The following is a 144,179-nucleotide window of genomic DNA, read 5'->3' as shown; positions in this document are numbered from 1 at the left end:
CCCTTTTTTCTGTAACGTTTCGTATTATGGGACACAATGTTTGGTATTATGGGACAGATGCCTTATGATGGATTTAGGCTAGTGTAAGCATTTACTGCACACTTTAATTCATACTTTGATATAATCTGACATGCACATCTTACTTTTCCTATTCATCTTTATAAATTAAGACTCCATGTTAATTTAAACTGTTTTATTTAATGTTTAAAACGCTGTAAACAATTCAAACAACAATCGGCCTGCCCTCACTGTCACAACAACCCCCTTAGTTGTTGAGTTAACAGTAGGTTAGGTTTAGGATGATTAAGTTGAGGATTAGGGTTAGGATGATTAAGTTGAGGGTTGCGGTTAGGATGATTAAGTTGGGGGTTATGGTTAGGATGATTAAGTTGAGGGTTAGGGTTAGGATGGTTAAGTTGAGGGTTGGGGTTAGGATGATTAAGTTGAGGGTTGGGGTTAGGATGGTTACGTTGAGGGTTAGGGTTAGGATGATTAAGTTGGGGGTTATGGTTAGGATGATTAAGTTGAGGGTTAGGGTTAGGATGGTTAAGTTGAGGTTTGGGGTTAGGATGATTAAGTTGGGGGTTATGGTTAGGATGATTAAGTTGAGGGCTAGGGTTAGGATGGTTAAGTTGAGAGTTAGGGTTAGGATGATTAAGTTGGGGGGTTATGGTTAGGATGATTAAGTTGAGGGTTAGGGTTAGGATGGTTAAGTTGAGGGTTGGGGTTAGGATGATTAAGTTGAGGGTTAGGGTTAGGATGGTTAAGTTGAGGGTTGGGGTTAGGATGATTAAGTTGAGGGTTGGGGTTAGGGTTAGGATGGTTAAGTTGAGGGTTAGGGTTAGAATGATTAAGTTGGGGGTTAGGGTTAGGGTTAGGATGATTAAGTTGGGGGGTGGGGTTAGGGTTAGGATGATTAAGTTGAGGCATTGGGTTAGGATGGTTAAGTTGAGGGTTGGGGTTAGGGTTAGAATGATTAAGTTGAGGGGTGGGGTTTGGGTTAGGATGAATAAGTTGAGGGTTAGGTTTCGGATGAGTATGTTGACAGTTGGGGTTAGGGTTAGGATGATTAAGTTGAGAGTTGGGGTTAGGTTTAGGATGATTAAGTTGAGTGGTGGGGTTATGGTTAGGATGATTAACTCATTCACCGCCAATGACGTCTTTGACGTGTTATCAGAAATAGCCCTCCCCGCCAATGACGTGTTTGACGTGTTTTTGTTTTTATTACTGCAGGGCGTAGTTTAAACACTTCCCCAGCCTGTCACATGGTATCCACATCCTATCATCTAAGACAACACGTGAACAAACACATACCGCAGCTGTTGTTTTGAAATTGAGCAGGAGGAAAAGCAGAAAACTGGTAACGCTTCCTTGTGCAGACAGGAGAAACGCCATTGAAACGCGCCTCGGCGCGCTGCATGAGCTGGAGTCGCCTTCCTCTGTGCCAGCCGGGAGAAAGTAATCAAGAGATGTGTTTGATCATCGGAGGAATGAGGAAATGATCGATCAGTTTGCGAGGGCGGTGAGGACGTGTTGAATAGCAGAGGGGAAAACGGGAACGATCAGATAGCAGGGGATATGACAGGGAGACATGGACGAGGAAGGGTGCAAAATAAACACACAACAGCAAGGCACAAGGCAGAAGCGGGAGTCAGAGCAGCCCGCTGTCCTTTCTCAAGAGCTATTCAGTTGGTTCATGTAATCGCTGGGCTGCGTGCCCTCCAGTGTTGCTCCTGGCCAATCCCAGCGCCACAGGGCGTGGTTATTGCTTATCATATGTGGGGTTAGAAATCTAAAAGGGGGATCGTGTGTGTGTGTGTGTGTGTGTCTGTCTGTCTGTCTGTCTGTCTGTCTGTCTGTCGGTGTGTCTGTCTGTCTGTCTGTCTGTCTGTCTGTCTGTCTGTCTGTCTGCACACTCACTCACACCGAGTAAACTGTATTGTTGAATGTAAAAAAAAAGCACTTCATGTGTATATATATATATATATATATATATATTTTTTTTTGTCATTTGTGTCCTAACGAATAATATTTACATGTCTGATGTCAATACAGTTCAAAATAAAAGAATTGAGAGCGAGTTCTGCATGAGATTGTGTGCATAAATACATAAATGCCATTTTCTGCAATTTCTTTTCTCAGAGAGACATTTTGGGGGAAAACAGGGTGTATATAAATGGCTATAAGTAGAGTACAGAACATGCTAAAAGCTCACTTTTTTTTCCCTGGTGAACCCAGAGACGTACATCTTCATTTTGAGGTATTGCAAATCACTCTGGTGCTAATAGATAATTTACTGTGGGTCTTGAAAGATGACCAACAATTATGAAAATCTTTGGCCTGTGCTAAATATTGGCAGTCCTAAACTGGCGGTGAATGAGTTAAGTTGAGGGTTAGGGTTAGGATGATTAAGTTGGGGGTTAGGGTTAGGATGAAAGTTGGGGGGTGGGGTTAGGGTTAGGCTGATTAAGTTGAGGCATTAGGTTAGGATTGTTAAGTTGAGGGTTGGGGTTAGGGTTAGAATGATTAAGTTGAGGGGTGGGGTTTGGGTTGGGATGATTAAGTTGAGGGTTAGGGTTCGGATGAGTATGTTGACGGTTGGGGTTAGGGTTAGGATGATTAAGTTGAGAGTTGGGGTTAGGTTTAGGATGATTAAGTTGAGTGGTGGGGTTATGGTTAGGATGATTAAGTTGAGGGTTAGGGTTAGAATGAGTATGTTGATGGTTGGGGTTAGGGTTAGGATGCTTAAGTTGAGGGTTGGGGCTGGGGTGATTAAGTTAAGGTTTGGGGTTAGGATGATGAAGTTGAGGGTTGGGGTTAGGATGATGAAGTTGATGGGTTGGGGTTAGGGTTAGGATGATTAAGTTGAGGGTTGGGGTTAAGGTTAGGATGATTGAGTTGAAGGTTAGGTTGGGATGATTATGTTTAGGGTTGGGGTTAGGGTTAGGATGATTCAGTTGAGTCTATTAATATTAACCAATTGAAGTGGTCAGTTTTTTTTGCCTGCCTATTTGTTGGTAACCACTAATCTATTCTAGATAATAAACAATGGTTCTCTATTGCAAGGTTGATAATTTTGTTCATTAGCAAAGCCTTTTAGCACTGTCCCATAATACCAAAACATACTGTCCCATAATACGAAACCGTGTTTCGTATTATGGGACAAAATGAAAACAACCTAATTCCAAAAATAAAACTTTGTTTTGTTTTGTTTTTGGTTGCAAACATGCATCATATCCATCAAAAGTTTGTGCAATATATTAGCTATGAGAATTTTATGACCTTATGATGAAAACTAGCTAAAGCTTATTTCATTTTCCTCACCTCATGCCCTGCAGGGATAACCTCCACATATGTGATGTCACACCAATGACGGCATGCGATTTTGATTGTGTAGTTTCACAGGTAGGCCACAGATTTTTTTTTTCACTCATCAGGCAAGAAAATATAGCCTCTATAGCTTAAGTGTCCCATAATACGCTATGGGCCCTATTCTCCCACAGGCCATCGGCGCTATTACGGGCCTTAACCGCAAAAAAACGTGCCTTGCGCCTGTTTCGGGAAAATAGCAATAGGCTTTAGGCTGCCAAATGCGCTTTAGGCCGAATGGGCGTGGCGGAGTCCCTGAATGCGCCGAAGTGGGCGTGTCGGCGCTAAATACCGACGTACTGCTATCTTCCAGCCATTTTCCGACCTGGCCTACTTTTAGCGCTTTGCGCTTTTGAAAAGCAGGCCTAAAGCAGGATTCTGTGCACCGGGGACAGGAAAGTGAATGGAGAATACAATATATAGAAAAAAATACTTTAGAATACAATAGAATATAAGATTGCAACCCTTCTCAGGCTTTGGGTGAAGCTGTAATGCAGTTTCATAAATTTAGTTTAGGCTATCATAATAATCCCCATTTATGTGTAATATAGCTCTACGTTTTATAGCCCCCCCCCCCCCCCCCCCCCGAAATTAGCTAGGCTACTAATATTACTAATATTCCTAATTAATATGTATTATTATTTCATTCAGATAATTGACATTATAGGCATGTACCGTAAAATACCAATTAGAAGCCGACTTCCAAATTGCCGCGGGTCCCATATATAAGCGGGGACTGGATACATATTTTGTACATAAAAGCAGGTCCCAATTTGACGCCCGGTTAGTTTTTTCAATGTTTTCTTTTTACCTTTGCGACATCCTGTTGAATGCATCTCCCAAACACAACGAAGAAGAAAAATCGGATGAAGAATACGAACAACGAGGAAACGGGAACAACGAGGAAAAAAAACACATGCACGAAACTTGCTGATCAAAATTCGTTTTCCCTCAACATCTGATGATTCTGAAAATTGTGTAGGCATTTCCTGAAGATTTTTATACACTAAAACCGACATCTCTGGTGTAATAATTATTTTGAGAAATGTGCCTATGGTATATTTCCCTGCCAGCGGGCATAGAAGTCCGCTTCTAATTGGTATTTCACCGCTCTTTCACATGTGCGCTACTGAAGAGGGTGCTCCGTGAGTGATGAACAGCGGAGGAGGCAGCGCATGCAACAAATAATCTGCTCACATGATGATCATGTTCTCTCACCTTCAGCGGAGAAAGTTTAGTGGTAAATACCGGTAGGTCACAGTTCAGCTCAAATTTGATTTGATTTCATGTACAGGCCAGAACTGGCATGCAATGTGCTCTGCTGCGCTGAGAGGGAGGCGCGGCTCTCCCCATAGACAAGCAATCGTGTGGGGTGCTGACTGTAGCCAACTCATTAAAATAAATGGTTTAAATAAACAATTTCATACTATTTACAATCTTTGCTGAGCAATATTTTTGTACAAAAATAATTAAAGCAGGTCCCAAACTGCCGCAGGTCCCATATTGAAGCGGGGTCTGGCTACATATTTTGTCAATTAACCCCGGGCTAATAATTGGTATTTTACGGTATTTACATGCTTGCAGTATTTTAACTGCAGTTAGATTGGTTTGAGAAGCATAATAATATGGAATAATAGCCTATATATGGAGATAGACAGACCGGATGAAGGGAGGGGGGGGCGGCGGAGCCCTTGGCTTTGTCTGGTTTTACCGGATTTGTCCAGGAATTGGAGCTTAAAAGGCAAGCGTGTGTCTCTTCCCTGCAATTCTCCAATGAGCGGACAATGCATAATTTTACGCTTAAAAGGCGTGGTTATAATGGTTGAGGCTGAGTTTAGCGCCGATACCAAGATATCAAGTGCGCCTTTCCACGCCCACTGCTTTGCGCTGCGGCTGGCGCTCGGCCTAGAAACTGCGCCGCTGCAACGATAGAGCCCTATGTCCCATAATACCTCCATTCACCCTACGTCAAAATGGATGCAAATGTGATGGAGACAGACGTCATCAGCGCTGCGGGCAGCTGTTGTTGAAAATGAATTGAAATGAATGGAGACATACAGACACGACGGATGAGTGTGGCCCAGTGGGCAAGTCCACCCCTTTCCCTCTTAGGGTGCGGAAGTGAATTGAAAAGCTGTAGTTCCTCGAATGACCACTAGGCGTCGGGGGCAGTCTGCATTCCCTCCATATTAAAATGCCCGACTTTGGATCCGACAGGATTAAACATCTTTCCAGTTAGGGGAGAAACACGATTTTGGATATAGCTAATATCACCTTTTCATAACAACTGTAGGGTGGTCCATTTTTATATAGCTCGCCGTTTGGAGTAAAATAGATGATAGAAAAGGGGGTGATTGACAGATCGCCTGTCCAGTGATCACGCAGCTTGCCGATCACAGACCAATAGCAGAGGGAGCTGCGGCTCTAGGAAACTCCCATCTCACTTGAGGTGCGGAAGCACTCAACTCATTCTCTCCCACTCTGCTGACGAGAAATCAAGATGGTGACACCCACCGTTTGAACTCTGCCAGGAAAATTTAATTTAATGGGATAGATACGTCCATATTATTTATGTCTATGGTGTGGCCACGGCCTTAAACATGACTGTCGCACGGAAATGGGAGACACAGAATCCTGACGAGAAAATGTTTGGAGCTGTTATAATCCGTGCAGGCTTCTCCTCGCAGAGTGAAAATCTCCACTTTGTCCACACATCCCACATCCGCATAGTTAGAAAAGTTGCCGTGTGTATGGCCGGGGGAAAACTAGCTGCACGGGAGCCTCACGAAGGGAGGTGTCTGCTGATGTGATGTCACTTGGATGCACGGACACTCATGACCCTTGTGGATATGTGAAGCATAATTTGCGCTCAATCCAAGCCAAGGTGAAGGTCCAGTCAAACTTGAGTCAAGACCGAGACCGAGAACAAATGAAAATCTATTCAAGCCACCAAAAAAAAGTTATAACCAATCTACCAAATGCAGTACTGCCAGTTAACCGTATTATAAATTAATAGGAGCATCTGCTTTTTAATGGAAGATTGACTAGTTGAATCCCAGGTGAATGCTGTGATACCTTCAGCCATGAAGAGGAGATGCAGACGAAGGGCGACAAAGGCAAAGGGTAACGACAAAGGGTAGCCATGAGCAGCAGTCTGTTTCTCCATGGTTCACTCGTCAGTGGCTGGTCTGAACGATGAATCGACTAGCTGTGTGTACAAAATGCCAGAATCCAACATAAACGTATTGGGATAAGGGCAGAATAACCAATAATAAGCATTAAAAAAACAAGAATAATCTGCGTTTTCAGTGATGAAAATGTATTTGGTCATAGAATAGGAAACATGTTTCACAATCACATCACATGGCAGAAACCCAAAGCTGATAGCAACAGATAATCGCTATCATTTTTGAAAGAAGGAAAAGGCTTTAGTGCAAGATTATCCATGAAATATTTCAACATTTATATGTCCAAAAAAACAGTAATGACCTACAAATAGAAGAAACAAAAGGAAATACAATAGCCTACATAAAGAAATAAAATAATAATTAATAAATAATAATAAACGACTACTTGACTATTTGGGCACACCCCTAACAAATAGCTATTCTCTTGATGCGATATGTCATCCTTCCATCTAGTAAATCAAATCTTATTGAAATGGAACTGCTTCTCATTTTGCCCGCTGATCCTCTCCAGAGCCCCTGCAGGCCCCAGGGAGCCGGGCCGAGTCACAGACAGTACCAACACTCTCAGGTGTCCCGTCCACGCAAACCCAATTTCCATCTTTCCATCTTTGGCCCATGTGCGCGACACAGAGCTGATGACACTGCATGCATTATTTAAAGTCTCCCCAACTCCCATGTCATAGCATTTTAATCTGACCTCTCATAACCCCCCAGTGTGGTTTACATTACACTCTCTGCTGCTGCTCAAAGACAAAAAGTCTCTCTGCCTCCTATGATGGATTATTTCTGCCTGTATGATTGAAATGTTGACTTTAGAATAAGCCTTTTTCTCTTCAATCCTGAAGAACTGCACCAAAGTCTGACATGATGTTTTATTTAAATTTTTGAAAATCTCCTATCATTAAATCTCCTATCAAACTTCATTGTAGATGCTGCAAATCCAGATATGGCCAGTTATTCACAGAGAAGAAAAATATACTAAATTAGACGCCACTCGGTGGAGTGCGTACTTCCACCAACCTTTCTGCAAGCTTCGTGGTGTTATGTCCATTTGGAAGTTAGGCGCCTTTTTGTGATTGGCCACGCCCATTGCCATGTCCCCTTTTGGCCAGTGGGCGTGGAAAGTTAATCATCTATAAGTTGGCCCATGACCTACTTTTCTATAAGTAAGTAAGTAATAAGTTACTTATTACTTATTGCACCTTTTAGATGTAAATGTCAATTGCTTCGATTAGAGTTTAGCATGGAGGGAAATAGCTGTGGATCTGGGGGTCATGCGTTCGCACCATTGTAACCTTTAATAACCCCCCTGGGGTGGCTTACATTTCCTGCCCCGGCGGCAGCCATATGCTGGCAGAGTGAGCCAGGTGTGTTCGCTCACTCGGCATCCGGCTCAACACCGCTGACACGCACAGCAGCCGCGCAACACACCACCCAACGCTCACTCCATCCACCAGCAGCCAGGCGACACATCGCCCAACGCTCACTCCATCCACCAGCAGCCGGGCAACACACCCACTGCCCAATGCTCACTAGAATGCACTAGAATGGAAAACACCCCCAGTAGTGTTCTGTTTATAGCATATTGGACTTCAATTACACAGTCATAAGTGGGAGCTGCTCAATTATAGCTTCCTTCCTTGGCTTCACAGGGGCGGTTGCTGGTTAAATGCCTTGCTCAGGGGTGTCTCGGCTGTAGCTGAAAGCATTATCCACTCAAATGTCCACGTCTCTCCTCCAGGAATTCAAAAACCAGCAACCTTTCTGTCGGTCACTCTCAGGTGACAGTTGCTTTTGCAGTCCCGTTTTTCCTGCTGCACTCAGTTGCACTCCATTTTGATTATACAGTGGAATCCTCTTATAGTGATCATGGTTATAGTGATCACTTTGACCCGTCACAAGGTGATCACTATGAGAGGAGTGCACTGGATTTGATCGTTTGGAAGCTGTGAGGCTAATTCGACTAAACATTTCTGATGGGAGTTGGCCCATTGATAACACCAGCAGCAACATGCCCCACTCTCTGCTAACATCCAAGCCAGCCTTAGAAAATGGGCACTGACCATAAATAGCACAAGAGATAATTACATCAGATCCTGTGTAGTGGTAAATATATCACGACAATTTTGTCCTTAACTTTGACATGGATGCCTCAATATGCAGGCTCTGTATGTGGACTTGAAGATAGACACAGTCCCATCCAGATATAAACAGTAACCATCTTTCATTTTCTGCCCCGTTTATCCTCTCTGTCATTTCTTCTCTGACTCATTTTGTAGTTTTATTTAACCTCTATTTATACAGGAAGGGCCATTGAGAGCATGAATATCTCTTTTTCAAGGACGCCCTGATAGAGCACATAAAAAAACACTTACGAAATGACAGTACATATAAAACAGGAAAATCACAAGAAAAATCACAGAACATATCAGTAAATTACATCAACAAATTGTACAACAAACAGGCCAAGGACATCAAGCGACAACATCGAATTCAAAGAAAACACCTGCAGGTACACTCCTCCAAGTCAGCCAAAAGAGATCTAAATGGATTCAAATGGACCAGCCCGTCCAATGTGAGCTCTTTACGTGCAGCATATCTGAACCCACTCCCGCCAGTGTCAAAATGTCCTGTGTCCTGTGTCACAGGACATTTTGACACTGGCTGGAGTGGGTTCAGATATGCTGTCACAGGACATTTTGACACTGGCTGGAGTGGGTTCAGATATGCTGTCACAGGACATTTTGACACTGGCTGGAGTTGGTTCAGATATGCTGTGTGACCTGACATTGTAAGTATTGCATTTAAGAGTAATCAGAGACCTTTGAGGTAACAACTAGGCAGTTTTTGCAGTAGACAAACAACAAACAATGCTTCTGTTTGATAAAGAGGAGGACCATCTTCTTATATAAAATGCAATGGTGGTGATCATGTATCACCTGTGATGAAGCACAACACACTGTGATACACAGAGTCAAGAGGTTATAAGGTGCATATAGGCTACTATACAATATCACCAAGCATAGACAAAATTATAGACTGTACAATATCACCAAGCATAGACAAAATTAAAGACTGTACAATGGTCTTTCGACTAGCATAAGAAAGACGAGAGATTATTTTTTTCTGTATGAAAATCCTATTTTAACCTTCAGTTTGTTTGAAAGGTGTTCCACTTGGCTCAAGTGTGTCTGGACTGGTATGCAGCCAGAGTCCCAAGTATTTGTAACATTCAACAGTTTCAATGACAACAACGTGAAGGGTTTGGATATGGACTGATAGATGAAGCCCTGATGCCACATGATGCAATCATGCTGGCTGGTAGACAGGGCATTAGGGGTGGGGTTGGTTCCTCCATGCTGAGACAGACAGACAGACAGACAGACAGACAGACAGACAGACAGACAGACAGACAGACAGACAGACAGACAGACAGATAGATAGATAGATAGATAGATAGATAGATAGATAGATAGAGCAAAGAAACAATCTCAGATGAGACCTGGGTTGTTGTCAGTACCATAATAAGAGACAGCATGCTCAAGTTAAAAATGTAATAATACAAAAATGGAAGCAATAAATAAGCAATGAGAGAGGAGTATGTGTCTGTCGGGTGTGTGAGTGTGGAGGTGGGTGATATTGGCTGCTCCACACAATAGAGGAGGAGGTAGTGTGTGTGTGTGTGTGTGTGTGTGTGTGTGTGTGTGTGTGTGTGTGTGTGTGTGTGTGTGTGTGTGTGTGTGTGTGTGTGTGTGTGTGTGTGTGTGTGTGTGTGTGTGTGTGCGTGCGTGCGTGCATGCATATGTGAGTGAGCGACAGGCTGACAACCCGTCACTGGGACACCCAGGTCCTCCGGAGTGGGGCGATCGAGCCGTGGGGCGCTGGTTATTTTGGGAACCACTGAGGAGGAAGAGCTTATCCGCCCCCCCACCCCCCCCCCCCCCCTTCCCCACCCATTGTCTGACAGTTCCCTCTGTTAATTTGCACAACCTCAATTAGCCTTCAGTGGGGAGAATAAAGGAGGTGGTCAGACAAATCCTTTAAAAGGGTCTATTCACCAAACACAAGGGAGGAGTGTGTGTGTGTGTGTGTGTGTGTGTGGGGGGGGGGGGGGGGGGCGTATAAAAATACATCAGAGACTGAATGTGTGTTTGATGTTTGCATGCATGAGGAAACAGATCTTTGAAAAGCAGACCTCTGAAGTCAAATGCTGCTTTTATCGAATAAATCAACTCAGTCGCCAGAACAAAATGTTTGCATGAAACGTCTGCATTTGACATTTCTAAAACCTCTGCAATGTAGCCTACGTTTCTGCAAACCATGAATAGTTAAATCAGGAGAGACTAGATACCAGAGAATTAATAAAATAATATTTATTACAATAGTGAATGAATGATGAATTACAGAAAATATGATGAGAATTAGGTATTGTTAATAGTATTTGGTGCTTAGACATCACAGGGAGATATTGAGATTGAGCTGCATCAGCCATGAGCAGCAGCCAGATAGATCCCCCTGTAGAGTCTAGATTCTAGAATAGATACTGATGGTGGTGATGGTGATGCCTCTCCTTCTGATGAGACTCTTCAGACTGAAGAATCTGATGGGTCTGCGAAAACTGGGTGGAGAAGGGTGCGAGACTATCAGCAGCAAGGTTTAGAGGCTGAATGGATAGAAACAAGCGCCAAATTCCAATCCGCCCCCTTACTGACTCACCCCCTTAAGCCGTTTTCACACATGCGTACCGGAAAATTACCTGTAAGTCAATATCGGACATTTCCCGGAATTTCCCTTCACACCTGAGCGCTCGCATGTGGGAATATAGCAGCGAAATTGCCTGTATGTTGTGGGGCGGGGCGGCACTGCAGAGCGGGTGGGGAGTGACATGTGCACTCAAGGGACACAAGGGAATCCTCCTTATTTTCGGCAAAACTCCGATGGTGAAATAAGTTTGCTTGTCACACAATAAATCACACTCGTTTGACTTAAGAGGGCATGTATGTTGTATCATTCACATTCGCTAACCAGTCTTTGAACTGAAATATTTGAAGAAGTTGGGATCCGTGTCTGAGAGAAATAGCCTGGCTGGTTCGATGTTTCTCCGTTCACCTGCGTCGCGTTGAAGCACTTTTTACAGACTGGCTTCGTTTGATGTGTCCGGGCTTGCCTTCGCTGTCGGCAACGTAAGCAAAATACTTCCACATTTCGCTTCGTGCATTTGCTTTCTCAACAAGCGTTGGGCGGCTTGCAGAGCTGTCTGTGTCCCTGTCGGGCTGCTGACTGAAGGAGGAGGACTGAAGGACTGGCCAGAGAGCGAGCAGCCAGCAGAGAGGGGAGAGGGGGAAATCGGCACGCCCACACATGAAGCTGACATACTGCTCTTATTATCACAAGATCATTTCGCCAGTTTGCTTTAATGTGCGCGAATGATTAGATTATGCCCGCTGGAACATTAAGCAACGTGTGTACACCTCGCCCATGAGAAGGACCGACCGGTGTCGCGGCAAATGACTTGACACGTTGCTCACTTGTGCCCCTTATCGCGCATACCGCTCTTCTGACTGGCTCGAAACTGGTGAAATGTCCGCGATGACGGGGTCGCGCTTATACCGGAAAACAACTTTCACAAATGAAGGCATTAGACCGCTTTCCGGTCATTTAGCGGTAAAAAGCGCATGTGGGAAAACGGCTTTAGAGGCGCATTCACGTGAAGGGAGTGAGGGCTTAGGGATGTCCCACGGTGAAATCGCAAAGTGAATGAGGGCTCGGAGTGAGCCCTTTCTGCCCCCTTACCGTAAGGGAGCAGCTGTGGCCACTTACGGAAAGGGAATTGCCCACAATGCATAGCGTTGTGACGTATAAAACGGGGTTACCGGGGAAGGCCGCAAATATCTGTAAAAAAATAGAGAAAAGAACACACGCGCAAAACGAATGCTTAAATTGACAATGAAACATTACATTAATAGGGATTTCAGATTAGACAAAAATATTATATCAGAGGAATGCAAGTAGTATTACACAATCCTAGTATAATCATCGATCATTTCTATTACAATTGCAATCCACAACTTCTTTGATGAATGAGAACTAGTTTTACCGAATCTCTATTGTACAGTATTGACATTGTGTATAATGTTGGGTGACATGTCATTATTAAGCTTTTTTTTATTATAATTACACAGTTATCAATTGCAGATTTTGCAGTAGGCTACATTTTTTCTTTTTTTAATTACCTGTAGAGCCAGAGCCTGGATGAGAACAGACTCATCAGGGAGTCTATCCCTCAAACGCCTTAGGCGTCTTGACAATAAACAATATGTAGCGAGCCCCAAACCTGCCAGAGTCAACATCATCTTGTCAAGTGCAAAGGGCTCTGCTGTCCCAATCCTCCTCTTTATTCAATGTGGATCCCTTCCAGACTTGATGACTCCACTTTCAGCTGGCGGCCATTAGAGGGAGTGAGGGTACAGGGCTTGAGTCTTTAGGGGGCGGATTGGAATTGAGCCAAGCATATTTATTAGGACTAACAGCCATGTGATAGGCTTAAGATGAGGGGTGAAAATCAATGTGATAGGCTTACAATGGAGGTGTGTGGGGTGAGAGGTGATGTGACGCTATGCTATTGGATAATAGAGACCAGGTGGCAAACAGCTGATTATTCAATTGAAGCCCGGAAGTTGACAGGGTATTTTGAGCATGTGAGCAGATTTGAAGGGGTGGAGAAGTAAGAAGTGAACTGAGGAAGTGTAAAGTGCAGATTATAGTCTTCCTGACTGAACCTAGAACTTCATTAGAATCTCAACTAAACACTAAACACCTCTCCTGCCCACCGTGCTGCCACCCCGACACCTATACCCCTCCCACCGTGCTGCCACCCCGACACCTACACCCCTCCTGCCCACCGTGCTATTTCAATAGCAGCCCATCTAGGCAGAGGTGGCAGAGAGGAGTTTATACACATACAGTACTGTATCTAGAAATGTTGATATGCAACCAATTTTGGTTCAGAAACATTGACATTCTACATAATGTGATTGCAGAAACGTATACCATAAGGTTTTACTCTGGTGAGCAGGCAGAATAAATCAAATGTATGACAGTGGATTTGTAACACAATGTCCTGTTTGTTTGCTGCCAAATAGACAAGGACGTGCAAGATGTGGGTAAAGTAGTGTTCTGCACAAAACCACCTTTGTTTCAATAGGACAGACTCAGCAGGTGAAAGAAAGCAGCTGAAAAAAGCTCCTGTCCCTTGTTGATTTCACTTATTAAATCCACCTCATCATCAAGGGGAGAAGAGGGGGAACTGTGGAAGAGATGGGTTTCCAAGCCTCTCATCTCAACTTTGACACAGAAGGTGCCAATTGGGCTGAAACTCCCTATTAAGAAGGTAGTCCCTCATACAGTATGTTGGTGTGAATTAATATGCCAGCAGATATCCCATGAGCGCTTGATTCAGCTTGACGCATGATTAAACGGCGTCATACTTGGCTATACATCTCGTTCAAGGTAAGTTGAAATGAGGTGAGGTGGAACAACTCAAGCACTCCTTCAGTCCCCCCCCCCCCCTCTGTGGTACATATTCAGAAACTACCATTTTGCAAACATTCAATACTAAACACAAGACTGACAGCTCACTAATGTATTACATAATCTATCCTATGCTTTGTGCCTCTATATAAATCTGTTTGTACTGACAGAGATTTATGCCGCAACACAGAGCAACGCACGACAGGGGGAAAGGCTCCCATTAAGGTTAATTTATTCTCTCTCTGTGGATTATGGTGTAAAGCGGGGGGGCGGGGGACAGCGGTGCAGAAGAGAGGAGGGGAAGGGGAGACTAGAGGCAAAGGTGACGATAGAGGGGGTGGGGTTTGTGTGTTGTTTGGCACGTCAGTCGCCGTCTGTGACCTTGCTTGGTGTAAAAGCCCACAGCTCTGGATTTCTATGGGGGTATGGAGGTGTGTGTGTGTGTGTGTGTGGGGGGGGGGGTGTTCATGTAATTTTCGAATCATTCTCTATGAGAGCTGTCTGTTATCCAGACAGAGCTGATAACACGTAGGTTTCCATCTGTTTGGATCAACACTAACCCTATCCATCTGGCAGCGTCAGGTTAGATCAACACATCCTCATACAGAAACAACAGAATTATATTCGTGAATCGACATCGCCTCTTCCTGGTTACGAAGCACTGCGTTTCCTTGTTATGTTTAGGCAAGTAAAACAACTTGCATTTAGGCAAGTGTTACGGTGCTGATCGTCACATGCGGTCATCGGTTAGTTTAACTGTCAATCATAGCCACCATTTTGAGTGATAGGCTAAGGATTCGTGGATGACACTCTTGTGTCCATGTGGCGTCAGGATTAAAGGAGAATTCAGTTATTTTACAACCTGGACTTTATTTCCAGCTTTAAATATGATTTTTAATTGACCCTGGTAACTTCGGTTTCATAAACAAGCGCGGAAAAGTTAATCAGTTTCGACTTGCGAGCTGAAAACGAGGTATTCGGGGCATGTGAAATACTTTTATTTATGTCCTGTATATAGTTTATTTTATGACACTCTGCTCCTCAGATTGCAATCCATGATGTTATTCCGGACTGGCTCAAATAAATACGTGCAGCCATCGAATTCAAATGAATCGTCCATAATCTTTAAATCAGATAAATATCTGCTAGGCTAGGCTAGGCTAAGCTACACAACAAACTAGCAAGTCAACTATGACCTACCCCGGATGAGCTTGATCTCTTCTTCTTTTGTTTGGTAACAGAGAAGAAGAGAATCACATCTGGGGCAGGTCATAGTTGACTCAGTTTGTTTTGTAGCTAAGCCTAGCCTAGCCTAGCAGATATTTCTCTGATTTCAAGATTATGGACGATTCATTTGAATTCAATTGCTGCCCGTATGGAATAACAGTAATAATAATAGTAATAATAGCAGCGGGGGATACGGCGGGAGCTGCTCTCTATGTGACGGACAACAAACAGAGCAGGCTGCCAGTGGCACAGAGGTACGTTAGATCGCTCTAATTCTCATCCTCTCTATGCTATAATAAGCATATGAGCAGCTGTGTTGGAAAATAAGCTTTTTACAAGACATAAATACAAGCATTTCACATGCCCCTTTTTCCTCGTTTTCAGGTCGCAGTTCAAAACTGATTATCGTTTCTGCTAATGCAAATCAAACCGAAGTTGTCAGGGTGACTTAAACATATTTAAAGCTGGAAATAAGGTCCAGGGTGTAAAAAAACAGAATTCTCCTTTAAATGTTGGACTCTGAAGAGATATTGTGGACCAAATTCATGAACTGCTGAAAGACTGTTTAAGTACCGTCCTTTTCGAGTGTCCTCTCTGCATGTTGTTTTATTTGTGTTTTGCAGATACATAAAATGCCACGTTTTAGAAACGTGTTTTGATGTTTTCTATTTTACATAGATATTCTACATATCCCTGGTTTGGAGACACATGAAAGCCAAAACTTTATTCTGGCAATTGGGTTGCCTTTCATCTCATCCCTTCACTTTTTCTCCCCCCCCCCCCCCCCCCCCCCCCCTCTCTGTCAGTCTCTGAAGCCCATGTGGTCATGTATCTGTCTATCTGCCTTGTCTCTTTCTCTCACCCAAAACCCAATTTCATGAAACCATCTCTGACAGCAGAAGTGTAAAACTCCCCTCACCTGTCCCCCCCCCCCCCCCCTCCCCTGAGCAGAGACAACTGAAAACAGAATGAGTCACGCAGCAGAAACCAAGTGGAAGATAAAAAAATCACTGTACTTCAAATCTGCAACTTTTCCTTTATTTTTCCTGCCCCCCCTGCCATCTGGACACAATGGGTTTCATGTCAAGAAATTCCTCCCAAACATGCACATTAACCCTCATTTATTTATTTTTTCTATGCAAGTATGCAACATGATCTGAGATGTGATTTTTTAACAGAATTACATAACTGTGAATACTGTAAGGTGATAACAGCACTGGGGACAGTGAAACCTATGAGCAAAAATAGTAATCTTTGTACATTCTCATAGATTGGCTTCAGGAGTGTGAAATAAAAATGAAATGAATGGACCCCAGCTGGTCCACGGACTGCACTTGAGAACCAATGTCTGAAGGATCGTTTCTGATTATACCTTTAGGGAAGATTTTTACTTCCCCACACAGTGTTGTACTAAGTCACTACATCTTGAGTCTGAGTCGAGTCTCGAGTCCCTATGTTAGAGTCAGAGTCCAAGTCCGAGTCACCAAAGAAGAGTCCAAGTCGAGTCCTCATTAGGGACTGCCTTATGTGGGGTTGGGTAAAATATGATATATCTATAATATTTTCTCTCTGTCCTCCCCCTGCACAAGTAAAAAACGATGTTCCCTCCCCCACCTACAAGTTCAGCCTTTTATAATTGTATACACAACTTAGTTTGTTTGAAATAAAACAGCAATATCACTTTTTATCCCCCGACCGTCGTATCTGGTGAGAGTAACAACAATATTGAGCACTGTGACAATGTAGGGATAAACAGGCTGTGCACCAGCAGTGCTGATGATAGTCTGAACATCACTGAAATGCACCCAGGGCAAGTTGACAGGAAGGTTGGCAGTTGTTTTTTTATCACCGCTATCTGGCAAAAGAAAATAAACCTGGCAAATGTCAGTGAGAGACAACCGGGGAAATGATATGACTGAAATGGCAAATAAACCAGCCTGAATGTGCAAAAAACATAATGGGAATCACTGAAATAGGCCGATCAATATGAATCCAAGTAGAACATCCTTTCCTGATATTAAATTAAATGTGTTTAAATTAAAAAGCTGGATTAAAGTGGGATCTAGATTATGGAAGAGGGAGAAAAGCTGGAAACTTTCCACCTCATCATTAGGAATGTGGTGCTAATGGAACCTGCTTTACAGAACTCAAGTCAGAAGGAGGCGGACATTTTAGCAAGGAGGCTAAAGCCCATGAGCTTTATAGTCTAGTAGGAACGGGGGGTCCCCGCGCACCCGAAAGATATATTTTTCTAACATAGATTTTTGTACTCCTCAAGGTGTCTAATAAACAAATTTTGTTGTTACCCCGTTGAAATAGTGTCCCATGGGTCCGTTTGGCGGCCATCTTTGCGGGCATATTGCGATGTCTGATGAAAATGGATAAGGGTCATAACTTTTGAACTAGACGTCATACAGAGACAAATGACACCACTTTTCTGTATGATTTCTGCATGAGGAATTGATTGAGAGGGTTGTTTTAATGGTTTTAACAGGTTTGGTATAGTAAAACTCAAAAACATTTGAAAAAAGTGTCTAATTTACTCTCAAAATCTTGCAAAAGAAATCTATCTACATATTAGTCCATGGGCCAGAAGGGTTGGGAATAATGCTCATATTGATTTTTGGCAAGGTATACATCTCTAGAGTTAGAAAATATGTTAGAGCATTGCACCAATGGTAGCTAAATGTGTGTTATCACTTGATTTATAACACCATGCAAAACATAATAGTTGTGGGACTTTTAGGGACATTTGAGGCTAAGTTCATGCAAATAAAGTCTAAAAGCACCAGATTTTGCCCAGAATTAGCCCAGGGCATGCTCTAACAATTGAGCCAGAGTGCCCGAGCCGGTGACCCCCGGGGTCACCATGGCGGCCAAATCCAATATGACCACTGCAGTCCGAAATAGATTTTGGCTATAACTTTTGAAAGAGATGAGCTAGAAATACAGACTTGGTGTCTATCTTATATTTTTTCACCATTAGAAAGGTGTTGGAATGCTTATCTTTACTAATGAAGATGTGTGTGGACCCCTAATCTGCATATTTCCAAGATGGCGACTACCTGAATATGAGTTTTACCATAACTGTTGATGCTTTTAGTAAACTCGGTATCCATTTTATGGTTTTTGAGTTTTAGAAACACATTGTAATACTCAGATTTATGATTGAATCTATCTATAGCACTCTACTTTGCATAGTAAGTAGGCTACCAATATGGCTGCTATCCCATTTCTTTTTTACATACACTTTTGTAGTTGTAAGAATGAGTTACCATCAAACTGGTGGAAACAAACAATCTACAGTATTTATCTTACATATTTTATTGAAACAATTAGTGAGTAACACTTAGGTATGTCCATGGGTTGGGGGGGGGGGGTTAAGTTAGATTGAGTGTAAAGTGTTTTTTGTTTATATCCTTATATCCACAGCCAGATTAATCAAATATTGTTGTCTTGACCGCATTGTTGGTACAGGCACTCTTGCATCCACATTGAGGTGCCACGGGCTCCAGCTTTACAGCATTCACAGCACCCACTACAGTACATTACTTTTTGCAGCTGCAGCAGAGAATGATGACTCAGGCTTTACTGGCATCTGAAAGATGGGTCCAGTAAGGTTCCCAAGTCTTGGTCATGGGAGTCCCAGTACCAGCCCCACATACTGAACTCTGGATATTTTGCTGGACAGAGGTTGCCTGATTCGAGTAGAAGCTGGTCTGCAGCAGTCCCCATTTGACATGCTGAATCAGTGCATCTTGGGTGGGAGGCAAGTTCTCAAGGGACTTGGTACCATTTGAGAAAAGCTGATGTCTGGCTTCATCTACTTGGCTGGAGACACAGCTCTTGCTGGACATGACAACAACCATAATGCTTCCAGTCTTTGGACATCGACATCTGAGTTGATCGGTTCAGGCTCCAAGGTGAAGGCGTCCACGGTCTCAGTGAGATCCGATGTTGCTTCCCAAGATGCCCATCCACTCCTTTTCCCATAGCCCTGGAAGGCTGATGTAGTATCACATCATTTTAGCACATGGAGGAGATGTAATGCCAGTGATCTCTGGGGACCAAGAACATTGCAGATTTTGTGAACATAAATGTACTTTCCACATGTGAAGCCGGTCCAGTTCTCTGTGAGGCCTAATGTGTAGAAGAAGCGTATTGCAAGTATTACAACATCACTGTCGGACGTATGGATCCTGAGTTTCTATGGCTACTGGCCGCAGCATGTGCCAGGTGCTATAAATCATTCTACTGTAGTGTCTGCTTCAGGATGGTTACAAGGCTGAAGTGCAGATATGTCATATTCAGATCTGTTGGAAAGTACAACATCCTTCTTGGTAGAAAGGAGGAGTTCATCCCAAAACCCTGGTCGCCCTCACCTTGGGGTTGTCATGTACAGCAAAAGCTGTGGCTCCAGTCAAGTAGATGATGCTAGACATTGGCTTTTTTCAAATGCATCAAGAGAACCTGCCTCCCACCCAAGATGCACTGATTCAGCATGTCAAATGGGGACTGCTGCAGGCCAGCTTCTACTGGAATCAGGCAACCTCTGTCCAGCAAAATATCCAGAGTTTAGTACGTGGGGCTGGTACTGGGACTCCATGACCAAGACTTTGGAACCTTACTGGACCCATCTTCCAGATGCCAGTAAAGCCTGAGCAATCATTCTCTGCTGTGTCTGCAAAAAGTAATGTAGTGTGTGCTGTGAATGTTGTAAAGCTGGAGCCCGTGGCACCTCAATGTGGATGCAAGAGTGCCTGTACCAACAATGAGGGTCGAGACAACAATATTTTAGTAATCTGGCTGTGGATATAAGGATATAAACAAAACCCACTTGTCATCTGAAGTCTTTTATGAAAAATCAGTCACCCTGGTAAATCAAAAGGACTGAGCACTTCTAACTCAATTCAACCTATGGACATAAGTAGGCTACTACTCACTTGTACATATAGGCACCAATATATGTTTTGTTATGTTGTTTTTGTTTCTGATATTGTAATATTTTGTTCAAATTCTAAACACCTTTGATCAGTATTGATAGCATTTCACATTTATGGAGAGCATTGATGCACAGACTGGCTATTACCTGTATCAATGGGAATGGGTTATACTCTATTTGTCTAATTGTTTCAATAAAATCTGTAAGATACATACTGTAGATTGTTTGTTTCCACCAGTTTGATGGTAACTTATTCTTACAAGTCTACACTCAATCTGGGTGAAAGTGTATGTAAAAAAAAAAAATTGGTTAGTGGCCATATTGGTAGCCTACTTACTATGCAAAGTAGAGTGCTATAGATAGATTCCATCATAAATCTGAGTATTACAATGTGTTTCTAAAACTCAAAAACCATAAAATGGACACTGAGTTTACTAAAAGCATCAACAGTTATGGTAAAACTCATATTCAGGTAGCCACCATCTTGGAAATATGCAGATTAGGGGTCCACACACATCTTCATTAGTAAAGATAAGCATTCCAACACCTTTCTAATGGTCAAAAAACATAAGATAGACACCAAGTCTGTATTTCTACCTCATCTCTTTCTAAAGTTATAGCCAAAATCTTTTTCGGACAGTGGTCATATTGGATCTGGCCACCATGGTGACCCCGGGGGTCATCGGCTCGGGCACTCTGGCTCAATTGTTAGAGCATGCCCTGGGCTAATTCTGGGCAAAATCTGGTGCTTTTAGACTTGATTTGCATGAACTTAGCCTCAAATGTCCCTAAAAGTCCCACAACTATTATGTTTTGCATGGTGTTATAAATCGAGTGATAACACACATTTAGCTACCATTGGTGCAATGCTCTCACATATTTTCTAACTCTAGAGATGTATACCTTGCCAAAAATCAATATGAGCATTATTCCCAACCCTTCTGGCCCATGGACTAATATGTAGATAGATTTTTTTGCAAGATTTTGAGAGTAAATTAGACACTTTTTTCAAATGTTTTTGAGTTTTACTATACCAAACCTGTTAAAATCATTAAAACAACCCTCTCAATCAATTCCTCATGCAGAAATCATACAGAAAAGTGGTGTCATTTGTCTCTGTATGATGTCTAGTTCAAAAGTTATGACCCTTATCCATTTTCATCAGACATCGCAATATGCCCGCAAAGATGGCCGCCAAACGGACCCATGGGACACTATTTCAACGGGGTAACAACAAAATTTGTTTATTAGACACCTTGAGGAGTACAAAAATCTATGTTAGAAAAATATATCTTTCGGGTGCGCGGGGACCCCCCGTTCCTACTAGACTATTAGTTGCTGTCCCTAGAACAGACCTGGGCATTATGCGGCCCGGGAGCCAGATGCAGCCCTCATGATGGTTCTGTCTGGTCCGGGAGGTCTAAGACAAACCACACCATTTTATGAAGCTAGAAAAACAAAATCTAATCAGATGACCTAAATTGGCTTTTCATTTTGAAACACTTGTGTGTCGTGAGTGTGCTTCTGAATAAGTGCACAGTACCCTATGTTTTCTATAAATTAATCAAGTGATCAAATTAGAGGTTAGAAAAAACTACCCCCCGGCGACATTCTGGGTTTCTCATGTGGCCCCCAAGGAAAAATAATTGCCCACTCCTGCCCTAGAGCGACTCTTGAGATCTCGGGGAGTGAGGTTTACTCACTGCACAGCACTACCTGCTGGCTGAGTTGAATCACTACTGTGTTATGTCTGTAATAATATTCATGGATTATTACTTTATGCGCTTCCAATGGAAGGCTTCCATTGGAAGCGGTGTGCAGCGTGTTAATCAGTAGATTCTCTTGGCTCAGTCAGTTCTCTCAGAGCAGAGTTCAGAGCTAACATGGCGTATCGAGCCTCTGTCCAGCAGCAGGTGTGCAGTCTCTCTGTGGTTTTCCAGGCTGGTGTGACTGTGTGATTGACAGCCACGAAAGCCCTCAGCTGTCTGGGTCACCTGAGAGCCAGACGACCCACTGGCACGCAAGCAGCTGATTTGCATATAATGTTCGGCCCAAATTACATTATGTTATTTCAGTGGTACCTGTAGATGTCTTCAGGCTGTATCGGGCCGTCAGTGTGTTTAAATGAGAAATGGCCGCATCAAGACTCCTCTTCTCTCTCCAGGCCTGCCCATGGGTATAAGTTGACACAACGCTGTGAGTGTGTGTGTGTGTGTGTGTGTGTGTGTGTGTGTGTGTGTGTGTGTGTGTGTGTGTGTGTGTGTGTGTGTGTGTGTGTGTGTGTGTGTGTGTGTGTGTGTGTGTGTGTGTGTGTGTGTGTGTGTGTGTGTGTGTGCGTGTGTGTGTGTGTGTGTGTGTGTGTGTGTGTGTGTGTGCGTGCGTGCGTGCATGCGAGTGTGCACGTGTGCATGCAACTGGGACTCATTCTGACAGGTAACAGAAAACAGGGTGATGCAAAAGCAATACTGACAGAGAGAATTACTGTTTAGAAATTAAAACCTAACCTATAACACAACTTATAACCTAACCTAACGTAAAGTAAAAAATAATAGGGATGCATGATATGTTGGCAATCATGTCGGTATCCGCCGATGTGGCAATGTTAATATCGCTTATCAGTATCAGCCAAAATGTTCACATTTAGAGGAAACAATGCGGTAAATCTATAATTGATTGGCTTTTCCAAATGCTTTGGAAATACAGAAATGCATTACTTTTTCAAAATCACAGTGTTTAGATGTGTTTTTCAGTATGTAGGCCTACAAAATTTGATTATCATAGAAATGTGTTTTTATACAGATTATATCGACATCAGTAAATATTGGTTATCGGCCATAACGGAATGTTAATCGGTTATCGGCCAAAATTATCATATTGGTGCATCCCTATAAAATAACATCACATACATAACCTAATTTCACATAGCAACAGAGCAAAGCATAACCTAGCCTGAGCCTGATATCAACTACATTTTCATTTCTAGTCTAACATTGCCTCCAGTCTAACTGATTTCCATGGAGAGGGGGATTTGATTTTCCCTAACCAATCACTAGAGACCTAGCCTGGGAACCTAACCAATCACTATAGAGAACTAGCCTGGGAACCTGACGTCATGTACTTTGCTGTAATAAAACATCTAAAAGCAAAAATCTTATCAGATGAGGGACCCTGGGACAAAATCTTATGAAGGGGGGTCTAATTTGTGACAATGTAGGGGTCCTTGACGTGAAAAGGTTTGAGAACCACTGACCTAAGCTAAGCAAACACAGCATTATAACAACATAGCTTTGCATAGCATAGCAAAATCTAACATAACTTATACAACAGGTAGTTCCGGCCGAGCAATTTGATTGGACAAGAGGGATCCTACGAGTGCCTATATTTCATGATAATGCACTGGCGCTTCACTGTGTGTAGATCACTCCGCTTCACAGCTGCCCTAATCAACAAAATGCTTCACAGCTGTAGAGTAGACAGTAGTAGAGTAGACAGCCTGCAGTTAATTAGGCTGATTAGGCTACATTTTCTGCAAAGGGAAAGCTGGGGGGACTATTTTTGTTGGCGGAGGAATAAATACAGAAATCATCTATTTTCTCAGCTTTTTGTCATTTTTTTAATCAGCTTTGTTTAATAGAACTGTTGTATAAAAGCAATATCACACTCGAGGTCGTGCATTGTTGTCTAATATTGGCACTGCTGTGATTATCTACGGCACTCGGCCTGCGGCCTCGTGCCTGCGACCGAATCACAGCAGTGCCAATATTAGCCAACAATGCACTCCCTCTCGTGTGATATTGCTTAAATAACATAACCAACCCTGATGTGAACTGATGCTCTATAATCCATACTGTAAGATAGTGGGGTCATGCTAGGGCGGTGAAGTAGAGGATGAGTAGAGGAACACTTTTGCTCATTTGCTTCCCCTGCTCCACACAATACGACCGCACAATGAGCATGAACATGTCATCTCAATTACATTTCCCACCATGACAACAAGTTTTTTTTTTTTTTTTTTTTATATGTATAGCCTTTTAACCTGCTGTAATGTAATGCACTAATCCCATGGACATGTGGGCTCACACACACACACACACACACACACACACACACACACACACACACACACACACACACACACACACACACACAGAGGGGGTGGGGGGTGTTAATGCATGGATACTGTACCACACACACACGCACAGCTCTGCGTTCATTATGTAACAGTAATTGAAGGCCTGTCTTAAATGCAGCCATTGTGTGGCAGAGCTGCTACAGAGTGAACTGATAGCAGGATGGTGGCAGAGCTGCTACAGAGTGAACTGATAGCAGGATGGTGAAAATCTCCAGACGATTGGCTCAACCAGGTGCTTTCACCCGACACCTCCACAACAGAGGAAGTGAAAGGAAAAAAGGGAATATACTAGATGGTTTTCAGTGAGTGGTCGGTCCTCCACTGTAATGTCCCCCCCCCCTTTTCTGTCCATAGCAAACACTGCAACAGGAAGTGAGCTGGGGTTCAATTTTGAATGTTTTTGTTGTCAAGATAAAAACCGTCTATACCTTAATGGAAAACTACCGGTCTTATCTGGTGTAAACTTTCCACCTCTGCTTATAATGTGCTGTGAATTTGATGAATTTCAGCCAGCTGGGACAATCTTCAGTGTCTGAAGCTCTCTCTCATCATGCTTTCACCACATGCTAATAAACCATCACAAATAAAATAATACAGTTGTATACTGTATGTCTGTCTCACACATTCACTCACTTGAGGCACCTTGTCGAGTATACGGAGCAAAAGAAAACCTTTTGCTCATCAAGTATTATTACTGTAACAGGACAGTTCAGCCAAAATCAAAAATGCATATTTTCCTCTTGCCTGTAGTGCTATTTATGCATCCAGATCATTTTGGTGTGAGTTGCTGAGTTTTGGAGGTATCAGCTGTAGAGATGTTTTGGAGATATCAGCTGTAGATATGTTTTGGAGATATCAGCTGTAGAGCTGTTTTGGAGATATCAGCTGTAGAGATGTCTGCCTTCTCTTCAATACAATGGAACTGAATGGCACTTGGCTTGTGGTGATCAAAGCGCCAAAAATACATTTGTCTCTCTGTCTGTGGATTATCTTGAGTAACCAGGTTATGGTTTTAACTAGGGAGAATTACTAGACAACACACACTGTTTTAACTAGGGGGAATAACTAGACAACACAAACTGTTTTAACTAGGGAGAATTACTAGACAACACAAACTGTTTTAACTAGGGAGAATAACTAGACAACACAAACTGTTTTAACTAGGGAGAATAACTAGACAACACAAACTGTTTTAACTAGGGAGAATAACTAGACAACACAAACTGTTTTAACTAGGGAGAATAACTAGACAACACAAACTGTTTTAACTAGGGAGAATAACTAGACAACACAAACTGTTTTAACTAGGGAGAATAACTAGACAACACACACTGTTTTAACTAGGGAGAATAACTAGACAACACACACTGTTTTAACTAGGGAGAATAACTACTAGACAACACAAACTGTTTTAACTAGGGAGAATAACTAGACAACACAAACTGTTTTAACTATGGAGAATAACTAGACAACACAAACTGTTTTAACTAGGGAGAATAACTAGACAACACAAACTGTTTTAACTATGGAGAATAACTAGACAACACAAACTGCACTGGTACCCCGAACGGCACTCTGCTTTAAAGGCATTTATTCAAAGGGGCAATGTTTTTTGTGTTCTCCCCTCTGGATACATGGGTCTGGTGCACTACCACCTTCAGGCCATTCAGTCTCTCTCGCTCTCCTCACATCACCCTCCAGTGGAAAACAGATAACATGGCAGGCCTTATGATGCCTTCAAGTGCTATGGTAAATATTGAAAAACATTACAAAAACTGATGGTTAGAACAGTGGTTCTCTTTTTTTCACATCAAGGACCCCTAAACTGAAACACATTATACCACAGAACCCCATCCATCTGATAAGATTTTTGCATTTAGATGTTTTATTGCAGAAAGTGTATGAAGCCGATGACCAAAATATTCATACATTCTGTCATGATTGTGGAAGTCATTATTGTGAAAATAAACTATTCAACTTTTTGCTGGGGACCCCCTGAATTCCCTTAAGGACCCGACCTTGAGAACCATTCGGTTAGACAGTGGATGGTTAGGATAAGCTTTTTTTTTGCATTCCACAGCAATGATTAGTATTGTAGTAGCCTATGTTACTTCATAATTAAATAAAACTAAATCAAAACAATTTTGTCACAGGGTCTGTTGTATTATCAACCAAAAGCACTTGAATGTGAGTTGTATTTATCACCGTCTTTCTCTTGTATCGTTATTTTATTACCGGTATATCTATGCTGCTGGTGATTTGTTTTGATTTCTATAATGATTTTATCATTATGGTTTTGTGTTGATGGTTTTTGGTTGTTTTAATGTTTTCCCTGTAGTTTCTGTGAAACACTGTATCCTTGCTTGGAGAAGTTATTAAACACATTGGCCAGATGGTGGCAATATAACAAGCAACTTTACGTTTTGGTCAAAACTTCCTGAACTGTGTCTGAAGTGTGATTTTGATTGTGTTAAATTTGAAATTGTTTCCTGGATTAATGTCTTTCTGTTTTTTTGCATTCATTGTTTTTCCATAGCTCTACCTAAACCATTTTCATAAAATGACAACTCAAATGTTTATTGCATTTTTTTTTGCCAAATTTCAACAACCATGATGCTCTTATCAGTTCTGGAGAAAGAAAGAAAAAGCTATCACTGACTTATAAGGTCAAGTATCATCCTCATAATTGTTGGTCCCACACTGACTTTTTTTCAAAGATCATAGTCTATTATAATTCTCATAGTTGTAAATACATTATAATCATTTTAATAATGCTTCACTGCCATAATGCATTATAATTATAATTATAATGTGGACCCGAGTTATCATGATCCTGGACATATTGACTCTTCAAGATGATCAGAAGCAGCCAACTGAACTCAACTCGGGGTGAAGTGGTCACATCATGGAGTGCTCGAGTCACTCACTCGATCACTGATCACTCACCGCACAAAGTTCAACTTCGCATCAGTAGTGAGTAGGGGTGTCACAATATATCGTCCCACGAAATTTCGCGATAGTAAAACGTCACGATATGTATCGTTGAGATGAAATCTCATATCGCAAAAAAAAAAAAAAAAAAAAAAAAAAAAAAAAAAAAAATTTTTTAAATAGACTAAGAAACGTCTTTGTTTGTTGAAGTTCAATGTGTGGAAAGTAGTTCAGTTGAACAAGTCTCTGAAGAGACACATGAGAAGTTATACAGGAGAGAAACCATTCAATTGAGTTTCTGGCAAAACTGTTTACTTGACAGGAAAAACTGAAGATGCATAAAAAATAGATTAAGAAAAGTCTTGTTGTTTGAGTTTGAAGAAAAACTGAAGATGCATAATGAGAATTTATACTGCTGAGAAACCTTTTAGTTCAAAGTAAATCTAAGTGACGGTGTAACTCATTCTATTTCAAGATAAGCCTTATCTCCAATCTCATGTTTTTTCTAGTTGTTATTGTAATAACAATTTCCCACAACAGCATGTTTTGTATTTGTGCATTTCAAATAAAATACTACTTTTCCAGTCATATATTGTCATTATTCAAGTTTAAAAAAATATTGTTAAAATCGTATCGTATCGTATCGTTATCGTGAACCCAGTATCGTGATACGTATCGTATCGTGAACTGAGTGTATCGTGACACCCCTAGTAGTGAGAGAAAAGTACTAGTCTGAATAGTCTGAACTTACACAAACCTCCCTCTGTTTAGCTGAGTAATGATTAACTTATTCTCCTTTTCTAACTTGTAATAAAAGCAGAAGAGGAGGACTTTGCTGTGGTCAGTGCTGATAGAGCGGATTTCATTTTTCCGGCCCGCTGGTATTTTAACCCAAACTTCTGCCCTCACATAGCCTACTGATACTTGATACTTGGGCCTGGCATGTTCTTCCCCCTTCCCTCCCCCTCTCAAATCGACTTTATCCAGGTGAGGACTAAAGTGAAAGCAGGTAAAGAAGAGAAAGAGAAGGGGACTTTCTCTTCGTTCGTCAGTTTCTTTCTGTGCTCCGCAGGTGAGTTGTCGCTCTTCCAGTCATTTCACAACATAGCTTTAATGAACGGCCTACTTCTGTGAATGTGTAGGTTACAGTTTGTGTGCGTTACGCCTACTTCTTAGATGCTGTGAATGTGTAGGTTACAGTTTGTGTCCGTTAGGCCTACTTCTTAGATGCTGTGAATGTGTAGGTTAGTTTGTGTGCTAGGCCTACTTCTTAGATGCTGTGAATGTGTAGGTTAGTTTGTGTGTGTTAGGTCTACTTCTTAGATGCTGTGAATGTGTAGGTTAGTTTGTGTGTGTTAGGAGTACTTCTTAGATGCTGTGAATGTGTAGGTTAGTTTGTGTGTGTTAGGCCTACTTCTTAGATGCTGTGAATGTGTAGGTTAGTTTGTGTGTGTTAGGCCTACTTCTTTAAGATGCTGTGAATGTGTAGGTTAGTTTGTGTGCATTAGGCCTACTTCTTTAAAATGCTGTGAATGTGTAGATTACCGTAGTTTGTGTGTGTTAGGCCTACTTCTTAGATGCTGTGAATGTGTAGGTTAGTTTGTGTGTGTTAGGCCTACTTCTTTAAGATGCTGTGAATGTGTAGGTTAGTTTGTGTGCGTTAGGCCTACTTCTTTAAGATGCTGTGAATGTGTAGGTTACAGTTTGTGTGTGTTAGGCCTACTTCTTAGATGCTGTGAATGTGTAGGTTACAGTTTGTGTGTGTTAGGCCTACTTCTTTAAGATGCTGTGAATGTGTAGGTTACAGTTTGTGTGTGTTAGGCCTACTTCTTTAAGATGCTGTGAATGTGTAGGTTACGGTTTGTGTCCGTTAGGCCTACTTTAAGATGCTGTGAATGTGTAGGTTACGGTTTGTGTCCGTTAGGCCTACTTCTTTAAGATGCTGTGAATGTGTAGGGTACGGTTTGTGTGTGTTAGGCCTACTTCTTTAAGATGCTGTGAATGTGTAGGTTACAGTTTGTGTCCGTTAGGCCTACTTCTTTAAGATGCTGTGAATGTGTAGGTTACGGTTTGTGTGCTGTGAATGTGTAGGTTACGGTTTGTGTGTGTTAGGCCTACTTCTTTAAGATGCTGTGAATGTGTAGGTTACAGTTTGTGTGTGTTAGGCCTACTTCTTTAAGATGCTGTGAATGTGTAGGTTACGGTTTGTGTCCGTTAGGCCTACTTTAAGATGCTGTGAATGTGTAGGTTACGGTTTGTGTCCGTTAGGCCTACTTCTTTAAGATGCTGTGAATGTGTAGGGTACGGTTTGTGTGTGTTAGGCCTACTTCTTTAAGATGCTGTGAATGTGTAGGTTACAGTTTGTGTCCGTTAGGCCTACTTCTTTAAGATGCTGTGAATGTGTAGGTTACGGTTTGTGTCCGTTAGGCCTACTTCTTTAAGATGCTGTGAATGTGTAGGTTACGGTTTGTGTGCTGTGAATGTGTAGGTTACGGTTTGTGTGTGTTAGGCCTACTTCTTTAAGATGCTGTGAATGTGTAGGTTACAGTTTGTGTGCGTTAGGCCTACTTCGTTGATATGCTGTGAATGTGTAGGTTACAGTTTGTGTGCGTTAGGCCTACTTCGTTGATATGCTGTGAATGTGTAGGTTACAGTTTGTGTGCGTTAGGCCTACTTCGTTGATATGCTGTGAATGTGTAGGTTACAGTTTGTGTGCGTTAGGTCTACTTCGTTGATATGCTGTGAATGTGTAGGTTACAGTTTGTGTGCGTTAGGCCTACTTCTTTAAGATGCTGTGAATGTGTAGGTTACAGTTTGTGTGTGTTAGGCCTACTTCTTTAAGATGCTGTGAATGTGTAGGTTACAATACAGTTTGTGTACGTTGGTTAAATATTTGTGATTGCAGTCGGTCAGACAAAGAGAGCACATGACCACGGCAGTCAGTGGTGAGTGAAGTTTTGGTTGCTGGAGGAGGGGGGGGGGGGATAGACCCCTGCATATATAGTATGTTTGTCCATCAAACAGCCTTATCAGCAGCTTTGTCACTGTTACTGTTAGATGGGGTGAACATGTTTTTCTTGAAAGATAAGGAACGGACAGTTTGTCTTTGAGTTCAACCTACCCATGCCTGGGGTAATCTACTATCTACTATATAAGAATGAGAAGTGTCTGTGAGCAGAATTTTGTTCGGCCACAGCTATGCCATTCTACGTGCGATCGGGCTGAAACTTGACAGAGCCGGATTTTTTTATTGCCCTAATTACCTAATGATGTGATGTCACTTGAGCAATGATGTCATCAGTGATGATGTCATCATTGATGTCATCCTTCCTGGCAGACTGGGTGGGCAAAAATTGGCCACTTGATGCCAGATTAGAAGAATATTAACATTAAGATTAGACTGTTGTGATCTAATTATTCAGTGCAGTCGCTTTTTCTCACTCACCTCCATGTCACCTCTCCCTGCCCAGCTGCCCTGAGTTAGGCCCTCTGATTACCCAATAATTTTGTGCCCAGAAAGACCAAACCAGTTTAGCCTTTAGTTTAGCCAGTTTATCCAACTTGTTCCGACTCCAATATATCTAATAATATATATCATCATCCTGTCCTCTTTTACCCTTCCTCTTTGAACACTGCAATCTGGGCTTGCTAAACCCTGACCTCATCTATTAATTTATGCGTTTACTTTTGCTACTAGGACATCCAAGCAAGTTCTGACAGAGAGCAATGCCATTGGAGCATTGGACAAACACATTTGCATACTGTATTTCCTGATGCCTTGTTCCTTGTGTTCCTTACAAACTTTCCTTACAAACTTTTGACATGGAAGTAACCAAATTAAATAAGTGGTGGGTGGAAATAATCATTAGCCTATTCTTAGCATGCCGTTTTGGAACATTCAATAAAGACAAATAAAAAATAGACTTGACACCCTATAAGTGATACAGACATGGTATGAGAGTGGTATATATATACCCATCACACCAATATCCGTTTCAGTGTAGAATGGTTAGTTCCTTACTCTGCTCTCCCCTAGGAGCACCGGGAGCAGGGGATTTGTCCTTCTCAACTTCTCAATGTATATTACCATTAGGGACAGACACGCCCGTCTCTCCCCCGCATTCTCTCTCGCTCCCTCTCTCTCTCTCCCGCATTCTCTCTCGCTCCCGCATGCATGCTCCCGCCTCTCTCTCGCTCCCGCATTCTCGGCATTCTCTCTCGCTCCCTCTCTCTCTCGCTCCCCCCATTTCCCTGTGGGTGCTCGGGCCCCGGGGCACCCACAGTTTCGGCGCCTATGGACGTCATAGCCACATTAAAATGCCGACTTGGCATTAACAAAATTGGAAAGTTTCTCATAGCTCACTGAAAAGGCTGTTTTCAACAAGCAAGATTTGTGACATCACGAATCTTGGAGCCAATCCCTGTCCAGTATTCAGCAGTTAAAGCCCCAACACATTCTCACTCCCAACTCATCATATACTGCAGATTGGTCAGGAACCCTTGTCATCACTTTGTCACGAGTGAGAATGTGTTGAAAACCCGTGTTGTATGCTGTGATTGGCTAGTTAGGTTCTAGATAACACTGATTGGTTGCTTTGGATTTTTAAATGAGGGAGAAGGAGGGGAAGTCAAGATCATTAAAAAAAATTGTGGGGAAAACCATCAGACACAAATTATTCAAAGTAGAATATTTTATACACATCTTGAAACATGACTTTAAGGGATCTTTAAGGATTTTGGACCACACACAAAATCTGAACCTTTGCTTGGAAGTGCTGTAGGCTAACTGGAGCATTTGGGTGTTTTTAGTGAGCTTCTTGTTTGCTTTCCCTTGAGAGGAATCAGGCTGTGTAAATGAAACAGAAGTCACAATAGCCTACCTCTACTTGAGTGAAGTACTTCTGAGCTTATTCTGCCTTTGCATCTGATAAAAATAAAAAATCTCTTATTCTGAATCAGTAGGCTCTTAAATATCAAAATCTTTTCTACCATGGTGATAAGCTTAGTGCTGAATAAAATAATAAAGCATGTAGCTGTTCCAACTGTTTCCCACTTTCACTTTCAGCTGTGTTGATAAGAGCTGCACACCCAGGCAGTCTCTTCAGTGAAAAGGCTTGTTGTTGTCAGTAAACACAACCTGTCTGCCTGTTCCTGCTGACTGCAGTCGCAACAAGCCAAACATTGACCTCTGTCTGCACACACACAGGAAGGGCAGCCGTTTGCTCCTCAGGCTTTAACCTCTCATCCCTCTTATTGTTTCCTGCCAGGACATCGTTTAATGCGATGAGATGGCAGGAATGGAGGGATCCAGATCTGGTGACGAGGACAGACTCTCCATCAAGAGCGGTGGGAAGACACCAAAGAAGGAGATGCCGGGGATCCTGAAGACGTTTCGAGAGAGCTTGAGGCGTGTGGGAGAGAAGAGCCCCATCTCCCCTAACGGAAAAGGGTCAAAGGCCACACGCAAGTCAGACACGGGGACGCCCAACGGTGACCCGGGGCATCCGCAAGCACCTCCATCACCCAGTGAGTACCGCCAAGGCTTTTAAACTGTCGTGAAATCTGCTGTGAAATGGGATTTTGTCACCGTCAGGTAATGGCCTCAGCAAGGTCATGGGAAGAGGAAGTCGCATTGAGACTTGAGCGTCACTGTTGACATGCTGCTGCTTATCTGAGGCTGGCCTCCTGCCTGTCCCAAGAGATAGAACGAGACAAGCAGCAGCGTATTGTTATCATGCAACACAGACCTAAATAACCTCCCAGATGATATTAGACTAGCGGCTAGCCCAGACTCAAAGCTACAAACCTCCCTATTTTACACTGCCTACTCTACCAACCCTGTAATGGAAAGAAACGTTTATCTTTTCAGTTTAGCCCTCATTCACAACATACGCCGAAGCCATGCTCAAGCCACGCCTGAAGCCACGCTGAAGCCATGCTCAAGCCACGCCTGAAGCCACGCTGAAGCCACGCTCAAGCCACGCAGTTTCCTTTCGGCATCCTTCTTAACAGGCGAGACCGTTCACACCAGCCGCACACGTGCCACGCTCAAGCTGCGCTGAAGCGATCGTTCAGGATTCTGTTATATTTTCCAAGCGTGAAGCATGAAGTAAATGCAGGTTGTGGACGGGGGCAAGGCGTGTCGAGCGAGGCGCTGAGGAAAAGAGTGCTTCTTGTGTGACCGGTTTAGCGTGACACTCAGCTTCTGTTAAGCGCCCCTTCAGCTCTGCTTCTGTTAAGTGCCTGGTGTGAACAAAGGCTTAGCTTTTAAAGAGATAACACTTTTTCCACTTTTTTCTGCTGAAAATCAATATATTCCAGAATTGCATGTTGTGTTAAAAATAAATATTATTTCTATCTAACACTTTTTAACCTGATTTGATCGTTTTCTTGTCAAAAGTTATGCCGCCTCAAAGCTTTCTGGGAAATATCTCATCTTTTGAGTCCCATGCAGTTGCCGTATCCCTACCCATCAAGCTCAACATTGTGGTAATCTACCGCCCGCCTGGTCCTCTTGGTGACTTTCTGGACGAGCTGGACACCCTCCTCTCCGTCTTTCCTGAGGATGGTACTCCACTCATCCTTCTGGGAGACTTCAACATCCAGCCAGTAACCTTACAATCTCTGCCTTTCCTTAACTTCTTCTCATCCTTTGACCTTTACCTCTCTCAATCTCCTCCTACTCACAAAGCAGGGAATGTGCTTGACCTGGTCTTCACCAGATCCTGCTCCACCTCTAATCTCATTGTGACTCCTCTTCCTGTATCCGACCACCACTTTATCACCTTCTCCCTTCCCATCCCCCTCCCCTCCTCCCACCCATCTCCCCCTCACTCTACCACCACCCGACGCAACCTAAAAACTTTCTCACCCGACTCCCTCTCTTCTACCGTCCTCTCCCTGCTTCCCCCTGCCGAGCAATTTGCTCTCCTGTCCGCTGACGAGGCTTCCACCACTCTTCTCTCCTCTCTCTCCTCCGCTCTTGATTCTCTTTGCCCACTCACCACTAAGCCTGCCCGATCTTCTCCCCCTTCTCCTTGGCTGACTGAATCTCTGCGAACTTATCGAACTGAGCTTCGGGCAGCTGAGAGAAAATGGAGAAAATCACATCTCCCTGAAGATCTCTCTTCCTACCACCTTATCCACTCAAACTTCACTGATGCTGTCTCTAAAGCAAAAACTTCCTTCTTCATCTCTGAAATCCAGTCCTCTGCATCCAATCCCAGTAAACTGTTCTCCACCTTCTCCACGCTCCTCAACCCTCCCTCCCCTCCCCCTACCTCCTCCCTCTCGGCTGATGATTTTGTAACCTTCTTTACTAAAAAGGTGGATGACATCAGCTCCTCCTTCCATCCTCCAGACACCCTCACTAACACTCCCGACTCCAATCCTGCTCCTCGGCCCCCTGTCCCTGGATTTCCTTCCTTCTCTCCCCTCTCTCCTGATGAAGTGCTTAAACTCATCAGCTCGAACCGAGCCACTTACTGCCCCCTCGATCCTATCCCTTCCTCTCTCCTCCAAACCATCTCACCTAACATATCTCCCTTCCTCACTACCTTCATTAACTCCTCTCTGTCCTCTGGTCTTGTCCCGCCTGCTCTAAAGACTGCAAGAGTCAAGCCTCTGCTTAAGAAACCCTCCCTTGACCCTACTGCTATTCACAACTACAGACCTGTCTCTCTTCTCTCATTCCTTTCCAAAACCCTCGAACGAGCAGCGTCCGAACAACTTTCTCTCTATCTCTCACAAAATGACCTCCTGGACCCTCTGCAGTCCGGTTTCAAGGCCTCTCACTCCACTGAGACAGCTCTTCTTGCTGTCACAGAGGCCCTTCACACTGCTAAGGCCTCATCCCTCTCTTCTGTTCTTGTCCTCCTTGACCTGTCTGCTGCCTTCGATACAGTCAACCACCAAATCCTTCTTTCCACTCTGTCTGACCTCGGCATTTCAGGTTCTGCACTCTCCTGGTTTGCTTCCTACCTCTCGAACCGCTCATACCAGGTCTCATGGAGAGGGTCCCTCTCCAGATCCTGTCCTCTTACCACCGGTGTCCCCCAGGGCTCAGTCCTGGGCCCCTTACTTTTCCTTCTCTATATCAGATCTCTTGCCTATGTGATCTCTTCTCATGGCTTTTCTTACCACTGCTATGCTGATGACACCCAGCTTTTCCTTTCCTTCCCCCCCTCTGACACTCAAATCGAGGCTCGCATCTCTGCATGCCTCAAAGACATTGGCGACTGGATGTCTGCCCACCACCTCAAGCTCAACCTTGGTAAGACAGAACTACTCTTCCTCCCAGGAAAAGACTGCCCTCTCGCAGATCTCTCCATCTCCATTGACAACACCACCGTACTTCCCTCCCAAACAGCTAAGAACCTTGGGGTGATCCTTGACAACCAGCTGTCTTGCTCTGCCAACATAGCTGCTACAGCACGCTCCTGTAGGTTCTCTCTCTACAACATCCGCAAAATCCGTCCCTTTCTCACAAGAGAAGCGACTCAACTCCTGGTCCAGTCTCTTGTCTCCTCCCGCCTGGACTACTGCAACGTGCTCCTGGCCGGCCTACCTGCCACCGACATCCGACCGCTTCAGCTCATTCAGAACGCTGCAGCCCATCTGGTATTCAACCAACCCAAATTCTCTCACGTCACTCCCCTCTTCCAGGAGCTCCACTGGCTTCCCATCTCGGCCCGCATCAAATTCAAGACACTGGTACTGGCCTACAGGGCAGTACACCAGTCAGCTCCCCTGTACCTGCAATCCATGGTCAGGTTCCAAACCTCTCAGCGCTCCCTTCGCTCCTCCACCAGTGCAGGTCGCCTCGCCCCTCCTTCGCTACGGGGGCTCAAAAGTCGCTCATCCCGATCTCGACTCTTCTCGTCCCTGGCACCTCAATGGTGGAACGAGCTTCCACCTTCGGTCAGGACAGCTGAATCACTGCCGATCTTTCGGAAAAGACTAAAGACACACCTTTTCAGGCTCCATCTGGGCCCTTCTTGATCTAACTTCGTTCTCTCTCTTTCTTAAAAAAACACAAAAAAAAAACACTAACCTTGTACCACTAACCTAAACTTGTACCACTGTTCCTTCAGAAGTTGTAGTTGTCATAGACTGTGCTCCATAGTTGATTGCTCTATTGCTGACAAAAAATGTGTTATTGTAAGTCGCTTTGGATAAAAGCGTCTGCCAAATGACGTAATGTAATGTACTGTATATCCAAACAACGCTGGTGTTTGGTAGGAGAAGGGAGGGGGTGGTGGATGGGGAGAAACAGGAGCAGCAGATCCATTCACAGCGCTAGCTGGCTTTAAATGAAACCACACATGCGCGAGCAGGAAATGCACAGAGCTCTGCCATTGGTTCTGAAATTTGCCCGCCCCACAAAAGCTCATCCTATCCAAATGTGGAGTGGGCGGTAGGGTTGGCACGATGGACGATGGCATCGACCATCGTGATGGGCCGACCCCCCATTGACCTCTGAGCCTTCTACATCAGATCATCGTGATTAATTATCTGTTAAAATTAAAATTGTGCAGTTTTAATAATAAAAAAGGCCAAGTCCACTTACCGTGACGTGCGGGGGACGCGCGGGCGATATTAAACAAGCGCACCCAGTTCAGTTCAGAGAAGCCTCTCCTCCCCCTCCTCCTCTGCTCTACTGCTTCTCTGAACCATCGACATAAATAAAGATGGACGCCACTTGAGGTCCTGTTTAGTGAAGCCGCTGCATGTCAGATCGCTGCCCTGACGGCTGAATCCAGTATAGGTCACAAGGCCCGCCTCCCCATGTTAGTGGATGGGAAAATCACAACCGAAATATTCACAGTAAACGTCAGATATATTTTTTCCAAAGGTGGTTTGTATCATCTTAGATAGTCATTATCATGCTAATGCCTGTGCAAGTGGTCATTTTTCTGATCAGTTTGTTTTTAAGTAGTTATTTGACATAAAAAGGGATAAAAATGGATGATTGACAGCTGTGGCAGCCAGTCTCAAGCCGTCATTGGCTGGACAGGCTCTTCACATTATAGATCTATCGTCATAGACAAGACACACGGCTTCATCTGTTATCTAACGCTGCCTGGAGGTCGGGGTGGCTCTGCTGGGTGTGTGGGGCCGGGACAGAGGCTCTTAGCACGGGTAGTGGCTCCCTGGAGGTCGGGGTGGCTCATGGGTTGGCTGTGCTGGCTACCAGACATATCAATGGAACGCAATAAAAAGAACATTGTTTTGAGAAAGGTGCGCAAGGAATTAACGTTAGTTGGGGACTTAAGTTCAGAAAATATGTGTTTTAGTAGTTACTCCAGCTACGTTAGCAATAGCGTTAGCCGCTTTCGCTAGTCGGCTGTTTTTCATTATTTATCGGCTTAATATTACTATAACTTAACAACCGATAACGATAGCTGGAATAACACAATAATATACACATATTTTCAGAACTTACCAGGTTGTCCAACTGCCAGGAAATGTGTTTTATAACGTTAACTCCCGTCCCGGGTAAGATGGGGCCTAGTACGCAACACCAGCCATGAGCTAATCGCTAACGGGTTAGCCGTTAACGTCACATACAAACCGAGGTTTTATTTTTGGTATTAAAGCAACAAACGTTTTTATATGGATATCTCAGAGAAATGCTTTGACTGTGGGGATGTTCGTTCTTCACAAGCTCCTTTCTTAGCTGTTGTAAGGATATAGTTAACAGAGATGAGACTAGGTAGCTAGGCTAACGTTACCACTGAGCTATATTAAATGGAACGTTACAGGCTGCCCTACCCACACTATATCAGTAAACAACGTAGCGTAAAGCGTCAAGGTTCGATTTGTAAAACCAACGTTTGCTCCAAAAGGAATTAAATCATAAAGTTAATCAAAATGCCACGGAAACATTAGGCTACCTTAATCAACACAGCAGTGCATCGGATAATTCCCCCAGTGAGGCCGAGAGGAGCATGCCTGCCTCCACTTCCGGTCCGGGCTGAGAGCGCTGAGAGCACAGCAGCCCGGAGGTCTAAATCTCCGACAACCAAAATCAGATTTTCGTACAGGCGTCATTTTGATAAACTGATCTCATAGTGGGAATCTTCCTGGTTACTTTTGGCGAGACAAAAAATATTACAACTTAAAGTGCCATATTTACAGAGCTAGACTGTATATAAATACACAACGCACTGTGCGCATTCTAGAAACAGCAGCTCTACATAAGAAAGTTCAGAGGGGCGGGGAGCCCACAGAGGTTCTAAATCAACGGAGCTACTGCGCAGAATCTGGTTCACTGATCTGGCAGGATTTTGGCTTCAATAGACCATACAGGGAGGAGATAGGGACACTCTCTCCATTCATATTATAACTCAATGCTCTGAACTGGGTGCGCTTGTTTAAGGTCGCCGGGGCATCCCCCGTGCGTGAGAAGTCGCTTGTGTTGTGAAAACTTTTTAAGACAAAGAAGAAACTTCACGTTCTTTCCTGTTTTCAATCCAAAGTGAGTACAAGTCTTCAACTGTGAATTTAACTCGCCTGTTTCCAAAGTGAAAGTTGTAGTCGCTCCATAGATACAGCAGCTGTAGCCTCAACACGTGAGACTCATCAGTCATTTCTCCTCAACTCTCTCATTAGGTTCAAAAGCCAACGCAACTCTAACGTTATATCAGCCAGTAATTCAGTCAGTTTTCTGCCAGCTAGTTCAATTCAACACACACACGTTGTTGGTAAGGATCTGTAACGTTAACGTTATTTGTTTTGCGCCGTTCAGTTGCCTGGCTCTGTGCTGTTAGCACAGAGGCTACTAATGGCCCATTTCCAACGCTGGTATCAGCGCGGCCCCGCCCAGCTCGTCTCGCTTTTTTGTCTCATTCCACCGATCAAAAACCTTGACAGCCCGGGTTGAGTCGTGCTAGTTTTGGTCCCTGCTTTGTTGAGGTTCCAGCGCTGTGAACCCGGTACCATACCGTGACGTGAAAACACTGCAGACGACTGATTGGTCAGGCAGAATCGTGTTTACTGTTAATGCCGGATACCAGTTTAGTGGGGCTTACCTTCTCTTCTGTTATTTCCATCAGTCTTTTGTGTTGCTGCCTTCGGCTCTGGTGAAATAAAATCGATCTCCTTGCTCAGCTTTAACATGGCTGTGGTTTTCAATTGTTTTGAGAGAGAAAAGGTCAGCTCCTCGGGAAGCCCTTTGTAGTTGTGTGCTGCATCGGCTCCGCTAGGCCGGAGGCGGGGGTTTAGTGAAGCCGCGGTCTTGCCTGGTGAGTTGCTGCCGGGGTTAAGGCTTCCCTTCTCCCCGTAGCGCAACTCCCATCCCCTGCGCAGTGCATGCATGTGATTTTGAGTAACAACAAAGTGATATCCATTCTCCTGGCCGATTGTCACATTTGCCCATGTAGGTCATTTAGAGGCACCAGTATTTCATAACCAGTTTAAAAGTTCTGTGTATGGATTTAATTTTAATGTTATACGTTATAGGCTACTTCGGCTATGGGCGGAGGGCAGATATGCGGTCGCTATGACGACCAGGTGTGGGCGGAGGCGAGTCAACTTGCTATGGAAACAGAGTCTATATCAAGTAGAGACGAGTAAGACCAGATCGAGTAGAGCTGTACTGTGCTGTTATATGTGTTGGAAATTAGCCATAATAGCCTATCCAAGCCCGCTGGTCTCATGTAGAGCTCAGCTGTCCTGCATTGCAGAGGCGTAGCCAAATGGCATTTACAGCACCGCAGCGACTTAACACATTGACTGCCAGACGTTTTTTTCTTGCTGTAGGTAGCTTCTGCCAAGCCGTTTTTTGAGGATTGTGGCTCATTTTACAGGAGCCGAGAATTATTTTCTGCTTGGAGTTTGTGAACATACAATATCTCAAAAGTACTAATAGAATGTGTACTTTCTCTGTCTAAAAGAGTTAGTTTGTAGAGTTAGTAGTTATGTAAGCATTAGCAGTTGAATACAGCATGGTTTTAGCGTCAGAAAGAATATTCAGAGATAAACAGCTTTTTGTGAAATTCGATAGAACTGTCACTTTAACCATTCATTTTTGGCTCTCTCTCTCTCTCTCCCTCCCCCTCTCGCTCTCTCTCTCTCTCTCTCTCTCTCCCCCTCGCTCTCCCTCCCTCTCTCTCTCTCTCTCTCTCTCTCTCCCTCCCTCTTGCTCTCCCTCCCTCTCTCTCTCTCTCCCTCCCTCTCGGGAGGGAGACGCACTAGGTTTAATCCTAGTGAGAGGGGGAGAGGGAGAGAGAGAGAGAGAGAGAGAGAGGGAGGGAGGGAGAGAGAGAGAGCGAGAGAGAGAGAGAGAGAGAGAGAGAGAGAGGGAGAGAGCGAGAGGCAACTCCTCCCTCTTCTTGCCTGCAGCGGCCGTCACAGTCTCAGTGCTTTTGCTGCTGTCCTGTGCCTGTCGATCTGCACGGCTGCTGTTTGAGGAAGTCGGCATGGACTCGCTTGCTTCTTGGAGTTTTGGTTGAGAGAAGCTTTTGCGATTCTGGTCATATTTATGCTGCGTGTTTCAAAGTGTGTTCCACCTGTAATGTATTATGTAAATTTGCAATCCCGTATCGCCAGCAATCAGCGTGAAAATGAAAGCGCCTTCGCCAATCCACCTTCATGAGAATGGCTTCAGTCACACTGCTTTTTGCTTGCCTTCCTCCTTCCTTGTCGCCACTTAGTGGGTCGGTGGAATGGGTTGTACACGTTGTACACGTTGTACACGTCCAATACCTATATAAGAGATGTAAAAGGCTTAGATGCACAACCTACCGTCAAAAAAAAAAAATCGATTTTTTTGACGAGTACACTCGTCGCTGGCAGTTAACAGCTGGATTGTGTTTGACGAGTACACTCGTCGCTGGCAATCAAGGTGTTAATAAATAATGAATTATTCCCCCCACCCCTGTCAATGACGATGCCATCGTCCATCACAATGGTTTACTGTGGAACCATCACGATGGCTATTTGATTGACATCGCACAACCCTAGTGGACGGATTCGAAAACCTGAAAACTCCCCGCCCTTTTTTGAAAAACTGACATGACGAACGGCTGAGTGATCCCTCTGATTTGTTAGGGTTGAATATCTCTTTAAATGGCCTTCATTTGAACTGTTTCTCTTCAGGTTGCCAGCACACCTCGAGAGAAAACGACTGGTCTTCTCTCGAGTTGTGTTGGCAACCCCCCTGTGTGTTATATGGACAAACTTCACCTGTGTTTCAACTGGCATGAGGGGGAGGAGATGATGACAGAATTTAAATTTTTGGGTGCACTGTCCCTTTATTCAATCTAAAAAGGAACACCTGAGTACCCTGAGAGAAAGCTTTGGATCCACTTACTTGTGCGAAACATTCTTTGGTGCAATGACCCAGATCAAAACAATGACCCAGATCAAAACAATGACCCAGATCAAAACAATGACCCAGATCAAAACAAAGAAAGGGAAAGAAAAGACCCTGATTACTGCACTGCACACCAACATAAGTAAGGCACCAGCCCATTTTTTACTAAATTGTAAAAGTATCAAAAAATTAACTGACCCACCCATTTAATGTTCATGTTTACTCTGCCAAATAACATGATGCAAATACATTATTTATAATCATTTTCCTTTTTCCACCCCCCCAAAAGGTTTTGTGCTGGTGAAAGGGATACTTGGCTGAAAACATGTCTGAAAGGGGGGACATTCGTAAAAAATCATTTGAGAACCAAGAGACGCTCTAGTGACAGATGCTAGAGCCCATATATAGCCTCAAGTTTGATCCCCAGCTGCGGGGGGAATACACAACGCAGGTTATGTAGGCTCAGCTAGTTACCCGGGAATAACAAAAATACAGATGTGGAAATGTGTTTTAGGGTGGATTTTTCACTTAAGGCTGTGATACACAGAGATGTTGTTTGTTTGTTTGTTTCGTTTTCCAACTTCGACAGGCAGCAGCACCTCAGGAAGCAATTGTATTTTTGCTGAGTTACATTACACTATATTACTTTATAACATTTTTAAATTTCAGTCACATTGAGCTAATTAGGTTACTGTAGTTCAGTTGACATGAGGTCGGTTCATTTGGAATGAGTCCTATCTCGAGGATACTTCCATAACTCTCCAGGAACAAACTAACCCTACTGATGACTTTGACTTTGTTTATTTCACTTGGAGCCAAGCCAAACAGCCTGGCAGTTTTCATCGTGACTCAATCAGTAAACATTCCTGTCTTGATTTAGTTTGAGGTCATGCTAGAGGACAGCACACAGCCAGAGAATAAGGCAACACACACACACGCACGCATGCACGCACGCACGCACACACACACACACACACACACACACACACACACACACACACACACACACACACACACACACACACACACACACACACACACACACACACACACACACACACACAGAATCAGAACCACTTTTATTGCCACAGTATGCAAGTTACATACAAGGAATTTGTCTTAGTGTCTGTATGCAGCAGGTCAATATACAGAGAAAAAGAAGTAGGAAAATAACAAAGACAATCACAATGTTGCAAGTGCAATCAAATCAAATACAGTATATATACAATATGTACATGAGTGGACACACACACACACACACACACACACACACACACACACACACACACACACACACACACACACACACACACACACACACACACACACACACACACACACACCTTGGAATCTCTTCCTACTTGTGTTTTCTTCCTTAAGCATGGCAAATTCTACTCAGCAAATGTGAACATACTGTATAAGAAACTACAACCCGCATCAATGTCAAGAATGGAGCTTGATTTTTCTTTTTTACACTCAGGTCCGAGTGCCGGCTCTTCCATAAAAGAGGAGGATGGGGCAGATGGCTCTTCACCGACCAAACAGAAATCGTTGTCTAGAACACGATCAGGTACAGCAATCAATCAATCAGTAACAGATTAATAACTCCCCAGCAGCACCAATCAGTGAACAAGCCCCAACCTGGTCTTAATCTTTATATTTAACATTTAAACACTAAAGACCTTTCAATAGACAAAACAGGAACTGTAAGATTTTTGCAGGAATACCAACATTGTTACATTTTACAGTGAGTGAGCGAATCAAGGTTTACTAATGGCTTTTGTACGAATTGAACCTGTGACATTTTAGTTCTGGAATGACCTCTCCAAATTAAACTCTTACTTACACAACTTGTAGCCTACTGTGTCTGGAATCTTTCAACCCTGATTTAACTGGGACAAAGAATAATCATCAATCATTTGTTTTTTTGCTGCCATCTTAAAGGGACAGCTCACCCTAAAATCCAAAATACATATTTTTCCTCAGTCTCAACTGTAGTGCTATCTATCCATCTAGATCATTTTGTGTTGGCTGGGTTTGGGAGATACGGAACTGGATGGCGCCGGCTTGTGGTGCTCAAAGCACACACAGACAAAAAAAAACATTTGAAAAACTCAACAGCCATGTCACTTTCCAGAAATCAGGCCCCGGTTACTCAAGGCTACTCCCAGGTCTCCTCCCATCTGGACGTGCCTGGAACACCTCCCTAGGGAGGTGACCTTATCCCTAAGGGAGATGCCAGCCACCCTGAGAAAACACATTTTGGCCACTTGTATCCGCGATCTTGTTCTTTCGGTCATGACCCATCCAGGTGAGAGTAGGAACGAAGATCGACCGGTAGATCGAGAGCTTTGCCTTCTGGCTCAGCTCTTTTTGTCACAATGGTGCGGTAAAGCGGACGCAATACCGCTCCCGCTGCTCCGATTCTCCGACCCATCTCCTGCTCCATTGTCTCCTCACTCGAGAACAATACCCCGAGATACTTGAACTTCTTCACTTGGGGTAAGGAGTCATTCCCTACATGGAGTAGACCATTGGTTCCCAAACTGGGGCTACGCCTGGTGGTCCGCCAGAGAATTAAAAAAGAAAATCCTGACAGACAACCGTTTTTACCCTGAGCAGTTGCCGGATTGGGATTACAATTTTCGGAAATATCATGATATTTGGGAAACATCACAATTTTGAACATTTACTTTCAGAGGCTGCAGCAGGCTCAGTTTTAAAGTCAGAGTGAAATTTCTGGTATCATATGAAACTAGAAGCCTTACGGAATTGATTTGGACCAACCATGTCATCATGCTAGTTTGTCAGGACGGTAGCTAAATAACACTCCAAAGTTAGGCTAAGTTCCCAAACTGTGGTCCGCGCACCACTGGTGGACCGCGGACCACAGTTTGGCAACCAATCCATAGAGTACCGCAGGGATGACGTATTTTTGTAGGCTTTATCCAGAAATGGCCGCCATTTGGTTCTTCAGTGGAAAAGTCTATGGGGTTTTAGAATGGGGATTTCACTTAAATGCATAAAATAAGGTCTGTGGTTAACAAAAGTTTATGGGAATACGAATTTGGGTTCAGCATGATACTCTTCACAAACATTAATCACTTTTATGCCTTTTGAAGCGTTGTATAAAAAATGCATTTACGTTCCAAAAGTCATAAGTTATTCCCGTTTGTGAAGATTATCATGCAGAACCCAGATTCGCGTTCCCATAAACTTTTGTTAACAACAGACCATATTCTATGCATTTAAGCGAAACCCCCATGTTAAATCCCATAGACTTTTCCACTGAAGAACCCGGAAGTATACTTCCAGACACATTCCTGCGGCTCCCTATTAGTAGTCAGTGTACCATCAACATGATTTAGAAGCTGTTATATTAAGGTCAAATAGTCAAATTGGGGCTTTAAAGCTACAATATGGAACTTTTCTCCCTGAGGCAGTCACACCCTCCTCCCTCTCAGTTGGTCAAGTTCCCACCCCTAACACCTGTCACTCATCTGAGTAACTGGCACTGCAAAGCCTCCACAAGTGTTAAAAAGGCAAATGCTGCAAATTTGCAGTAAAAAAAGAAGCAACACTGATTTTCATGGTTTTGGATTTTGAACGAGTCTTGCTGCACGCTTAGATTTGCCTGTACTTTTCTTTCTGACTGATTTCCGCCATTGGTGTTGTTGCTGTGACTTCCCTTCGCTGTGGCCACTCTAACTCACCGTTGGCCACGCCCACAGCAAATGGTTTACGCCCCAAAACATCCGCAACATCACTGCAAAGCCACTTTAAGGCAAACGGGGGATTTAGTGGTGAACACCTAGGGACTGATAATGACACGCTGATGTAGAATATATTATTTATTTATTTATTGTTTTAATTAATGTGACAAAAGTTGCATATTGCAGTCTTAATATAAATTGTGCACTTTCAACCCCTAGCTCCCACCTTTGGTAACTCTTTCCTGAAGAGGGGGGCACCCAACTTCCGCAGCCTGGGCCTTGGCGGTAAGAAGGACAAGGAGAAGACGCTCGTCCCAGTCTCTGAAGCCCCAGTGGAGGAGAAGGAGGAGGAACCAGTGCCAGAGGAGATTGTAGAGGAGTCGTACAAGCTTTCAGAAATCCCCCTCACACCACTGTCAGGTGCAGTCTCTGACCTCAATGAGGCGCGCCCAATGGTTTTCCAACATTTACAGGAGGCAATTTTTTTTATTATCATTATTTAAGCTGCTGTGAACGATGAACCTGAAAGCATAAACGTAGCACATTATTCATGTCATTAGTAAATCTATCTACACCATTTCAAATGGACTTTCTACAGACAACTAACCCATAGGCTGTTGAAATTGTTTAATAAACTGCTGGTGACTCCTATAGTGCATCTGGAAAGATGAAAATATGTTTCTGTAGCCTACCCAGATTCAGCTTGCGCTCTACTTTGCTCATAATATACGCATTGCCACTTCTGTACAAAAACCCTCTGACAGTTGACCTCTGACCTCTGACAGTTAGGCCGGCTTGTTGCCAACAGTCTTAATTAGTCTAGTCCAACCTGATAATCTAAGACCTTAAACTAGGTTTATGCAACTGGCCCCAACTCAGGTGACCCTACTCAAGCTACAACTCAGTGTTTGGAGTAGAGACTATAGGAAAACGAATCTAGTTTATTAGACTTTCAATTTTATTTATAACATGACTGAATGGATCTGCACCCAAAACCACAGCAATCTTTTTTTCTAAGTCAGTCTGGGGTTTCGAAGCCTTGAGCTCAGTTTTCTTACATTTCATCATACAGTATATGTTTTCTGCCTTTACTTTGCCTTTAAGAACACCCTGAGATTGTTTATGTAATTGTGGGTTATTTTCACTATATGTGTGTCATATTGTACAAAAAATATATCAATTTTTCCTCAGAGAAATACTGTCAGCGTTGTAAGCGTTCCTCTTTGATGGGACACTGATAGCTGCAAGCTAAAGTTCAAAATGGCAGCAAGGGATTCATTCAACCTTCTTTTGTAACATAATACCTATACCTTCCTGTCTCTTTCTCTGTCTGTATATTAAACGGCCTGAACATGTTTCTGTGTTTTGACAACAGACCTAGCCAGTGATAGGTATCTTATTCCTAATGTAAATACCTCAGTTTGTCTCTAGACAATGCCACCGTCGTCTATTTGAAAGTTTCTAAATCCTAGATCATTGGTTTATGTGGCAAATAAGAATCACAACTGATTTCTTCAAATTTAAACAAGGGCAGGAATTCATTCTCTCCCCTACTGTTCATCCAAACCTCATTTTGTTCACAGTACCAGTCATTTGGTGGGAATGTGACTGTTAATCGTACACTTTCTACGCTATAGAAATGTAGAATGTATATTATGTACATACAGTATCTCCACACCACAGGCAGCAATTTGTGAGTAAGAAAAAGCACAATAATGTGATACTTTTATTTATCCTTGTAGGGAAATCAAGTTTACTCTCCTCTTCCGATGGAGGTTAGAGGTCAATAAAGTCAAACGGTTAATTCTGTCCTCTCTGCCCTGTTTCCCAGAAATGGCTTCGTAGCAATATTTTAAATCCACCATTTGGGGGTGCTGCTTTATTTCCCTTTATCTACACTCAGTATAAGCTTATGTTGTTCCAGAACATGCTAGTAGGGAAGGGACTGGTGGAAGCCTGTTTTGAAGAGTTTTGAGAGCCAGAAATCTCAGCATCTGGTGAAGTACTGTAGTTGTTGAGTCATTAGCATTGAGCGACAACCCCATGAGCTTCCTGCACATATTATAATCATTTAGTGCCTAATTAAATTAAAAATCTCTCTTGATAAGCATCCCTTTCTCATTCTCACTCACCTCTCCCTACTCTTTCCTCAATCATCCCAATTAGTTTATGATACCTTGTGGAGTATCTCATCATGTCTCCTCTCTGCTCCTCTCTAGTGATGGAGATCAATAAGCTGATAGACCTGGATGTGCTGGAGGAGGCTCACCTGAACCTGCTCTCGCTCCGGCAGGAGTTCCAGCGGGAGCAGCAGCAGTGCGGCGAGGGTGACTTGCCTGTCGCCCTGGTCATGAAGGAGAAGGACCTTAGCCTCCTGTACGGACACCTGCGCGACAAAGTCAAGGCTTTAGTGCGCGACTCCAACTCTCTTCCCTCCAGAAACAAGGGGCTGCTAGTGCATGTCGTCCGCATCATCCAGGAGGAGGAGAAGAGGGAGGGGGACCCTGGTGGCGTGGCCGGGCCCGGCGCCTGGAGGGATGCCTGGAAGGAGGCGGTGGGTGAAGGGGTGCAGGCCAAGCTGGGGAGGGTTCACCTGGATGCGAGGGAAAAGAACCAGGCCTGGCTGGCGGTCCACCTGGGTCTCCTAGGGAAGGCCATTGTGGAGGACCTGGAGGTTGTGAAGCGGGATCTGCGGTGGTCCTACCCGCCCAGCTTCCACGTCTTCAGCACCTACGTGAGGAGTTACCACGCCGCCGTCGGACAGCATCTGAACAAGCTGCAGCAGCAGGCCATGGAGTTGAAGGATCTCTACGCTCTGCTGGACTGGATCATCAACCGCTACAAGAGGTCAGTCCCAAGGGGCAACCTACTGGGCTGAAAAATGAAGCGAATGAGGAAGTGTCTTAAACCTGCATCCTTTGTAATGGCCAACAGGGGGCGACACCACAGGCTGCAAAAATAAGTCCCGATTATGATTTTGTGATCTCAATCGCTAGTCTTCTTCAAGATGATGTTGCAGCATGATGTTCATTTTGTCATTGTTAGTATAATTTAGACTAAAATAGACGATAAAGCAGACTATGCTTTGGGACGTGATTGACAGGTCGCCTGTCCAGTGATCACGCAGCTTGCCGATCATGGACCAACAGCAGGCGGCGCTCTGGCTCTGTGGGAAATAACCCTTAGTCTTGCGCTAGCTGCTTCTGACTCCAAAAAAAACAAGATGGTGAGAGTCAAAATGCCAAACTCGAGGCTTCAAAACGAGAGTCCACAAACGAGTAGGTGACGTCATAGTGGCTACGTCCATTACCGTATTTTTAGGTGCTGTGCACATTGGACCTGTGTTTCTGAGAAGCCAGTGCCTTTCTGCAATTGGTCGGAGCGCTCTGGGCGTCTCAAGCTGAAGAAAGTTGAACATTTGGAGGAAAAGTGCGCTGCTCGTCAATGTCACTCCTCCTACCTCTTCTCCTCCCAAGGGGATCTTCAACCTCCGCTGGTGCCAGAATTGCCAATAATCTGGCTTTCATGTTTACAGTGTGAACAATCAACAACATCAAACAGACGAAACTAGCTGGCTACTGTCCGTGTGATCGTTGCGTCCTGAACTGCGCACGACGGCAGGGAAAATCAAAAGAAAACGCACACAAAGACGCTCCGTGCACTGTTTTGTGCGCACTGGAAGTGCTCTCGGCATGATTTCTAAAGCGTTCTTATGTGAAAAACACAGGTTCAATGTGCACGGCACCTTTGATACCCTGATGTTGCATCGGACTGTTGTGAAATGAGAGAATTGATAGCCTTTTTGTGTTCAGTATTTATTTTGTTCACTGCAGTCTATGGTTTACTCTTCTGTGTACAAGATAGCTACCTGTACATTGGTTCAGAAGGACTGTAGTTTGCTACATAGAAACAAAATCCACTGGACTTGAAATGAAGAGTTGTTGAATTTCTCAAGTTCTCTGGCATGATGTGACATGTTTTCAACATTGTTTGGGTACCACCAGATCATTGTGCCATGAAATGTTGTGAAATGCATATCTGAATCTGAATGCATAACCCCCTTCCCCCAAACAGTGAGAATATCATGGGGAGTCCCTCGTTGCAGCCGGAGATGGAGTGTGAGAGCAGCGCCCCCTGCCTGGAGGAGGGCTTCCTCGAGCAGCTCAAAGAGAAGTATTGCCTCCGAGTTCAGGTGAGGCGGAATGTGGTACAATAGATCAGATAAGACAGTGGATGAACAGGGTTGACAGACGGACTTTACTGGTTATTTATACTGAACAGAAATTCCAACCTTCACTTTCAGAACAAGTAAGTAATGTAAGTGTCATTTTCAGAACATTTTGGATCCCACCCTCCTTCTCCCTGTGCTTGATAGGAGGACATGAGATCTTCACTGGTCAAAATCATACAACTTGAAGATGAGGAAATTTGGAGAGACAGAAAGACACCAGAGAGGGACGAAGACTTCCTCAACTCTCAGATTCCCATGGACTTCTGGAAGGTATGTAAGTGTGGTGTCTTTTAAAGGCACTAAATGCGATATTCAGATACAGATACAGATACTTTTATTGCCACGCAACCAGGTTGGTGGTATTTAGTTTCAGTACATGATGTTATAGCTCTGGCAAAACATGGAAACAGGACATTGATACATTGATACAATTAGACAGTTACACCATTCCCACTTCCAACAATAAATACATAAATACAGGATACAAGACCAATAGACGTATAGTTAGGGTGAGGGGGGAGGGGGGAGAGGGAGAGGGAGAGGGGTGCTGAGGGAGTTCAGAGTCCGTATGGCTGTGGGAAAGAAACTGTTTTTGAAGTGGGTAGTTTTGGTGGGAATTGATCTGTATCGTCTCCTTGAGGGGAGGGGCTGGAACAGAGGGTGGGCTGGGTGGCAGGGGTCCTTAATGATCTTACAGGCACGGGTGATGGTTCGGGAGGTGTATATGGAGTCCAGGGTGGGGAGGTCACAACCAATGATTTTTGCTGCTTTATTAATAATGCGCTGTAATTTGGATTTGGATATTTGATCAGCTGAACCGTACCAGACAATTATGGATGAGGTGATGATGCTTTGTATGATGGCAAATTTAGTTTGGTCAAACTTTGAGTGTTTTCTCTCAAGCTGTTTTCCCACATGCGCTTTGTACCGCTAAATGACCGGAACGTGGTCTAATGCCTTCATGTGGGAAAGTCGTTGTGCCGGTATAAGCGCGACCCCGTCGTCGCAGACATTTCACCAGTTTCGAGCCAGTCAGAAGAGCGGTATGCTCTTAAGGGGACACAAGTGGGAAACGGGTCCAGTCATTTTCCGCGACAGTGGTCCTTCTCTCATGGGCGAGGTGTAGCCTACACATGTTGCTTAATGTTCCAGCGGGCATAATCTAATCATTCGCGCACATTAAAGCAAACTGGCGAAATGATCTTGTGATAATAAGAGCGGTAGCCTATGTCAGCTTCATGTGTGGGCGTGCTGATTTCCGAAGGCGAAGGCAAGCCCGGACACATCAAACGAAGCCAGTCTGTAAAAAGTTCTTCAACACGACGCAGGTGAACGGATAAACATTGAACCAGCAACTATTTCTCTCAGACACGGATCCCAACTTCTTCAAAGTGCATCATCTAATCATCCGCGCAAACTACTTCCACATTTCGCTTCGTGCATTTGCTTTCTCTACATACATACAAGCTCCCCCCCCCCCCCCCCAACATACAGGCAATTTCGCTGCTAGATTCCCACATGCGCGAGCCAAAGTGCGAAGGGAAATGTCCGATATTGACTTACAGGTAATTTTCCAGTACGCATGTGGGAAAATGGCTTCAGTGTTGCGTTACGCTCCACTCTGCTTCCCTTCAATCAGCTGACACACGCAAGGAGAAATGGAAGTCTCCTCCAGGAAATAATCCCTCAAATACAAACTTTACTGTCAGATCCATGGCTTTTTATTTAGAGCGTCTTTGTTAAAAGAAAATCAAACTCCATAAAGCATGAATTGCAAAATTGGAGGAAATGTATACCAGACATAGACAAGTAAATGGGCTCTAACTCTAAAAGATGCTCGTATTCTATTTTAAACTGTCTCTGTTGAAGGTTTCTCTTGGTTTGTTTCCCCACTGCTCCCTTTAGCCACTGCTCCCTTTTAGCCGATTGGCACAAACACACACCTTTACACAGTCTTATCGGGAGAGACCATAGAACATTTCACTTGGACCAAAACTTGAAAAAAAAATAGATTTAGGGTTTTGGTCAGAGTGAAATGTTATGCGATCTCTCCTGTTTCTGAATATATCTGAATCGTTTGGTTTGAACAAGTAAAACTATTTTCATAAGCATTTTATGAAATGTCTATGGGAAAATAAATGGCGGGTGAAAATCTCTGGTACAGTGCTGAAGCAGGAAGTGACTCTCTAGACATCCATGATGCAATGCGGTGATACAGCCATAGGGGGGCAGCAAAGAGGTTAGTTCCCTGATCCCTGTTCATCTCAGTTGTGGCACACTGTGTTGTTATGCTTTCTCTCCACAGATAGTCAAGTCAATCGCTGAAAACTCCAGAAGAGTTGATGCTCATCTGGAAGTGAAAGTAGTTTCCTCCTGCCTTGAAGAGTTGAAACACTTCCCTAAGATGTATGCCAGCACACAAAACATTTCATTTATTTATTTATTAAATTACTCTGTTTCACACATGGTGGGATTTTGCATCTAGATTTTATGCTTTTAGTAGTCTTATCCAGAGCATTTTAGAGAGGAATATAACCCTAAATCCCTGTATCAGCATCAAGACAGCAGCCAATATATGAAGAGTTCAAAAGGTCAAACAGCAGCACCAAGCCAGGAGAATAAGTACAAATGTCACCCTGGAATATTCATTAGTTTCAGTAAAGCAAGACACCTAATAATAAGAAAATGCTGCTTGATGCAGAATAGCCAAGTTAATTTATATAGCCCTAATTCACAGGCAAGTCTCTCAGGGCTTCACAGAAAATAGTTCTAAATCTAACTAAACACAATCAATAAAGAGAAACCGAACTATAAAACAAGCATGACAGGAGAGGGACAAGAAAGAAAGAAAGAAAGAAAAACTGAATAGACCAGAGCAGATTTTAGCAAGGCAAACAATTTAACTATTCTACTACAACCTGACCTCTCTACCAGCATCCCTCAGCCTTGACCCTAACAACTTATGTGAAACGAGCAACACAACAAGGTAAACAATCTAGCTCAGTGGTTCACAAACCTTTCAGGTCAACGACCCCGACCCCTACAGTAAATTCACACAAGGATCAAATTAGAGTGAAAATAAATTATCCCCCTTTTGTTGGTGACCCCCTGGAACCAACTGAAGGGCCCCCGGGGTTCCCCGGAACCCAATTTCAGAACCACTGATCTAGCTAATCTACGGCCTACCTCAGCCTTGACCCTACCTGCTGTGGGAAAACACCTTGAAGGGGCCACAGGCAAGTAGGAGATGCAACACAGAGAAAAGGAAGGTAGAGCAGCGGGGAATTCACAAACCACAAAAGAGAAAAAGAAAACTGGATCTATCCCTTTCTTTGACTGTGCAGTTGAACCTTTTAGGCAATATGAGAATGTTTTTTATGAATGATGCAACCTCACTCAGATACATATTTTGCATTCAAAAACAAATTGAGGGGTTTTGTGGCAAAAAGCTATATATGCGCAGCCATCCTCACCTTTGTCATTTCTAATCTGAGTAACACTTGCTTTAGGTTGAAAACTAGAATGATCCTTTTTCAAACAGGAGGTTTGAAACACCTCAGTTGTTTTACAGGTACCGTAGATAAGATATGGAAGATAAGATAAGATTGCACTCTTCTCTCCTCTGTGAGGTTTGAGTTGGAGTTCCAGCGGCTGTGCAGCGCCGCAGATGTTCCCGCTCCTCTCTGGACCGAGTATCAGATAACATACATCAACTGCTTCACCGCTTTACAGTAAGTCACATGGCTAACGGCTAACGGGCCGCTCCCTGAAAACTCTCTGTCGAGACAAACGCTGCAGAAACCCAGAGCCCGCTGCTGGGGACAGCTGCCTCCCAGAGATGCTGGCGTAGGTCCAGCAGAGGAAGCTGCACAGCGGAAAAGACACTAGGGCTCTTGTTTGGGTGACTGAAGTCAAAAAGCATGCTGAGGAGATTCATTCTTTGTGCTGCAGTGAATAACTCGGAAATCATTAAAGTACATTTCTCTTTAGGTCGTTTTCCAGAGCAAGGACAGTTCATTGCAATGTGGGACACGTTCAGCCGAGTGATTATTTAGCATGCAAACCAGTGACTCAATCAGAATCATCAGAATCAATAACTTTATTGATCCCTCAGGGGAAATTGAGCAAAACATGCTTCATCAGCCTCGACTTGGAGCCTTGCTCCAAGAGCCAGCTGGTCCTACTCGAACGTCAGCTTGACGAGGGGTCGCAGAGGAGTCCCCAGCAAAATGAGTAAATTGTGTGATTTCACTAGGATTTCAATGACCTAGAAGTTAGCCCAAGGAGAGAATGTAGTGCATATACTTGGTAATAGTTTTCAATCTCTCCTGTTATCGCCCCATCTACATTATATTATACTTACGCTGTTTGCGTCAGCTGCATCGAGACACATTTTCGGGCAGCTGCCCGCCAGCTGTGCCGGCTTCTTTGACTCTGTAGCATGTTTACAGATCCAAATGAGGTCATGGCATTTCCTGGGAGAGATCACGTGGTTTCTCTTAAACCATGTGAGAAACTCGCCTCAACGCGAGACTCATCAGTCATTCTGATGAGTCTATTTAAGGCTATTGAGAAACATCATGGAGGTTAAAGTGACGAAAGTGAAAGTAAGCAGACTGCATGGGGGGGAAAACCCCTGTCTCTAACTGCCTTTGTCAGTCAAAATAATAGACATTTCACATACAACATTTTTCTTTTTGGCTTTTGTCACAAACACCCGTTCCCCATGAAAAAGAACAGAGTCCTTCCTCTAGGCTAGATGTTACAAACTCACTTTACTGCATTTAAAGGCATTTGGCCAAATGTCTACTGCCATGTTTCATATTTTGATTTCTCTCTTCAATTCATATCTCACTGTATTTCACGTTGACCAATATAATAATTCCCTTCACTCTCTCTCACATCTGCATTTACTTTTCTTGTAAATGGTGTCTTTTACCTCAATCTTTCTGATGAAATGATGGAAATCAGAGTTGCGTTTAGGTGGCTGCAATGCCCCGAGTGTTTCCCACCAAAGCTGAAATGAAACTTCTGTCCTCTGCTAACAGCATAACAAGGTTCTTAATATAGTCCTATAGACACTATAAGGTGTAAAATAAAACATCAATTTTACCTCAGGCACTGCACACTCGAGCCATGTGATTTGGGTCCCATGTGTTACTGCTTGATGCATGAAGAGAAGACTTGAGACTTGACTTGACTTGGGTTCTGGTGACTTGGAATGGGACTCTGACTTGTACTCTGATGACTTGAAAAGGTTTCTAAAGTCTCAACTTGAGATCTTGTTTGTGTAAATGACTTAAGTGATGAGATTTGTTCCAGCAGGATTCTTTTCTGAATTTGTATGGAATGATTGGATTTACTGAAGTTGAAACTGATTCTAGACATGGTGCTCTTACCCAGTTTTTCTCCTATTAAAAGTAAAACCATATTGCATTGAAAAGTCCTAGATATTTAGTTTACTTTAAGATATTACATTTTTGACTCTTGATTTGTTCTGACTTGACTTGCTGTTGCACATTTGAGGTAGAAACTTGTCTTTAATGACATGGACTTGACTTGGATTTGGATCTACATTTAGACTTAATACTTGACTTGAGACTTGTGCCTCAGAACCTGAGACTTGGGACATTCCTGTTTCCCACTGGCCTGTTTCTCCTGCAGGCAGCACATGGGGGGCTACAGAGACAGTTGCCCGGCTCAGGTGGACCAGTTCAGTAAAGAAGTCAACGGTCTGCTGGTCAGACTCGGCCAGGGCCTGGAGGACCAGTACAAAGACGACATCAAGGTAAAATCATCTGTCGGCTCAAATCGATGTCCAAAATTCACTTTTAGTCTCACCTGCCAAGGGCTAGTCAACTTAAAATGCACCCACCAAAAATAATTTTCATATAAATGTCATCTACCCATTTTCAGTGATATTTCATATAGAGAGGGAATCACGATGTTCATAAACAAATGGCTTCAACAGACTTCCAGGTGCAACTGCTGTTCATTTTAAACACCAGTTCAGGGTGAAAGCACGCCCTCTTTGAACTCTTAACTGCTCCTTCATACTTTAAGTTAGACGCTCCATTTGAACTTTAAACAAGTCACCACTTTTACGACTATCAGCTTAATTCAGCTTTAATTTATCTTTTGTACTGTTTGAGAAATCGCAGTTTATGTTTTCTGCTTTTTTCAGCCTTTATAATGGGACCCTATGGAGCCAGGCTTGAGTGTGTCTCACTCTAGCAGGCTGTACTTTTTACTAAATTCACACATTTTAGAACTGCGACAGTTCACACAACTTTTATACTACCTACATATATTATACATCAGTCTCTTGAGCTACTTCTGCTAACACTCACAGTGTCAAAATATAAGCCATGTTTGTTTGGCACAGTTTTTCAGCTTGAGTTCATACTAGTTAACTGCTGCAGTGGCATCCGGAAGTGCTTTTTTGTTGTCGTGATGTCACGCTGATTCCTAGACACCTACAAAGTTGGTCATTTTAAACACACATTGCCATGTAAAATAAAGGCATTTTAACTTTTCAATTTGCACAAACCCTACAGTGTGCCTTCGATCGTTTTCAAGATGGAATAAGCACAGTAGCCTACCTGAAGTATTGTTTGTCTTGATGTCCCTGTGATGTTTTGTAGACGTACCTGAGGAGGATGATGACCAGGAAGTGGCTCACCAACGATGAAGACTTCCAGCGGCTGTACAGTCAGACGGAGAAGCTTTCGGAGCAGTGCGCTCTCATGAGGCCACCCTTTGTCCAGGTGAGGAAGCTGCTGCATTCCAGCATTTACCCACCACCTCCTCTCACTTCTCATCTGCTGTGTTTTCTTTTGTGAAAGAAAAGAATAGAGCCTCACTCTGCCAAACAAAGTAGATTAGACAGAAGATTAGACAGTAGTTCCCCAGCCAAACATTTACCGGCACTCGCCCCCATGCTTACAAGATTAATACGGTAATCTATTATCGCTGTCGGTGTGACAACCTCGTATCTCCAGAAGATCAACTGTTCAGGAATTTGTAGGAGTTTTCTGCTTGGATTTTGTTCATTTGTTTCGGAAACGGCTTCACAAGCACAAGAGTTGTAGTGATGAGCTGTTTTCTTTTTCTTTTATTTATTTTTGATAGAACAGTATATATAGACAGGAAAGCAGGGAGAGAGAGAGGGGAGGACATGCAGCAAGTGACAGCAGGTCGGATTCGAACCTGGGTCGCTGCGGGACAGACTAAGCCTTAATGGTATGCGCTCTACCAGGTGAGCCACCAGGGCGCCCTGATGAGCTGTTTTCTTATGGAATTTATATGGATTTTTAGATTATATAGAATTTATTTTGGCCATTAGATGATGTGGACTTTAAGCTCCTGTGCAATTTTCTATGTATTTTTTATATTGGTTTCTTCCTGGGTTTATGTAAAAATATAATAAATAAATTATATATAAATATATATATATAAATTTATTACATTAGTTATGAGTTTTTCACCTGGCAACATTGATATATAATTGCTTTAGAGCCTTGTCCGAGGAAATCCTTATTTACTTTTTGCTGAACGAAGTTCCAGGTAATTCACCCAGACTCTATTGTCTTTGCCCGGATGCTGCGACTGGACGATCTATTAAGCACTGAATAGCTGGAAGCAGAGGTGTTGCTCAGATGATCCTTGGGCCTCTGGTCATGTGATAAAGACAGAGGACACTTTTGTTTCCGTCCCCCCCCCCCCCCCCATCCTGTTGTTTTGACACATGGCAGCTATGGCTCAGGAGGTAGAGCGGGTCGTCCACTAATCAGGAGGTCGGTAGTTTCGATCCCTGGCTCCTCCAGTCCGCATGTCGAAGTGTCCTTGGGCAAGACACGGAACCCCAAATTGCTCCCGATAGCTGGGTGAATGTAGGCACATAATATTGTAAAGCGCTTTGGATAAAAGCGCTATATGAATGCAGTCCATTTACCATTTTTACCATTTACATGCCGCCCTCTGTCTCTCTCTGTAATAGACGTTCGTGAGTGGATTGCATTATCACGTGGTGAAAGAATACGTTGGCCAGCTGATGAAGAGTAACTACTCGTGCAAGAACCGCAAACACGAAAAAGCAGCGAACAAGATCCGAGAGCAGTGGGACGATCTCCGGCAGCTTTTTACAGACATGGTAGCACGCTCTGCACTTCCTCACCAACAAACACGGCAGCTTTTGATTTGCAGGCAATGGGAAGAGAAAGTCAGGTCCATGTCATTCAAGTCAAGTGTCAAGTCTAAATGTAGAACAGCAAGTCAAGTCAGAACAACATCAAGAGTCCAGTATCATTTTAATATCTTAAAGAAAACTAAATAGGCCTATCTATGACTTTTTAATGCAATATGGTTTTGTTGGGAAAAAACTACTTTTTTATTGTAGTGCTCTCTCTGTCCGCCCATTGTTCAGTACATCATAGCCTCTGAAGCTGAAATGAATCTATATCAGGGTGCCAATTAAAAGCTACCACAGTAATGTGTGAGCAACTACACATTGGAAGGTGCTTGCATCAATCACCCAAATGACTAGTGTAACTAACAATTTGTGGTTTGAGGTCTTGGCCCATCCAAATAAAAATAGTTGTTTTTTCCCCAACAGTTTTCATGGGATAAAAACTTGGTAGCATCATGAGTTTGATTTCTATAATCAGTTTCACCTTCAGTAAATTCAATCATTCCATCCAAAAACTGAATTTAAATTCAGTCATCTGCTGGAACAAATCTCATCACTCTACACAGTAAGTCATTTACACAAACCGATCTCAAGCCAAAACTTTAGAAAGCTTTTCAAGTCAAAGTCAAGTCAGCAGAACCCAAGTCAACTCTCAATCCTTCTCTTCATGCATCAAGTCAAGTCTTCTCTATGTTTCCTCTTGCAGAAGTCCACTCATGAGTGGCTCCACCCAATAGGGGACGACCTCAGTGACATCATCGGACAGAAAGACAAGAGGGACATAAAGAACCACCTGCAACCTTTAGTGGAGCATTACCCCGACATCAGGTCAGCATGACCGTCACTTTTCATTCATCCATTTCAACGTTTTCGGACCAGAGTCACCCTACAAAACAATCGCTCTGCTATGAACCAACTTACCACAGTAGCACCGGCGCTATAGACCGAATCACCGTGACATCCCGTGTGTCAAAAACATAATGCCCGTCTGGTCAGTCTGTTAGGGGGGAGGGGAACTGGGGGGAATAGTGTGATCCTCCGTCCTGCTAGTGAAACTCTTCGCTGTCAGGAGAAAAGAAGCGGCGCGTGACTGCACATGTATCGGAGGAAGCATGTGCTAATCTGCTCTCCCCAGATCGGCAGAGGAGGTGGAGCAACGACCGGGATAGCAGGGGGAATTACTTCCCCCCCTAATTGTAATTATTAGCCAAGTACAATTAAGGATAAAATGGGAGAAAAACTGAAAAAACGAAAAAAGAAAGCAGAAAGTGAGGGAAATAAAGGAAGAGATTGTGGAACAGACTTCTATAGAGAGGCAAAGTGACCGCCTATAGCCTACTTCCTGCTTCAGCTCTGTACCAGAGATTTTTATCCGCCATTTATTTTCCCATAGACATTTCGTAAAATGCTTATAAAAATAGTTTTACTTCGTCAAACCAAACGGTTCAGCTATATTTATGATCGGGAGAGACCATAGAACATTTCACTTGGACCAAATCTTTAAAAAACGACATTGAAAAAATATTTTCTTTAAATCTGCAATTTGTTTTAATTATTTGGTCCGACTGAAATGTTATGTGGTCTCTCCTCTTTCTAAATATATCTGAACTGTTTGGTTTGAACAAGTACAATTTATATCATTGTGATATAAATTAGTGACATTTTCCCCAAAATACTCATGGTTCTGTGCTGTTGGTATTTGGTAGCCTATCTGATGCCTGCAGTGCGCTATAGGAGCAGAAATTGACGCACATCAAATGAGCCGCGTCAATTAACGATAATGACGGGAGTCTCGCGCAGCAGCAGGATAATGTATTCGTGCAGATTTTCAGTCCTAAATATCAAACATGTTTGATATGATCGGGACGGAGATTCTCCTTTCACATGTCACAGTGCAATGCAGCAGTTAGTATGAACTCATCGCTTATATTTTGACACTGTGAGTGTCTCAAGAGTAGCTCAAGAGACTGATGTATAATATATGTAGGTAGTATAAAAGTTGTGTGAACTGTCACAGTTCTAAAATGTGTGAATTTAGTAAAACGTACAGCCTGCTAGAGTGAGACACACTCAAGCCTGGCTCCATAGGGTCCCATTATAAAGGCTGAAAAAAGGCTCCATTGACAGCAGAGTGAAATGGGCCTGAACAGGAGTGATTTAGCTCTGACAGCAGAGTGAAAGGGGGGAGCGAACAGGAGTGATTTGGCTCTGACAGCAGAGTGAAATGGGCGGTGTGAACAGGAGTGATTTGGCTCTGACAGCAGAGTGAAAGGGGGGAGCGAACAGGAGTGATTTGGCTCTGACAGCAGAGTGAAATGGGCGGTGCGAACCGGAGTGATTTGGCTCTGACAGCAGAGTGAAATGGGCGGTGTGAACAGGAGTGATTTGGCTCTGACAGCAGAGTGAAAGGGGGGAGCGAACAGGAGTGATTTGGCTCTGACAGCAGAGTGAAAGCGGGGTGTGAACAGGAGTGATTTGGCTCTGACAGCAGAGTGAAAGGGCGGTGTGAACCGGAGTGATTTGGCTCTGACAGCAGAGTGAAAGGGCGGTGTGAACAGGAGTGATTTGGCTCTGACAGCAGAGTGAAAGGGGAGAGCGAACCAGAGTGATTTGGCTCTGACAGCAGAGTGACGTCAGCTCTTGGTTGCACATTAAAGCCATGCTGATTCGACCCCTCCATTGGAGTCTCATTAATATAACTTTTGAGGGCGATTGCGAAAGTGGTGTTGGCATAAGTTTGTGAGGACAGCTGGTTGGATGTGAGAGGATGTGAGAGGTGGAAAGTACACAGTTGTTGATTCACAATAATAAAAACAGATTGCCATGTTTTTGTGGCCAAAGACTAGCAGGATAACATGTCTGAATCTCAGAAACAGCGGTCGATCTGTTCCACTGCCATTCTCATTTCAAAGCTAAAATGTGTGCAAACCCATCCGACCAATGAGGAGGAGTCTTGACAGGACGGAGCCCTGCCTCATGCCTCCTGTCACTCACTAGAGGCCCATACCACAAATGTAGGATAAGCAGATCCAGGATCTGTCCCTTGATCTGGTTTGGCTAAACCAGATAATTGCCATCTAGCTGGATTTTAGTTAACTCTACTACGAAGCTAGATCACCACTCGTTAAGTGGAACCAGGCTTTTCTAATCAAGCTGAGAGCTCGTGCACATGAAAATGCCCGTGCACAGGAGCTCGTGCCCGCAAAAGAGGCGTGGTTTTTAACAACTGCCAATCACAATGTAATATGGACTGCTCCAACTTCTACATGCCTATTTCCTCATTCATTCAAAGCTCAAATCGTGAAGCTTTACTACTGTCAGAATCAAAATCCGGATATTATTAGTCTGTTCCCGAATGACTGTCTAAAGTTACCACTTTTATTCACATCAGTAATTTCTGCCTCCACGTAGGCTATCTACAGCAGCTCAATTCACCCTCTCAAACTCAATATAACCTGCATGTCTATTTCCAAAATCCGTAGGTGTTTTTAGACCATTTAGGCTCAATGAATAATTATGATCTCATAATGTGTTTGGTCGCACTCATGGAATAATTCCTATAGGCTAATAGGTTATCAATAAAAAAAAATTAATTTAAATTAAAATAAAAAAAGGCTGCTGAACTGAATCGACACGGTACGTGCGGGCATAGATTTCATCTATAAAAAATAGCCTATTGTGTGGTCACATATAGGCTATTGGCAGCAGAGTCGCATATCTCCATATTTCATACAATGACTATGCTGGAAATAATATGAAGTTCAATCACATCATACAGGCCAAAAGCAACACAGTTGCAGCTGCAAAATGCAGGAGTAGCCTAGATATGAATCATCTGTGTGCAGGCGATCCCATATTAAATTGCTTAGATAGTAGTAGGCTATTCTGACATGTATGACTATGTCCAACCCAACATCAGCCTCAGCTCCATTGCGCACATGGCACCGTGCGCTTTGGAGACGTTTATGTAACCTTTTTATGCCGGTTTAGTGATATTTCTCCACTCACATTCAGCTGCAATCGATCGGCGGGGTCAAACTTGAGAGCACAAAAATTAATAGATAAAAATATTCCAAAGTGGTAAGTAGGGCTTAATTTAAATGAAGCCTGAAACAAGTGCAAGGCTTCAGTCCTCGATTAATTCAACAGAAGCAATTTCTGTTTCTTTTTCTTTTCATTTGAATGCAATGTATTTTTCATATGGGGAACATATGAATGGCGACTCGCTGTTTCCAGAGAGCTGATTGGTAAGCAGGTGGGTCTTTCATGGGTTTTGATCTTATCCTCTGAACTTAACCTGCTACAAAGCAGGTTAGCCGTAGAGCATAAGTTGCTATGGTGATCTATCTCGGTAAGAAGTTAACTAGCGTCGTGGTACGGCAAACCTAGGGTTAAACCTGAAGTTACCTCGCTAAGCCACTAATCTTGCTTCGTGGTATAGAGGAGAGGGAGGCGTGTCATTGTTTGTATTGTTTTGAATTTCATCTATTTCGTCACTTCAAACCAGATGTGTGAACTTGAGTGATTGATTAGTAATGTGAAATATTCCTTTAATTACCGTATGCACAATTCATATCATTATCTTGTTTATAGGTGCAGTAAAAAAAAAAAAAAAAATCAGCATTTATTGTTTCTATTTTGCTCAAAGTTTGAAAGCAATTGTCTGAGTGTATATTCACATTAAATTCACTCGCTTCGCTGGACAAACAGGCATGTATCTCAGCTTCCTGGTGAGCACTGAAAAAGGTCACCCTGGTGGGGAATGAGTTCGCTGACCATCAACAATGAACAATAGACCATTTCAACATTTCAACATTTCAACATAAACATTCTAAATTGACCCTAGCTTACTTCCTGTTGCAGTCATGAGGTCTATGACCGTTTCACCAGAATGATGTAGCTAGAGAACGGTTTGGACTCTAGTTTATTTCCTGTCAGTTATTCTATTAGCAAATACTGTAGCAAGAAGTAAGCTATGGTCAATAGCCTACAATGTTTATGTTGTCAAGTTGAAACGATCTATACAAATAGTGTTACCAAATAAAAAATTGGACTATGGACTAATCTGGTGCATATTTTTGATATAGCTGTTTATAACATTGTTTAAATGTGTAATAGTAATGTATTTACTGCTTGATCTAAATCCGGGCTGTTCCTAGCCAAAAAAGATCCTGTGCTGTGTATGTTTCATATTTCACATAAGATTTAACCGGCTGTTTCAGTGCGTTTCAGTCATGCAGACACTAATGATGGCTTAGCAATGTCCCGCCCGCGATATGACCTGTGGTGTCCTCTCCTTCCTGCAGTAAGAAGCACCTGTCTGCCGTTCTCTACTTCCGAGGCTTGGTGCGCGGCCGCGAACGCCAGCTGATCCTGCAGCAGCTGGCCGAGGTGAAGAGAAACCTGGGCGTCGCCCACGTCCAGACAGACGACAGAGTTTTATTTGGCGACATGGATGTCACCGTCAACTGTAAGTTCCAAATTGTTACCCCCTTAACTTCACATGTTGTTCCCCCTGTACCGACATGTATTGGTATTTGGTACGTACTGTACTGGTACACAATTAGTACAAAAGGTTACATGTTGCGGGATGTAATCTAAAGCATCACTGTTACAATGTCAGTTTCCAGCTTCTCAATCAAACTCATGTCTAGGGATATCTCATCACAATACTGACTACTGTAACATGAATGGACAAAGATTACAAGGAGGTTAGGCTGTTTAAAGAGCATGGTACAGGTAAAAAAAAAATCTGAATTTACATTTTTTGCTCATGATTACAGTGAAAATACTCCAAAAAGACACAGATCCCCCCCCCCCCCACAGGCCCCCAGGGTATAAATATGGAGGAAAAGGTGGCATTTTATAAATGGGCATGTAACATAACAACAGGAGTGACATCACAAGAGGATAATGTTCTGCTGGGGCTGACACAGGGATGCAAAGTCATGGAGAGTGAAAAAAGGTGACGGATACCAGGGCAGACATAAAACCACTCAAAAATCCTCATATTTTGGGCTGAAAAATGTGACTGTCACCTAAAGGTGACTAGTTTGCATCCCTGTGACATCACAAGTGGTAGTTCCATTTCATGGAACTACCACTTTTTGGAGGACGACATTCCACCGTTCCTTTTACGCCTTGGCGCTGACCTGGTCGCCCCCTCAATTGCCCATATATTTAATTTAACATTTGTCACGGGCGAGATCCCGGCCATATGGAAAACTGCTCAAGTTACACCCCTCTTTAAAGGTGGTGACTTGAGCGATCTAAATAATTACCGTCCCATTTCTAAATTGTGCTGCCTTGCCAAGGTGCTTGAAACCTTGGCGAACGTACAGCTCCGTGCATTTCTAGATACTTACAACATTCTTCAGCCTCATCAATCTGGTTTTAGACCCGGCCATAGCACGGTCACTGCCACATCCCTTGTTTTGAACAACATTCTGAATGGCCTGGATAGCCGCCAGCACTGTGCGGCTCTCTTTGTAGACCTCTCCAAGGCCTTCGATACAGTAGATCACAACATCCTGTTTGCTCAGTTGTCCGCCATCGGATTAGATGACCCCTCAGTCAGATGGTTTACTAACTATCTGACTGGAAGGAAACAGTCTGTAACGGCGGAAAATATCAAATCCATTTCATTGGACGTCGGGAAGGGTGTGCCCCAAGGTTCCATTTCCGGGCCTATCCTGTTCACTCTTTATATAAATAACATTTTTCTTCCTTCTGATCTCTGCAATGTCCATTATTACGCGGACGACACAATCTTATATTGTTTTGGACCCACCCCGGCACAGGCCGTCTTATCTTTGCAGGCCGCTTTTGATTCGTTGCAACGGTCCCTGTTCGATCTTAAATTAGTTTTGAACTCCACTAAGACAAAGTGGATGTTGTTCTCAAGATCTTTAAACAGAAATGATAATTTGTGTATCCGTACGCTTCAAGGCGACCAAATTCAATTAGTTCATTCTTATAAGTATCTTGGTATTTGGTTGGACACCAAACTTTCTTTTCATGTACATGTAGAACATCTCACAAAGAATTTGAGGAGAAAAATCGGCTTTTTGTATAGAAACAAGTCTTGTTTTTCACTATTGGCCAGAAAAACTGTTGTCCAATCTTTGATAATGTCAGTTTTTGATTATGGTGATGTGATTTACATGTATGCCTCTCCATCCGTCTTAAAGCCTCTTGATGCTGTATATCATAGCGCTCTGCGTTTTGTTACAGGTGATGCTTTCAGTACACATCATTGTATTCTGTACGAAAATGTGGGTTGGTCCTCCCTGTCGGAGCGTAGAGATCAGCACTGTCTGATATTTATTTATAAAGCATTAATTGGGAAACTTCCACCTTACTTATCCCCACTCCTTTCTTGTAACAGTGGAGGTTATCAAACACGATCGCGGTCCTATATCAGACTGTCTGTCCCACGGGTGCGAACCGAACAAGGAAAGACCGCTTTTTCTTGGTTCGCCCCCAACAGATGGAATGTGCTCCAGGAAAACTTAAAAATAGATAATTTGATCCCGCTTGCTTCTTTTAAAGCACTTTTAGAAAGCATTCCTCGCAGGGTGTGTTCATGTTTTCTTTGAAATTATTTAATTATGCTCTTGATGCTTGTTATTGTCTGTTGTGTTAACCTGTAATTTTGTAACTGCTGTATATGTTCTTTGTACACCAGGGCTCCCTTGTAAATGAGAGCTTGCTCTCAAGGGACTCTCCCTGTATAAATAAAGGTAAAATAAATAAAAAAAATAAAATAAAAATGGACCAGTGCCCCCTGCTGGTTACAAAAACTAGTCTAAACGCAGCTGTGTGTGATTGGGGGGAAAAATCCCCCCAAATCCCATTGCTATATAACCCTTCCATATATTAATGCAATGTGGTCTCCAACCTGCACCATGCTCTTTAACCATTGAAGTCAGCTGAATTACCTAGCGCCAGGACGTTTTGGCACCATCTGGTCGTCACTTGTCCTTCTACTGCCGTCTGGGCTCATCCCGACGTTTTAACAGCACTGTCATCTTCTTCAGCCGTGAGAGCCGTCCAAGCCTCACTTATTCAGATGTGCCTCGGCAGGGTGAGACTGAAAAACATTGTCTTTAATATATCAAGGTAGCTCCTAGCTCCGGGCGTCATGCTCATAAATACTGTCCGCCTCACACCGGAACTACTGTACTTCCCTCCGGAAGCAAGAGAGAAAAGGTCGCCCTGCGATGCTTACTTAAAGTCACAGGTCCCTACTTCTACCAAGCAATTCAACCTCATTCAAAGATCAAACAGTCAGAAATACATAGGTAAACATGATCATATTTGAGTTGAAGGGGATACTGCCTACGCTACCTATCGATCCGTAACAGTTACCAATGCAAGAATTGGAGGATACTATCTATTCATTGGATATCCAGGCTTGACCCTGCATTCTCCACTATGCCACTTTAGACATTTTCCATGCCCACCATCCATCTCAGGTGTTGAAATTGAATAAATGACTCGTTGGCTCCAAGATTTTTAAGATGAGGATTTTGTGAAGGAATTGAGTGTCCCGACGACGCACTGCATCATCTTTATAGTTATTTGCTGGTAGTGGGGCCCACTGCTGAAACAGGAAGGAGGGCTCATCCTCACTCTGACCCTGACCAGCAGGAGCTACTATGCTTCCTAAAACAATCCCAATTGTAATATGTTCAAAGGACAATTTTTGTGTTTTCTGGTCTACTTCCCCTTTCTGCGGTCTTTCCATCCTGAAAATTGTCTGGGGGAAACTGGTTACCAGTCATTAGAATAAATGTTTAGAAGAGAGCTTGCCTAAAGCCCCGTTCACACAGGATGCTGAAGCAACGCTCAACTTAAGCTCTACCTATGCTGAACCCACAAGTTTCATTTAGGCGTCCTTGTTAACAGGCGAAGCCGTTCACACCACCTGCGCGCATGCCACGCTGACGCCGTGCCGAAGCCACGCTCACGCCTTGCTCAAGCGATCGTTCAGGATTCACGTCTATTCCAAGCGTGATGCGTGCTGAAGCCGAGCATTGGTCTGTAAAGCCAGGCATGAAGTCATTGGGAGTTGTGGGCGGGTTCAAGGCGCACCGAGTAGGCGCTGAGAGGAAAAGAGAAGGGGCCCTATCTTCGCAAAATGGTAATTTAGTGTTTGCGCTCGTTTAACGCCATGCGCAATGCAAATTGGAGGCGGGCACAAGCGCATGCCTATTATAATTGTACTGGGCATAGGCGTGCCACATGCCAAGCAGGCGTTTCAGCGCTAAAATGTGGGGATAGATGGCATTATCCTATCGTCAGCAGCGCGAAATTACTTTGCGCTAAGAGCTTTGAAAAGGACCTCTTAGCCGCTAAAACATTCGCTGCGCTTGAGCGCACCATAATCTCCGTGCAGCGCAGAAACGTCATTACGCACGGACGTGCACAGCGACTGGACAACCCGTTCTCACTCCGAGCGCGTAGCATATTGACGCTTTGTCCCGTCCCTTGTGCGTCGCTTGTTACTAACATGGTACCCTTGAGTGACCCATGAAACGACTTGGGCTTTCCGACTAAACTCAATGTAAACCCATGGAAGTCATCTTTGACGCTTATGGCAACTGCTCCCCCATTAGCCTAACTGCTCCCCCATTAGTCAACTGCTCCCCCATTAGGGTTTGGAGGAGCTAACCTCTCCCAGACCCTAACCCTAAACTTAACCTCTCCCACCCCCCATGCCTAAACCTAACCTCCCCCAGACCCTAACCCTAACCCTAACCTCTCCCACCCCCCATGCCTAAACCTAACCTCCCCCAGACCCTAACCCTAAACCTAACCCCTCCCACCCCCCACGCCTAAACCTAACCTCCCCCCAGACCCTAATGGGGGAGCAGTTGACTAATGGGGGAGCAGTTAGGCTAATGAGGGAGCAGTTGCCATAAGCATCAAAGATTACTTCCATGGGTTTGCATTGAGTTTAGTCGGAAAGCCCAAGTCATTTCATGGGTCGCTCAAGGGTACCATGTTAGTAACAAGTGACGCACAAGGGACTGGACAAAGCGTCAATATGCTACGTGCTCGGAGTGAGAACGTGTTGGACTGGAGCCAGGGCCGTGTCTATTACCCTTAAGATCATTAACCAGCATAGTACGCAGCTCCTCCAAGTCTGCTGGAAGAGACGCCATTTTGCTCGTCTTTTTCCGGCGCAGTCTGTTTTCTTTGTCATTACAGAAAGAACGCAGTGTTCAATGGATTTTGCCACTAAAACTCAATGCTTGTGTAACCGAGTTGAATCAGCGCGGATTCCTCGTGAGTCCCGAGTGGTAGCGAGTGGATTGGTTAAACTCACTCCCCAGGTATAAAGGCATGTTAACCAGCTCCGCCAAGGGAGCTAGCTCTCTTGGTGTTGCGGTTAACATGCTGGACTCCCAAGCCGAGGGTCGGCAGTTCGAATCCACCCCTGGACAAGCCCTTAACATGGGTTGCTGCAAGTACCACCTACACAACGCCGTTACACTTGCAAAGAGGAAAAGTGTGTAAAAATGTGCGGGAGCCTCCCTTTCTCACATGCTAACCGGAAAACCAGTTTAAAGTATTGTAACTAAAAATCAAACTATTGTGTTAAAATGACATGAGACAGCTGTATTGAATTTTTGAATAAAAGCATCACAGCTTTCACAATGTGCCATAACTTTTCCTACACTCACTTCCTGTACAATCACAAAAGGAATTAATTTGAGTTATGTTTAACTCCTTCTGACTTTTAGACTCACCAAAATCCACAGTTCTTTCTACGGATAAGAAATGTTTTAGTACAGCAGTTTGTTGTGTTTTTTGTCCGCCCTGCCTGCAGGACTACAGGAGAGAGATGGAGGATAGCAGGGGGTTGGGGGTTTCTAGTCACTGACCAAACACTATTATTTCAGTGATTGCTGTCAGAATATAGAGCCATTTAACACTTATTTTAACACAAAAACATCGCTGAATGTACCTTTAACCGGCTGTTTCAGTGCATTTCAGTCATGCAGACACTAATGAGGGCAAACGATGGCTTAGTAATGTCCCGCCCTCGATATGATCTGTGCTGTCCTCTCCTTCCTGCAGTAAGAAGCACCTGTCTGCCGTTCTGTACTCGCGAGGCCGCGAGCGCCAGCTGATCCTGCAGCGGCTGGCCGAGGTGAAGAGAAACCTGGGCGCTGGCCGAGTCCACTCCCGACAGATGACAGGGTTTTATTTGGGGACATGCACGTCACCATCAACACAGACTGCCTGTCCAACCTGCCCTTCTCCTGCCTCACCTTCTTTCTACCCGACGACTAGTCCCACCCACTGCCGAAGCTTGGACAGCGTGCAGCGAGCGGTGGTGTTGTGCTTGGCTGTTTTGACTCATTTCTCCAACTTAAACGAACAGTTCACCCCCTCATGCCGGTTGAAATGCAACAGGCTATTTCCAGTAGTCTTTACCAGGGATTTCATTTCCTCATTCGTGGTCTGTGTCACCAACTCTTGGGTGAACTGTTCCTTTAAGGCCCATGCCCTCAAACACAGCCATCTAACCCTTGATATTTCTGCAAAACTAGCTGTAAACTGTTTATTGTTAACAGGCAGGAAAAGCAGAAATGGAATTTTACTTGCTTTGCACATTTTATTTATTATTATTTTATCTCCCATGCAACAGGTGTGGTGGAGAGTTTTAGTATCCCATGATGGTCTCTAAATGCTGTTTCAGAGGCTTTTCATGTCGGGGGTGGGGGGGGAGAGATATTAATACTGTACTTTAAATTTTCTAATTTAAAGATATTGAATATTGGTAGAGAAATGCCATACAGTCTATAAATATCAGTATTGTGTTTCAGGAATTATATATATAGGAATTATATCTCTTAGGTCCTCATGTTGGTGAATGATGAGGTCAAATGTATCTGTTGCTGTGTCACTGCTTAACCAGTTGTTGCTTTTAATTTTGAATCTGAGTAATTGTAAAATTTTGAATGAACTAGAAATCTTGCTCACTACGTGCACACAATTTCTAGGGTGGAGACTCTGGAGAAACTACCTTTTCCCCTTAACTCACACTTGTCCTCTTCTCCCTACTTATACTCCCACCACTTAGCCTCAGGCTCAGCGAGGAATCACAATTACTCAAGTGACATCACTGATGACATCACAATTGCTCAAGTGACATCACTGATGTAATTTCCGTCACAAATCGTGACTGACACCACCACAGACAGAGCCCAGACTCTGGAGAAACTACCTTTTCCCCTTAACTCACACTTGTCCTCTTCTCCCTACTTATACTCCCACCACTTAGCCTCAGGCTCATCGAGGAATCACAATTACTCAAGTGACATCACTGATGACATCACAATTGCTCAAGTGACATCACTGATGACATCATTTCCATCACAAATCGTGACTGACACCACCACAGACGGAGCCCAGACTCTGGAGAAACTACCTTTTCCCCCACAGACACCACCCACTTAGCCAATTGAGAAGATAACACTAGAATACTCAGTGAAGAAGAGGGTAAAATGGCCAGAAAAGTAACAGGCTGATTCCTTTCAACTCTAATAAAGCATAAGCAACACAAAGCAGCTAAATGTCAAACACTGGTATCAGGTTTCTGATGTTGTATGATCAAGAATAATATTTAATAAACCTGGTGAGACGTAGGAGGAGCCCGTACAGGGGGCAACCCACAGAGCCCAGTCCCTCCACGTGCCAGAGCCTCCCGGTCCCGGCAGAGTAGTTCCGGAGCAGCGGATTGAGTGGCCCTGTCTTTCCCTAAGAGGGCTGACCGTGGGTAGCTACTGGGACGTAAGTCGGGGCTTGATCAACCCCAGCTGGGTCACCTGGGCGAGGGTGTATGATGTTGCGAGACCCAAAACATCCTATGACCCCAGGGTACATCACTGATGATACGTCCCAGTTGCATCCATGTGATGTTTTTTTCTTCTTTTTAATAAAACCAACATCATCAAATCAAGCAACTGTATTTGCACCTTGTTTCTTTGTGGACAGATTAAAAACATTCAGAACAGATATCCTCCATTAGAGGAAACAGAACAATCCTCAACAGTGCAGAAGAAACAAAGTCTCTTTTTCATGCTTAAGGAAACATCGTAACTCTTCATCATCTCAGATCGAAATCATACACTTTGTCGAAATGAGTACGGTTCGACCACAGCCCCTCGAGGCCCCTGTGGCTTGTGATCAGCATCCCGCAGGTCAATGAGCACCTTAAGCGGAGGAGTGATGTTCTCCAGGACACCACCTGGCTGCTGCGCAGGGTGCAGCCGCCAAAGGACATTGGAGCGAGGAGGAAGAATGAAGGGTTTATAGGGGGGTATTTGAGGCTATTGCTATGCTGTGCTAACCATTTAATTATAAGATTTAATAAATTGTATTGTTGTAATTTATATTACTGTGGTAAAGTGTGTTTGAGAGATATGGGGATGTACACTCACCTACAGGTTTTAAAGTTAGTTAGGATACTCTTACACACACACAGGGCCTGGGGATGTGGGTGAGTTGTAGATGACACACACACATTTACACACAGTTGAGCATATGCACGCACACACATTTATATTGAGGGTGGATGAAGTTAAGTTAATTGTGTTTAGTGGGGTAAAGATATAAATGGTATAATCATGTATGAGGAGTGTTTGTTGATCATTGTAATAAGAATATAAAATGTGTAATGGGGAAGTAGAGTTGATGTGGGCTTTGGAAATACAGTGGTGTTACCAAATGTATGTGGCCATGTTTCCAGGAAAAGTCATGATTGTGGAAATGCATTTTTGCCCCGGGCGGGGTAGGCCACAAAAGAGTGAGGTGAATTGACAGACGCGGCCTGAGACGACCTGGCACAAGGGAGGGTACGGCCTGGGGTGACCTGGCACAAGGGAGGGTACGGCCTGGGGTGACCTGGCACAAGGGAGGGTACGGCCTGGGGTGACCTGACACAAGCGAGGGTACGGCCTGGGGTGACCTGACACAAGCGAGGGTACGGCCTGGGGTGACCTGACACAAGGGTACGGCCTGAGATGACCTGGCACAAGGGTACGGCCTGAGACGACCTGGCACAAGGGTACGGCCTGGGGTGACCTGGCACAATGGAGGGTACGGCCTGGGGTGACCTGACACAAGGGTACGGCCTGGGGTGACCTGACACAAGGGTACGGCCTGGGGTGACCTGACACAAGGGTACGGCCTGGGGTGACCTGACACAAGGGTACGGCCTGGGGTGACCTGGCACAATGGAGGGTACGGCCTGGGGTGACCTGGCACAAGGGTACGGCCTGGGGTGACCTGGCACAAGGGAGGGTACGGCCTGGGGTGACCTGACACAAGGGTACGGCCTGGGGTGACCTGGCACAAGCGAGGGTACGGCCTGGGGTGACCTGACACAAGGGTACGGCCTGAGATGACCTGGCACAAGGGTACGGCCTGAGACGACCTGGCACAAGGGTACGGCCTGGGGTGACCTGGCACAATGGAGGGTACGGCCTGGGGTGACCTGACACAAGGGTACGGCCTGGGGTGACCTGACACAAGGGTACGGCCTGGGGTGACCTGACACAAGGGTACGGCCTGGGGTGACCTGACACAAGGGTACGGCCTGGGGTGACCTGGCACAATGGAGGGTACGGCCTGGGGTGACCTGACACAAGGGTACGGCCTGGGGTGACCTGGCACAAGGGAGGGTACAGCCTGGGGTGACCTGACACAAGGGTACGGCCTGGGGTGACCTGACACAAGGGTACGGCCTGAGGTGACCTGGCACAATGGAGGGTACGGCCTGGGGTGACCTGGCACAAGGGAGGGTACGGCCTGGGGTGACCTGGCACAAGGGTACGGCCTGGGGTGACCTGGCACAAGGGAGGGTACGGCCTGGGGTGACCTGACACAAGGGTACGGCCTGGGGTGACCTGACACGAACCATATTTGGGTGATCAGATGAAGTAAGAATGGAATGCAGAAGTATAGGATGTCGGCAAGGTCCGGTTTGGGGTTGCAGGTGTAATGGGGAAGTGTTGGTGGGAAAAGTTACAGGTATGAGGTAAGAGTGGGGTAAGAACCGCATGATTTGGCGGAAAAGTTAGTATAAAAGACGGGGGGCACTCGGTAGTGGGGTCTTCTCGTCCCGCCAGCTCATATATCTGCATGCCAACAGACATGAAATGGCACATGAGATCCAGTTAGAATTCTTTGCACATAAATACACTTTCAAGTTCCCCATAAGTGTTGATCTGTGGGTGGCAGTATTATGCTATTGTTGCGTCTACTCTGCTGCATATTGTAAAGGAGAAGAACAAACCATGCATGTGGATCATTATGTGATCATGTGGATCGCCAATGTTTTCTCCCCATTCTGTCCATCTGTTAGGAAATCTCAAAAAGTTATCAATGGATTTGCACAAATGGCTTCTCACTAAAAGTTATATAACGTACGAAAGGATTCATGTAACACCATCAGACCTTGTGGCCAATCAGCGGACAGAAGAAGAGCCAAACCCTCTATTATTGGCCCAATCAAAGGAAATGGAGGCACTGGAGAGATTTTGCAGTTTAGACATAACACCCTACTGTTTCCAAAACTTGGTCCAGTGGTAGAAGGGTAGGGAACCGAACAGATATAGAGAGCTGATTGGTCATGTGTTGATGTGAGAATCTGTGTCAAGAAGAACTGGAACCAGAAGTTCTTGTTTTGACCGAGCCAAGCTTCCAAAGGAAACGAAGAAACCCCTACATCTGATAATTATTTATTTTGATTTCCAATCAGGAACTGAAGATCTACTTTTTCTGTTTTTAGATCATATTTTGCGAGTCTATCTGCCTCCTCATTTCCCTCATCTCCAGACTATCCCAAACTCCTAAAAGCCCCACACCACACAGACTAAACTCTCCTTCCTACACGACCAAGTTAAAATGTTAAATGTCATGAATGAGGCCCGCCTTGGGACTCTTCACAGACCCCAGCTGATGAATTGAACACGTAGCATCATGACTCGGCCTTCCTCTCTACACCCACCATGCTGCACACCCAGATTCAAGCTGTGTTTGTTGTGGATGTCCCCAGGGCGATACATCTTGTGATAAGCAACTCTTGTTGTGCAATGTGCAGCCAGGGACAGTACAATGCTAATAAACAACAATGTAATGGCTCAACTGGGCCAGTTATTATTTAGAGTTGGCTGCATGAAATTGAAAACAGAATAGAATAGAAATAGAACTCCTGTCCTCATTTGAGGCCTTTTGTTTTTCCTGCTTAAAACAGTTACAGCAGACAGCATAATTTCAACATAGAAGAGTAATCTGACGTTACAATGTGTCCTCTGCACTTTCTTTTGTAATTTCAAATTTCAAAAGTCTAATTTGAACTATGTCCACCCATCCCGTTAGAATTACATGGGGAGGGGGGATCACAGCTAACATTTGTTCTCTTTTCTATATATATAAAAAAAAGTAATTCCCATCTGTGACTACTCTTGTTGTAATCACACTCATGGAAACGTTGGCATGCAGCAAAGCATCTGAGTGTGTGTGTGTGGTGGAGTGAGCATTTTATAAATAAGACAAAATTTGCATAGGGCCTACTTAAAAAAAAAGTTTTCCCAGCTCAAAGGCAAGGGGGTGGCCAGGGGTGGTGCTGTCCACCCCTGAAATTTGATTTGTCACCCCAGGTGCCACCCCAAAATCCTGAGGGTGCTGGCCTCTGTGGTCGACATTACTGTCTTTCAGAGGCTGCAGCGGGCTCATTTTTAAAGCTAGAATCGTTGAACTTCCCTGCTCAAATATGATATTTCAGGGTGCAGTTTCGAGCATGTCACCAGTTCTAGCTGTGATCGTACATGGGCAATTCCAGTTTTGCTTAAACAGCTTCCTTTTGCTTTCTTTCACTTTAGGTTTGAGCACGTTATCATAAAATGTTTGTTACTTGCATTTGTTTTCATTTTCCCCTCGGTCATATGTCTTGAAAAGAGGAATTGGATCTTGAGACGAACCCCCCTCCAATACACACACACACACACACACACACACATACACACACACACACACACACACACACACACACACACACACACACACACACACACACACACACACACACACACACACACACACACACACACAGTATCTCTTTGGTGGGGGACAAAAAGTAACTCAGTAATTTTTACTCAGAGGACATTTCAAATTAGATACAGTACTTTTTACTTTTTAGTACTTTTACTTCTGTAAAATGTCAGCAAACTAACAGTATTCTACTTGAGTTGGACTTTCTGGTAGTCTTTCCATCACTGCTAGTCAGTTCCCCCTCTCTTCTTAGCTGTCTTTCATACGTACGTCGTTTGGACTTTAAAATGTTGTTCTAATGTGAAAACACCATAAAGGCGTGTTTACCAGTCAAATCGGCTGCTGCAGTTTATAGGCCTATGTGTTTGGAATGAAAAGCTGCAGACTCTCCCTGGCGAACGAATGGCATTCCAAAATGAGTCCCAACCAGAAAGGGAATTTTGGAAGGCAGCTACGGTAAGTAATGTGTAATGACTTACTGCTATTGAAATAACACTATCAACCCCTAAAGATACACCATGGTCACTTTGTGCAATTGGGTATGTAAAAATCCCCCATATTGCTTCTACAAGAGGGAGTGTTGACACTGACAGCCTTAAATTGAAGTCAATACACTGCATTTATGAACACATTATTATTCATAAATAAGTGAGAGCTGTAGTAAAAATGTAGTTGTTGTTAAAATAGCCATACTGTATCATATGTGACCAGAGTATCATGGTGAAACAAATGTAGCCCTCGACTGACGAAGCACTTCTCGATTTTCTAAGGAAGTGAAAGCCACAATTTCAACAAGTTTCAACAAGTTTTTACACTATGTGTTTGTAGGCCTATATGATAATATGTTTGTAGGCCTATACAATAATATGTGTTTGTAGGCCTATACAATAATATGTGTTTGTAGGCCTATACAATAATATGTGTTTGTAGGCCTATACAATAATATGTGTTTGTAGGCCTATACAATAATATGTGTTTGCAACTTGTATAGCCTTTAGTAATTGTTTTATCTCCCATAAGTACAACAACAAAACAAAAGATGCCCCCCTCCTTTTTCTTTTTTTGCATGTTTGCAAGAGGAGGGAAGCTGGTTTGCATCTGCTGTGCTCACATTGCTGTCCAAGTGCCTTTGAGCAAGACACGGAACCCCAAAATGCATGCTCATTACGTGTATTATATTATATTATACACACAATGAGGGCATTCAGTTCTTAGAAGTGACTTAAATGTATTCCAAAATGATTTATAGATATGTGTTCTTCTAACATGCTGTTGGCTTTGACTGTATCAATTCTAGGCTGCAAATCCTGAGTTGAGATTCAGTTGTGTCATTGCCTCTGCATGCCTCTGTGCCTGTACTTACAAAAATGTCTGGCATATGTGCCCAGTAGGTAGGGACACTTATACCTCATAATCCACCTAGTTCTGGTGTCATTTCAGGACCTAAAATACGTTGGTGAAACAGAGATTTGTCTGCCCTGAAGATCATATAGTGACATAGCTGACTGGAGTAACTATTTCTGTCATAAAAACACACAAATCAACCATTTTCTCAAAAAAATCTCATCAGGTGACTCCGGACTTCAACACAAACCTTTCACTTCACTTTCATGCCAGGAGTCAATATGGAGAGTGGGTGTCATTTCTTTAAACGGTGGATGTCTCATTGAGGAACCGACACTTCTCTCATTTATATGCAATCACAGGTTCCAGCATCAGTGTAAGTCTGTAGAGGAATCTTTTCAAGCATCATCTCAACCTGCATCCTGCCAGATTCTTTATTGTTTCAGTTCACCATTTGTTTGGGCTGCTACAGCAGGGCTGCTCAGCAAGTTTACATCTGTGAGTGTTTGCTGCCTTCTTTCACGAGCGATGTATCTGGTCCTCCGGAGCTGTCTGCCCTGCAGAGCCAGAGGTAATATGCTTCAGAGGAGGAGAGGCCCAGATTCTCTGACTCCAGTAGAATACTGTACTTTGCTAATAGATTACGTAAGTTAAAAAAGAAGAAGAAGAAGAGTAAAAAGTACCTCTGTTACTGTTCCTGGACAATCTTAATTTGATTCTAAAAGGAGAGGACAGAGTTCAAATTAGATTTTTTTAATAGAAAATTTTGGAATTACACAATAAACTGCAGAAACAATGTAAAGCTATGTTACACCTCTCCTCTTTGCTGACTGAGCAACGTGTGTGTGTGTGTGTGTGTGTGTGTGTGTGTGTGTGTGTGTGTGTGTGTGTGTGTGTGTGTGTGTGTTTGTAGATCCACTATTTGTCAATTTGTCCAGTTTCTGATGCTGATGGAGAGACACAAAAGTCTGTTGTCTGTAAAAACAACAGTGTTGGGGGTCATTACTCAAAAAGTAATATATTACACATTACACATTACTTAAAAAATAAGTAATGCCTTACTTTACTTAAATTACTCTGTGGAGAAAGTAATTCATTACACTACTCGTTACATTACTTTTGCGTTACTCCAACCGTCACTAAAGCTAACCAATCACTCCTCCCCATCCCACCAGCTCATCCACTCTAGCAATTAATGTGTTTTTGCAGTCAGCTATTGTGTTGTGCAATCGTGCACGTTTGATGTTTTTTCCATAATCCTGCAGATTCAATCCCGATCCTGCTGATAATTGAAGAACTTATGGAATGCAAGTAATGACATAGTGTAGTGTTTGATTTAGTAACTGTAATGTGATTACTGGTATTAGGAACAGTAATGCCTTACACTACTCATTACAGACAAATGTAATGTGATTACAGTAATGCCTTACTGTAATGCATTACCCCCAACACTGAAAAACAATACACAAAAAGTAAAGGTACAGAAAAAGCCCAATTACAGTAGCTACCTGGACTAAATGTAAAGTTACTTTCATTCTTGGCTGGGTTGGGGCGGTGTTCAGCTGTCATCAACACACATTCAGTAGCTGAGAACTTGGCTGACCTAGCCTGACAACTTGACGAATCTGCCAGTTAGCTCATGTTTCATTTGCAAATGCAATGCAATGTGAATTGGTCTTGCAATGCCAGGCTATGGCTGACCTGCTTTCAATGTACGGTAAATAAAAACAGCAATCTTGACTAAAAATCAAGTTGTTCAGAAAGATTCAATATTCAGATAGATTTAGTACAATGTTTAGGCCTACAATTTGTATTTGACATAGATCTATTTAAAGCGGAATTCATGGTCAGGGGTCAAAGCCCTCGAAGTAGGCGCTGTAGGGCTGCACTGCGGCTGGCGAGCCTGTGGCGCAGCTGGCGTGCAGCTCCCCACAAATGTGACTCGATGCAGCTGACGTGAACAGCACAACGGGCAAGTAAGGAAAGCTAGCTAAAGACAATCACAACGTTGCAAGTGCAATCAAATCGAGTAAATATATACAATACTTGAGTGGAGGAGTGATCCGTGGATAATAAATATTAATTTACGTTGAATTTAAATTAGATTTACAGACTAAGTTAAATAGGCGTTAGTCTCGACGCCAGACCCATGGCCATGATAGTTCTTACGCTGATACACTACGTTACTGCATGCTGCAGATCTCTCTCTGGGTCTGGGACGCTTCCCCCCAGCCGGCTGGTAATGGGAGGGAACCGTTCACTTGGCCAGTCATATGCCAGGGATGGACACAGTCCTGCCCAATCAGTAACGACTTTGCGATCAGACAACACGGGAGGCGCAGCCCATTTTTCGAATCACTCTCTCATTGGTGCTATGACCTGTCACTCATTCAATTTCGCCCCCCTAGACGCGCCCACCAAACCCCAGCAGTGGCTGTGAAGTGGTACAGACTCATTTATGTAGTATGCGGAGCGCAGCGATTCAACATAATATTTGAGTCTGGGGAGAGACTAAATAGGCGTTAAATAGGCAGTGAATTTACATGAATTTACAGTCAGTTAAATATGAGTTTACATTGAATTTACATTAAATACACAGTCTAAGATAAATAGGCCTTAAATAAGCAGTGAATTTAAATTAATATACAGTCCCAGTTAAACAGACATTAAATTAGATATGAGTTACAGTTTTATGGGGAAGGGGGGGTTCAGCTGAGTTCAGGAGGAGGAACTAGTGGGTTTGCGGGGGGTGTTGGTGAGGTCCTTGGTGGCATTGCTGGTGAGGCTGATGGCGGTTTGGAAGAAGCTTTTCTTGTGGCGAGTGGTTCTGGTCTTGGCAGACCTCAGTCTCTTGCCGTGGGGGAGTGTCTTGAAGAGTTTGTGGCCAGGGTGGGAGGGGTCGGACATGATCTTGCGAGACCGCTTCAGTGTCCTGGCTGCATGCAGGTCCTGGAGGGATGCCAGGTTGCATCCGAATATCTTCTCAGCACAGTGGATGATGCGCTGCACCCTGTTAATGTCTTTGAGAGTGGCAGCAACAAACCAGATGGTGATGGAAGAGGTGAGTATGGAGTCAACGATGGAGGTGTAGAAGTGCACCATCATGGCCTTTGGCACTTTGAATTTCTTTAGCTGCTGCACAAAGTACATCCTCTGCTGTGCCTTCTTGGTGAGAGCTCTGATGTTCCCCAGGAAGCGGAAGAACTCCACAGTGTTGACTGGGGAGTCACCCAGGGTGATGGGGGAAGGTGGGGTTTTGTTCCTTCTGTAATCCACAATAATTTTTTTTAGCATTTAACACCAGGTTGTTTTGACTGCACCAAGTCACCAGATGGTCAACTACCTGTCTGTATTCCGACTGATCTCCATCTGTGATGAGCCCTATGAGGGTGGTATCGTCCGCGAACTTCAGGAGCTTGACGGACTGGTGACTGGAGGTGCAGCTGTTGGTGTACAAACCGAAGAAGTAGGGAGAGAAGACACCACCCTGGGCAGCACCAGTGCTGATGGACCGAAAGTCAGTTATGCGCTTACCCAGCCTCACGTGCTGCTTCCTGTCAGTCAGGAAGTATGTGGTCCATCTGCACAATGGGGGACGCCCAGCTGGGAGAGTTTCATGTAGCAGGGCTGGGATGATCGTGTCAAACACCGAGCTGAAATCCACCAACAGGATCCTGGCATAGGTACCTGCATTGTCCAGGTGTGTGAGGATGTGGTGGAGGGCCATGTTTATTTCATTGTCTACAGCAGTGGCTCTCAAATGGGGGTCCGGGGACCCCCAGGGGTCCGTGGCACTTTGCCAGGGGGTCCGCGAAAAGTTTTCAGGAAAATAAAAATAAACTTATTTTTTTGCAAAAGCTTCATAGTTCAATAAAAATAGTTTATGCTTTAAATCTAAAATGGTTCATGGATTACATTCTAGCAAACCTATCAATTTAAAAGTCAAGCACGTTACCGTGGAAACAATTAAGTTTAGCCCAAAATCACAAATCAGAATGAGGGGGTCCACGGTATATTTTCTATCTTGTAAGAGGTCCTTGGCTGAAAAACATTTGAGAACCTCTGGTCTACAGACCTGTTGGCTCTGTAGGCAAACTGTAGAGGGTCCAGGAGTGGGTCTGTGATGGATTTAAGGTAGGACAGGACAAGACACTCGAAGGACTTCATGAGCGCAGAGGTCAAGGCGACGGGTCTGTAGTCTTAAGTGCCGAGGGCCTTGCCTTTTTTGGGAGGGGGATTATGGTTGATGTTTTGAAGCATGTTGGTACGTGGCAGGTCTCCAGTGAGGAAATTGAAAATGAATTTGAAAATGTCTGTGAACACGGGCCAGCTGGTCAGCACAGTGCTTCAGGGCAGAGGGTGGTTTTCTTATCTTTAGCCTTTTGAAGAGCATAATTACCTCTGACTCCTGTATGTGTAGAGGTGGCGGTGGGGGGGGAGGGGGCTTCAGGCAGGCTAGCATCCAGAGGCTCCTGCTATGTAGTTGGATGGGGGGAGGGTTGGGGTGCGAGAGGAGTGGGGGGGGGGAGGCAGTGGGGGGGGGAGAGCATTTGGTGGAGGGGGAGTGGTGATGAGGTTTATGAGGAGAGTTCAGTGTGTTACATCAGCACAGGCAGAAAGTCCCAAAGAGAAGTGGTGGGTGTGCGTGCGTGTCAGGGTGGGTGGGGGCTTAGGAGGAGCCAGGATATAATGCTAAACCCAAATACAGCTTCCCTGCTTCAAACAGACCAGCAGGCTGTATGATCTGGTGAGTCATATGACATTATTCCACTATGGATTTTCCTCTTGTTATCTGTATGATTAATCGTGAGGGGATGGTCATTTCCTTGGGGTTAGATGCTGATAAAAGGTTATTTGTGTTTTCAGATATTCATTCAAATCCTGAAGAGTGAAAGTAACCAAAAAAGACAAAAGCGTATGATGTAGTGTCAAGTCCACCATATTGCAGTTCATGTCCTGTCTTGTTGCGATGTTTAATGCTTGTAATTCACTTTTTACGGCAGCACTTTGGCATGTGCTTTTATTTAAAGGAAAGCATGTTAGCTTCTACATGTGGTGGTGATGACTCAAGTAAAAAAGCAACTGTTGAGTGTTCACTTACAGATTCCTCCTTAACCAATTGTTTTCTTTTCACAAGTATGTACTTGTACAGGTATGCTAAGTAGGGAGAGTGGGGTGAGTTGTGCCAGTTTTTACTTGAGGTGTCTTTTCATTTAAAAAAGCAAACAGACATGCCTGTGCTTGGTGGAAATCTTCTTCTTCTTGAGTTTTATACGAGGGATCAGCCGAGCAGCATTTTGGTAAACAAACCACGTCACTGGGTAGCAATGGCAATGGAACCCTATGGAGCCTGAGTTTGAGCATCTGACTCTACAGTATAGCCGGCTGACCGTGTTTGACGGCACGGTGGCTCAGTGGTTAGCACTGTTGCCTCACAGGAAGAAGGTCCCGGGTTCGAACCCCGGTCCGTCCTAGGTCCTTTCTGTGTGGGGTTTGCATGTTCTCCCCGTGTTTGTGTGGGTTTTCTCCGGGTGCTCCGGTTTCCTCCCACCATCAAAGACATGTATGTTAGGCTTAATACTCCTGTCAGTGCCCCTGACCAAGGCAATGGCAAAATAACTGGAGTTGGTCCCCGGGCGCTGCACTGTGGCTGCCCACTGCTCCTAGTTCTAGGAAGGTTCCTAGTAGAGGACAGTGTTGGGGGTAACTCATTACAAAAGTAACATATTACATGTAATATATTACTTTTAGCAGTAACTCAGTAATATAACTTATTACTTATAGGATTTCAGTAATATTATACCAGTTACTTTGTCAAGTAACTCAAGTTACAAATTGAGTTACATTTGATTAAATCAAAGCACATATTTATAAAAGATACAATCATTTCCTAATCAAACTGTGTTTTTATACAAATAACCACTATAGATGATAATAACAAAGGAAAAGAATAACATTTAGAATTTTGGATTGTTTACACTGACTTGAAATTATTTTTTGGGATGGTTCCGGGGCGGCAATGTCATTCTGCTGCAGCTGTTATTTTGGTGAAAGTAATGCAAAAGTAGTGTAATAAGTAATGAGTTACTCTACACAGAAAGTGATATTGTAAAGTAACGCATTACTTTCAAATGAAAGTATGAGAAAATGAGAAAATATTGCGTAAAACCTCATTTATGTTTGTTATTGCACACAAGTGTTTTGGCTTGGTGTCCTCCTGAAAATAAATCCTCATACTGTACCATTGTTGACAGAAGCCAAGAGATTCACTCATGGTCATAATTCATAAGCAACAGAAAGGCAGTCTGGCTGGATTCCACTTCTTTTCGAGGTCAAAGAGAGATATTTTCCCCACCTCACAGTCAAGCCTATGAGATTACTGTGTATCTGTAACTGTTTTTGTTTCATAACGGGGGAAAAAAAACACTGAAGAAAACTGCAGTGCCAGCATCGTGTCTCAACACGCATATTTGTAATATTTACGAAGACGCCTGCAATCCTCAGGGCCATGAACGGGGTTTGCTTTTTGTCTGGCAAGTTACATTTCAAGATGCACTGCACTGCAGGGTGAGACTATGACCCATGACTCAATCAGGATTCAACTTTAATTAGTTTATTAGCAGACTCATATTTTCCACACATCACTCAGCATTTAGATGTCAGTTGCCTACATATAAGCGGAGGAGTCTTTTACACTTGGTCAGGGCCGTAGCCAGGGTTCCGAAATAGGGGAGGTCCAGCAAGGGGAGGCGGATTCTGTGGCGCCCGTTAGGGCGCCGCCGAAAAAAATTTGAGGTTTTTTTTCCCCTTTTTTAGCCATATTTAGAGTAATATATCATTTTAAATCAACATTAGGATTATACTGTTGTGATGTCATTATTCAGTATATTCTCTTTCATGTCACCACCTGCTCAGCTCTCCTGTCAACATAATTGTAACTAACAAACACAAACTGTTTTAGCCAAATTCATATCAAAATGACACCTACAAACACAGGTACACAACCCAAGCCGTACACAACACACAAAGTCATCATCGATAATAAAAAAAAACATACAGAGGGACATTTATTTATTCCTGATAGGAACGATTGAAAAATAAAATAAAATATATTATGTTGTTTTTAACTTTACACCACCTCTTTTTGTTACTTATTGGGTCATGAAACTGAAACCATGCATATAGCCACCTGCATACCTGACTTCGGGAGCTTGGCAATTGGCATCATGCATGATTAGCCAGTAGCATCCCAACGTGTCACACAGGTAACATTACTTAAGAGACAGACTAGACACTTACTTTCTTGGTTGTTGCTAAAAAATCTGTCAGTGTCACTCACTGTCTGTCGTTCACTCGCTCACTGTCTCGCAGCTCGCTCACCTTCAATTATCTCGCCAGGCAGACAGAGAGTCATCACTCACCACCATGCTGCTGCTCTCTCAGAATCAAGTTACCGCGGACGCGGCGTCAGATGACTTCCTGCCTGACCTGCCTTTCGTTTCAAAATAAAAGAGATCCCGTGTTTTTCATGCTTTTCCATGCAGATTGTTTTATTTTTTTCTCTGAAATATTAGGGGAGGTCCGGACCTCCCCGTCCTCATAGCTAGCTACGGCCATGCACTTGGTTACTGTTGTGAAATGCTGCATGATTTTAATCGAATGAAATACTGAAATATATTGAATGACTACTTGACTCGATATTGTACGGAGTCTGCAAAAAAGGGGTGCGCTTTAACGCAAACAATGAACCATTGAGTTTGTCAATCAAGTGACGAGCCCATGCAGAAAGGGCGTTATTTGGGAACAGTGTTGGGGGTAACTCATTACAAAAGTAACATATTACATGTAATATATTACTTTTAGCAGTAACTAAGTAATATAACTTATTACTTATAGGATTTCAGTAATATTATACCAGTTGAGTTATTTATTTTTAAATCAAAGCACATATTTAAATGAAGATACAAGCATTTCCTAATCAAAACTGTTTTTTATGCAAATAACCACTATATAGATGACAATAACAAAGGAAAAGGGTAACATTTAGAATTTTGGATGGTTTACACTGATTTCAAGGCGGTTGAAATGATTTTTCAGGATGGTTCTGGGGCGGCGATTTCATTCTGCTACTGCAGTTATTTTGGTGAAAGTAATGGAAAAGTAGTGTAATAAGTTACTCTACACAGACAGTAATATTGTAAAGTAACTTATTACTTTCAATTGAAAGTAACTAGTAATATGTAGTATATTACATTTTGCAAGTAACTTGCCCAACACTGGTAGAGGATGGGTCAAATGCAGAGGATGAATTTCCCCATGGGATAAATAAAGGATAACTTAACTTAACTTAATTTAAAAAAGCAAACAGACATGCCTGTGCTCGAGTGGAAATCTTCTTCTTCTTCTTGAGTTTTATACGAGGGATCAGCCGAGCACCATTTTGGTGAACAAACCGCATCACTGGGTGGCAACGGCAATGGAACCCTATGGAGCCTGAGTTTGAGCGTCTGACTCTAGCCGGCTGACCGTGTTTACAATTTATCCGCGACCTGCGACAGTTCACACAACTTTCACACGACATGCTTATATTATACATCAAACTCTTGAGCTAATTCTGCTCTCACTCAGAATGTCAAAGTATAAGTGACTTTTTGCGATATTAACGTTTGTTTGGCACAACTCATACTAGTTAACTGCCGCGGGGTTACGCATTTTTGGGTGGCAGTGATGTCACACTCATTCATCCTATAGCAGTTGGCAAACATGCTATGTTGCATTACGGCCACCAACGAATGAAGTGTGCCGTGATTAACATACAGTAACTTGCAAACAAGGAGCACTGATTCGCCAAGCCTGCTTGCCTTGCTTGCAGATTACCACATTTTCCTTTGTAACTATAGATGCTTAGGGGGAATGTAGTAAAAAGTAAAGTAAGTAAAGTGGAGTAAAAGTAGTATTTGGGAATTGTAGTCGAGTAAAAGTGAAAATTGACAGAATAAATACCGTACTCAAGTCAAGTAGGCTACACTCCGGGAAAAAAAATTAAGTACTTTAGCCTGCTTAAGTATTATTACTACTTTGTTACATTACACCACTGGATGCAGTTTCGTAATTGATTTGGAAACAATTACAGACTGTAATAATAAGCCTATTACAGACTGTGCAGATGTCATCTGTGACTGGAAAACCCATAGCCTTTTTCTTTTGATGAAAGTTACTCTGTTGTCCCTTGACGCACGTGGTCCTGGTTTTTTAATCAGAAAATTGCGTTGGTATCTTTATTTAGTTAAACCTTAGAAAAGCAATGTCCTTTAAAATACAGACATCCGTATAGTAAGATCTGTTTTGTTATGATGGATAGATAGGAAGTACTACTACGTTTTAGACTACTCTTAGCAAGTTTGATGCCGCTTGCGTCAGTCCGTTAACCCTTTACAATCCAGTTGAAAATTCGACCACTAGGAGGCGTTGGTGTCAACTGATTTTTGTGTGCTCACACAACATCATAAAATAAAAGTTTATACAGCATGTTAAAGAGGAGAATGTGTACTTTCAGATAGTAGTGTATAAATCATGTTAAACCTATAGTCAATCTTTTAACCATCTTGCTTTTCTCTGTCCTTTCATGCAGGAGCAATGGCAGGTGACAACTCTGTCACGGACAAACAAGTTAAACGATTTCACATAAAACTCCCGAAAATAAGACGAAGCAGTCAGAGCCCTGTTATTGTGAAACCCCCTGCTCCCGCTGTTCCCACCGCTGATGGCTTGCATTCACCCGGCGCTGTTGAGGGTGAGCAGAACACAAAAACATAATAATCCTATCATAGCCTACTGTACAAATATCACAGCAAAACTAAAAGTTGTTATAGTAATATTATATAGTAATGCTATAGGAATATTATAGTGATATCATAGGGGAACAAATACCATAAAATATGATAAGGTCGGCTTGCTAAATGTCGCAATGACATTCATTATAGTCTATCCTTATAGTCCATATATATATACTGTATATAGCAATTATAGGATCATTATAGGAATATATTATAGTCATACCACTGGAGATAAAAACTATAAAGTAGCCTATGAGAGTCACTAAAGTCACACTATACAGTACACTAGTCTTTACAGAAATATTATGATTATTAAAGCAATACTATAGTGACACCATAGCAGATTAAAAAAAATGCTGATAAAGGAAAAAATGAAAATTCTGTCATTATCTACTCACCCCCCATGCCGATGGATGGGCGGGTCAAGTTTTTTAGTCCAGCAGCATTCTCCTAAAGAATTGAAGTGGATGGTGACCAACTTTCAAACATGCAAACAATAAAACATAAAAAAGAGAGATGCCAGAGATGCCACATTGAAAATATGTCATTTACACATTTACATGTTTTTTAGCTGAAATATTCACTACTGTAGCAGGCTACAGTAACTGTACCTCACCTTGTTGGCTACAGGCTACCATGAGTACCAAACACTTTAAGTCCTTAGAGGAATATTACAGCAAATCTATAGGAATATTACAGTGGAAAGATCACACAGGGAGTTTATTCCAAACAACATTCACACAATCTTCACCTCCTCTTCGCTCTCCTCCCCAGAGCTGCTCACGTTTGAGCAGAACCTGGAGCGGCGGTGCCTGTATGAAGCCAGCCAGCAGCTGATAGACAGAGAGGAGCATCTGTTCAGACAGACAGCAGAGACGGAGCTACTTCAACGCCATGAGGAGGAAGAAGGCAAGCTGGTCGCAGACCGCAAGACCCTGGTCGGCCTGATGGAGCAGACTTTAAAGTGGTCTCTCAGCTCGGAGGAGGGAAGCGCAGAGGCTCTGATGTCAGCGTGGAAGGCGGTGTGTCAGGAGGACAAGCAGGACCGGCTTTGGAATTCGAGAGCTCAGAAAAACCCTTCGTGGAGGCCGGCTCGCTGGAGGAAGCTGCACGAAACCACCCTCCGCGACCTGGTGGGAGAGCGCATGGAAAGCGCCTCGTTGCCCGGCGTGCAGGGCCAGCAGTCGTCCATCCAGCAGGCCGTTAACGCTATGGGCAAGCAGCTACAGGATGACCTGCTACAGGTGGCGAGGGGCGTGAGGGGCTGCAACCCACCCGAGCTGGACGTCTGTAACCTTTACGCCAGGTTGTACCACCAAGCCTTCAGCACCAGGCTGAAGAAGATAGCAGAGTTCGGGCTCACAGGAAGGGACTCCACCACCCTGTTGCTCTGGGTGAAGGACCACTACCCAAAGTAAGACCCATGTTTATTCTTGATCGCCAAATTTGTTTGTTTGTATTAATTAACTGTCACGTTATTAAATGGAAAAGTCCACCCTTAAACACTGCAACACTGTTAGTCCACCCTGCCGTCCTGCCGGTGGGTCCATCATCCCCCCCCCCCCCCCTATATTTTATAAGTGAGTTGGTCTTCAGGAACCTGAGTCTCTCCACGCGTATAACTGAGACCATGTCCATCAACCACAGCTGAAAAGAAGGTGGAGAGGGGGACTTCCATTCCTTCAGAATGAGTCTCTTAGTGACAATGGTCCCCGGTGTCAGAGACTGATGCACAGCCGTAGGGAGGAGCAGAGAAGATTCCAAGCAGCCGAAGATGGCTCCGGCTGAACAATGGGTCCATCATTTCAAACACATGTTGCGCGGCCAATTTGTTCAAACCCACAGAAATGGAATTAGTTCTGGCAGGCTATGAAGTCAAGCTCAGCTCACAAACCCAGCCCACATCAGCTGATGGCTCCGATTTCCTTCAAGGCATTTCATTGGCAATCTCTTATTTACAACTGCTTCATTTCTGCCTGCTTTGTTCTGCTTCATCTGCAAGCCCTTTGCAACCCACCTCCACCCCACCTCCTCCTTACATGCTGTGTCTAACCCCACCTCCACCCCAGCTCCTCCTTACATGCTGTGTCTAACCCCTCCACCCCAGCTCCTCCTTACATGCTGTGTCTAACCCCACCTCCACCCCAGCTCCTCCTTACATGCTGTGTCTAACCCCACCTCCACCCCAGCTCCTCCTTACATGCTGTGTCTAACCCCACCTGCACCCCAGCTCCTCCTTACATGCTGTGTCTAACCCCACCTGCACCCCAGCTCCTCCTTACATGCTGTGTCTAACCCCACCTCCACCCCAGCTCCTCCTTACATGCTGTGTCTAACCCCACCTCCACCCCAGCTCCTCCTTACATGCTGTGTCTAACCCCACCTGCACCCCAGCTCCTCCTTACATGCTGTGTCTAACCCCACCTCCTCCTTACATGCTGTGTCTAACCCCACCTCCACCCCAGCTCTTCCTTACATGCTGTGTCTAACCCCACCTCCACCCCAGCTCCTCCTTACATGCTGTGTCTAACCCCACCTCCACCCCAGCTCCTCCTTACATGCTGTGTCTAACCCCACCTCCACCCCAGCTCTTCCTTACATGCTGTGTCTAACCCCACCTCCACCCCAACTCTTCCGTACATGCTGTGTCTAACCCCACCTCCACCCCAGCTCCTCCTTACATGCTGTGTCTAACCCCACCTCCACCCCAACTCTTCCGTACATGCTGTGTCTAACCCCACCTCCACCCCAACTCTTCCGTACATGCTGTGTCTAACCCCACCTCCACCCCAGCTCTTCCTTACATGCTGTGTCTAACCCCACCTCCACCCCAACTCTTCCGTACATGCTGTGTCTAACCCCACCTCCACCCCAACTCTTCCTTACATGCTGTGTCTAACCCCACCTCCACCCCAGCTCCTCCTTACATGCTGTGTCTAACCCCACCTCCACCCCAACTCTTCCGTACATGCTGTGTCTAACCCCACCTCCACCCCAGCTCTTCCTTACATGCTGTGTCTAACCCCACCTCCACCCCAGCTCTTCCTTACATGCTGTGTCTAACCCCACCTCCACCCCAGCTCCTCCTTACATGCTGTGTCTAACCCCACCTCCACCCCAGCTCTTCCGTACATGCTGTGTCTAACCCCACCTCCACCCCAGCTCTTCCTTACATGCTGTGTCTAACCCCACCTCCACCCCAGCTCCTCCTTACATGCTGTGTCTAACCCCACCTCCACCCCAGCTCTTCCTTACATGCTGTGTCTAACCCCACCTCCACCCCAGCACCTCCTTACATGCTGTGTCTAACCCCACCTCCACCCCAGCACCTCCTTACATGCTGCTTACATGCTGTGTCTAACCCCACCTCCACCCCAGCACCTCCTTACATGCTGCTTACATGCTGTGTCTAACCCCAGCTCCTCCTTACATGCTGTGTCTTAAACAATGCTATTTTTGTTCTCATTGCTTGCTCTGTTCTGTAGTATCATTATCGTACAGTGCGGACAAGAAATTCTATCTGTGAAGCTACTGAAGGGGACACTTAAGTCGAAAGTCGGGGTGTAAGGGGGTAAAACAAACAGCTATGGGTGACGCACCTTGCATGATTTCTGGGAGCATTTTGTTGTTTGGTGTGTTTTCCTTCTTCTTCTGGATAACTGGCTTTAGTTTTAGTTTTAGTGTCAGAATCAGGGAGCGAGGGCTTCTTTCTAGAGCCGCCATTTTGCACCAAGAGATGCAATCCTACAGGGAGGAATGTATTGTAGAAGAGGAGAGAGAGCAATTTCTCCTGTCAGGGTCAGTGCCTCCAACACGACCAGTAACATCCATTAAGCTTGTTTGTCCAGGTCTATCCGAACCATGAGATATGGATGGTTATGAGTATCAGAACAAAGGTGGTTAGCTTACCTCGCTAGTATAGACTGGATTGACTCGACTAATCTCTCGGCATGTCCGGCCAGCAGGCCAGTAAATCTGTGGGCTGGAAAAACACCTAACCGAGAACAAATTCATACAAAAGGTTTTTCAATTATGTTACCATTGGGCATGTTAATAACATACTAAAAGTCTACCAAAAGGAAAATTCAGGAAAGGGGTCATTTTCAAGATGGCGTACGTCCGCGATGGCTGTCAAAATGGCTATCTCAACTATTCAACCTAGAACGGTGGTTTTAGTGTCTAACCCTAGGTTTTATGGCTCAAGGAATACAACTGAATCAGTGAAATTACCATCAGTTAATTATTTATTGACAAATCCAAGATCCCAAGAGGGGCCCCCAAATTCCAGTGAATAGGGTTAAAATTGTAACTAATAGTCAATAGTCATCATGAAACTTTTCCAGTTGATTACTTACATTAAGCCAATATTTTTTTGTATTACAAGTTTTCTGAAATGTTATGTTTAAATATGCAAATGTGCAGAAAACTAACCCATTAGGCCAGTCAATGTATGAAAAAGAGCACCTAAGCCCGAACAAATTGATACAAATGGGTTTTCAATGGATTCTGGTACTATTGGACATGTTATAACATAGCCTACTAAAAGTCTAATGCCCCTTTCTGATCAACAGTCACAAGTACCAATCGTACATAAGCCAAGATTGAGAGACTCCATCCACAGGAGCAGCAATCGACCAGAATGCAACAAGTTACAACATGTTTAGTTTTGAGCAAGGGGAAATAAGGAAATCAAAGATGGCAAAAAGGCATTCTGGGAGACGTAGTAAAACACTAACTGCAGTATAAGTACGAGGCAGGTTAACATTAGGATTAGACTGTTGTGATGTCATTATTCAGTTTTAACCATCAATATTTTGCTCCTTTTCTCATTAGGGTAAATACTGTATATTTATTTAGAGCTTTTGGTCAATTATTTGTGCTTTTATGGTTATTAGCTTAGTCACTCACTTCTACACTAGCTTCTACACTGCTGCCACTTTTATTGAAATAGCAAAATCTTGCTTCACCCAAAATGTTATTCACATAAAAAGACTATATCCACAATGCTAATTATTTTAAAGAACGGCAGGTAACGCTTTAGAATACAGCCCGCAAATAAGCATGTAACTAGAGGGTAACAAGATCTGTACTTATAGGCTATTTACGGGGTACCACACTGTACTTATAGTGTACAGGCTAAATTCACTTATTGTACCTCATAGTTACACTATAAATACAGTGTGGTACCCCGTAATTAGCCTATAAGTACAGATCTTGTTACCCTCTAGTTACATGCTTATTTGCGGGCTGTATTCTACAGCGTTACCGAACTGCATCTTGACCTGGAGACATCAAATGGAATTCAGTGTTTTGCTAACTACAGTATAAGCTGTGATAGTGGTGATAAAAACTAACAGCTCGCTGCCATAAATGGTCATGACATTCTGAATAAAAGGACATGTGGCTTTTGCTTTCTCTCACCCAAATTATGTGAAATGATCGACTTGTCAGGCTGTTAATGAAGGTTAATGTAGCTTCTGCTTTCTGGTTCAGAATATTTCAGAATAGGGAGCTGGTTCTAGAGATCGACTATGAAGCTCTGGGAGAGCTGCTGCCTGAGGAGCTGTATGCACCGCTGGAGGAGCAATATGTGACACACACACAGGTAAAAAGTTGGGGATTTTAATTACTATGGATCTCGCGTGCGTAGCGATGACATTTTATATCCAAAAGTTGAAAGGTCAACTTCATTGTGACATCATAAATCTTTTGCTTGCCACAGAGAAAATGATCTTGTGTCATTCTACAAAAACGGTGGAAGGCCTGTCACTTACTTTTGCAGACACCAAACTCCTTTAAGTTGACATAATCACATTAATTACATGTATATTGATTTGAACCCAGATAATTGTATGAGTCCACCCTCTTCACTTCCTCTCCCTGGATGACAACCAACACCGGGGGCCTCCTGTTCCTCTTGTAGTCCACGACAAGCTCATTGGTTTTGCTGATATTGAGCTTCAGGTGATTGTCATTTCACCATGTGGCGAAAGCTCTCTATCAGTCCTCTGTACACTTTTGTCCAAAACTAGCTGTTTCCGCTATTCCTCCTACAGATCATGTCTGGAGTGTTCTGCACAAAACCTCTGTCACAGTTTTTTGAAAATCCACACCGTTTTCATATAATCGACTTCCAAATTTTGGTGGGTTGAGCCTATTTCACAACAAAGTCCCACTATAAACCATCAATTTGGGTTGTTTACCTTTGAAAAATGCTTCCGCCAGATTAAAGACAACACATTACATGATGTTGATGTTTTTTCTCTAATGTGCACGTTGGTTATTTTCCTTGTTAGGCGTAGCGGTGCCTGGCGGAGATCTGCACTCTACTGAGTGCACTTTTCTAGTCACATGTATTTTATGAACCTGGACAGACATGGATGTAAACTGCAACTTGACTTGTTGGCGGCCTACAACCACAAGGCGGTTATCGTGGCAGTTATTTCTAGTTAGTTTTGTTTTCTACCTTTATGAGTAGAAATGATAGTTCTTTTGCAAGACCTTAGCCTGAAGGTACAGGGACTCTAACGATGCTGCTGCTGCTGTGTGTGTGTGTGTGTGTGTGTGTGTGTGTGTGTGTGTGTGTGTGTGTGTGTGTGTGTGTGTGCGTGTCTGTGTGTGTGTGTGTGTGTGTGTGTGTGTGTGTTCAGGAAAAGCTGCAGACTTGTATTAACCAAGCCCTGCAGGAGGCGGAGCAGGCATGGAAGAACGGAGACGAGATGGAGAAGAGAGACGGCTACTTCTTCAGTCCTTTGGCCTTCGATGTCATCCAGGTAAAACAGCGATGAGCCTGATGCCGTCGCCTTGTTACATCAAATTAGGTTGGTTATGGAATTCCTGGAGAGCTGCATTCCAGACCAGGGGTCAGGAAAGTCGATAAATTATCTGGGGAAGTCAGGGAATATCTGGGACTGAATAACAACATGAACAGGAAGATGGAAAAAATGTCTTCTCTGCTGTTTATCTGGATATTTAGCTATACTGTATAGAGCATTGCTTCTCAAATGGGGGTCCGGGGACCCCCAGGGGTCCGTGGCACTTTGCAAGGGAGTCCGCGAAAAGTTTTCAGGAAAATAAAAATACACACTTCAAGCTTCATAGTTCAATGAAAATATGTAATGCTTTAAATCTAAAATGGTTCATGGATTACATTCTAATCTAACAAACCTATCAATGTAAAAGTCAAGCACGTTACCGTGGAAACAATTAAGCTTAGCCCAAAATCACAAATCAGAATGAGGGGGTCCCCGGTATATTTTCTATCTTGTAAGGGGTCCTTGGCTGAAAAACATTTGAGAACCTCTGGTATAGTGGACTAAGCACATTTTTAGCAGCGGTGGCCCCAGTGGGAAAACCTTACAAGGTCCAAAGCACTTCCATGGCCTAATGTAGGGATTTTTCACTTGACATGGAAAGATGTTTCCTACATTGCCGAAGTAATTTATACAACAAAATAGTAATATATATATATATATTTTTTTAACCTTTATTTAACCAGATAAGACATTTGAGATACAAGATCTCTTTTGCGAATGTGATCTGGCCAAGAAGGCAGCAATTACAAGCCAGGTTACAATCAACATAAATTACAGTAAATAAAAGGAAACATAAAAACAGGGCTATAAAGCTGAAACATTTCAAAAAGCAGGGACATCCAAATACATCATAAAATACCACATCCAAGGGTAATAGATAATTTCATACAGTATCTGTTATCAAATCCATTCATTGCTTTATGGCCTGTCTCTCTGCATTTAGTTTGTAGATGGTGCAGTGCGATCAGGTGAGATTGTTTTGGGGGACCAGAGCAAGGCCCAGACCCTCGTGTGCCTCCTGAAAGACTTCCTGCAAAGGTCAGATTTCATCTATACTGATGTGACATTACTGTGACAATTACATTCACATTTCATCCCACTGTTAAGCTGCATGTTGAAACAAGTGAAAAGTAACTTTTAGCTTTTAAATACAAACTGTTGCAGCTTCAAGAAGTTCCATGAGGACGTGATGAAGCAAAGCGGAGTGAGCAGCCGGCCGGCCATCATGGCGAACGTCATGGCGAACCTCGGCTCTGTCGAACAGTTCAGGTACGTTAGTTTATTAAAATAATAATAATAAAAGATAAAGTTGTCCGGTTCTGTTTACATTGCAGCAGCCATGCATGCTGATGCAGAGACACAAGATGTTATTTCACAGCCCGTTATATAGACATACTGAATATAGCAAAGCAAAACAAGTCAATGTATGTTGAACTTTAAAACAACGTTCAAACCTTTCTTTCTTTGACCCTAAACCACCCTTAGAGAGGTGCAACTCAATTTACTATGGACTGTGAAAAACACATTAAATCACAGCTGGTTATGATATAAACTAACTTAATATAATAGCTTGATGTATTTCTTGTCACATAGGCTTACTGAACTATTGACCCAGATGTGTAGCACTTCGTCCCAATGACAGAGATGTCTATGCCTTGCTAAAGGGAACCTTGTCATCTTCTGACTTCTCTCTGCAGGGACTACATCATTAGGAAGACAGTTCTCTTCCCAAATGATGTGAGGACAAACTGTTTGTCTACTGTGACCGCCATGGAACAATCCACCCACACGTTTTTATTAAGCCCCGTGCACAACCATCTCAAGGTAGGGCTTATTTCACCAAATTACGGATCTCAATGTTTTACAAAGTAAATTAATTATTTGATTATTGATTATTGGGATTATTTGCCCAAGAACATTAGATCCAGAGCTGCAAAATTAATTAATTCAAAATCCAATCCTTCTACCACTCAAACCCCGCAATTGACTTTTGCTTTCCTTAGCATATATATATACTAGGCATCTTACACACTACGCACGCTCAATTCCTATGCTCGCCCACTGTGCGGGCTTGTTATCGCCAGCCCTGCATCTCGCATACACAGCTCAGCCCCTGCGTGGCCTCGCCCGCACTCAGCTGCTGCGTGGCCTCGCCTGCCCTATTGGCGCACGCGCAATGTCTCCCTCTCTCTCTCTCTCTCTCTCGCTCAGTCTCTCTCCCTCTCCCTCAGTCTCTCTCTCCCTCAGTCTCTCTCGTGTGTGTATGTGTGTCACTGATGACATCATCAGTGATGGTCCAATGCCTATGTATGACATCACTGAAATCATCACTGAACTATCGCCTCAGCCTTAGGGCAATTAAGGCAATTCATCTCCCGTAATTTAAAAAATCTGGCTCCGTCAGGTCACCTGCACGGGTGCTCTTTACACCCCCTGAAAGTTTCAGCCCAATCGCACGTAAAACGGCATAGCTGTGGCCGGACAAAATTCTTGAAACAAACAGACAGACAAACAGAGTCCACATTGTCAAATTTAGATAGATAGATAGACAGACAGACAGACATAGATATATATATATATATAAAAGGGGGTAAGTGGGCAATTCCTATTATAAAAGGTAGCATGTGGGCAATCTCTGTTTGTTTCAAGCAGATTTTTTAATTAGGTAATTGCCCAAATTACCTAATGATGATGTGATGTCATCAGTGATGTCATCAGACAGTGAGATGTCATCAGTGATGTCATCCTTCCTGGCTGAGGCAAGTTCAGTGATGATGTCATCAGTGATGTCATCCGTGATTATGTCATCAGTGATGTCATAGAGCAGGCGAGGGCGCGTAGCGGCCGAGCTGCGTATGTGACCGCAGTGGGTGAGCTGCGTATGCGAGCTGCATATATATATATATATATATATATATATATTAGACAAACTTTGTACCCCCCCATTTTACTTTAACTGGTGGCACATTTGTTCTTTCATCAGTTTACTAGGTTTCTGTTGTAGCATGATATAACTCTGCAAACATGGATCAGATGGGTTTAACGCCCATGTTTTCAAAGGATAGTTTCAGTAAACTCTCAGTCACAGCTTTTTCCCCCTGCTTAAATCTAGTGTAAACTGTTGCATTGTGTCAAAGTCTCATACCCCGCCTTCCCCCCTGACAGCCACAGTACCGCACTCTGGGAACAAGCGCCTGGCTGAACGAGCAGGTGTTTGAGAAGCTGCTGGGCTGTTTGGAAGAACACATTAAGAACCTGCAGGGCCTGACCGAGTCCTGCCACCAGGTACTGTAGACTGAAACACACTGCTGTCATTTTAAATCAAACTCACAAGCTGCCCTGCTAAACTAAAGAGGAATTACAATCATTGGTAAACTTTCATACTCTCATTTCACTGACTTTGGCATTTTGACTGGGTTCCAAAAACACAAGTTAAAATTTACGTAATTTTAAGCTGAAATAACCATTATATTTGCATCAACTTGTAAACGGACTGATTCATCACAAACAAACAAAAAACATTTCCCTACACAGGGATCAATTACATATGACATATACTGTAGGTGGATTGATTTAGTGGTTCTCAACGTTGTGTTCCGGGGACCACCAGGGGTCCTTGAGGTGGTTCCAGGTGGTCCCCAGAATACTGGTGGATTGTTAAACTTCACCATTAATTGATTTATTTAAAGTAATTGAACACAATTAGACAATGCAGAAGAATGACTGTTTTGATCCTAGTTTCACTAGTTTTCACATATCCAACAATAAAAAAGATTCTCAGATTTGGGTCCGAGAAACAAAATCTCATCAAATGGAGGTCCGAGGCTCTAATGTGGACTAAAGTAGGGTTCTTGATAAGAAAAAGGATGGGGAATTACTGGGTTAATTGACCAACTAATTTTGTGAATTTGACGTTTGACTGGTGTCAGAAGCTGATGGGCCAGCTGCAGCAGGAGGTGACAGTGGAATACGTCCAGCGGCTCCTGAGGGGAAAAGTGAAGCTCAAGAACAAGGAGCTACAGGAGAGAGCAGCCAGGATCATGACAGAGGAGGGCCAGAGGCTGAGCCAGCTGTTCAGCACAGCCGTGAGTCAATTAATTTAACCAAATCGGACTCTGATTATTACAAACAGTGCCTGCGAAAGATGCCGACTTACTCTGATATTAAACTGGTTAGTAAGGCATGGAAACATTTTACTCTTGATTTTTGTATTGTTTTTTCCATCTCAAACTTTGCCAGAAAAATCCAAGGAAAAAGACATCACAGTACTCACCACGAAATATGTCACCAGCCCTCCCCCTCCCAATAAGAAGCTTGCACATTGGAACATAAGTCAATAAACAAACTGTCTTCCCAGGGATCAAGAGAGGATTGGCTGAACAACATCTTACCCAAGATTGCAGAAGTGCTGAAACTCCAAGACCTTCCCTCCATGCAGCTCGAAGTCACATCACTGGGACAAGACTTCCCCGACATGAGGTGACCTTTAACCTTCGCCCCCTTCCTCTCTGTCTTTTCACTTCTCACGCCACTTGTGCTCTGTGGTATCATGTACAACACGGTCTCACAAAAATATGTAAAATAGTCCTGAAAATGTAATCTATAGATTTGTGTACATGGACATGTTTTATGGGGAAGAAACGTGTCTCCACCACAACCTGAATTATGTCCCTCCACCACGAATTTGAAAACGTTCCTCTCCACAAATTAATGGTTATGGTTAAGCAACTAAAACGACTTGGTTAAGGTTAGATAAATGGTTTGGGCATGGTTGAATAAGTTTTTTTTTTTTTTTTTATGTGGCTAAAGCCCAATTTATGCTTTGTCTGCCGACACTTTCTTTTTCATCTGCGACCATGTGCTGAGCGACACTTTCTAATAAGTATAAATTAAGCTTTAGGGTTGAAATGTACTTTGACAATGCTGGGAACGGAACCCCGGTCTCCGGCATCAAAGGCAAACGTAACACCCCTCCGCCACCCTGACCACAACGGCCTTGACTTCCAATTGAAATACATTAGTTTGAGTGTGATGTTCGGAGTGTCACGATTTTGTTTTTCCACAAATCGTGTCCACATGAATCTATAGATTAAATATCATGACTACTTCACAAACTACTGTGAGACCGTGTTGTATGTGACAGCTGCTGCTTCTGCACCAAGATTGTTTTTTACTACTACTACTATTAATAATAATACAGTAATAATAATAATAATAATAATAATAATAATAATAATAATAATAATAATAATAATAATAGGTAACCATTTATTTTACAGGTCCCTAATTTACATATGAACTACATATGAACCCCACTACATATGTAGTTACATATAGTTACATGAACTATTTGTAATTAGACATGAACAACAATGTAGTTACATGGTACCAGACCTGTAAAATGGAGTGAGTCTATTCAACTGTAGTTCATATGTACATGGTACCGGACCTGTAAAATGGAGTGAGTCTATTCAACTGTAGTTCATATGTAGTTACATGGTACCAGACCTGTAAAATGGAGTGAGTCTATTCAACTGTAGTTCATATGTACATGGTACCAGACCTGTAAAATGGAGTGACTCTATTCAACTGTAGTTCATATGTAGTCACATGGTACCAGACCTGTAAAATGGAGTGAGTCTATTCAACTGTAGTTCATATGTACATGGTACCGGACCTGTAAAATGGAGTGGGTCTATTCAACTGTAGTTCGTATGTAGTTACATGGTACCAGACCTGTAAAATGGAGTGAGTCTATTCAAGTGTAGTTCATATGTAGTTACATGGTACCGGACCTGTAAAATGGAGTGAGTCTATTCAAGTGTAGTTCATATGTAGTTACATGGTACCGGACCTGTAAAATGGAGTGAGTCTATTCAACTGTAGTTCATATGTACATGGTACCGGACCTGTAAAATGGAGTGGGTCTATTCAACTGTAGTTCGTATGTAGTTACATGGTACCAGACCTGTAAAATGGAGTGAGTCTATTCAAGTGTAGTTCATATGTAGTTACATGGTACCGGACCTGTAAAATGGAGTGAGTCTATTCAAGTGTAGTTCATATGTAGTTACATGGTACCGGACCTGTAAAATGGAGTGAGTCTATTCAACTGTAGTTCATATGTACATGGTACCGGACCTGTAAAATGGAGTGAGTCTATTCAACTGTAGTTCATATGTACATGGTACCGGACCTGTAAAATGGAGTGAGTCTATTCAACTGTAGTTCATATGTACATGGTACCAGACCTGTAAAATGGAGTGAGTCTATTCAACTGTAGTTCATATGTAGTTACATGGTACCAGACCTGTAAAATGGAGTGAGTCTATTCAACTGTAGTTCATATGTAGTTACATGGTACCAGACCTGTAAAATGGAGTGAGTCTATTCAACTGTAGTTCATATGTAGTTACATGGTACCAGACCGTAAAATGGAGTGAGTCTATTCAACTGTAGTTCATATGTAAATGGTACTGGACCTGTAAAATGGAGTGAGTCTATTCAACTGTAGTTCATATGTAGTTACATGGTACCGGACCTGCAAAATGGAGTGAGTCTATTCAAGTGTAGTTCATATGTAGTTACATGGTACCGGACCTGTAAAATGGAGTGAGTCTATTCAAGTGTAGTTCATATGTAGTTACATGGTACCAGACCTGTAAAATGGAGTGGGTCTATTCAACTGTAGTTCATAGTTACATGGTACCGACCTATAAAGAAGCTACGGCCTGGGACAGAGATTGCTAAAACCCTGTGGTGGATTCGAACCACTGAACTTCTGACATATGAACTACAGTTGAACTATTTGTAATTAGACATGACATTGGTGTTCGTATAATATGAAAGTATAATGTATAATAATAAAAACATTTGTGGGATGAATTAAGAGTGTAACTGAGGTAAATCTATTAGAAAAATATAATCCAGTTAATGGTTTCCATTGCATTAGGGTGATGATGCAACACTTCCAGCAACAGGAAACAAACTGAGCCAAAAGGACAAGAATTAATTCAGAATTTTCCTGGCAGCAACATGATGTTATGTGATGAAAGCAGAAATGCAGAGGAAACATTTTCTGTCTGAGCTGCTGAGAAAGTTTCCATGTGTATCAGTGCCACAAAGAGTACCGGTATACTGAACCAAACAACAGCTTTATACAAGTCCATGGGAGTGTTGCCAGAGGTTCAATTCCCTGTAGCGCTCACTGACTTTGCAGTTGCATCACAAATCTCCCTGCAGCCACATCTGGCTCTGTCCTGGAGGTTCAATGGAGAATTCAGCAACTTTCTCACTAAAAGCGAATAGTGTGATTATTAGGTGGAATTGTTTCCAAATGGTTACTGCGATACAGTAAACTGTCTTGTGTTTATCCCTACTCCAAAAGAGTCAGCTCAGTTAACCTGTTACCTAAACTGCTAACTATCCAGCAAAGAATGTGAACATGCTAACACTGCTACTACATTATGTGCTAGATGTGTTAACAGCAAGACAGATGGTTAGTGTCTTGTTAGCTTGCCAATTGGAAATCTTTGTTTCTAAATGCCTCTATTTTTGACTGAACTGATCATTTCATCACCGATCCATCGGATTGATTTAGTGTTGTTGTAAACATTTGCTCTTTTCTCCACAGCGACAAACATCTCTCAGCTCTGTTCAAGCTCAAGACTAACCTCTCGTGTGCGGACAGGAAGACGGTCAAAGAAACTTTCCTGGATAATTTGACTGAAAGCAAAGCCAACGCTGCTCGGCCTTTTTTCTCCAGAGTGCAGCTCAGATGAGTTACGCTCAAACCTGCAGTGTCTCTGCTGGTAGTGGAGGAGAAAACATTCAGTGACAGCTGAATCCACGCCCATTTCTGCTCCAGCAAAAACATCATAAAAACATTTCAGCTTGGTTTGGTCTTCATCGGGTGTGTTAAGCATCACCCACAGTGCCATTGAAATGGTTTAAAATAAAGTAAAAAAAGAAACGTTTTGATAGTTGCTGTACGGTGGTACATTTGTCTATATATTGTGGATTTTTTGTGAAATTCTTGGATCCAGAAGAAATTATTTAGCCTAATTTCTGTACACTGAATGAACATCTGCATACAACTGTATACAGTAGATGCTGCCATCTCAGTGTGTGACGACAATGTGCGTAGATAAACTCACATGACCAAGTAATAAACTTGGGTGCTATGTGTACCCTTAGGTGCCCATGAACTGTCTAACCCGTTATATTTGATTCCCTGTCATTTTAATATAATTTGTGGAAGCAAATAAAGAATTCAAATGTGTGTGTGTGTGTGTGTGTGTGTGTGTGTGTGTGTGTGTGTGTGTGTGTGTGTGTGTGTGTGTGCGCGTGTTCGCGTGCGTGCGTGCGTGTCGGAGGAAATGCTGTTGCGTGGGGTGACTGCCTGGTGATACTGTAGAATGCTGATTATTTTTATTCATCAAAATATTTTTCTATTTTATTGTTTTCACTGATGTATAATTTTACTAGTTTATAAATAAACTTAGAAAACCTCATGTGTAAGTCCAGAGTGATTTCCTACAATTCTTGTAGGCTACATTGTACTCTTTCCATTACATATACATTAACAGAATCACCGTGTTAAAAACAAGCAAGAGGTATTTGACTGTGAGTGTGACTCAGTGAGGTTTGTTGCAGGTAGTTGTAAACATACATCAGTCAAGTTTGGATACAGCAACAGACACATTCAGGACATCACATGGTAAACTCATAATAGCAGAGAGAGAGCAGCAAAGGACTGATTAACTCATTTATTTATTTAAAATAAAAATAAAAACATTCAACTAAACCCAGACCTACATTTACACACCAGACATACAGTGGCAGCCTCCTTGAATTGGCGCTAGATAACTGCCATCGAGCTGAACTTTGGTACAGTAAGGGACATTTCTTTAGATAAACTAAGGACATCTATATGGTTTATTACGGGGTTGAATTTGGTTTAAGTTATGATATGATAAGTTAAGTTTAAGTAGTCATGGTTTCTGTTTTATCTTTGTTTTTACCTGCCATGTATCTGGATAGGGCCTGTCAGGGACCTGTCAAGGATCAGCTGGCAATTCAAGGTCGCTGCATTTGTAACTACACGCTGGATTAGAAACATTTTGGACATGACCAGATATTCTTATTTAGAGAAATCAAAAGGAGACAGAAAGACGTCTTCTCCAAAGAGAACTTTACTGGATATACTCTACAGACAAGGGCCCCCCGCGGTCTTAATGAAGACTTTCTGTCATCAAACCCTTTCTATAAATTACTGGTGGATTAAGCATGGGTTAAAATATGATATTTTTGCATCTGATAAAGTTTCATTTTTTTTACACTTCTCTTTCCTTTTTGATTAATGCGTTTGATAAGTCTATGAAATAATACATATCTTACCTAATATGATTGTCTTTATTGTTGTTCTGGTTGTATAGTGTTGCTTTCCCTTTCTTATGGGGAGAGTTTAAATACTTACATCTATGACTATCACATCAAGAGAGTAGCCTACCCCTAAGAATTTCAGAATTTTTAATTAACAGGCCACATGAATAAATTAAATACATGTAGGCCTTTTTAGCAATGTCAGATTTAATTGTAATTTCTGGTTAATTTGCCGCTTCCTGTCTTGTCTTTTGATACTTGATGTTTTAGATTTGTGTACCATGACATGACCACACCCACGTGTGGGACCTAGATTCATTATTAGGAACACCTGAACCTGTTTGATCATTGCAAACCTGACCTGATGCCCGTCAGCCCGTGAGAGCTCGAAACGTAATTTTTAATGGCGAATAAAACAAAAACATATTGGGAGCTACCAACAGTCACTTCACGAGTCTTCCTAAATCTCAGACAATCTTGATTTATTTAATTGTTTTGAGTAATTTGACTTTGACTTCTGTCATTTTTTTACTATGAGATTAACCATTTAAATCAAAGTGTTACATAAGACAGATTTTGTCTCAACAAAAACTGGACCAGTGTAAGCTGACAAATTGTGAATTCATTCATAGTGAGAAGTGGAATCTCGATTTACATTGTTTCTGCACTTTATTGTGTGTAATTTATAAATTTCCCAATTTAAAGAACCAGTAGTTTGAACTCTGTCTTCTCCTTCTTTTAGAATCACATGGAAAAGATCACATCTAACAACATAACATCTTTTCTAAAAAGTAACTCTGTACATTTTAATTAATTTTGAATTAGACGCTATTTTACTTTTACTAAAGTAGATTTTTTTTACACCAGTTCAGTAGCAGTAAATATGAGCAAACTAACCTCTACATGAGTAGGACATTCAAATGCTCTTTCCACTGCTGCACTAAATCAAACTGCTGCCATCAAGTCGATGCATCATCAACGTGACATGCAGCCAAATCTCTTTATTAACAATAGCAGGAAATTATTGACACTTCTGTGCAGGAACAGGAGCTGTTTTCAGCACACTCCACAGCTTCCCGTTTATTTGTCCTGAGTGACCACCGCTGCTCCAGCCAGGGTGTTCCTCCAGGCAGAGGAAGCCGCTCAGGAGTCAGGACACTGTCAGCATGTCGGTTTTCCTGGAAGTGTGCCGGTGTTTCTATGAGAGGGATGTGCCAAAAAGACAACAATAGTTTCCCCCATGGAGAGTGCAAGTGGTTTTCCATTTCCATAAACAGCCAAGTAGGACCAAGCAGGACAGTGGGTGGTAAGGCCTTGAGGTAGAGGCTGACCAGTGACTGGAATGCTGCATTCAGACCAAACGCAATTCCGCAAATTCACGTGGCGAGATTACATACAAAGTGAATGCAAACATGGGAGCAGACACCATTTCGCCCTGGGCTGTCTTGTTAGCAGCTCGCAGAAGGCCCGCTAATGCAGGTGACCAGGACACCAGCAACTTAATAATTTACAGTAGATGCTGCCCTCTCTACTCACTCCCAACTTGCCACAGGCTTCATTCAAAAATGCACAGAGGACATAATCCCCCAAAAAATAATCAAAATAATGCCAAACCAGAAGCCCTGGATCAATAGTGACGTCCGGGCAGCCCTCCACGCCAGGACCACCGCCTTCAACTCCGGAACACCAGAGGAATACAAACAGACAAGATATGCCCTCCGAAGCACTTTAAAAAGAGCACGGAGAGAATATGGCAGGCAGCTGGAAGCAAAACTGGACTCGAACAACCCCAAACACCTGTGGAGAGGACTCCACGCTGCCACTGACTTCAAAGGGGCAAAACAGCAAAACAACAACGAGTCACCCACCCTGCCAGACGAACTCAACGCGTTCTACGCCAGGTTCGACCCCTCTGCCAGAGCGCCTCCCCTCCTCCCCCCCCTCCTCTCCCACCCCTCTCCTCCTCTCCCACCCCTCTCCTCCTCTCCTCCCCCCCATTACCCCCCCCACCCCCCCCTCCCTCCTCCTCTCCTTCCCCACCACCCCCCCTCCTCTCCTCCCCCCCCTGCCACCTCTCTCCCCACACCACCCCTCCCCTCCTCTTCTCCCCCCCCTGCCTCCTCCCCCCCCTGCCACCCCTCTCCCCCCACCACCCCTCCCCTCCTCTCCCCCATCCCCCACCACCACCACTCCCCCCCTCCGCCCCCCCACCACCCCTCCTCCTCTGTGCCGGTGTTTTTATGAGAGGGATGTGCCAAAAAGACAACAATAGTTTCCCCCATGGAGAGTGCAAGTGGTTTTCCATTTCCATAAACAGCCAAGTACATGTAGGACCAAGCAGGACAGTGGGTGGTAAGGCCTTGAGGTAGAGGCTGACCAGTGACTGGAATGCTGCATTCAGACCAAACGCAATTCCGCAAATTCACGTGGCGAGATTACATACAAAGTGAATGCAAACATGGGAGCAGACACCATTTCGCCCTGGGCTGTCTTGTTAGCAGCTCGCAGAAGGCCCGCTAATGCAGGTGACCAGGACACCAGCAACTTAATCATTTAGATGCTGCCCTCTCTACTCACTCCCAACTTGCCACAGGCTTCATTCAAAAATGCACAGAGGACATAATCCCCCAAAAAATAATCAAAATAATGCCAAACCAGAAGCCCTGGATCAATAGTGACGTCCGGGCAGCCCTCCACGCCAGGACCACCGCCTTCAACTCCGGAACACCAGAGGAATACAAACAGACAAGATATGCCCTCCGAAGCACTTTAAAAAGAGCACGGAGAGAATATGGCAGGCAGCTGGAAGCAAAACTGGACTCGAACAACCCCAAACACCTGTGGAGAGGACTCCACGCTGCCACTGACTTCAAAGGGGCAAAACAGCAAAACAACAATGAGTCACCCACCCTGCCAGACGAACTCAACGCGTTCTACGCCAGGTTCGACCCCTCTGCCAGAGCGCCTCCCCTCCTCCCCCCCTCCTCTCCCACCCCTCTCCTCCTCTCCTCCCCCCCACCACCCCCCCCTCCCTCCTCCTCTCCTTCCCCACCACCCCCCCTCCCCCCCTCCTCTCCTCCCCCCCCTGCCACCTCTCTCCCCACACCACCCCTCCCCTCCTCTTCTCCCCCCCCTGCCACCTCCTCTCCTCCCCCCCCTGCCACCCCTCTCCCCCCACCACCCCTCCCCTCCTCTCCCCCCCCCCCCCCCCACCACCACCACTCCCCCCCTCCGCCCCCCCCACCACTCCCCCCCTCCGCCCCCCCCACCTCCTCCCCCCCCCCACTGCCCTCCTCTCCCCCCCACCTCCCCTCCCCCCCCCTCCCCCCCACCCCTCAGCATCCCCTCCCATCCCCACCTAACCACCAACCCCCCCCACCTCCCAGCGACAATCATCCCCATTCCCAAGCAGCAGAAAGTGACCAGCCTCAACGACTGGCGCCCAATAGCCCTCACACCAATAGCCAGCAAGTGCTTTGAAAAGCTGGTCATATCAAAGATCCGCCCCACACTCCCCCCGGACCACGACCCGCTACAATTCGCATACCGCCCCAACAGGAGCACAGCGGATGCAGTAGCACACGTGCTCCACACCGCCCTGTCCCACCTGGAGGGGAAGGACACCTACGTAAGAATGCTGTTCGTGGACTACAGCTCAGCATTCAACACCATAGTACCCTCCAGGCTGGTATGCAAGCTCAAGGACCTGGGACTTAACTCAGCAATGTGCGACTGGATCCTGGATTTCCTGACAGACCGCCGCCAGGTGGTGAGGGTGGGCAACCTCACCTCCTCCCCACTGACCATCAGCATAGGAGCGCCCCAGGGGTGCGTCTCCAGCCCCTTCTGGTACGACCTCTACACCCACGACTGCGTGGCGACTCAAACCTCTAACACCATCGTGAAGTTTGCAGACGACACAGCAGTCGTGGGGCTGATCTCGGGGAGCGACGAGACGGCCTACAGAGAGGAGGTGGGGGCCCTGGAACAATGGTGCCAGGACAACCACCTCTCTCTGAACGTCTCCAAGACCAAGGAGATCATTGTAGACTACAGGAGGGGGGGGGGGCGCACACCCCCCAATCACCATCAACGGCACAGTGGTGGAAAGGGTGGACAGCTTCAAGTACCTGGGAGTCAATATCCACCAAGACCTGACTTGGGCCGGCCACACCGCCACTGTCGTCAAAAAGGCCCAACAGCGAATACACGGACTCAAGCGCCTGAAGAAATTTGGGCTAAGGAAAGAAATCCTCAGGGACTTCTACAGAGGCACCATTGAAAGCCTGCTGACTGGCGGCTTCACCACCTGGTACGGGAACTGTACCACCATGGACCGCAGGGCGCTACGGAGAGTGAGACGCGCGGCACAGCACGTAACAGATTGTGAGTTGCCAGATCTGCATGAACTGTATAAACAGCGGTGCCTCAGGAGGTCCCTGAAGATCATCAAAGACACAAACCATCCCCACAACAGCCTGTTCTCCCTGCTACCCTCAGGGAGAAGATACAGGGTTCCGAAAGCACGCACAAATCGCTTGAGGAACAGTTTCTTCCCACAGGCCACGAGACTCCTTAACATACACAAATAGTGTAGTAGCCGCACTGTACCGTACTGTAGCTGCTACCATTACGTATGTCTAACGTTTAATTGTATGTTTAATAAGGAATATGCTATTTGCACCTGTATGTCAAATACGCCGAATTTAAAATGCCGAGTTTAATTGTATGTTTAATAAGGAATATGTTATTTGCACCTGTATGTCAAATACGCAGAATTTAAAATGTTTAAGCACGTCTAAAGTATGCACCCGACACGTGCACCTATGTGCAGTGAATATGCCACTGTCTCTGACTTGTCTTATCACTATACTGCCTTATGCTTGTTGTGTCTCTTGTTGTTTTTGCACCCATATGCCCTGTTATATTTGTTATATTTGTACTATTTGCACTATGTTGTAAACGGAGTCCACAGCACAAGAATTTCACACGTGATACTTGTACCATGGAGTGACAATAAAAATCTTGAATCTTGAATCTTGAATCTTGCCTGTGACAGGTTCGTCGTCAGACACAATGACTCAGTCAGATTTGGCTGGCTCAAATAACCCCTTGATCAGGAGATGGTTTAACAACATATGTGTTGTGCCGGCGAGAATGTCTCACTCTGACTCTCTCTGTAGGTTACTTGAGAGTATGTGAAATGTATGTTCAGTTGCCCAGTGGTGGCAAAGCAAAGGCCAACAGGTCAGCAGCATCTAGCCCAGGCTGCTTGGGTACCAAGGTTTGGCAATGCTGCTGGAAGGCAGCACCAGTAGTAGTAGTAGTTTCAGCCCCACCAGCGTGCAAGGCTCCTCAAATGAGACGCCCCCCCAAGGGTCCGGGGACCCAGCGGGTTCAGCATAGGAGAAGTGGGACAGCTCCCAGGGTCCCAGCTATATACCTGAATGGCTGGGGGTAGACTGTTTCAGACCCTTGGGTATTGACTTAAGTTGCAAGGCAGCCCCCGCCTTTCTCCAGGGTCCATATGACATTGGTTAAGGCCCCAGCCAAACGTTCTGTCCAAGCAACACTTTTACAAAAGTAAGTCACAGAAAACAGCACGCTCGCTGGCTTCTGTTCAACATATTTCCTGGTTGCCAAAAAGGATGGTGGGCTTCACCCCATCTTAGACCTCTGGCATCTGGATACATGCATAAAGGTTTTGCCTTATGAGACCCTGCACACAGCGCACATCCTGGAATCGATAGAGCCCAAGGGGATGGGTTCCCCACTATCGATCTCAAAGACGGCCATTTTCACAATGTTCCGCATTTGTCGGGAACATAGGCGGTTTCAGTGGTTCGCCTTTCTTGGACAGGCTTACAACTTCAAGGTCCTTCGATTTGACCTCTCCCTCTCTGAGGGTTTTCACCAGGGTGCTAGCAGCCGCTCTGTCGCCACACCAGAGGGCAGGCTTAAAGGTCCTGCTGTACATGGACTGAAGGAGTAGAAGGCAGCCTTTTTGGGGCTTTGCCTGAACTTGCTCGCAATAAGGGCGTCACCCCTCAGAGGGTGGCCAGAATTCTGGCGGTCTTATGCATCTTTCGCCTGGGCAAATGCCTAGAGCTGCTTCACTTTCAGAGACTGCTTGGGTTGATAGTGACAGCAGTGGCAGTGATTCCACTGGGTCTTCTCACAGCTCGGTCCCCACAGTGGCTGAATGCATTCAGCCTTCACTCACAGAAAGACAGGCGTCTGAAGCACCTAGTATACAGACACAACATCAATGAGCTCTGCGCACATGGCGGGGCTGCAGGAGTCCCCTCAGGCAGTCTGCCTTCCAGGAGGGCGCTGGTGTATGCGGATGCCTCCAGGACAGGCTGGGAGCAGTCTGGGAGGGCAGAATGTGAGAGGGGTCTGGAGCCCTTGATTCTCAGGGAAGACCTTCTGCCTCAGGCGATGGGACAATCCTGCATCCCAAGCCAGCAGACCTGGCACCTTGGTCCCTTTCGCCAGTGCTGAATGAGGCTGTCCTAGAAACCAGATAATGCCAGAGCACCCTCCACACATGCCAATTACACACAGAGAGGTGGGAATTGTTTTCTTCATGGGGTTATGACAGGCTCAGTTCCCGTCACCTGCCTTTGGTGCTCCACTTCCTCCAGTCCCTGCTGGATTCAGGGAGGGCAGCTAGTGCCCTGAGGTGTTACACCACTGCTATCTCAGTCTTACATGAGACAGTGCAGCGGTCTTTATTGGGGGAAACACCCCATAGTGTCCCAGTTTCTGGAAGGCGCTGTCTGCGCCTGGGCAGGGGCATGAGAGCTCCAAATGGATGGAAATATATACCGAGTGCCATCTAGTTTTTTTGTGTACTGTATTCATTTAATTGTTCAATTCTGTTTTTGTAAATTCGTTCTTCATTTAAAAACCCAGTGGTTTCCCCTTCCATTGAATAGGTGAAGTGGAGAGTTGTCTAATGACCGTCTAAATGCTTTGTTTCACACGCTTTTCCGCCCTGACAAGAATACAATCCATTTGGAAACACTTAATAAAAATACAAATTTAAAGATATTGATTTACACAAAATATTGGCTAACTTAGCATCTAAAAATATGGCTATCATGGGTAAATAATATGGGTTCAAAAACCCAGTTTAACCATGTATTGAAATGAATACAGGGGGTTTATTGTGTGTCTGGGAGAGAGACACATTATGAAACAGAAACACATGATCGCCTCATCTAATTTCTACAATAGAGTATTCATTTACTTGCATCTTTTATGTGGGAGGAAACTGAAACAGAAAATAGTGATGTGGTTTCAATGGTATGTAGAAACAGAAACACTGCAGCTGGGAATTTTCCATCAAGTCCCATGTTGAAAAGAAGTGTTCAGTCTCCATCTAGTGGTTCACTGGCTACACTGGATCCATTAAGACTAAAGGTAGTAAATAAATAGTTTATAGTTAATTCACATCACGTCACACCAGATTACATTCATTACATTGACATTTAAGCAAATACTCGGAACAACAGTAACCATTCAGACGCATTTTCTAATGACACTAAAAATAAAGAACAAGCAACAGTAGATTTCCTGAAGAAAATGTCAGGTGCTAGTAACTGAACTGGAAGTCTTTCTTAGGGAAGAAATGAACATGCAGAAAAACATCAGTGCAGGAATCAAACCCAAATCTCCATAAAAGTAAAACAACAAAGTTAAAAAATAAACTCTCCTAAAGCAACTGAATACCGCAGTTTAAAGTTTGAACGGAGTCTCAGTTGTGTTTTAGAAATGTCATTTAACTTTTGTTGCAAATACAGCATTTTGGAATGTCATACTGTAGCCTACATATAAATATAAATACACAAAATAAGTAACTACGGTGTACTCAACAAGAAGAGCTTTCTAATTATATGAATGAATAAATGCACTTTGGCCCTTCTGACACCAAACCATGCACGCATTATTAAATAGGCTACTAGAAACAGAGCGCGCAAACCTTTATAGCCTACCGTGCCTTGTCCTCTTCCTCCTTCCCCTCCTCCTCCTACTAGCTCATTTCTGCCATAGCCTACCCATGAGTTTCCCCACGAGGTCTCGCCCGCCTCGCGGGGTGGCAGACACAGCTCGCGCACTACGTGCACTCGCCCGGCAATGCCTGCTACGCGGGCTCACATACGCAGCTCTCACTCACACACACACACACACACACACACACACACACACACACACACACACACACACACACACACACACACACACACACACACACACACACACACACACACACACACACACACACACACACACACACACACACACACACACACACACACACACACACACACACACACACACACACACACACACACACAGGGCTGTATTACTGAACGGGCATACCGGGCACTCGCCCAGGGGCCCGAGAGCTCAGGGGGCCCATGAGCTAGAGTCTCTCCGCAGGCCGCCTGCGGCGGCCTGCGAAGAGACTAACTGATGGGGCCCCTGAGCTCACTTTGCAGCTGAGACTCTAGTTAATGGGCCCCTGAGCTCACTTTGCAGCTGAGACTCTAGCTTATGGGCCCCTGAGCTCACTTCGCAGCTGAGACTCTAGCTTATGGGCCCCTGAGCTCACTTCGCAGCTGAGACTCTAGCTTATGGGCCCCCTGAGCTCACTTCGCAGCTGAGACTCTAGCTTATGGGCCCCTGAGCTCACTTCGCAGGCGGCCTGCGAAGAGACTCTAGCTCAGGGGTGCCCAAATTCTTTCCCATGAAGGGCCAAAACTCAATCTGGGTGGAGGGCCGAGGGCCAAAAATAAACGTTGTGGAATTACATTAAAATGTATTGTGTTTTATAGAAAATTAACATTCTAAATCTAAAATAACATTTCAATATAATAATCTACTTTTTATCTGTTTGGTAATTGTAATAATTTGCAATTGGTTATATATATTTAAAAAAAAACATCTGCATTTGTGGGGAGCTTAAACATTTAATCAGTAAACACCCAGTTAAAAACAGTTGTATTTTCCACCTTTGTAATCAAGAGAGAAATTTTACTTAATTCACAACTTGAAAAATCCTCAAGGTACTTTGAAAATCAGCTTTATTGTTCATCTTTTGTAAACAATTTGCCATGACAATTTGCAGGGATGCAATCTCAGGAGTGAACACAGTATATCTGCAGCCACATTCAGACACTGTTTCACAAAGTCACCACATGAAAAAGCTGTCCACCCTTTGCAATCAGTGCAGATATCTGATAACTTGCCCGAGTTGCATTCTGGATTTAAAAAAATCGGGGGGCAAAAATTTTATTTTTTTTGCGCTGTGAGGGGGGGCCCGTGAGGGGGGCATGCCCAGGGGCCCGTGAAGTCATAATCCGTCTATGCACACACACACACACACACACACACAGACTTGACCTCCATGCTAAATTTCAGCCCCCTGCCCCTGCCACCCTGCATTTTGAAATTTGCACACCACCCCCCTTTTAGACAACTGGCATGAACACACAACTTCACTCTCACACACTCTCTCTCTCTCTCTCTCACACACACACACACACACACACACACACACACACACACACACAACCTCTGAAGTAGAGTATTTTGCATACATCTTAGTTAAAGCATGACTTTAGGGGGGTCTTAAACAGTCTGTCAAAATGTATATTTAACTTACTACTGAGAAATAGCTTAAGATAAATACTTTATTGATCCCGAAGGAAATTCTGGTGTTCAGTAGCTTCCAACGTGTACATAGGAAGGTGCGGATAAAAGTTTTCATAAAAGCATAATAAAAAAAACCCAATAGGAATATACAAGAATGAATAAAAGACCAGTCATGGAAGAGACTGGGTAAGAAAGTGACTGTGCAATCTGTGGTGTACGCGATGCAAGATACATACACACAAACACATACTGTAGAAAAACAGGCCTACATAATAGTATACACACACATGCATGTCAAGCATACCGGTTTGTGTCTGCATGCATGATCTTGTGTACATTACTAGGCTACACCCCGTCCCCTACATCAACATGCAGGCCCGGTTGCGGCCCATCTCAGTGACCCCAATTCCTGGGGAGCATCCCCTGCAGTGGAGAGGCGTGACGGCCCAGGGAACCAAGAGCGATCCCTCTTACTTATCAAAAAACAGATGAAACATCTCCTACTTTTCAGTTTCACCACAACTTTGACTGTCTGTCCCCTTCAGATGAGAGTTTGTAACTTTGACTGTCTGTCCCCTTTAGATGAGAGTTTGTAACTTTGACTGTCTGTCCCCTTTAGATGAGAGCTGGTGGACGGCGGCAGACTGCGAGCTGCAAAGGGCGTCCATCTGCTCCTACCCAATGGCTGCATCATGAACACCACTACCAAACACAGACGGAGAAACACAACGCATTTCCTGATTTCGGAGAGTCTCAATCATGGGCATAGAAAAAATAACAGCATAGATCCACCTTTTCAGACCTCTTGTAGACTTGCTGTCTGCTTGTATCTAAATAACAGCATAAATACACCTTTTCAGATCTCTTTTAGACTGTCTGCTTGTATCATAGAAATGATAACAGCATAGATGCACCTTTTAAGACCTAGCTCTCTGCTTGTATCTCCTTGAATAAAAATAAATCTTGGCATGTTACATCTTCTGTGTCATACCTGTGCATCACAATGTCAGCTGGAACAATTATTACCATGACCTCAAGGACGTCAGAAAAATCACAACTAAATTTAGACAAGACTTTAATGATCATTTTCCACTTGTGTATACAAAGCAGTTTGTACAGATCAGGGAGACAAGTTAAAACAATTTGTTACAATTTAGTACCTGGAAAGTGCAAAAGTACATTTCAAATACATTGAAATAAAAATCATGCTGTACAATATATACTGTATTCATAAATAATCACAGATATACACACATCCATTTGGTGACAATCGCAGAGAATGTAGCTAAGACAAAATAGCACTTTTTCATTGATTCAGATTTCGCCTATCAGTCCTATATTCTTGGTTCCTGTTTTTATCTTCTGGAATGCTGCTTTGATGTAAGGTCAGGGGATGATAAGCTTCACTAATGAGAACTGCCTGGTTCTATGGCGATAGCACGCTGACTGGGATTTAAAAAAAGGCACTCCATTTGTTGCAGTCGCAGAAGTCGGTTTATAAACTTCTCTGACAGTGGTCTCTTGTCTGAACGACAAACACGGATGAAGCAAACAAGAAAGGAAGAACAAACAACAAACACTCCATTTGAAAAAACATTGAATGAAACCTTTCACAGAAAACGGTTAAAGATCTATGTTGTTGAGACATACGTACATGCCCGCCAAAACAAAGTGTGAAAACCTCTTAAAGAAGGATGGGACTTAAGTCCTTCTTTATCGAACATTTATGTCACACATGTTAAATAAATCGATGAGAAATAAACTAGAACCGTTTTGTCCAATGCCAAACCCATGACTGAGCTGAGAAACAATCAGGGGGTTTGTCATGGTACATTGAATCGGAGACACCATATCGACATCTATGATGAAATAGAGAAATTTGGCATAAAAAAACAAACGCACGCAAACAGCCGCATGTCCACACACACACACACACACACACACACACACACAGTCACACGGTGCAAAAATATGAATCACACAAAATCTTATCCACAGGAGCTTCATACTGTGGCATTTGCGTGGAGAGTGAACAAATCGCATTCAAACATATTTCCCTCTATATATATATATATATATATACTGTATATATACACATACATACATATTATATATATATATATATATATATATATATATATATATATATATATATATATACAGTATATATATATATTAGAAGGGTTGGAAGTGTTGAGGGGTGCCAGAGGGAGGCGCTGTATTGCTGTTAACACTGACATGTTGTAAAGCCCTTGAGGACGATCTCCTCTCTCCTTCTTCTTCTGAACAGTCACAGGAGTTGCAACACGAGAGAGAGAGAGAAGAGAAAATATGCCGTACTGGATATCTGTGGTCATGTCGCGCGATAAATAAACATGGATTCAAGTAACTTAAAAACATTCAATGAGGCGCAGGGGAGCCGAGTGTTATGTGACATCAATGAGCGGACAACCTTTGTCTGTACTGCTGTGATGGGCTTGTAGTGTGTGAGGGTGTAGTGTTTTGCTTGTAGTGACAATTAAAATAAATGATATGCTTTAAATGACACACCCTTCGTCTCCAAAAGCAAGTCGGGTGTAAATTCACAGACAAAAAACACAAAACAAAACGGCGTTAGTATGTTTTGCTACTTAATCTCAAAATGGATCAAAAATGCCATGCGAAAAACGACAAGTGCCGAATTGCTGGGCGCATGCATACATTTTGTCGGGACAAACACGACAACAAATGAAAATCGCACACATACGTATATAAAAGACACACAAGTGTAGTGGGAGATGGGGCCGTTTTACTGCATAAGGCCGCTGTACTGTGTGGCAGCTTTGAGGCAACCATAAAAAACATCAACTTTGGCCTACAAAGCCCAGGCCCGACTATCTGCATCCAAGGCAAACTAAGAGTGGACAAGAAGGCCACTTTACATACAGAGATAGAGCACGCACACACACACACACACACACACACACACACACACACGCACGCGAGCAGGTCGGCAACACACAGAGGCTCGTGTCTCTGCATAGGGGCTCCTGGCTGAGAAACAATACACTGACCATGTAGTGTGATGATGATGATGATGATACTGGGGGATGAAGAGGGCAGTGGTGTTGAGGAGTGGCGGTGGGGCCGTGTGTGGAAGCCGCTCGAGGATCTGAACCGCAGCGCCTGCGCCGGACGCTCAAATCCTAAGCTGCCGTACACCCACACAACACACAGATACACAAACAAAACAAAAACAACCACGCCGACATGCAGTCTCTCTGATACGCTGTGCATCCACCAGGAGGATGGGTCCTAAGAACAGTCGATCAAAATGAGGTGACCTGGTTGGGGGAAGGATGGCCGGGAGATTTGAGGAGCGTTCGTGCAGCCGGGTGGGAGGAATGTGGGGGGACGGGGGGATGTGTGGAGGGGGTTTGGGGTTTTAGGGGTTGGGACAGTTCTGGTTGTGGTGGGTGTTGTACTCCGTCTCCCCCGAGGAGATCTGCGTCAGCCGCTTACTGGAGCCCCACAGCTTCCGCGTGATCTGGCCCGAGCGCATCTGAGAAGAGTGCAGTAAGAGGAGGAAGAGGAAGTGAGGTGGAGGGGGAAGGGGGGTCGGAGAGGAGAGCAAGTGAGGTGGAGGGGGGAGGAGAGGAGAGGAGAGAGAAAAGCGTGAAGTCAAAGGAAAAGAAAGAGGAGGGATATGATTGATGAGTGATTTGTTAGTTCATTGGAGCTTGATTGACTGGTGCGGCAATTCAAAATCAAAGTTTGATTCACTTTGGTGTGAGTCAAATCTGAACAGAAAAGGTAAGAAGCAGAGAGGTGCGATGATTCAGATCAATGACTCAAACTATCCAGAGGTGGACCGCCTGTATCATCCTCCTATACACACATCACAATATTCAGTGTTCACTACCTTGGCGCGAGTGTATTGGTTTGCAGTATTAGATCATAGCTACTATAGTTAATATGGCTTGAGATTGCGGAAGCGTTAATTAGTTGTACGTTTGTTTCACAGCATATTTGTTATAGTTGGTAGAGTCAAACACGTAAAACAATGACACTTCAGGTAAACGGCACAGGATGGAGATCATCCCAAGTCAATGGTCAAATACGGTATAGATGCCAAAGATTCCCAGGAACACGAGGTAAGCACAAGTATGTTGTTGTCATATCACAGTCATGTCTCTAGGGGGCCACAGTGTTGACTCAGGAGGGCGCTAAAGGAATGTCTCAGGTAGGGGTGTGTGTGTGTGTTTGTGTCAGTTCGTTATGGGAAGGCAACCTTGCGAGGCAGCTGGATTCACGAGATCACGATCCCATGAGAAATCCATCTTGCCGTGCTGCCAGATATGCGTTTGCAGTTTGCAACAAACCATCTGGCCGTGTCAGGTTCATGGGAAGGATGAGGCTAGGAACAAATTGACAGCGGGCGACAACCATCCCTGAGAAAGAGAGGTGATTGTGTTTAAGAAAAGAAAGTCTTCCGGGACATCTAGGCCAAGCATGTGACACAGGCGTTTATGTGGGTGTGGATCTATCTGTGAGCGTGTGTGTGTGTGTGTGTGTGTGTGTGTGTGTGTGTGTGTGTGTGTGTGTGTGTAGCTCCGGGGTCTACAGATCTACAGAAAGGAGGGGAGGGACTAGGCTTAGAGCTGCTAGGGTTGGTGAGCTGCGGAGGCGGGGCTGAACACCAGCTGGTCGCGCTGGTGCAGCAGGCGTGCTGGGGAGCGGACGCGGAGGGGGGCCAGCAGGGGGGAGGCCATTAGCGGAGAGCCCTCCAGGCTCTGAGCGATGTAGTTCCTCAGCGAGCTCTTTACCTCCGCCGGCTTGCCCACGCCCACCATGATCAGCTTGCCGTCCTGCAGGCCCACCAGCGCGTGGCTCTGCTCCTTGGTGACCGAGACGCAGCGCACCGGCACCCGCATGGCCATGGGCGCCGCGCACAGAGACAGGCTGCAGAGAAGGGAGGAGAAGGAGAGGAGGGGTTAAAGGGACAGTTTCAGAGAGGATACACGCACATCCAAAATCCAAGTTGGGCAGGTGCTGAGCTCAAAGGTGAACAATAAGTGAAAAATGAATAAAAAGCTCGCACACTGCAAGGGCTCCTAGTTTGTGTTTTTTATTTCAAACACCCAACAAAAAAGTGACGTTTCGAGCAAAGCTCTTCATCAGACTGGCAAAGGACTGTGAGACGCCATCTTAAATACATACAGGTTAGGTCACATGATACAATTAACTCCAATGCAATCAAGCAAGATGGGTTACAGCTGTGGTTACATGGTCAGGTGAATACAATAAAGTACTGGTTGGAAACAATATGTATGAAAACAACTAGAGACCATACATAATGACAAATCTTAAAGTTGTTCTTTGGGACTTTGGGTTAAAGGGACAGTTCCAATTATTCGACGTGGGGTTGTTGTATGAGTTACATATTGATAGTCAGTGTATTTGGATGCTATATTGACAACAGCTTTACTTTGCCGTAAAAATAGCCCTTTCATTTGGCACTACATATTCTCAATTGTAGCACTTCCGTATTCCTACGCATGCCAGGCAAGGTATCCCTCCGCAGATCGCCGTCTTTATTACTGGGTGCTATGGCGGAGTAATAAAGTGCACGCCATGCCATGTGTAGGAATATGGAAGCTCTACGGTCCTTCGTTCTTTTAAATGGACTAAACCGAGATAGAGTTTACCTGTAGAGGTCTCGAATGGACAGGTAGCCCTGCTCGCTGCCGATGACCACATACTCCCCAGAGACGCACATATCCGTCACCTGCTCCTTCAGAGGCTCGCTGCACAGGTGCTTCCCATTCACCGAGTAAAGGTGGAGGGCGTTTTTATCCTGGGAGAGATAAAACACTGGTTCATCACCTGGTAAGTTATGAAAAGAAATCCACCCTCTGATATCAGTCTGTGATGTTGATACATTAAAGTGTTTATTCTGTGGTAGTGTTGCAATTTGCTTTTTTGGTGTACATACTTTATCTCAACTGCCTCAACCAGTCAGTGATTTCCTACATTTCCCAAAATGCCTTTTGACAAGCCCAGAAAAGGGGTGTGATACTACTCCTATAGCACATAATTGTTTGCATGGAAATGGTATCGAAAACACGATATATCAGTAGCTTTCAAGCAATAATGTCAGGTTGAACCTTCAATTCTGGCTGTGTGTGTGTGTGTGTACCTTCAGTGTTGCCTTGCCCTCCAGGCAGGTGTGGACCAGCAGGTGGCCCTCCCAGGACACAGCCAGGTGGAGGATGGACAGAGGCAGAGAGCTGTCGCACGGCGGCCGCAGGCAGCGCATGTACTGCCCCCGCCGCACCGTGTGGATGATCACCGTCCCGTCCTGGAACACACGGGGTGAGCGCCACATTAACAAACACACCCACAACACCTGAAAACCTCACGGCTTTCAAGACATCTGGGGACATTTCCTACACTTTATGGAAAATAATACGCACATTGTTAGAAAGTATTGAATCTGTCTTTTATATTATGTACAAATTTATTATGTGTACTGTATTATCTGTTTTTGTGTGTGTATGTATGTGCATGTGTGTTGTTAGGCTGTGATCTCTGTTGTTAAAACTAAATGCAAATAAATATATTCGTAAAAAACAAAAAAACACGCACAGCACCTACTTGCTAACAAAAAGGCCAAATCCTATCTAGTTTTATTGACTGGGAAAGGCGGGATCAAACATTCGCAAACCCAATTTGAGACAAAGGAAATTACAAAAGTATTGCCTGGCTGGTTCCAGTCTTTATTCCAAACTTAAACTAAACTTATTTCATTTACTGACTGAGATAAATCAATAATTAATTTACCTCTAAACTGACTTCATTTCCCAGTCCAGTGATTTATGCCTCCAACTTATTTAATCAAAAATAATGTCAAACTTGAATGCAAAGCACTCCTGCATTAACCTGACGCTGCCAGATGGGGGCGGTACCCCTGCATGCTTCTTTGTCTAAAAACTGAGTTGTACATTCAGCGGCAGAATGTTGAATGGATTTTCCAGCTCATTGACTCAGCAAGTGATTCTACAGTATGAAACCAATCCCGAGTGAGTTCTTAGTTTCAGCCCGAGCCCGATGGGACCCGACGGGCTCGGGCCGCGTTCGGGCTGACAATCTATGTTCATTGGTCTGGTCAGGTTGGATCGGGCTCGGGCTTCAACTTACTAGGGCCGGGTCGCGTCGTCGAGCTTGAATTTTCAGGCCCAAATGAGAACTCTACACCACACTCTCCAGCTCTCCCTCTCAAAGCTGAAACCTCTATTTCAGAGACTAATTTGGATTAATGGAGAGGAATGAGATCAAACACAGTGTTAGAAAAGGCCCAGGCAGGGCAGGGCAGTGTGTGTGGTGTGTCTCACCCGTGATCCGGACACAGCCATGTCCAGCTCTGTGCTGATGCTGACGCTGACCACCTCGTCTGTGTGTCCGTACAACACCTGAACCGGTTTGGGACAGAGGCCCACGGGAGCTCCACCCTGCACAGCACAGGAAACAGCAAACTGACCACAATGCAACAGGATGCCTGAACTGAAATAGAGAGCCAAAGTCACGCCCACTTCCGGCTTTCAACAAGGGATTTCATCTGCCATTTTATTTTCCATGGACATTTCATAAAATGCTTATAAAAATGGTTTTACCATGGTCAAACCAAGCAATTCAGCTATATTTAGACTCAGGAGAGACTATAGATTCAGGGTTATATGAATGCTAAATGAAGCCAACGCGCAAGTGCCAAAAACAGCAGTTCCTCGAATGGCCACTTGTGGCTGTTTCCAAAAGTAATCCCGATACAGCCTGGTACAAAAAACTGTTTTGGTCTCTACAGCTAATTTCCCTGTTCATGACAATTGTAGGGGGGTTTATACAACTCACCCGTTGAAAGTGTATTAAGGCTTAACCCATTGATACCTGATGTAGCATGTGCGTGTATATCCCTCATTTGTGTGTGTATCCCTTTAAGACCGCATCTTAAAGGGATACACACACAAATGCTGCATCAGGTATCAATGGGTTAAAGTTATGCATAAATAAAAGTGTGGCCACTTTGAGTGACAGGTGGCTAGCGACTAGCTGTCTGCTAGGTGTCACCTCCTCCCCAGGTCCACACTCTCATCCATATATGCTCACTTCTGGCTCCAAAAAACAAAGATGGCGACAGTCAAAATGTCAAACTCAAGATTTTAAAATGGGAGTCCACAAAGAAATGGGTGACGTCACGGTGACTATGTCCATTTGATATTGTCTATGGGTTGTACTAAAGACGATGGCCTGCGGTGACCCATCTATAGTAATATAATATATATGGTGTACCCATGCTTCTGATTGCATATATCAAGGATGCTCTCTGAACAAGCTGTGTCTCGTTGTTGGTATATGAGGCAGTGATGTGTGCTGCGGCTGTCCTGACCTGCTGCAGAACCTGCCACACCATGCAGGTTGTGTCTCTGGAGCCGGAGATCAGATGGATGCCACAGTGGTCCGTCGACAGGCAGGTCACAATGTCTGGAGGAGAGATGAACCAAATGACTGGGAGAATGTGTTTGAGAATGTGATGCATGTTACATAGAAGGTGTTCTATAGAGGGTAGGCTATTTTGCTTTGATACAGGTGTGCCTTGAGATTTTGTCTTGCTCTTTGGTGTGCAAAAAGTTTGAAAACCACTAGTCTACAATCTGTGGCAGCTAAAGGTAGCAGTGTGACACATTTTATTCCAGCATCTCTCCGACAGGCAGCGGCCCACTGGGAGAAGTGTGTGTGTGTGTGTGTGGCACTGCGAGATGCACCAAATACCTGCTGAAAAGCAGGTAACATTATCTGTATCAAGAAGAGGCCCTGGTGGAAAGACATTACAGATGCGCTGGAGTTTCATATAGTTTTCACACACTTTATTTGTTTTTAACAAAACCAAAAAAACTCGATTCAAATCATAAATCGGGTGTAGGTGTAAAAACACACTCAGAAATTGTATTTTTAGGCTATCTCGCTCAGCCCTAATCTTTACTAATTCAGATAAAGTTGACTCCTGAGCTTTAGATGCTGGCCGTTCACCATCTTTACATCTTTCTAACAAGGGGAAATCTTACCGGGGTGTAAATGTGTGTGCAGTGTGTGTAAGGTGTGGGTAAGGTGTGTGTAGGGTGTGTAAGGTGTGGGTAAGGTGTGTGTAGGCCGGGTGTGTGTAAGGTGTGGGTAAGGTGTGTGTAGGGTGTGTGTAAGCCAGGTGTGTGTACCCATGTGTCGGATGTGCTGGCCCACGGTCTTGCCCTTGACCAGGGATGTGACCCGCAGGCTGTTGTCCCAGTGGCCGCCACTGAAGAGCAACTTGCCGTCGTGGGAAACCACAAACAGCCCGGCCGTCACCTCCACGCCAGGGGAGAAGGGTCCCGACAGGAAGCGCTGGGTCCTGGACACGAGGAGGGGAGGGGGTGAAGAAGGTAAAGAAGGAAGAAGAGGACAGCAAATTGGGAGAACATCCTAATCACAACCGAGTGTAGTGTTTACTATGTGGACCATAGAGCTCATGTACATGTACTGTGTTTGCATGTGTGCTGTGTGTGCAGTGTGCTCACTTGGGGTTGGCCACAGTGGGGTCCTTGATGAAGGTGAAGTAGTTGGAGATGTTCTTGTCGTAAGGCAGCCACCCATGCGTCCCCAACAGGCAGTTCTGACTCAGCGTCACCTGGAGACACAGATGCCGCAAACACCATCAGCGACTGTTGCCTACAGCTCATTCATTCATCTCTAACCATTCTTGTTAGCATCATGAAATCAGCTTCATTCACTCACCATGGTGTCGGGGCTCCCCTGGGTGATGAAGGAGTGGGACTGATTCTTGGGCACCACGACCTTCACCAGCGGCACATTGTCACTGATGCCCTGCAATGCAGTAGGGGGAAGAACAATTGTATCATAAGCATTATATAGGCAGGACAGTCAATCATTAGAATTATGTAGTAAATTCAATCCAAAAATAATCCAAGGTTATCACCCAATAAGATAAATGAAATTATCCATTTCATTTTCAGTTATCAACAGACTTGAATTTTTTAATTTGGGACCCTGCTTGTGAATAAAGCTTGATTGGGTTTGAGTGAATGAGTGGCAGAGAGAAGACGGAGGAACCTCGACAAAGAAGGACTTGAGCTCGCTGAGGTGCTCGAAGATGCTGAGAGGACAGGAGTCCAGGCGAGCCTTCCTCCTCTCCACCTCCTCCTGAGACAGACGCATGGGGTGGGGCTCCTACACACACACAATGTCCACATCTGATTCATCAACACAACTAAATAAATAATTCACCATCTGAAGTCTTCATAGGAAACAACATTTGCAATCAGTTATATTCTATTGTTGGAAAAGTGTGTGTGTGTGTGGGTTTAAGCGGGATAGGATCATGTGTCTGGTGTGTTTGTACCTTGAGTAACTGGCAGGGCGTCTGGCCGAAGTTGCTGATCATGCCCTCCACGGCCTTGCGCTCCTTTTCATCAGTGATGGCATCCAGGTCCACCGCCCCTACAACACACCGAACCAGTCTTCAAGATAATACACTTACAATGTACTGTACAAAAGCAGTGTTTTGCGAAATGTTCGTACTCTGATATAATGGTCATTTTCAGATGTTTTGGGACACACTGCCCTGTGCAGACATAAAGAAAAAGTGGACATTTTTTCAGACCAACTCTTTCCCCTTTGGATACAAATGCAATGCATACTGTAGCATCCCACAGAAAACAGTCTGCTTTTAAATCTAAGTAATCAACTTTTTATTTTACACAGAACTGTTATTATAACGCCCTTGGAGAAATAACATTTCTTCTTATTGCCTGGAGCAAAGTGGGCTATCTGTAATGTTTTGCTTTAACAAATACAATGTACTGTGTGTTGTATTTGAACAGTGAGAGAAACTACACCATAATGGACACGGTAGGTCTGATTTTACTGAGTAAATGATTGATGAGGCTTGATGCAAACATTCAATCTGTGACATCACAAAATCAGTGTTTGTTCTCCCTTGTTATAAAATCTATATTTATTCCCTCTGCGGTTCTGTGAAGCACTACTTCACAAAGCAGCGTGTCAAAGCATTTCATTTGTACACAGATAAATCGCAGGGAGATGGAGAGGAATAAAACAATTAGTGACTGATGTGTAGACAGATGTTGTAGAGTTGATGTTAATAGTTAAGACTACTGACTCTAAATGTTATGGTGTGTTATTCAAGTTAGAATCATAGGATGCTGTACCCTCGTAGGTGCAGTAGTAGAATACATTGAGGGCCTCCACTGCTGCAGGGCCCCTCTGCTTGTAACCGAAGATCAGATCTATCCACTCGTGCAGGTGGGCCGACACATATTCCGACTCCTGTTACAAAGACACACACACCGGGGTCGTAAATCTTTCATTCCAAAAAACACACACAATAAACAATACCCTACACACAGACAGGTAGATACTTTGTGCGCATGCACGCACACACGCACGTACACGTACACACACACACACACACACACACACACACACACACACACACACACACACACACACACACACACACACACACACACACACACACACACACACACACACACACACACACACACACACACATCAAATGACTCCTATCATTGCAGCCGTGGAATGTGGTTGATGTCATTGAAAGAGATATTCTACTCCACTCGGTGGCTTTGTGGAAGCAGAGCTGCATAGAGATCTTTGTAGTCGTCACACTATCACCAGACACTCACCATAGTCAGAGGCATCGTAGAAGATACAGGCGTCAACCATTATAGTCTCAATATTAATTAATTAGTACATTAGTACATTTATAAGCCTATATGCCCATCAACAAGTTCAGCTCACTGGGGAATGTTGAAAGGCATGCTGCGACACATAGGAAATCACTAACTGAAGCAGAAGTAGACGTAGAAGTACTGTAGGTTGAGGGGAAGCCGGTTCACCAATAAAGTCAACTACAACTACATTATACAACTACATATAGTGTACCAATTCACAGAAACTGTGACTTTGCCTTTAAAGGAATATCTTCATTTTTAAAATGTCTTTATTGTGCTTCACCAGGCACTTTATGGGTATTCTTTTTATTTTTTACATGTATCTTTAAGCTACCAACCACAACACCTTGTTAGCATTTCCCACTGAAATAAGAAAAGATTACCTGTAAACTAGGAATACTAACAAGACATTTCCTGTTTGACACAAGACTCAGCGAATTAATCACAACAATGTGAGAAGTGCTCTTTGAAGAACAGTGAACCGACTGAAAACGAAAATGTCACGAAGTACAAGTAGATCTCACCAGGGCTTTGAAGTACATGAAGTACAAGTACAAATAGATCTCACCAGGGCTTTGAAGTACATGAAGTACAAGTACAAGTAGATCTCACCAGGGCTTTGAAGTACATGAAGTACAAGTACAAATAGATCTCACCAGGGCTTTGAAGTACATGAAGTACAAGTACAAGTAGAGCTCACCAGGGCTTTGAAGTACATGAAGTACAAGTACAAGTAGATCTCACCAAGGCTTTGCGGTGCTTGTAGATGAAGTCCTCAGGGGACTTGGCCCATTTGGGTAGGATAACATCGTTGACCCTTTCCTTGGAGATCTGCAGACGACCCAGATCGAAGCCTGGGGGGACAGCGAGGGAGAGAGGGATAAGGAAACAGAGGAACCAAAATGAAAGGGAGAGAGTGTTAGCGAGAAGGATAGAAGAGGGAGATGTAGAAACAGAAAAAGAGAACAGACAATTCATTCATAGCTGATTTGTGACAAAAGACTATTTGGATTATGTCACTCACTAGCATCTCTCCAAATATCATGTGAAATATGAAATACTAGGAATAAGATAAAGCAGGCTAGGCCATTATGTTCTACAGTGCCAAGTTATCCCTCTTTGTCATTATATCAGGAGTGAATATTGCAGCTACTCAGGTCATAAATAAACTTGATATCTAATCAAGAGACTACAAAGTATCTAATCAAGAGACTACAAAGGCCAAGCTCCACGCAACCTCAGGCCGCACCGTTTTGGTTCTCCAGGAACTCGGGGACATAGAAGAACTCGGGGATGAGCTCCTTGACGTCGTTGGGGTTGTCCATGAGGGCCTGCCATGTGGCTGGGATGGAGTGGAACTGGCGGTCGGCGCAGTCGAACCTGAGACAAGGGATATTGGTCAGCAGACAGCTCTCATCTAGCATAGCGGAGTACTGAAGCATAGCAAAAGGGGATAGAGGGAAGGAAGGGAAGAAGGAAGGAGAGAGGGGGGAAATGGGCAGATCTCTGGATCAAAGCACACCTAGACAAATAGAGAGAAAGAAGGCTGGATGGCGAGGCAGGCAGACTGGTGGCCGTCTGGTTGGCTGCCTGGTCTCCTTACCGTCCGCTCTGCAGCTGGATGTGCAGCGAGGTGAAGGGCTCCACTCTGATCAGGTAGTGCATCACCCCGGCTGCGTTGGAGTAGTGGGTCCCGTAGTGGAACCTGTCGATGGTGCCCGTCGGGTCCTCGAAACTTTCATACCTGAGGACACACTCACAAAGTCAACCTGGGGCCTAGACTAGATTCCTATACATGTATTGTGTAGTGTATTGTAGAGTGTTACAGGTGCCTGGATGGGTCAAACATACTTCTCTCTAACAGCCTTGGCGTTGCGCTCATTAAGTACAGCTACCGGTTTGGACAAATCCCTGAATACCCGAGAGTCGGACAGGTCTAGCTCCTCTGAAGTGTAGTCTGCTAGAATCCAGGGGAACTAGATCACACACACACACACACACACACACACACACACACACACACACACACACACACACACACACACACACACACACACACACACACACACACACACACACACACACACACACACACACACACACACACACACACACACACACACACACACAGAGCAAGTTAACTCCATTACCTGGTCAAAAAGTCAGTAATATTCCATGTTTCTACATGAGGGACATACCACTGGGTACTGGGCCAGGTCGTTGTAGGTTCTGCCTGCGATGGTGTTGAGCTGGATCAAGTAGTCAAAGTTGGAAATCTCCCGGTTCACCCATTTCTGTGATAAGGAGAGGTGGCAAAAGAGACGCATTCAAACCCCAAAATGTGACCAGATACAATCAGGCCTGACTCGTAACCAGCAGCAGTATACATCACATCGCATGGCATGGCATCACATCACATCTGCCTGTGTCTCTTGGTAACAAAAGGATGTTGAATTTTAGTTTGTAATTTGATGACAGCAACCTGTCACAACTTGGGGAAATGTTCAGCTCCACTTCTTCTTCCCTAAAATATCTTGCTATCATTGTTTGCATTCCTTTTGAATTCCTCATTTAAACAAATGGGTGCTATTGACAGAAACACTTAACAAGTGAACATGTGGCTACCAGTCATCCACTAGTTTAAATCTGGGACACTAACAACACTAACAAAACATGTTTTGGTTCACTGAAATGCCAACACAGATTGAAGAAGTTACCCCCAACTGAAATTCAAAATGTCAAATCAAATATCCACTTTTATCAAATAGACTTTCATTGTTTGACATGCGTATAGTGTAGAGACAAGTATTATTTCTTCCACCGTGTTGTGGCTTTCCACAGTCAAATTCAGGTCAGTCAGGGTGAAACACTTTACTTCTCAATACCTGGACACTATAAAATTTCAGTGGTAAAACAAGATAATTTTCTTCAAATCCTGTCTGTTCTTTGTTGAGTGGCGACTAACTCCTGTTTCCCACAGTATCCCGGGTCAGAGTCCTGATCTAACTCCTGTTTCCCACAGTATCCCGGGTCAGAGTCCTGATCTAACTCCTGTTTCCCACAGTATCCCGGGTCAGAGTCCTGACCTAACTCCTGTTTCCCACAGTATCCCGGGTCAGAGTCCTGATCTAACTCCTGTTTCCCACAGTATCCCGGGTCAGAGTCCTGATCTAACTCCTGTTTCCCACAGTATCCCGGGTCAGAGTCCTGACCTAATTCCTGTTTCCCACAGTATCCCGGGTCAGAGTCCTGACCTAACTCCTGTTTCCCACAGTATCCTGGGTCAGAGTCCTGACCTAACTACGGTTTCCCACAGTATCCCGGGTCAGAGTCCTGATCTAACTCCTGTTTCCCACAGTATCCCGGGTCAGAGTCCTGATCTAACTCCTGTTTCCCACAGTATCCCGGGTCAGAGTCCTGACCTAACTCCTGTTTCCCACAGTATCCCGGGTCAGAGTCCTGATCTAACTCCTGTTTCCCACAGTATCCCGGGTCAGAGTCCTGATCTAACTCCTGTTTCCCACAGTATCCCGGGTCAGAGTCCTGACCTAATTCCTGTTTCCCACAGTATCCCGGGTCAGAGTCCTGACCTAACTCCTGTTTCCCACAGTATCCTGGGTCAGAGTCCTGACCTAACTACGGTTTCCCACAGTATCCCGGGTCAGAGTCCTGACCTAACTCCTGTTTCCCACAGTATCCCGGGTCAGAGTCCTGACCTAACTACGGTTTCCCACAGTATCCCGGGTCAGAGTCCTGACCTAACTACGGTTTCCCACAGTATCCCGGGTCAGAGTCCTGACCTAACTCCTGTTTCCCACAGTATCCCGGGTCAGAGTCCTGACCTAACTACGGTTTCCCACAGTATCCCGGGTCAGAGTCCTGACCTAACTCCTGTTTCCCACAGTATCCCGGGTCAGAGTCCTGACCTAACTACGGTTTCCCACAGTATCCCGGGTCAGAGTCCTGACCTAACTACGGTTTCCCACAGTATCCCGGGTCAGAGTCCTGACCTGTGTGAGTCCGGAGGCCTTGAGGAGCTCCTGAGGCGAGCGGGTTCCATACAGGCTGAGTGATCGCAGAAGCAACATGCGGCTGTACACCTTGTTCCTCACCTGTCAATAACACAACACAATGCCGTCATGAGCAGAAGGGATTAATTTAACCTAACCCTTACAATACCTTCACATTGCGCTGGTGTTCAAGAGCTTCTATTGGCTATCTACTACTATTAAGTGTCAGCACACTAAGTACGAGTTAGGAAACTGAAAGAGATTTCATGGTTTCAGGTGGAATACTACTATGTTCTCCTAAGCCTACAGTTTGTTCCAGAATATGCGTTCTGGTTCTGTAAGGTCCTGGCTCACCTCCTTCTTGAAGTTGAGGAAGTAGTTGGTCTGGTCGATGAGGAAGATCTCCAGAGCCGAGCGACGCAGGTTATATCGCCGCAGGTGGATCTCTCGGATCTGAGATAGGGGCCATTTGAAGTCGTGGCCCACTCCTTAAAGACACAGGTAGACACACAGGGAGGTTATGTTGTGACGTCTTCTCTTATTCTATGTCTTTAAAGCCCCTGGAAACCCAAATCCACAAAATCAAAAACCATCTAACGATGTAATTTAGGGTCTTACATGTATGTGCATAATAGTAAGCATCTAAAAGTATTAGACATTAGCTTCAATCCAAATCCTAAATATTGCCAGATGAGTGTTGTTACTGTTTTGAGATTTTGGGTTTGAAGTGGGCATTGTTATGCTCAATACTTATTACACAATAATCTCCATGAACCAATCAGGCTGAAGTGCCTGATTGCCTCTAACCTGCAAAAAAACAAAAAAACAAACCAAAAGGCAACACTATGTAACTGGGGGGTGGGGGTGGGTGGTTGATCACCAGACATGCCCACTCAGTTTCAGAGCAGTAGTGCTTAGTTCAGGACTGCTTTGTTTTTCATGATTTTGAAACCAAATTGTATATACTTGGTGACATTTTTAATCAAATTGATGTGGTTAATAACACATTTTCTGTGGTGTAACAAACTCAAAACACATTTATTTTTGGTTTCTAACATCTACAGCATCTCTCTCATGCCCTGCCTCCTCACCCTCCTCTTTCTCCTGGCTGCTGTCATAGAAGTAGATGTGCTGGGTGGTGAGCTCCAGGCGGCCGGGCACCACGTCCACCACCGTCACCAGTTCACAGTCCTCCCACAGCACCATCTTCTCCTTCTGGCCCACCTCCTCGGCCTCGGCCCTGGACACACAGACGCAGAGGGGATGGCATGCTGTTACTAAACGGCTCAGTAATCCTTGATTTTGCTGTATTTGTTATTCTCTTGCTGAGTGTTTTCAGTGGCAGCATCATCTTCTGATATAAATAAATTAGATATGAAACAACTCGCCAAAGTATTCAACGATTGACTATTGTGATATCGAGAGCCAAAGTCATGCCCACTTCCAGGTTAAGCATACGAACCAACCAAGGGATTTCATCCGCATTTTATTTTTCATAGACATTTTGTAAAATTGTTATAAAAATAGTTTTACTTGGTCAAACCAAGCGATTCAGCTACATTTACATTTCACTCAGACCAAAACTAGAAAAAAAATTCTATAGGCCCTTTTCACAGCAACCGTTTCGAGGTGGTGAAGCAGGAATGAAAGTGGGTGTAACCAATAACGTTAATGAGGGCCCTGGCACTGGGACACCTAAATGGAATGGAACCACCATTAATGGTAGTGGTTACACCTGCTTCACTTCCCGCTTTATCACCTCCAAATGGTTGCTGTGAAATGGGTCTATTGATATCGGTACTGGTATTGGTACTTATATCGTATTTTTTTTTAATGATAGCCAGTCCTATGCAATATGCTGTAGTGACTGGTTGTGGTATTGTGGTACTTATGTATTTGGTGTATGTGGTGACTGACTGGTTGTTGGTAGCAGCAGGGTCGTCCTCTGGCAGCTCCAGGACGTCGTCCTCCAGGTCGCTGACTTTCACCTGCTTCACAGCCTCCAGCAGCAGAGACTCCGGGTTCACACGCTGCTGCTGGACACCTGAGCGAGGCAAGAGGGACCAGTGAGGATTAACAAACAGAGGAGCTACCCAGTGTCCTAAATTGACTTTCATGGCTCCCCTGGCAAGGGCTGGCAAGCAAAAATACATTTACCTGCCAAGAATGATTAATATCCATTTTTCACAGTCGTCTTACCCAGGTTGTCTCGCAGAGCGCTGGCCTCTCGGTGTGGGTCGTAGCTGTAGTTACGGACCAGCTTCAGCCTCATGCGGGAGTAGTTCTCAGCACTGGACACCCTCCAGTGCATCTCGTCCTGCTGCCTATTAGAAACGGTTACAATATGCAGCACATGTAATATTGCTCCAACATAGCATTAGTGCTCCATATATTTGATAAGACAACTACCGTAAATTTCGGACTATAAGCCGCGGCTTTTTCCCCGTTTTTTGGCCCTGCGGCTTATATAACGGTGCGGCTTATCTATGGATTTTTTCAGAAAAAAAAAAAGAAAAAAAACTGAATTCTCTCTTTTTTAGCACTCTTTCTAACTATAAATCCACTTCTGTTTTAATTTCCTCTCTTGCCCTCTTTTCACCACACCGCGGACACTGTGTGCACTGTAAAAAAAAACACAGGTGGTGTTGTGTTATGTTGTTTTGTTGAAATGTTAATAAATGGGAGCTTCCTCAAACAGCCATCTCTTTCCTGACAATCCCCTCTGTGCATGAACCCTTACATATGGTAATTAAACATTAAAACACAAAAAAAAAAAAAAACATTAAAACACCCGCGGCTTATAGTCCGGTGCGGCTTATATATGTAACAAACAGGCAATTTTGCTGCTGCGGCTTATACTCCGGTGCGGCTTATAGTGCGGAAATTACGGTAGTTTCTTACAATGCTTCTGCAAGCCTGTACATTTTTCGCTCTCAGCCTGCATGCATGCTGTAATTCATATATTTTTGATTCAGATATTTATATTTAATACCTTTTAGTGTAATTGCTGGTTGTGTTATGTATAAATACCCTGGATACACAGATCTGTTTCAAGTTTAATCTTATCTTAGTAAAACGGCAACGAAAAGTGGAAATGAAGTTCCAAAACGTGATGAGTTGTAAATGTAACATGATTTGCAGCATTAGATGTCTACAGTCTGCTAGTCTACAGTAGAGAGTGCAGGATATACAGGGCAGGGATTTGGAGATGTGTGGAACAATGGACATGAGCTGGACTCAAACTCACAACAATGCAAGTACATGATGATGGTATACTCCTTAAGTATGGTGATTTCAGTACCTGTCGGCCCAGGGTCCTCTCTCACACACCAGGCCCCGGCGCGCTGCCTTCCACTGCCTGAAGTTGGCGCTGTTCTGGCTGTGCTGCTGCTTCAGCATGCTGTTGTAGCGCAGGTTTTCCTGGCGGCCTCGCCGGGAGAAGGGCTCCACAAACTGCTCCTGAAGGAAGGAGATGAGGGATTCAGTCAGCCAGTGTGTGTGTGTGTGCTACATGTGTTATGTGTGTAGGTCCTGAAAGGAGGAAGTACTGTATCTGAGAGTTTTATAGGTATACTGTAACTAATGCCATCACAATCTATTTGAAACATAGCGAAATATGGCCTTTTGTTGCAGATAACCTCCATAGTTCAGTTTAGCAGCTTTTGCAAAGATACAAGGGTTAAACTCATTTATAGGTTTGCTGATGTAACGGACTGATATTGCACACTTTTTCTAACCTGAATTGATTCTAATGCAACATTTTGACCAGATTCCACACAATATGTATGAATATGTCTTATTATTATCATGGATTTCAATTGAGAGTTTTAGTCTCCCGCGATCTAAATGTGGTTTTGTGGGCTTTTCCAAGAATACAATTTTGAGCGAAATACTGAATCCCTGTAATTCAGCTTCAATCCAAAAGTATCTCTATCAACCATGACAAACTGACCTGGAAGCGGATCTTGCTCTCGCCCCTCTCCCTCTCTCTCTTATGCAGGCTGACCATGAAGGCCTCGTAGCATTCCTTCCAGTAGAGGGCCATGCTCTCATGGCCCTGGCTGAACGTCTCGATCTCATACTGCTTCATGTAGGGGATGATCTGAGGACAGACGACCGATGGCAAAAAGACAGGTTTCACACACAGGTTAGTGAATAGTTTCTGTATGAAATATGAACATATGGAAAACATATTTACAGTGAGGAAAGAGAAAAATTACATGAGATAGTACTATGAACTAAGAATCTAAATCAAGTGAGATAGTACTATGGACTAAGAATCTAAATCAAGAGATAGTACTATGAACTAAGAATCTAAATCAAGCTGTCATAGGTGTGTGTGCCCCACAACAAATATAATCAAATGGCTTTAGAGAGCCAAAGTCAAGCCCACTTCGGGGTTTAGGCATACGGCATTGGTCTGAGTGAAATGTTCCATGGTCTCTCGTGATTCCAAATATACTGTAGCTGAATTGCTCAGTTTGACCAAGTAAAACTATTTTATAAGCATTTTACGAAATGCAGAGGCTAAAAAAGAATGGCGGACGAATGGCTCTGGTGCGTATGCCTAAACCGGAAGTGGGCATGACTTTGGCTCTGTATAAAAGTGAAGACAGCTAGGAAATGAAAAGATTCGGCGAAGCTCTAAAAGCTCACGTATTTGTCGAGGTAGACGCGCCACTCGGGCGAGTTGCAGTACAGCTGGAAGTCCTCGAAGAAGGAGGGGCTGCCGTTGGTGTCGGGCAGCTGGGGCAGGTGCAGCTCCATGTAGAGGAGGCGGTGCACCTTGGAGAGCAGCGTGCGCAGCAGGGGGACCAGGAAGGAGTAGGTCTCCTCGGTCTGCTCCTGCACCGAGCGCCGGAGGATGCCCTCCACCTTCCCCAGCAGGTAGCAGGCCTCGTCCTGGCTGGACACTGTCTTGGTCTGCAGGATGCCATTTAGCTTGGCCGTGGCCATGGCACACACCTGGGATAAGGACAAGGGCGTTGGAAGGTCATTCATACGGAACTCAGCAGTTGCGTACAGTATACTCACACACACTCTCCCTCCTTCTGCTGTGTATCACATTATTATTCAGCATAAAAAACAAGGTCAATTTAAGGTGTATATGCGTGTTCACACACGACTGCTATTTTTGTAGAAAAAGCGCTGCCTCAACCACATTTTGCACTGATAAAAAAAAAAGTAGGTCACATGGCACAAACTTCATTTCCACACGGACTCTCAAACATTTAGCAGAAAGTCCATAACACAGACAATTAACTCCCTAAAATTCAAGGACCCAACATGGCATAGTTTGAGATACGGATCAAGGCGTGATGATGACGTGATCATCTCCCCTCCACAGTCCCTTCCCCGACGCTGGACTCTCTTGCTGCTAAAACTCCTAAAAGCAGTCGAAATCAGAGATACACACGTATTTACAAGTGTCACAGAAACATTTCAAAGCCACCTACCAAAGCAGAAGGGTTCATTGCTTCTCGACGGCGGGGTTTGAAAGCTCTATGCTGTTAATAAATAACTTTAATATACCAATCCTTCAGTGTTGTGCTATTGTGCCCAGCCACAGTGCCCCTCTGGTCGGAAGCACACAGAGAAAGCACGGCGGCCATCTTGGCATTTGCGAAAAAATGATCTCACCAGCACAGAATTCGGATAAAAAGAGCCACTTATTACCCAGAACTCTGGGGCTTTAGCTCCCCTTTAAGTAAAACAAATTGTCAATTTCTATTTTTGCACAAAATATATACATTCAAGCACTTTCAATGACCCATGTCTATATTAATAAAAAAAATCAATGCCTTGATTCCCCCCCTCTCAAATTCACAAGCTTTCAAGGATTTCAAGGTTCCCCGTGGGAACCCTGTGTATGATCAGAGGCCGGGGCTTACCTGGGGGTCCTCCTGGGCCATGAAGCCCAGCAGCAGACGCAGTCCGACCTGGGAGAGCTGCAGCCACTGTGTGCCCGAGGAGTACCACACCATGAGGCTGTCCATCAGTGTCACCGTCTCATCCAGCACCTTCTCCGTCCACAGCGCTGGGCTGACCAGGCCCTCCGCCTGCAGGAAGTCCTGCACCACGTGCAGCAGCCGCACCGCGTTCTCCGTGTGCTGCGGCAGCGTGGAGGCCGACGCCTCGCGGTTATCGCCCACCGCCCACTCCAGCATACGCTCCATCAGACTGGAGAGAGGAGAGGAGAGGACAGGGAGCCAAGAGAGGAAGAGATGGACGAGAGAGGGAAAAGAGAGAAGGAAGAGTGGTGGGATTGATGGAAAGTGGAGAGAGAGGAGTGGAAGGGTAAATTAATTATCACACACCATTATGCAAAGATTTATCTCATAGGGTTAAGCCTGAGAACCTGACAAAACTGCAAGCTCATGTTTGCTCTGGCAGATGCTTCTGGCCCCCCTCCCATTTTGTTGTGCATACCAATCATACCAATGGGGATAGACTGATCCTCGCAGTTTGTGACTTCCCTGAAAAATATAACTGTTTTTTAAACAGCACTACCAAGTACTCACCCTTAAACAGTTATCAGGACATTAACAGGAGGGATTGCACATGGCAGAGCAATGGTGCAAGTCTGTGTAAAATCAGGCATGTATAGTTTTAACTTAAGCTCCAGCTATAAAGTTACGACTATGCTAAGCTAACTTTATAAATGTCTCCAGTTATCGCCTGGCGTTTACTCGCAGAGCACTTGTCTGCTGGACCGTTGGTAACTAACGCCCCCTGGTAATCACAATTGAAAGATTCTAGACTCATTCGTATTTGCGAATTGGTGCGGTGATGTCAGGCTACTGTGTGGTAGCAGTAAGTAATAATAGGTGAAGAAGCCAGAGGTTAATTCTCCATCATGTGTCATCATCTAAACCTCATTTGCATACTAAATTAATTTGCACTGACTTCAGGAAACGAGCTATGAAATACTTATTTTTACTTTGATTTATTAATTAGATACTGCTCAAAAAAGGACAGGATTTGTAGAGTCATTTTGTCCACACTCTATTGGCTTTTGACAGTGCTGTATTGGCTTTTGACAGTGCTTTTAGAAGAGTGAAGTGTCTCACCTTGAATGACTGACCTGAATTTTTCAACCACTCCATGGCGATAACCAATTACAATTCTGAACAGCAAGGCCTGCCTTTGGACAGCCTCAAAAGTCGACACACCCCTCGCGCGATTAATAAACGTCGAGTGTGATAAGTGGAGCTGTCTCTTCAGGCGTTCTGAATGTACCCTGCGTGTACCCTGAATGTACCCTGCGTGTACCCTGAATGTACCCTGCGTGTACCCTGAATGTACCCTGAATGTACCCTGAATGTACCCTGCACCTTGGAGGCGCTCTAAACAGAAGCCTGACCTGAGCTTGATGTGGTCGACGGGAAGCAGCAGCTCGTTGGCAGTGGCCAGTTTGGTGAGAGCTGAGAAGACCTGGCCACGCTCCAGCCACGCTGCGTCGTCCGAGCCCTCCACGCCGCGCCACATCACGCACAGCACAATCTCCAGCAGCATGCTGCACAGCTCCTCCTCCGCCCGCTAGGGGGCGACACCACGCCGAGAGAGAGAGAGAGAGAGAGAGAGAGAGAGAGAGAGAGAGAGAGAGAGAGAGAGAGAGAGAGAGAGAGAGGGAGGGGGGGGGTATTATTAGATTAGAGTAAATTAATATTTAATGATAGGGAAAATTGGATAATTGTAGCAGCAAATAATAGGAGACAGCATAGAAAAAGTGGGCAAATGGGGGCTATAAACATAAAGCAACCAAGGATGATCTTTAGACACTTGAGCACAGTCTATGTAGGTCAATAAGAAAATATATGACTTTATAGATTGTGCAAAATGACAGCAGATGAATATATTGCAAAAGAGAGAAAGAATATACAGAATATAGAATATATAGTTTCAGATCTGTAGAGCAATGTGGAAAAGAATGACACCACAGTGCGGACAGAGAAGGCCATCTCTCCTAACATCCATCTCTGTTGTCAGGAGAAAAGAGCTTCTGTTGTGGGTTTACCAAGCATAGACCAGGATGTAATGATGCATTCACATTGGGGTGGTAGATGGTAATTTGACTGCATTTATATAGTGGTTGTCTAAGTAGCGCTTCACATTTCCGGGGGGTAGATGGCAGAGAAGGCCGGGTGTTGCTCACTGCTCACACAGGAAATAGCACTTCAGGGCGGGTGGTGCAAAATGTTGGTTACTTTAGTTTCTACCGGAATTATTGTGTACATTACTTTTGACTTATTGTGAGAATCTATGTTGAGAATTTATAGTGCAGGGGCGAATGGGGAGTAAGCATTCCATTGTACTTGTTACACACTGCAATAAATGACTATTTAATATTTTACTATTTAATAACAAATGTTCTGAGAAGTTGTTGCATGCTATTTAAGTTCCCTGGCTAACAGAGTCATCCTGCTTGCTGCAATACCCCCCCCCCCCCCGGACTTTAGTTTCTGGAAGGCAGGTCTTTGACTGATGGACATTGTATAGAAAAGCAAAGCTGAAATTCCTTGCACTTTCCCATGAATACGGTAGTGGTGGGTATTTAATGTTTTAGTTTATGTATGACCTGTGAACAAGTGGACATTTTTTGCTGGCATGTGACTTTTGTATTAAAGGCTATTTTGTTCTAATTTCAGATTACAGGTACATTGTCAATTTTGTTTTGGTTGTTGTTGTTTTTACAAAGTAGTTTGAACTACTTTATCTAAGTAGCTTTAGTTAACCAAACTAGATTTCTCCCTAAGATAGCTTTGCTGTAGTCCAACTACTTTCCAGTGTGAAGTAATTGGTAGCTTGCAACGCATTGCTTTCAAAGTAGCTTCCCCAACACTGTGTATGACATACAGTTTGTGGAAATATTTTCATTTCCACTGTGACCTTGATGATTTCAACTACCGTATCTTTGAATGTGGATGATTTGATACATACTAACTCAATTCGTACAGCTGGGAAGCTCAAAATTGCCGCAGTCCTCAACTAACACTCACAAGCTGAAAATGGTAACAAGGAAAACAGCTTACACAGATGAAAGTGAGTGCCAGCCTAGCCTCCCTGAGGTGGCAGTGACATTTCACATGCTGATATGGCTGTTAGCATTCACACAGCCTCAGAATGATAACCACCATTATGAAAGAAATAACACTGGGGATTCTTATCACCTCCTTCCAGGAGCTTTCAATTACCAGGCAACACTGCTCTCCAGGAATCTTATTTGAACGTATTTGAGGCTTTATTATTTCAATAAGGATCTTTTTAGAGTGAGTGAAACCCCTCCCTCCACTTACAAACCAAGCAAAACGGGTAAAAAAAACTCCTAGAGATCTCTACAACACTCCCCACTCGCTTACTAAAAACTGAATATTTAATTCATACAGACAAATTCAGCCAACCAATCTGGAGCCTTCATACTACCCATGGATCCCTCCCGCTCTCATCCCTCCCCCTGGCCTGGACCAACTCAACAAGGTGAATAAGGACAGAAGAGGCCCATCAGTCCTAAGCTTCCCGCATCTCACCTCAGTGTTGTTGAAGGACTCCCCCAGTGAGATGTTGTCACTGAACAGGAAGCTGTCTTCAGTCAGGGAGGAAGTGGCGTCACGCTCCCCAGGGCCCCCCGGGAAGGGCTTGGTGGTCTCCAGCGGCGAGGGCGTGCTGGGCATGCTCCCGGGCGTCTGGCTGCCGCTCTCCCCGCCCTCGTCGGCCTGCAGGTGGGACAGGTCCAGTGTCAGGCCCCCTGACTTCCCCACCGCCCAGGGCTTGAGGTGGAGGTGCGGCTCGGTGGAGGCGGAGGAGGACGGCGTGTCCAGCAGTGAGATGACATCGCCGTTCTCCAGGCTGTCCACGGAGCGGCCGTCGCCCACACTTAGCCGGTCGTCCTCCAGGCGTCCCGCGCTGCCCGCTCGGCCCCGCCTCTCCAGAGGCAGCTCCAGACGGTTGCCCCCCCCGCTGCCCCCGGGCCGGCCGAAACTCAGGTCCAGACTGCAGGTGCTGAGGGTGTCGGCTCCCCGCAGACTCGACGCACCGTCCCCCCGCAGGAAGAGCCGCATCAGGGTGTCCTGCCAACACTGCTGCTTGGAGATCTGCACGGCCGCGTCCTGCTGGGACTGGAGCAGCTGGTACACCTGGAGACAGAGGAGGGGAACATATAAGATTACATTTTAATGACCCCTGTGGGGAAATTAGGTTGTTGTGGCAGCAAACAGTAATAGGATAGAGCAAAGGAAAAAATTGACAGCTTGTCTTCAAAATCCGTGATCGACACGACTGGTAAACCAAATGTTTTTCACTGCTGGTGTTGATTGGGAGCAATAAACTTTAACTATCACGAGTAAATGCATTACTTTTACCAACCAACACATACCTAGATCTTTAGAAAAGTAAATGAAATATTAGATTACATTTAAAGTCGAACTGAACCCGTTCGTCACGTGCATATGAGTCCGTTTCAGACTGAAAACATAGTTTGTCTAAGATGACAGGTTGAGAGGCGGGTCATAGTATCATGTCGATGATTTTATTTGACAATTCTGGGGACTGGATTGGGCTTTGGCCTATCCTGGCGTGTTCCGCCTCCAAATCGAGTGGGATTCAGTGTGTTGTGGCGCTCCCCTCGGGAAGAGCCTTTTGACGGGAGGAGTGGAGCTCAGCGAGCCACAGGCAGCCAGCTGCCTTCGTGTTGCAGAGCGGAGAGTGCAGCACGTCGGCCTGGAATCTCCGAAGTGCAACCCCTCACAACCAAGCGCTCGGATGCGCGCGCCATTATCGCTGCTGTAAATACGATATCCCTGGAATGCGCGTTTTAACGAGCCAGTTACATTTCTTTGCATTCTTAGAGATTCTAGTTTTTGTTTTTTGTTCATGTTTCTAACAATTGGCCAAGTTAGTAGTTAGTTTATGGGATAGGAATTCTGCCAGATGACAGGCACTAGGCGCCATTTTCTACTTCATTTGGAAGATAAAATTATCCTGAAATGAAGATTTGATTGACAGCTGCATGTCGTGATATGATTGGTTGAAATGGGGTAGAAATTTGATAGTACTAGGTGACGTCAGCAAACTGTACATTACTGTTATCAATGAAATCTTGAAAAATGAACTTTTGATGTGAAAAAGTGTGAAAAACAAAAGAAATTAGATTGTTGTGATTTGTTTGGCATACATTATTAAATAGTGCACTGCATACCCAGGTATTTGAACTAAAAGAAAATAAAAGTCATTTTTGGGTTCAGCTCGACTTTAATTTTAGTGATCATTGTGCGGAAACCTTTATGTAAATTGCATTAACAAACAATAGGATATGGCCAACATTTGCAGAAATAAGAACAGAACAGGGGGTATTAAACACAACACAAGTAATCTGGGCACCCAGAGTCTATCAGTCTGACGACTAACAAGACAGACGTCTGATATTTCGTGGTTTCCGCTGTAGAGCGGTTGTCTGCGACAAGACTTGTACTTCCGTGCCTCATTCTGTGGGTCATTGTTTACAGTCCGATTGACATGAGAATGGAGTTTGAGTCGATACTTTCTGTTGGTGTTTTAGGTCTAGACGACATTTCGGCTAATCTCTATAAACAGATAAGTGCAGATGAGACGTTGTCGGACTCTAAACATTGATGGAAGTGGAAGTCTTGGCGTAGACGTCCGCTCGAGATGGGAAACTCCCGAAATATCAGCCATCTGTCCCAGAGTCTTATTAGTCATCAGGCTGGTAGACTCTGGGTTCCCAGATTGCAAGTGACGCTTCTAGCAATAAACTGTATTTGGTAGATACAAATGAATGAAAAACGTGATATGTGATATACAGGATGAAGATTTTGGAGGGATGTGTGTGTGTGTGTGTGTGTGTGTGTGTGTGTGTGTGTGTGTGTGTGTGTGTGTGTGTGTGTGTGTGTGTGTGTGCGCGTGCATGCATGGGGGGGGCGCTTAAGGAAGGAGGATATCGATTACTGGAACCTTCAGTCATTTCCTTTGTCTACTGTTCAATACAGAAAATGAATTGTGCGTGTGTGCAATGGTTTAAGTTTAAGTGTGTGTGTGTGTGTGTGTGTGTGTGTGTGTTCCCTCACCCTCTTGCAGACGATGAGCCGCACGCTGGGTCCTGCCCGGTGAGTGAGCTGGACCAGAGCCATCAGGTCCTTGTAGTTCACCACTTGATCTGTTGATTGGAGCCCAACACACACCATCAGATGAATGCAACTGTATACGGTATTGATTGGAGCTTCCGTGTAATAATGCTATTGGTTATTTGCCAGTGTCAGACAGAGGAACAATTCTGACCACAGCCTCCAACATCAAGCTTGAGGTCCATCATTCCATACAAAAGAGGACGTATTGGTCAGACACTAAATCAGCCTGCCTGGGTAGCCTTTACCCTTGAAGTGTGTCTGTCTATGTGTGTACGTAGTGTGTACGTAGTGTGTACGTAGTACGTGCAGCAGAAGTTGAATTGAGCTTAATGCAAAACACCTGCTTTCCTCTCTTTGAAGAAAACCAATCGCGTCTTATCGGCTTGGAGCTCTATAAGGCTTCATGGAACTGACTCACTGAATCCAAGGAGTGACCACTTAATGGTATTATTAGCCTTAGTGAGCAGTAGAGAGTGAATGAAAATCACCCGATATTGCTGTGTGATGCTCTTTCAATGATTGATGACAAAATCAGCGTAGTGTGCCCCCTGGGGGCGTTTGAAGCAGAGATCCTGACCTGTGTGGAGGACCTGGTTGAGCAGGCAGCGGATCAGAGTGGGCGTGATGTGGAGCTCAGAGAAGAGCAGCGACAGACCGCCGTAGCCCGCGTCCCTCAGCCGCAGGCGCTGCTTATTCTTCTCATAGACGCGGTCGCAGCGCAACATGCGCTCAAACAGCTGCAGAGAGGTGAGGAGAAACCAGTCAGTTGTTAAAGTGTAGTAAAATATGAATAATATCAAATGTGTGTGTGTGTGTGTGTGTGTCACTATCAATGGTCTAACCCAGCTCACTGTCCAAATAATTTTGCCATTGGTTATACTGTAGGTAAGGATCTACTGTATACTGTAGGTACTGTAAGGAACTAAAATCCAATATAAAAAAACCCATCTAATGCGATGAAGGTGTTAAACACATAAAATCCATTCTGCTATATTCCTGTAAAGCAGTGATGGGTGGATTATTCTAATATCCATTGTTCATTTGAATAACACCTGATAGTGAACTAGTTGAACTGACTTGCCAACAAAAGTAAATCAATCAGTGTTTAATCAGTCAGTGTCTGTAGTGTTCCAAGTGAGCCGCCACGTCCCCCAAAGTCATTTTTATGAATGTGAATCAAATGCACCTGTCCTGAATCAACTCACTAACTGCTGTCGGACAGCCTGAAAGCATCGCGTTAGTTAAAGGAACTGGTCTTGCCACCACCACCACCACTGTGAAGTGAGCCATTTATAAAATTCCCGGATAGTACCGATCTTCCCTGAGGGGGCACGGTGGCCGTTGTCGCCTCACAGCAAGAAGGTCCTGGGTTCGATTCCCGCCTGGGACGCTGTGGGCACTGAGGGTGTGTCCTCATCCCCATGCCCTGAGTTTGCATGTTCTCCCCGTGCTCCCCTGGGCTTTCCTCCAGATAGGACCCCCCCCCCCCCGCCGCTAAACACATGCAGCAAAAAATAAAAAGTACCTAACTTCCCTGAGAGTTAATTGCTGGAACACAACGCTTACTCAGTAAAATAAGGGATCGGAGCTCAGACTGGACCGTGACAGTGAAAGGTGTTTTGTTAGTCGGTGAGTCTCAGCAGTAGGTGCCTGTTGTCACCGACCTTGAAGACGAGCTCTCTGAGTCTGTCTGAGAGTCACCCACCTTGAAGACGAGTTCTCGGAGTCTGTCTGAGAGTCACCCACCTTGAAGACGAGCTCTCTGAGTCTGTCTGAGAGTCACCCACCTTGAAGACGAGCTCTCGGAGTCTGTCTGAGAGTCACCCACCTTGAAGACGAGCTCTCGGAGTCGGTCAGAGTGCTTGTTGTTGAGCAGCAGGGCGTAGCAGGAGTCGGCCGCCCCGGGCTCGTACAGGAGCAGGAAGAGCTGGTCCCTGGCCGGGCTGCTCTGGAGGAGGCTGAGCAACAGCTCCAGCAGGCCGCACAGCTGCAACGCACGCATGTACACACACACACACACACACACACACACACACACACACAGCTAGAGTTAGCGTTAGTGGAGTCACCAACACTATGTTCCATTCCTGCCGTTTGGCTTTGATGTGGGAAAGGTTGTTGCTTTTGTCTTTGATTTCTACACTGCATTCAGAAAGGAAAAGGAAATGTGAGTGTAAAGTGGGAAATGCATGTCAAATTACATCCATCTAAATTCTGTTGTGCCACAGGTAAAAAATAAAATAAAAATGAAACGATGGAGTCGAATTGGAACAGAAAAGAAATCTCCTTGTTACTATCTTGCAGTCGGACGGAGAGTTTGCCTATAACTGTAGTGTTGAATGCTACTGGATAATTATTTGGACATCAAGGTTTACTGAGAGTTATGTGGCGTTAAATAATTAATTAGCGATGTAGCATTCGGAGCCTCGTCCAGTTGGATGAATGGATGAACAGTGGCTGGCAGCGGAGGAGGCTCATGGATTATATTGAGCGTTATGTTCATAGAGGATGATGTCAGCTTCCTCATATGGCGCCTCGGTGTAAGAGGATATGCAAAGTGACAGAGGACTGTCAGACAAGATGTGACTAAAGAGGGAGAGAGGAAAGACAAAACCATCCAGATAGCTTCCTGTTTAAATATCACCGTATTAAATTCTCAGAGCAAAACTGAATTTGTTGGAATAAAAAGTAATTTTATTTCCATAATTATATCCTCAAATGGCAAAGGTTGTTGGCATCAACTGATACCAAATTATATGGGTCTTCTGGTAGCTACACACTAATAATAAGTTGACCTACTCCACATTTCTTATATGTGGCTGGCTGCACTGCACACTGTAATTAGTCCAACACATGATTGGCAGGATACAAAATTAACTTTTTTTCCAGATAGCATTTTTCGCTTCCTTAATATGATTTTCAGGGGCATTTTGGTCCTTTTTGGGAGCAATTGTATTATGACTTTGTAATACATATTGGCCAATGAAAACTCAATTTCTACAACTAAGATCTGTCTTAGAAGGTTTATTTTATTAAAAGGATGGTGCAATTTGCTAATCTTAAATCCCCCCCAACCCCCACACACACACCTGCTCCTCGTCTCCAATGGCGGCGATGTATCCCAGGATGCTTTGCGCCTCCTCCTGGGACATGCCCTTGCTGATGTAGTACTTGAGGAGGCCACAGAGAGAGGCCCGGATGGTGCGGACGTCATCGTCGCTCACATCGCTCTCCTTATTGCTGATCCTCCTGAAAATACACAGCAGACGATAATGACGTTTTTTGGAAAAAACTAGAAGAGAGATTATAATATGGAAATCTCTACAGCTATGAATTCTGGGAGATGGAGGCGCACCCGTAATTGAGGCGTATGGTGTCCAGCAGGAATTGAACTCCATATTTTTTCCTGAACTGCTTCCTGTTGTCTTTGATGACGGTGGACATGTACTGGATGTGACCTTTCACGGCAAGAAAACACACAAGAACACAACTTAGGACAGGTGAGAATCGCAATGAGACACAGGGTTACCACAATTTCTTAAACATCCAATTCAAGGACTTTACAACGACTTTCCAGGCCCAATTCCATCAAATTCAAGGAGCCAACACAGCATAGTTTGAGACACGGATCAAGGGTAATTCCTGTTACTGCTTGCTTGCTGCTGTCAACCCCTCATGCACACACGTAACCAAGGATGCACAGGCGGCGGGAGGCACACATGCAGACAGTGGAACGTAGCCTTATTTACTCACGTTAAAGGAGGACTTACCCCCTAGATATGTATTAGAACAGTGATTTGAAAATACCTATGGAAAAAACCAAGAAATGACATATACTCTTGTCTATACTAGACTCTTTGGCTGTGTTAAGTCAAGATTTTTTTTCGGAAATCGACGCCATTACAGTTTGCCTACTGCCTCAAAAATAATTTATTTGAGAGGGGCAATATCTTTATAATTATCAACAACTAGCCAACGCTGGTGGCCTGTATGGAAACAGAAAATCCTGAAATGGTTGATAGTTATATCAATTTGGCCATTCAGTGGCGAACTAGAAATTTAATTATTTTTGTCCCATTTTGTCCCATGTGTGTGTGCGTGGCTTGTCTAAACTTACGTTAAGAGCCTCGCTGCTCGCAGCACACAGCACACAGTGAGGACAAACCTCTCGCTCTGGGGTAACACAATGCGAGATTTCTCCACGTAATTCCCTCGTCTAACTAGAGATAAACCGCGCAATGAAATCCGTTTTTAATTTTAGTTTGGGGGCTTTTCGTGATTCTTGTTAAAAGTTGTGCAAAGGTTTTCCTCTCAGCGCAGTGCAGGGCAGGCTGCGCCTCGTCCC

General features: G+C 44.2%; 3 protein-coding genes across 5 annotated transcripts in view; 2 read left to right on the top strand and 1 right to left on the bottom strand.

The window, feature by feature from the left end:
• Positions 1 to 32,607: 32,607 nt before the first annotated feature.
• Positions 32,608 to 71,116, top strand: exoc3l4 (exocyst complex component 3-like 4; the record flags this gene model as incomplete). The annotated part of the gene is made up of 14 exons (XM_083632995.1): positions 32,608 to 32,845; positions 43,117 to 43,206; positions 45,569 to 45,769; positions 47,569 to 48,196; positions 49,424 to 49,541; positions 49,725 to 49,850; positions 51,886 to 51,986; positions 53,210 to 53,311; positions 55,245 to 55,368; positions 56,225 to 56,347; positions 57,580 to 57,732; positions 58,475 to 58,596; positions 63,075 to 63,238; positions 68,857 to 71,116. The coding sequence occupies 14 exons, from the start codon at positions 32,608 to 32,610 to the stop codon at positions 68,907 to 68,909; spliced, it is 2,343 nt and encodes a 780-aa protein (XP_083489121.1). The 3' UTR covers positions 68,910 to 71,116.
• Positions 71,117 to 76,662: 5,546 nt separating this feature from the next.
• LOC310773561 (tumor necrosis factor alpha-induced protein 2-like) lies at positions 76,663 to 101,340 on the top strand. Of its 3 annotated transcripts, none has more exons than XM_083633468.1 (12): positions 76,663 to 76,753; positions 85,814 to 85,975; positions 86,793 to 87,432; positions 91,512 to 91,623; positions 92,669 to 92,791; positions 93,777 to 93,871; positions 93,998 to 94,102; positions 94,531 to 94,657; positions 95,999 to 96,118; positions 96,766 to 96,918; positions 97,191 to 97,312; positions 100,467 to 101,340. In XM_083633468.1, exons 1-12 carry the CDS (start codon positions 76,711 to 76,713, stop codon positions 100,612 to 100,614), a joined length of 1,950 nt encoding a protein of 649 aa, XP_083489594.1. In that variant the 5' UTR covers positions 76,663 to 76,710; the 3' UTR covers positions 100,615 to 101,340. The 3 variants fall into 3 exon arrangements, with proteins under 3 accessions (XP_083489594.1, XP_083489593.1, XP_083489595.1); XM_083633467.1 differs by having other exon boundaries at positions 76,666 to 76,753; positions 96,763 to 96,918; XM_083633469.1 differs by lacking the exon at positions 76,663 to 76,753 and adding an exon at positions 80,848 to 80,929 and having other exon boundaries at positions 96,763 to 96,918.
• A 12,728-nt stretch (positions 101,341 to 114,068) lies between these two features.
• Positions 114,069 to 144,179, bottom strand: part of nbeal1 (neurobeachin-like 1) — an 84,595-nt gene continuing 54,484 nt past the window's right edge. Inside the window, exons 23-55 of the mRNA XM_083633823.1 lie at positions 143,190 to 143,292; positions 142,924 to 143,083; positions 141,663 to 141,821; positions 140,412 to 140,571; positions 139,775 to 139,863; positions 137,222 to 137,827; positions 135,058 to 135,233; positions 133,586 to 133,874; positions 132,351 to 132,659; positions 131,647 to 131,796; positions 130,996 to 131,153; positions 129,894 to 130,018; positions 129,612 to 129,738; positions 128,786 to 128,934; positions 128,049 to 128,182; positions 127,695 to 127,796; positions 125,883 to 125,978; positions 125,536 to 125,660; positions 125,288 to 125,428; positions 124,934 to 125,064; positions 124,429 to 124,538; positions 123,136 to 123,253; positions 122,307 to 122,404; positions 122,018 to 122,134; positions 121,682 to 121,771; positions 121,465 to 121,574; positions 121,126 to 121,298; positions 120,303 to 120,397; positions 119,254 to 119,370; positions 118,059 to 118,220; positions 117,568 to 117,716; positions 116,686 to 116,821; positions 114,069 to 115,421 (exon numbers count right to left, since the gene is read on the bottom strand). Of these exons, the coding sequence (XP_083489949.1) occupies positions 115,305 to 115,421; positions 116,686 to 116,821; positions 117,568 to 117,716; positions 118,059 to 118,220; positions 119,254 to 119,370; positions 120,303 to 120,397; positions 121,126 to 121,298; positions 121,465 to 121,574; positions 121,682 to 121,771; positions 122,018 to 122,134; positions 122,307 to 122,404; positions 123,136 to 123,253; positions 124,429 to 124,538; positions 124,934 to 125,064; positions 125,288 to 125,428; positions 125,536 to 125,660; positions 125,883 to 125,978; positions 127,695 to 127,796; positions 128,049 to 128,182; positions 128,786 to 128,934; positions 129,612 to 129,738; positions 129,894 to 130,018; positions 130,996 to 131,153; positions 131,647 to 131,796; positions 132,351 to 132,659; positions 133,586 to 133,874; positions 135,058 to 135,233; positions 137,222 to 137,827; positions 139,775 to 139,863; positions 140,412 to 140,571; positions 141,663 to 141,821; positions 142,924 to 143,083; positions 143,190 to 143,292 (5,081 nt within the window). The 3' untranslated portion in view covers positions 114,069 to 115,304. The remainder of the gene's footprint in view (positions 115,422 to 116,685; positions 116,822 to 117,567; positions 117,717 to 118,058; positions 118,221 to 119,253; positions 119,371 to 120,302; positions 120,398 to 121,125; positions 121,299 to 121,464; positions 121,575 to 121,681; positions 121,772 to 122,017; positions 122,135 to 122,306; positions 122,405 to 123,135; positions 123,254 to 124,428; positions 124,539 to 124,933; positions 125,065 to 125,287; positions 125,429 to 125,535; positions 125,661 to 125,882; positions 125,979 to 127,694; positions 127,797 to 128,048; positions 128,183 to 128,785; positions 128,935 to 129,611; positions 129,739 to 129,893; positions 130,019 to 130,995; positions 131,154 to 131,646; positions 131,797 to 132,350; positions 132,660 to 133,585; positions 133,875 to 135,057; positions 135,234 to 137,221; positions 137,828 to 139,774; positions 139,864 to 140,411; positions 140,572 to 141,662; positions 141,822 to 142,923; positions 143,084 to 143,189; positions 143,293 to 144,179) is intronic.

This window comes from Poromitra crassiceps, assembly GCF_964638095.1.
Source record: "Poromitra crassiceps genome assembly, chromosome: 3".
NCBI classification, from domain to species: domain Eukaryota; kingdom Metazoa; phylum Chordata; class Actinopteri; order Beryciformes; family Melamphaidae; genus Poromitra; species Poromitra crassiceps.
Note: the sequence above shows the minus strand (reverse complement) of the source record. Positions and strands in the feature narration are given on the sequence as shown.

Bases quoted from the DNA above. Each gene is read 5' to 3' on its own strand.
- LOC310773561 (XM_083633467.1), top strand. From the start codon at position 76,711: ATGTATCTGGTCCTCCGGAGCTGTCTGCCCTGCAGAGCCAGAG. The intron at 76,754-85,813 runs GTAATATGCTTC...CCTTTCATGCAG, and splicing joins TCTGCCCTGCAGAGCCAGAG to GAGCAATGGCAGGTGACAAC. The intron at 92,792-93,776 runs GTAAAACAGCGA...CTCTGCATTTAG, and splicing joins TGGCCTTCGATGTCATCCAG to TTTGTAGATGGTGCAGTGCG.